This window comes from Labeo rohita, chromosome 5 (assembly GCF_022985175.1).
Source record: "Labeo rohita strain BAU-BD-2019 chromosome 5, IGBB_LRoh.1.0, whole genome shotgun sequence".
Lineage (NCBI taxonomy): Eukaryota > Metazoa > Chordata > Actinopteri > Cypriniformes > Cyprinidae > Labeo > Labeo rohita.
Genome location: NC_066873.1, coordinates 26,543,038 through 26,687,216, shown reverse-complemented (window position 1 = coordinate 26,687,216; position 144,179 = coordinate 26,543,038). Strand labels below are relative to the sequence as shown.

The following is a 144,179-nucleotide window of genomic DNA, read 5'->3' as shown; positions in this document are numbered from 1 at the left end:
AAATGTGTACTGGCCTAGACTAAACTCCATGTATAAGCAATAGTTATTGTGATGCCCGTTTTGATATTATCCAAGGGATTGGGCACCCTTGGTATAAAGTATCTATCTATCTATTTATTTTGCAGTATGTAAATATATCTGCATAGCACAGTGCTACTTAAAGTTACTGACATGCAAGAGGGATAAGACCAGAGGCTGCGCTAGACTTTAACATTGTCCGTCATTTTGAATGAATGAACAGTACATAGTGCGTCTTCCTTCCAAAAAATAGCAATAGGCTAGGCTTTGTGTTACTTTTGATATAAAACAAAGTCTTAGGTTTCAAATTCTGTCCATTTCATTAGGAAATTCAAGCATTAAATACCGTTTTGGCGCTATTTAATGTGGCGTGACATCAAATGCATAGGAAAACATTTGTGACAGTTTCATTTTTGTTCTGGATCCAGGGACATTGGAGCGCACTTGCCAGCAACTGGACAGGGGTGGGAATTACAGCTACAATTTTACAATAGATCACTCTCAGTGTAATCTGTCAAAATGACAGACGGCCTTCAGATTTTTCCATCACTGTTAAAAATGGCGAACAATTTTTGGTTAACGCGACCTCTGGATAAGACATAAGCATAATGAAGAAAATAAAATAGCGGGATGTGCTCTGTGTTAAACAGTTATTAAGCACAATAAGCTGTGAAAAAGAACTCTGACTGAAACAAATCAAAGGAGCTCTTACAGAAAGACGTTTTTTTCTGATCGGATATTAATCTGATCTGTTCCATTTACACCTGGCCAGATAAACGTGTCTCCGCAAAACGGATCTTCTTATATCCGATCTTCACTTCCTGTGCTATATGCAAATTTAAGTTTAAGTTCAGATCAATGAAAAAACAGATATGCTTTACATTTTATTCATCATAAGCTAATTTCAAGATCAAAAGCCGCAACAGGAGACACTTGAAAGATCAGTTAGTCTTACTACTTTTTAATGAAGAATAAGCATAATGAATAAGCATCTGCAACTTACTTTCAGCTTCATTTGCGGAAATTTGTGTGTCGGCTTGCTGAAAAGACTCATCTGCGGCAGTGTGTGTTGCATTACGCTGTCATATCTATGGCATGTCATATAGCCTAAAACACGCTCTTGTACGTTAATTATTTGAACATTTTCATCTGTTTAATATTTATGTATGTGGTTTCAACAATCAGATCCACTTGTTACACTTGTCGATTGGATTTAAATCCGTCTCGGAAACATTTGCCTAAGCATTTACACCTGCTCTTTTCACGATTTGATAGCTATCCATTCAGAGAAAACAAAGTGACCAGGTGTAAACAGGCCCATAGACAGCATGCAATCCCAAATTCAGTTCTCTTTCACGTCTTACTGAGCTTGAATGGTGAAATACACACATGGTCAAAATATCTAAAGTAAGGAGCATTTACATAAATACAGTCAGTTATGCAAATAAATGTAAACAGATTGGTAAAAAAAAAACAGCTCTGTACCAGTATACTGCATCCATGCATTTGGTCTTAAAGTGACAGCAGCCTAATAAACCTGCTGTGTTAGTGTCATTAATATTAATCAAAAGACAAAGAAATCAAATGAATCACTTTTGTATTCTTAACAAGAATCAATTCACATTTAATTAAAACAGTAAAGACTTATGCTTTTTAGTTTTATACTTGATTACTCAATTTCTGTAGTATTTCTTACTATGTTAAACCTACTGTAGCAGAATAACTTCAAGTTTATTTAATTTGTAGCTTTGTTCTGTTGTATTTGCTCTTTTTCGTAATTTGCTTCTTTGTTCTTAGTTTTAATAACAAAAGTAAAATAAAAATGACTGTCAATCTTTTAAAAAAAAAAAAAAACTTTAAATTTAAGTTAATAATACATTACCATTCATCCCGGGAAAAGAAAATATTTTTGATTTCCACAAAAATTTTAAGAAGCACAACTGTTTTCAACATTTTTCCTGAGCAGCTAATCATTATAAAGATTTCTGAAGGATCATGACACTTAATAAATTGTGATTTAAAACTTAAAATAGAAAAAAAAAAATTAAACAGAAAACCTTTTTAATGTATACAATTTTATATTATTACTGTTTTTATTTCATTTTTACATCCTTGGTGAACACAAACTTCTTTTAAAACATTAGAAAATCTCACTGAACCCAAACTTTTGAACAGTAGTGTATGTGTTTACTCTATCAGTAAAAGTCAATTTTGTACATAAGCCCAAATTTCACCAATACTATTTTACTACTTTATATTTGTGAATCTTCACTATGGCATACATTAAGAACTATATTAAGAGATCCAGCTTAAAGTTCTTCTATAGATTTTAGAAGTGCTTTATGATTAAAAGTTAACTTCTACAGTTCATGTAAAATAATGTAAATTTACCGTATACCACATGTTCTTTAGCTGTAACTCTTTTAAACAGCTTTCCCTCACAGTGCTGACTGATAGAAACTCAGAACAGGTTCACAGTGAAAGATAGATTCTCAGAATGAAAAGCGGGAAAGTACAGAGGAAGTATTTGAGATCTAAATTACTGAGGAATGAGGAAGTAATTTGTACATCTTATATGTATTATCATATTTTCTAGTAAAAATATCAATTGTAAGATATATTTAGTTGAGATGCTTAATGCCTTTATTTCTTAAAACAAGAAAAAAAAAACGGTAAAAAGGGTCACTAGTGGGGGGGGGGGATCTTAATTTAAGACTAACTCTGTTAATAAATATATGTTGAGCTAAACAACCTAAAATTAACATGCATATGCGATTTTTTTCTTTGCTGCTGAGTGAGAGAGAAAGAAATGTGTGTGGGTGGGTACAAAGCTCATTATTCTAGTCACTCATTCTCAGCACCGTTCCCCCTTTACACCAAAAGGTGGAGAGAAAGACTACTGACAGAAATTGCCCTACACAATCTCTCCCTCCATCTCTCTTTTGCCAATATTTCACAGCACCAGGTAATGCTCTCCGAGACCATTAGGGGGAGTGCTATACAGACACTTCATAGTCTATCTGTTAAAAATACATTTACTCTTGAGCTTCTCTTCTTCTCTGATGCAAAGATTGGTTGGCAAAACACACAGATCTAAAACAACTAAGATGGATTAAGACTTACGAAGGTTTAACTTCTATTTTTCCCCAACTCATTCACAATGCGATACGGAAGAGAAATATGCAAAATATTCTAGAGGTAAGAACTTTGGGTGGAATGAGTTAAAACGCAGACGTTTTTAGTATACCGGAACACTGTGTCTGACTGTCCACCATACGGCTACGGTTTAAAAAGAATTCAGCTCAGCAAGCAGAGCAAAAGGGGCAAGCTAGCAGCATCTAGTGAGAGAACCGGACAAAAGCAGATGCCACAAAATGCCTCTCTCATCACGCGCACACACACACTCGCTCCACTTCCCTCTGCTCACTCTCTCTCTCCCTCGTTTCTTCACTCGGTTTTTTTTCCTTCTGTCTAATGTGCAGAGCTACAGAGGAGAGTGAAAACTTTTCCATCTTTGCCTTCTTTCTTTTTTCCTTTTCAGAACAGGAAACCAAGCATAAACTGTTTAGTACGAACCAATATTCTACTAAACTATATGGAGGCTTTATCAAAATCCCAGCATACTAGGGTTGATTTACATATATGAACCGCTATGTGGCACAGTAATTTATCCAATTAATTTGAACTAAATGGTGTAATATCAGCCTTGTTTACTTTCTGATGAAAATGTTTCAGTATTTATATAGGTATACATTCACATACACACACACACACGCACACACACACATACATAAATTCCTAACTGCATTGCATAATATAATAAATAGAAAATGGAAACTTTTACTTGAATGAAAAACTTGCTTTTTTCTCCTAAGCAAAAAGCCCTGACCTGACATTAAGTTTCAGAATATATTTCAACAATGTGAAACTGTACTCAGTTTTACCAAGAGATCAAAATCAAAATTCAAAAGTCTCAAATTTGATTCATTTAACTTTATGACCACAAAATTTACCATATTATTTAGTCTTATTGCTAAAAAAAACAGTTTGAAGTACGTTTAAGTATGGTATAAATAATATAATCATATGCTATAATACACAAAACTATATTTCATATAGATTTTTCTCACTTGAATGGAGATTGGTGTGGATGGTTGTCTTTACTGTCGCCATATTTTGAAAAAAAATAAAATAAACAGTATAATTTCAAAACTTGATTTGAACAATTGGATCTACTTCTAGAAAATTCATACAAAAATCAAAGATAAATCTAGCATGTAACTTGCCATAAGTTGACACAAGTTTCTTGGTGTCACTGACATGCAAATATGAGCTGTCATGTGTTGAAAATATATATTCATATGAAAAATATTTATATTGATATGATACTTTTAAATATGTATACTTTGTATATGTCACAATTTGCCAATAAAGGTTTTAGGCTACTCTTTTGCCTTAATGAGGCCGTAATAATTCCATTGTTGATTTTAAGAAAAAAACTTCATACAATAAGATCAGATTATCTGGGTGGATGTGAAGTTACTTGAATTGCAATTTTAAAATGATATATAACTTGATTAAGTTTCAAAATGAAGCTACGAAAACCAATAATTTTATCCTTCATCAGCACTTATGAAGTTCACATACAGCAGATATGAACTTCCAAATATCTTCATGAAACAAAAAATGACTCGAAATAATAATCCTTCTTCACAAATCCACATTTATCACCAGTAGAAAAGAATGATCATAAGTCATAGTTGGAATATTTCTTCTGTACAAGTTTGCATGGCTGAAGTACCTTTTAATTAGCAAATGTTGTAATTTACCTTTGTTGATGAACACATAAATCTCAAATAATCTCATTGAACCTATCCATATGTGTTTACCTAAAGGTCCTTATACTTAAGTGACACTGGACAATAATTTTCTCTAATGGATTTGGATAGCTTAAGATTTAAAAATCATGGCTGGGACCTTTTTATTCCATAAAAATGTTACGTAATGCACCCCTCTAAAACAATATTTGCCTCAGACTGATGCCTTGATACACATACGAGGGCTATTTTATAGAATTGCTTTAAAGTCATCTTGAAAAAAAAGTGTCTTTTCCCACAAATTGTATATGTAGGCAAACTGAATAAATATCCAAGGTACACATATCGAATCTCAGTTAATCTCATATTGTATTTTTACAAAGTTTTGGAATATTTTTCCTTTTCCCAAATTTGTGACTACTGAAACACAGTAATATATAATTTAATAAGGTTTATATTAATCTATTAGGCTTTTGTTTACATCTACCTTGTAAATATATTTTTGCTATTTTATTAAAACATTTTCAGAAGTAACAATTAGATTTTTAACAATATTTCAAGTGTAATTTATATGATTTGTTGTGTTTTGAATTCAATCTTTCTTTGCAGAAAGGCATAAAGTTTATCATACTGATTTCAAAAGTTAAGAATTCATTAGTTTGTTTATACACTGGACCAAATACTATCATAACCTCTTAGCTGATAATTCCATATACTTTATTTTTGACAAAACATCCCATGTTTCGATTGTGACTAGCGACCACATCACATTACAGAATTTGAACTCACATTCTAAGCACTATTAAAAAATACTAAAATACTAAAAATTAACATAAATGTACTAAAATTTTATTTATTTCCCCCAAATAAAAGACTGTGTGTTCCCCTTTGTCACTACTGAAACGATGGCATGTTTCAGTCATGACAATTTTAGATACTTTTGGGAACAGCTCAAAGATGCTAATCAGCACATGATTAACTAGCACAGTTCTGAACAGCTGTACACACAAAAACTACATTTCACGGAATGACACACACAAAAAAAACAACGATGTCAACTGAAACTTCACCAAATGTTTTGGTCATGACTGTTTTGGTAGTGACAATTTTAGATGCTTTTGAAACCTAGTTCAAAGATGCTAATCAGTACATGTTATCTAGCACAATTCTGAACAGTTGTACACACATAAAAACTAAATGTTATGGAAAAACACCATGTGCTTAACTGCAGAAAAAAGGGTTTTGGTTGTGACGTTCCTTAAAGTTACACACAGATTTTCAGACTTTTGAACACATTGTGTGAGAGTGTGTGTATATTTGTGAGTTTAGACACAAGCAACATGGTGTGAGTAGATGGGTCCTGTCATTTTTGAGGTCAAAAATGACAGGACCCATCTACTCACACCATGTTGCTATGAGAGAGAGGGACACATAAATATTTCCTTATCATAAATGGAGGGGTGTAGTTAAAATCAGTCTCAGCTAATGGACTAAAATATACACTCTTTTACAAAAAGTTTCATGATTTACAAAGAAAATATAAAATTTTTTTTTGAACATGACTTGAAAAGATACAACAGCAGAATAAAATTCAAAAAATTTTTCAACATCATTTTCATAAATCGAATTTTAGGGGTTAGGGTTCAGGGCAGCCACGACCCAATTGAAAGCACCCAATAAATTATGATTATACATGGAACCTAAAATCAAAACAATATCCGTTCTTGTCTTAGGACAACTTTGATTAACTTTTTTGAGCCACTTCAAATGTTGACTACTGTATATCTATTAAGCTTACTGATATTTTAAATATAATTGTGGATTTTAAGTTCATAGAATGATCTTAGTAAACATCTTGGATGTGAATACTTATGCTTTTTAAATGTTTTTGGTTGTGGGACAGCAGTTTTTGCACCAATTCAGTAGAATGGCCCTTTAATACGATATATTAAAGGAATTGATCTCAGCGCAACACTCTTTGACACAGTTTACAGTAATGCTTACTGGGTTTAAAGGGCTGCCTGCTGACACGTCACTGATCCGAGGTTAGACCGAGAGCAATGATGTCACTGGGGAGAAGAATTGTCAGAATGAGAGAGTTCTCATTCTGTGGGGGGTGAATGGGTTCACCAAAACCTGCATATTCTTACTGGAGTTACTGAGAGGGCCAGTGAGGTGTGGCCTAAGAAAGCTGTAATAATATGTACAGCCAACACACAAACATACTGCCATAAATGACCAGGAACACATTAAAGCCATCATTTATAGCTAAATGGTTCAATTCTATCATCATATACCACAGTGTTAGTCTGTACATTGAAAGTCAGTGGAGTTTTTACAACAATGCAATGAAGAAAAGAAAGTTGTATGGGTTTGTTATGCCACAAGATTGAGTAAACAATGACTGAATTGTCATTTTTGAGTGAACTACAATATTCCAAGTAATGTTGAACTCTGCAATAAATTATGTCTTTATCATAAGCCCAAATCAAGTAGCAACTTTCAATTCTATTTAAAACAATTATGAGTGGCCAACACTGATTTATAAGTGTTTGATTTTCTTTTACATATAATAGTGGTTTAATTAACCTCACTCAAAGAAATGATTTTAGAAAATGTCTGTGAGCTGTTATTAAGAGCATTTTACATGATTTCAATTCTGCTCTTATGGTGTCCCTGTTGTGCTGAACATTTCTACAAATCCACTTGCAGCTGTAGTCGTTACATGAAACCACTTGATCTAGAAACTTAAGCCCAAAGAGTACTTTGGTTTTTATGCATACACTAGGCCAAATATTTGTAGAGTGCACGTGATAGTACACATGACAGTACTGTACTCACACAGGCTGGTTTTTATAATGCTGAGTAAATGATGAAATTGTAATTTTTAAAGTGATAGCTCACCCAAAAATGAAAATTATGTCATTAATTACTCACCCTCACATCATTCCAAACCCGTAAGATCTTTGTTAATCTTCTGAAAACAAATTAAGATATTCTTGATGAAAGCTAAGAGCTTGCTGACGGTGCACAGACAGCAGCGCAACTGACATATTCGAAGCCCAAAAAAAGTAGTAAGGGCATTGTCAAAATACGACGCACACTGTACAGTAGTGTTGTCACAATACCAAATTTTTGACTTCGATACGATACCTGACTAAAATATCACGATACTACTACTAAACTGATACTACGAAAAAAAACCTTGGACCACAGGAAAAGTAATTGAACAATAGATTATCCAAATGGAGATCATAGTTATTTTATCTATTAAAACAAAGAATTTCATCCCCCTTTAAAAAAAATAAATAAATAAATAATAATAATCACATGCCAGTGCCACTACACAGGACTATGGTGAACAACTACCGAGCCTACAGGTATGTAGAGATCTTTGCTATATTGGTAAGTTAGCTAAAAGCATAAAGCCATGATATAGTCACTTTATTTAACAGCAACAATTTATATCATAACATAGTCATTTCTTTTCTTTTTTTTTTTTTTTCAAAAATGAAATAAAGAGGGTCGTATGAAATCTGTTTTATTTATTCTAAATTCCATTTTAATTTTTTTTCTAGACTGTATTTTTTATAATATATATATATATATATATATATATATAATTTATCAAAAGCATGTCTAATTAATTGAATTTAACAGCAATTTATTTAAACAGAAATTACGTTTTTAAGGCCCTATGACATACATTTTACTATTTTTCTCAAATTTAGTTTTGTTTGTGAATCTCTGTTTTCCATTAATTTTCTGGATTCTATTTTAATTGTTTCATTACATTTTAATAATCAAAAGCATGTCTAATGAATTTATAAAGGATAATTACATTTCATAAAGAATTATTATTTTAATTTATTATAGTCCTTTTTTTTTCTCAGAAATACTGTGTTGTGTATTTACAATTTTCTGGTAAATAAATTCTGGTAATTTTTTTTTTTTGGTAAATATTCCTTAAACATTGTTTTAATCATATTTTTATTAGTAGCAGTAGTACTATTTTTTCATTAAGTAATATATTAATATATTTCTAGCTGTCAAGTTAAATCGAACTTTTATTTTGACGGGTTGCTGTGAAGAACTTTAGGGTCTTCATTATATGACGATAGTTTTCCACTATGCTCATAAAGTGACTCTCAGAGCACTTCTAGAGATTATGTTCATGTGTTCATGTACTCATAAATTGAGGCGGCAGAGGCTGAAAACACCGTGTGCGTCACGCGTATGTGTATAGTAAACAAAACTGCACGTCTGCACCATTCACTAACACAGACATGCAGAAATACGGCTCTTATTAAAATGCATTCTTAAAGTACCAGTACTAGTACAATGCGGAATCGTACCATTTTTAAAAGCAGGGTATCGCGATACTTTTTAAGAACCGGTATATCGTGCAACACTACTGTACAGTCTTCATAAACATGTCTGAAGATTTCGATAGAAAGGATGACTTGCAATTTCTTGACCAGCCTTACTTATTTGAACCAGAATATACAGACGACGAACTAAGAGAAATGGACATTCTATGCATAGGTTGTGATACTCTCGTGAATGGTGCGGAGGATAAGAAATTGTTAAATAAAGTCGTTATTTTTGTTATCTTTGCACACAAAAAGAATTGTTGTAACTTAATAAAATTACAGTTGAACCACTGTTGTCACATGAACTATTTTATCAATGTCCTTACTTCCTTTCTGAGCTTTGAACATGTCAGTTGCATTGCTGTCTATGCAGGGTCAGAAAGCGCTCAGATTTTTATCAAACATATCTTAATTTGTTACAAGTTTATAACAACACTAGGGGTGTGTAATTAACAACAAAATTTTTATTCTTGGGTGTACTATTCCTTTAAGTTCTATTACTCAGCAATGTCTGTTAAATAAGTGCACAAAGAAGAGCATGTCTGTAAAAAACAAAGATAAATAGGAACAATTTCATTTCAGCTTTGCTCTTAGATACAGACCAAACTATTAGAGTTTTAAGGTTTCTAGACCACCAGTGATGATCCCCAAAATGGCTCTGTTATTACAATGTTCCATTCCACTAAACTGCACAGCGCCGCTATTGGTTTTTCTGCTTTAATGTGTGCAGGTGGTGCTCCATAACCGTTTTTTATGATGGCAGGGATCTGCAGTCAAGTGGACACAAATCGATGTCTGCCTTTTCTCCTTTCACACTCTGTTATGTACACACACATGCACAGACACACAAACAGAAACTGAGGTGCCTTATAAACGAAACCTGCCAGACATCACCAAACCGCTACACAACAGATTCCTGACTTGATGCCATACCAGTACCTTTTTTTTACGGTAGCACCAGAGCCCTGTGTCTCCTGAGTAAGAAAATTGATACATTTTACAATTTTTCCACCTCTGCTAATTAACAAACAAACAGAGGTAGTTGTTAATGTAACCAAGTATGCTGCTGTTGGATTGGTTGATTTTTGTTTGTCAGTGAAACCCTTTGGTCATGTGACGACAGCTTGCCGATCTGACTTGACATGCCGCATTTTCCAATTAGTGATTCTAGAGACAGTGAAATCTTCACAAGGCACTTGGTGGAGCCAGTAGCTTTAGCTTCAGGAGGACAGATGAGCAGAGATCTGTGAGGCTTGTGGGGAGGCTTGTGCTTTAAATGTGTGGAGGAATTCATTTGAATGCAATGAAAGTACTCACAGGTTGGCGGTAAAGTTAATCAGGGAGATGACTTGTGTTGGCAACGTATAGCCTGTGTTAGACTGATACATTTCTAATGCAATGGTTTACATACACATAGGACAATAATTATATACAATCTGAATATGCAGTACATATAAAAAGATATCGAAATTGATTAGCTAATTATAAATCTGAATATGCTAATGTAACTCCTAAATATAAAGTTGTACATATAAATATATAAATCAAGCTCTGAATATATTCATTTCACTTTATGATCAAGTAAATTGATTGACAGAAACTTGTTTTTTATATTTCATTTAAATTAAAGGAGCTTATGACCCCACATCTAAGAATTCCATAATGATTTATAATAATAACTTCCAGTCTATGTCCAGATTTAAATTCGTAAAATAAAACTTTTCTCACATGTATACTTTGATCATTATGGCCAACTAAACAAAGCGCGCCTTTGCTTCAAAGTTAAAACATATAGCTCAATTTATGAAATGCTTTGCTTAAGAAGTGTACTTGTGCTGACTTTAAAATAAATGCCACTTGATTTGAACATTTTCCATAAAAATAACTTGAAATTAATTTCCTTAACTGTGATTAGTAGGGGGTTGCATACCAGAAAGGAGCCAGGCAATTGGAGGAGAGGAGTGGAAATGTAAGAGGGATTTATAATGCCTGCCAAAATTATTTTAGAGACAGGGCAACTAATCACATTTTGATAAAAGATCATAACAAAGCCCACTGAAATACACTGGACATATATATGATATTTCTATTACATCACCTTCCCATCACTCCTCCCACTTTCAGGGAAACTCTTATCACATTAAATAAGTTCAGAGCAACAGTTCAAAATGACAACAAACTCCTGAAACAAAGCCTTTTGTTACTTAGAAACTCATTCAGTTGGTACAGACATGGCAACAGAGACCAGGAACTAGTATACAAACAGGGTTGCCAGGTTTTCACAACAAAACCCACCCAATTTCTACTCGTTTTGAGGAGGGTCCCCCAGTGAAAATCCCTTTCAGGGGGATATAAAGCACATTTTTTGGCAGGGTTTCCCTGGTAAAATATGCATTCCAGGGGCTAAATATCACAATACTGGGGTCACTTTAACCCACGGTCATGAAAAACAACCTGCATCAACAGTACTAAAGGATAAGTTCACTTCCAGAACAAAAATTTACAGAAAATTTACTCACCCCTTTGTCACCCAAGAAATGTCTTTCTTTCTTCAGTGGTAAAGAAATTATGTTTTTTGAGGAAGATATTTCAGTAATGTTCTCCATATCGTAGACTTCTGTGGTGTCTATTTTTTGGAGTTTGAACCTCCAAAATGAAGTTTAAAAGCAGCTTCAAAGGGCTCTAAATGATCCCAGCCGAGAAAGAAGGGTCTCACCTAGCGAAATGATTGGTTATTTTCTGGTGAAAAATCGTCCTACATCGCTGCAGAAGAACCAACCCAGTGTTTACAAAGTGGACATGCAAAAAAGGTCAAACACCCTTTACAAGTTTTTTCAACATGGCCTAACTGTCTTGAAACGGAGTGCACAGAGTACGCATGCACAGAGCTAGACAAGACAAGCATTTGTGGTTAAAAAGTGTATAAATTGTCATTTCTTTTAGAAAATGACAGATCGTTTTGCTAGATAAAACCCTTCTTCTCTGGGCTTGGATTGTTTAAAGCATTTTGAACTGCATTGTGTATAACTCCATAAATATAACTCCATATAACTACATGTAGTTGACAACTTTATTGAAAACTAGCACATTTATAATTTCATTATAAATTAGAATTTAATCATTCAATTTAAGTTTTGATTTGTGTGAAAGTACTTTGTCTAAGACTGGGGGAATGTATTTTGTTTTGGGAGCTTTTTCTTAATGAGTTGTTTTCTTTATCAAATTTTACTTTAATTTTATTTTTGTGTGCAACAACAACAACAACAGAAGAAGAAGAAAAGGGAAAAAAGAAACAGATGGCAGCGGCCTCATGCAGACGATGGGGATCGTGTGACATTGCTTCTCTGGACTGGTAACCAAAAGGATGTAGATTTGAACCCTGCACCGGGAGATCCATGAACCATCACCATTGTGCCCTTGAGCAAGAAACTTAGTCGCTGATAGCTCCTATAAGTGTACTGAAGCGGGCTGCTAAATTTAAGATTTTACATAAACTAACTCTAAAGTCTTTAAAAGATCACAAGGAACGACTCATATTTCTTGTTTTAGCTGCAGCGATCATATGTCAGCTACCAGTCTAATGACCACAGAAAAAAAGACTAATGATTAGCACTGGCTTATCATAGACGGCTACTTCACTGAAAGTCATCAAAATGTTCAAATGCACTGTTAGCATAAGATTCAAAAGGATTCTGCACTCGAGTTCTAAACTGACACGCTGCGTACTGATTTTCCAAACTATCGTCGGCTCTTAATGGAGTGAGAAATGGTAACGAAGACTTTGCGACGGCACTGCGTGCTCAACAACATATTTCTTAGAGCACATCAATGTTGTTCATAACCACGCACACACATAGAACCCAGAGCCTCTTTTCCAGCGCAACCAATCAATGAAACGTTGCCTAGGAAACAACCTCTACCCTTGGGAGGCTTTTCATAGATTTCTCTCTTTCTTGATGTTCCCTCTCATTCCCGGAATACAGCAGTTGGGTAGAGCGAAGGCAGAACCGAAAGCTGGTTTTTAACATTTGAAGCCCAATGTTCTTAAATGAGCTTAGCAAACGGACTACATGTTCCAGGTGCCACTTAAAATGGAAAAACATGTGAAAAGCATGTAAAGTCATTGTGTCCTGTGGTGTTGTAACACTCGCTGTTGGTTGCATTTGCCAGTAGGAAACCATATTAAGCAAAGCAAATAAAACAAAGTGTCTGGCTTCTTAACAGAAGCCTAGCTTGTAGACCAATTATCAAATTGTGATAGAATAATCTAGTTCTTGAGGGCAAAACCATTCCACCATGATCATATAGTCACTGACCTGATTGAAAGCATTTCAAATGTCCTGTGAAATTAAAAACAATTATCAATAGAAAGCACGTATAGTTTAAAGGGTCATGAAACACTAAAATGCGCTTTTCGTACTCACTGAACATGATGAAAGACAATGATAGCACGCATCAATATACACCTACTGTGGAGGCAGGACACAAGCAAACACTTTGCCATTTATTTGTGCATTAAATTACAAAATGTCTGGTGTATGTTTGTGGACTGCATTTTGAGCTATCAAAACTGTGTATAATGTATTTGTGCATTTTGTTAAGTGCAACTGCACATTTGTGAAAGGTCTTGGTGCCATTACACTAATAAACATGAAATAAAACTGACTGGACTGCCGATTGTTGTGCTCTGCCCTCATCCTCTCTGCAGCTTTTCACACCTACTTTTGTAGCATTTTTCAAAATCATGGTGAGGACGAACTCATCCTGAATATGGGGGTTTCATCACACTTTAATTTTGTTTCATTACACTTGAAAGCTGCAATCTGTAACTTTTGGTGCTTTAGCGGTTAATAAACAGAACTGCATGGGTCTACTGTACACTGTAGCCAGAGCTACTTTTCTCTGTTTATGTCTATGACAAGTCACGCAAGTACTGGGCTACTCCGCAGTGGTTTTTACCAGAACCAGTCTAAAATAGTTTGAATATAAAAACTTATTATACATGTACTGTAGTGATTCAGGATAAGCCAAAAAAACATCGTTTGGAAAATGGATTCATGATATACTTACTTTATATTAAAAAAAATGTGAATTTTGAACACAAACAAAGTTACGGACTGCAGCTTTAAGTTTTGTGTAACTGGCAGGAAGTGTGATTGACAGGCGATCTGACTAATCTTAACTCAGAATATGCCATTTTTGTCCGACAAACAAACCAGACAGGAGAGTAGAATAACGTTGGTGGACTTAAACTTGAAAAACTGTGTGTATTAACATCTTTCCATGTTGAAACAAGATACCTTACGATGTTCATTCATGTTTATTTCATGCTATAACTAGTAAATATGAAAAGATGATCGTTCACGTGTCACTTGAACTGAGGAGCTATAGTGATCTGTCATGACACATTAAAGAAGTCCACTTCCAGAACAAAAATTTACAGATAATGTACTCACCCCCTTGTCATCCAAGATGTTCATATCTTTCTTATGTTTGCGAAATTATGTTTTTTGAGAGAAACATTTCAGGATTTTTCTCCATTTAACAGACTGCTATGGTGACCCGATTTTGAACTTCCAAAATGCAGTTTTGCGGCTTCAAACGATCCCAAATGCGGTTGTAAACGATCCCAACCGAGGAAGAAGGGTCTTATCTAGCGAAACGATCAGTAATTTTCATTTAAAAAAATACAATTTAAATACTTTTTAATCTCAAATGCTCGTCTTGTCTTGTTCTCCCTGAACTCTGTGTATTCTGGTTCAAGAGAGTTAGGGTATGTCGAAAAACTCCAATCGTATTTTCTCCCTCAACTTCAAAAATCATTTTAAAATCATCCTACATCGCTGCAGAAGTACCGACCCAATCTTCGCAAAGTGAACATGAAAAGAAGATCAAACACCCTTAACAAAAAAAGGTAAAACAGTGATATAGGGTGATTCTGAAGTTGAGGGAGAACATGAGATTGGAATTTTTCGACATACTCTAACTGTCATGAACAGTAAAAGACGAGCGTTTGACATTAAAAAGTATATAAATTGTATTATTTCTATGAAAATAACCGATCGTTTCGCTAGATAAGACATTTCTTCCTTGGCTGGGATCGTTTACAACCGCATTTGGGATCGTTTGAAGCTGCATTTAAACTGCATTTTGGAAGTTCAAACTCGGGGCACCATAGAAGTCCACTATATGGAATAAAATGCTGAAATGTTTTCATCAGAAAACATAATTTCTTTACGTCTGAAGAAAGACATGAACATCTTGGATGACAAGGGGGTGAGTACATTGTCTGTCAATTTTTGTTCTGGAAGCGGCCTCCTCCTTAAAAGATCCACAAAGTGGTATTTATTGTTTGAATGACTTAAAATATGACAAAACTTTAAACCTGAGACTTTGTTTCATACCTAAAGTAACCTACTGTATCTTGTCCATTTGCGCATTGTTAGTTTCCTCTTTGCTCTGTGATGTATTTTTTACTGCGTGAGAACATAATGTGTGGTGTGGAAGCGACATGGCTAATTGGATGTCAGGGGGGTCTTTGTGAAGGGTCAATTTAGAGCTTTGTTTTAGGCACTGGTGGAAAAACACCTGACTGGGCCAGCAGTAATCTTACCTGAGTAATAGATTTAGAGGGTATTTTTATAATAGAGAAAACATAAATTAATTTTTTCCTCTTAACTAAACAACCAAATGTTGTGCAGATCATTTAATATAACTGACTGATCTGATAGAGTGAAGGAATGAGTCTTGTCTATGTTATGCTAGTCAGTTTTGTTGATGTTTGATGTTGTTAGTCCGCACATGTCTGTCTGAACAGGACACATCCTCTCATCCTCACACGTCATTGCCTCGTCAAATAGTGAAATGCAATACAACAGCTACATTCACATTTCATGTGTGTGGTTCTTGTGCACAGCCAACAGAAAACACAGTTTTACCTAAACTTTAACACTATTCTTTTGCAGCGCAAGCACTGGTATAAAAATAAAAAAAAATATCCCATAGATTGGACCATTTATTTGAAGGATTATTTCACTTTTAGAATAAAAATTTTCTGATAATTTACTCACCCCAATGTCATCCAAGACATTGAAGTTCTTCAGTCAAAAAGAAATTAAGGTTTTTTATGGGATTATTTTTGTGCCAATAAGAATGAACGTAACTTTATAAAACTGAACGTAACTTTCCAAGAAACGATCAAAAATATGCCACTGCAAAAGAAGAAAAACACAATGAAAATGAAAAAATGAACTCAGTCGCACGAATTTAACATGCTCTTCAAATATGCTTCATTCTTTGTTAATGATTTTCAAAGAATCGTTTTCGCGAATCATGGATTCTGAATGCGTTGCCACAGCTTTCGCTTACGCTTCGCAAATTTTCGTTTGCTGTTTTGGCACAAACCTCTCGTGGGGGCGGGCTTAACAGCGATCTACTCTGATTGGCTAATGAGCTTTTGATGGACAGTTGCTCTCTGAACTGGAAGCACGGACGGTGACGTCAGTGGCGCACATATTGGAAAGTTGTTGCGGTGTGCAATACGTCGTGCTTTGTTTATATTAAGTATTAATGTTATTAGTATTTCACCTACGGTCGTCTCTTAGTTTCTAAAGATGAGCTCCCAGGAGAGACACGGAGCGGCATCATCTTCCACCTCAGCTTGTCCCTCAGGGCAGCTTGAAGTTCGTGTTGCTAAAGTAACGTTAATCAATAACATCGATAAAAGTTTTATTCATGTACAGTGTGCAACAGTTCTGATAGTTTCTATAAACAAAGCACGACGTATTGCGCCACTGACGTCACCGTCCGTGCTTCCAGTTCAGAGAGCAACTGTCCATCAAAAGCTCATTAGCCAATCAGAGTAGATCGCTGTTAAGCCCGCCCCCACGAGAGGTTTGTGCCAAAACAGCAAACGAAAATTTGCGAAGCGTAAGCGAAAGCTGTGGCAACGCATTCAGAATCCATGATTCGCGAAAACGATTCTTTGAAAATCATTAACAAAGAATGAAGCATATTTGAAGAGCATGTTAAATTCGTGCGACTGAGTTCATTTTTTCATTTTCATTGTGTTTTTCTTCTTTTGCAGTGGCATATTTTTGATCGTTTCTTGGAAAGTTACGTTCAGTTTTATAAAGTTACGTTCATTCTTATTGGCACAAAAATAATCCCATAGTTTTTGAGGAAAACATTCCAGGACCCCACAGGTTGAAGGTTTAAATTGCAGTTTCGATGCAGCTTCAAAGGACTCTACATTATCCCAGCCGAGGAATAAGGGTCTTATCTAGCAAAATGATCAGTCTTTTTCTAAAAAAAAATAAATAAATACAAATTTATATACTTTAACCTCACACATTATGTAGTCATGTTTGAAAGGTTACGTGTGCCGTAGACGGAAGTACCAACGTTTGTCTACAAAAAGGACATGCAAAGAAAGTTAAATGCCCTAGGTAAAACAACGATGTCAGACGATTTTGAAGCTGTAAGTAAAAATGAGATGGAGCTTTTCACTCTACCCTATCTTTTTAAACCGAGGTGCACAGACAAAGAACTAACTGTGCATGATGTTTCCAACATAATTACGTAATGCGTCAAATCACACATGTGCATCTAGATCTAGTGCAAAATGAGTATTTGTGGTAAAAAAAAAACATTTTTTTAAAATTATTTTTAGAAAATGACAATTGTTTTGCTAAATAAGACCATTATTCCTTGGCTGGGATCATGTAGAGCCATTTGAAGCTGCATTAAAAATGCAATTTAGACCTTTAACCCATTGGCTCCCACTGAAGTCCATTATTTGGAGAAAGAAAAAAAAAATTTCTTTTCGACTGAAAAAAGACATGAACATCTTGGATGACTATTAGCAGTCAGTAAATTATCAGTAAATTTTTATTTTGGAAGTGAACCAATTCTTTAAAAAAAGAAAAAATCGATCCCAAAAAGCATAAGAATAAAAAGGCTGAAAATATAATGGATGTTTCTTGATTGTTCTCATAGAAATTAATCTCTAACTATGTTAAATGTAATAATAAATTTGTTTTTCTTTATGAGTGGGTGCCAACTGTATCTAAATGCTTAAAAAGAAGCAAGAAAGAAAAGATCACAATTCGGTATGCAGATAAGCTTATTAAAGTTAGTAATTAACCTAATGTTATTAATAAATAAGAAAGAATGTCATAAATATAATTAACATATTCTATCATACTCAATTCATATCAACCCCTGACCACTGGCGAGTAGCTGCACTAAACAAAATACTTTAAACTTAATACAAAATACTTTAAATCTTGACACTCACGGCTGCTTACATACACAGACTAACAATGACAAACTTATGTTTATGATGATATGGTGATATGGAAATAAAACATTACAAACTTTTAAATCCACTTTTGGGATGTCTTTTCAATGCTTTACTCATCTACTACAACCTTGTAAAGTCTTTGAATTGTTTTCATTTGACAGTAAATATTAATACAGACAGTAAATTGTGATTAATATGATTACCTTAATCAATATGATTGATTACAGTTTTTAACCAAATGACACCTATTGAAAATATAAACAAAAAGTTATAACAGAGTCAGTACAATAAGCAGCATGGGCTGAATTAATTGCAGAAAAGTAAAAAGATTTTCACTCAGTTGCAATAACTGTAAAACATACTCACACAAACTACTATCCGAAAACACGAAAACAGATATGAAGTCAAACACAGATATATTCATTTACATCCAAATGCCTGATTGACACAAAAACATCCTCACCCACCCCACCTGTCAAACACTCTCCTTTGTTATCCGTCTCCCATCATTTTAATAAGATTCGGAGGGTTTACTATACGTTTGTGAAGTTACATTGCACAACACTTCAGCGCATTAATTGACTGGAGCTCCAGTTCTTCTCTTTACCCTACATTTCCATTCCCTTCCCATTTTTATATACTGTGACAACGTATTATTCAACAGCGTCTCTACCTTCTGGCAATTATTGAACGGGAGATACTGAATATCGAATTGGCCAGAACAAATAGACTCAGTGAAATGGCAACTATGAAAAAAAAAAGTCAAATATTAATTTCTGTAAAAAGTGTGCACAGATGTTTTGAATGAACCCAGTGAAAATAGCATGCAATACTTTGACAAAGGGAATCTGGTGCTCTATCAGCACAAAAGGACAATTTCTCTCCAAATCTTAAAATAGAAAGCTTTAATAAGGAAAATGCCAAAACACCATTATCTTCCAGAAACAACTTGTTACAGAGGGGCGTTCAACACCACAAACATAATCAATGATAAATACATATCTGTGACACTTATTATAGCTTGAACAAGAACTAAACCAGCTTCCGCAGACAGATTTCATTTAGTTGTTGATTTTAGTGATTATCAAACCAACAACCTACATAACTCTATACAAATGTCAAAGCTTAGTTACTTTTATTATTTTCTTCAATCACTATGAAAAGAAAACACAGTTATAGTTTCCTCTCACCACCTCTTCGTCTTTTAGGAAAAACAGTTGCTGACAGATAAATTTATTGTAAATCTTCCTGTTGAAATCAGCACTACATTATCAAGCAGGTGGCATGTACCTAATATTGTAGAAAAATCACCTTTAACAACCTCTCCAGGTTATGCGTTTGAAGTGCTTGCATGTTGCAGCAGCAGCTCACATGTGTCGATCGTATAGAAATAGCATCACCACCACAAGAAAAGTTGCCTAGCTTGTCTATAAGGAGTTGAAAATAGCTATAGGCTATGGCAGATTAGAGCCAAGATTGTGCCCATTTAGTATGGAATTTGCAGTTGCATATTAGGAGAGAAGAAATGAAAGGGTAATTGTATTGTTTAATAGTACTTTCACTTCATGTCTCAATTTCTGTCATATCCCATCACAGTTACCTAATTGAACCCCAACCGTTCTAGTACTTAAACACGATTTGATCACATTCTATCGTTTCAGAATGCGATGCAATTCATTCAAAACATGGCTTTGATATGGCCACTTATATATGTTAGCTAAAGGGTAAATGCACTTTCAGTGCCATTTTTGGCTTTTACTGTGTACGCTTATCAAAGTGACAGAATGGCATAACCCCGCCATCGCTTCCTGAGCTCAGGTGCAGGTTTGGTGATTCTGCCAGCAGAGGCTAGTGAGGAGAGCTGAGGCACTGTAAAACACAAACACACACACACATACACACACACACACACACTGACTGCTGGAAGCCAGACAATTAAGGGGATGGAGGACGGGCACATTTGCATACATATTAAAGTGAGACCGTTATAGAAGAGAAAAGAGGGAGCAGGCGAAAGATTGAGGCGGGGTGGTGGTGGTGGTAAGGGGGGGGTATGTAGCGATAGAGAGAAGGAGAGAGAGAAAGAGAGAGAGGGAGTGACTAGAAGCATATGAGCGAGCCTTTCTCATAGATCTCTTTCATCAAAACACACAGGGCCCCGCCTTTGCTTGCGCATAAATCTGCATCTCTTTAACAGGAGGCTTTCTGGTCCTCTCGGTCTGGGCAGCAGAGTAAGTAAGGAAGGTCTGGCACAATAATGGTAAGAGTAGATGTGGCACTGCAGAGCTACACTATAGATCAGCAAAAGCATGATAAAAAATAAAGGCAACACAATATACTAAACGACGTGGTATATCCTTTCTGAACAGAATTCAAGTTGCTGCACCACATTAGTATTAATTCTACATAAGCCCAGTGACGTAATGCAGATGCTGCGCACTGAGTTTTGGTTAAAGTGTCTCACTGGTAATAAAAATTACATGATTTGAGTTTAAGTCTAGACTAGTAGACTTGGATAAGAGAGGACAAAAGTGTGACCATGATGTTGAATTCAGAAAAAAAGCTACCCGAAAAAAACAATCCACTGGGAGCAAATGAAACAATAAGTTGCTTTTAATTTCATCATTTTCTCTTATAATAATGGTTTTCAGTGGGTGGACGTGTGTTATTAAGTTTTACTGCATGATGGAAGATTTACAATTGTTTTCTGGTGAAAATGAAATCACAGATGAAGCATTCAAGAACAAATTATGAGCAGGAGATTGTCAGCTCTAAAATGAAACCAGTCTTTTCGCTGGTAAAGGTCAAATATAGCTGTCCACTCTGGCTGTCAAACACATGTCCAGATTCATATAATGTGTACGTAAAGTGTTTCGGCATAAAACTTTCTTAGATTTGGTACTAAAAGTTAATTTTATTGAATTCGTTTTTCACACAAATTTATTTCATGCTATAAGAAACCACTTTAGTATAGGAACTAATTCTGACAATTAATTAGTTGCTTATTAGCATGCCTATTACTAACATACTGGCTTTTTAGTAGTGCATATAAAGCACTATTAAGCATATTCTACATGACCATATTCTATATCACTAATCTTACCCAATATCTAAACTTAAAGAGATTGTTCACCCAAAAATGAAAATTCTGTCATTAATTACTCACCCTCATACTGCTCCAAACCTGTAAGACCTTCGTTCATCTTCGGAACACAAATTAAGATATTTTTGATGAAATCCAAGAGTTTTATGATACTGCATAGAGAGCAAGGGTCCTTTCACATTCAAGGCCCAGAAAGGTAGTAAGGACATCGTTAAAATAGTCCATGTGACATCAGTGGTTCAGTTGTAATTTTCTAAAGCTATGAGAATACATTTTGTCCATGTGACATCAGTGGTTCAATTGTAATTTTCTAAAGCTATGATAATACATTTTGTGCGCAAAAAAAATACTTTATTCAATAATTTTTCTCCTCTGCGTCATCCTAGCACCATTTTAGAGAGTATCACGATGCATGCACACGCTTTCCTCTGCATGTTAACAACACGTGTGTGGTGCTGTTGACATAGAACATGCGTGTGCTCCGCTTGTTGAATAATGTCTCTTTTTTTGCACACAAAAAGTATTCTCGTAGCTTCATTAAATTATGATTGAACCACTGATGTCACATGGACTATTTTAACACCGTCCTTACTACCTTTCTGGGCCTTGAACATCGAAGGATTCTTGCGGTCTATGGAGGGCTAGAAAGCTCTCGGATTTCATCAAAAATATCTTAATTTGTGTTCCAAAGATGAAGGAAGGTCTTACAGGTTTGGAACGCCATGAGGGTGAGTAATTAATGACAGAATTTTCATTTTTGGGTGAACTATCCCTTTAGCAACTACCTTACTAATTATTAATAAGTAGGAAATTAGACATTTATTGAAGAAAGGTCATAGTTGGTTTGTTAGTAACGAGAACTGGATCTTAACGTGTGATCAGTTTGTCAAAATGGCAGAACCCTCAAAAATATAACCCTTATGCCTTATCTACTCCTATAAAAGGTGCATATTATTAGTTTAAAACCCTTACAAAGGATAGTTTCCACCAAAAATAAAGGTTGTCATCATTTATTCATCCCCATGCCATTCCAAACCCCTAAGACTTTCATTCACCTTCGAAACTGAGGATGTTATAAAACCCAGAAGTTTTTTCTCCATCCAATAAAAGTCCATGCAACAAAACCATTGATCTAAGTAGGTCTTAAAAGGTCATAAAGTTGTCATAAAACTAATCCATATCAATTGAGCGGTTTAATCCAAGTCTTGTGAAGAGAAAGGATCACATTTCATAATGAACAGACTTAATGTGAGGGTTTATTTGACTTTATCATTTGATTATTTATGACAAAAGCACATTCATAGAGCACATCAAATATGGTAAACACAGAAACTCAAACGGTCATGTGTCACAAGCTAGAACAAGCCTCATTGGTTCTCAAGCATCACAAGCCTGTTTGAGCTTCTTTGTTTGCTATATTCGATGTTCTGTGCCTACATTAAATCTGTTCATCATATAAAGCAGTACTTTGATTAAACTGTTCGATTCATATGGGTTAGTTTTAGGATCATTGTATGACCTTTTTGGATTTGTGGATTTCATTCAAATATCTTAATTTGTATTTCAAAGATAGTTTTGGAACAACAAGGTGGTGACTAAATAATGACAGAATTGTTGCAACAGATCTTTTCTGTTATATTGCGACATACATCCAAAAAATTAAAATTAGGTTGGTGACTTGGTTCTATGCACTTGGTGTTGACTGCATTGGTTGACTGAACATTAAAAATGGAGAAATATGACCATGAGCTTGAAGGAACAGATTTAAATGCACTGAATTATTAGAGAAGTCGAGCAAATATCACCATATAGAAGTCATACAGAAGTTATGGCATTGTGATTAACATTGCAATTTTTTAAAAGTAAGCATATACATAAAAAAGTGAATTTTTTCATGGTGACTTTTAGGTACTAAATTCAAATGTCTAGGGGTAGTTAAGGCACAAAAGGTGTCCCTTTCACATTATTACTCTTATGAAAATTAACCATGGTTTTAATACAAATAAAACCAAAAAAACATGATCACTATAGTTAAACCATGGTAACCACAAATTAACCATGGTTTGCTACACTAACCATAGTTTAACCATGATATCTGTAGTAAAACTATGGTATAAAAATGGTAATCAATGTGCCAAACACTTTTACTATAATAAAACCATGGTTCATTTTCATAAGGGAAGCTTTGTACATTTTTTTAAAGCTTGCAAAGATGCCATTTTTGCACTTTTTATCTGACATTACAGTTCCCTGAAACTTTTGGCACAATATCTACAAAGCAACAGAGAAAGCATAATCGCATTGTAATTGTCTTGAACGTGTAACAAAGGTGGGGTCTGCGGTACGAAGCGCCGTTGCCGTGTTCTCTCCTCCACAGTAACGGTTGCCGTGGAGGCTGCAGTTGATGGTTATAACAGCAGCTGTCGCTGCAATGCACTCTGCAGCCCATGAGGAGCGAAAGAGAGAGAGAAAGCGAGACAGAATGTGGGAGCGACAGAGATAGAGTGAGAAAAGTGGCAGAAGGGTAGAGCTGGTGAGAGAGAGAGAGAGCGAGAGCGAGCGATATTTAAAGAGAGCTGTGAGAGATATACCAAGGGAGGGAGGCTAGGAGAGAGAGAGGGAAAGAAATCTGAAAAAATAGGGTTAGAAATAGCAAGCAAAAGAGAACTGCAGGCAGAGTGAGCAGAGAGGGACTGCAAGGGAGAGAGAGCGACAGAAAAATGCAGTGGGAGCTGGTTTAGATTGTAATGAGAGAGGCCCTGCTCCGCTCCGTCAAGCTGAACTTGCTCCACCACCTCCAACCTCCACAATCACACATCACATACATTCCAGCCTAACCTCAGAGGCCGTGAGCGTGTGTGCACGTGTGAGCGTTTGCGTAGCTGAACGTGGTTGTGTACACTTTTTGTGTGAATACGTGTGTTTTGAAATCCACAGCAACATCAGGGTTTCTCCTGTCCGAGCGCATGAGGGATACGGAACGAGAGCGACTGTAGACAAAACAGGATGAGGATGAAGCTGGGTTTTAACTGTTCAACCTCAGATTGCAGAGCTTGTGTGTGTCGTGCATCTGGTAACGTGCGTGTATTTCCAGCACTAAACTGAGCCCGGCATTGAGAAAGACTGACGCAAACGAGCAGTGACTAACTATGTAAACACTGTAAAAATAGAGTCGCGGCAATAGTCAGGGACACAAGAACGAGGAAGCTTATAAACAGAAAATACAGACGTGACCATATACACAACAACAACACACACAGACTCAAAAAAGAGCAGTTTTTCAAATTCAGACTTGTAATTTCATATGCAACAGAGTGTAAAATGAAAATGTTAACTAAATTGGCAATAGATAGGTGAAACAGGATGCTTCATACTTTTATATACTCAAAAATACACACGCACGCACACACACACACACACAGGGTGAGAGGGAGGGGTGAGTCTCCGGCAGAGTTTCCTGCCACAGGATTTGAAACTAGAGCTCCTTCAGCTGTGGTCTCCTGTTTCCTCTCCTCATTTCCAAACACATTCATACGTTGGGATGTAGTTCCGTAGCTGCATCCGTTAGGATCCACGCTTATTAAATATGAGCCTTCACATGTTTATTAGAATTTTGGGACAGAGAGTAATGTAAGAAACAGTACTGTATTTTGTAATGCATTCCCAATCATTCCAAATTAGCATGGAGTTTCTTTACTTGGCCTATAACCACACTAATCTGACCCATACAGAGGCCGGGTCCAGAGCACAAGGACAAACATAAGCATCAGGCAGATGGGGTTGTGCTTAGTCCAAAAGCACTGCAGCAGAGGTCAAATGAAGTACACTACCGAGAATCTGAACAGGAGTTCCTCCATTTGTAACACTATTAAAAGTGCTTTTCCACAGCACAACGATGATATCAGCAACACCATGGTATTGTATCATTACCATATTGAGGGCCCTATGATTTCCACAATGTGGAAAACGTGGACGGCACTGCGGAATCCAGTCATAAAAATGGAATTTACTGTATACCGTGGAATGTCACGGAATTTGACAAATTTTGGATAAACAAATAAAACGTAGGTCAGTACACTTAAATAAAAAAATTAAGCTGCGAAAATACTAAAAATTTAATTTGAATCCTGCATGTTCTGCGTGTCTGTGTGAATGAATGGCACATACACACTGTTTCGTTTACTACATGCAGCCTCTGCCACCTCAATATATGAGTAGATGAACACATAAACAATTTCTAGAACTGCTCTGAGAGTCACTTCATGAGCATTTTACCATTTCTTTTGAGAAATACTGTTGTCATATCATATACTAACAGAAACTTAAAGGTCCACACAGCAACCTGTCAAATTAAAAGTTTGGTTTAACTTGAAGAAACTGTGACAGAAATATTCTTATTAATGTAATGATAGTATTACTACTAGTAATACAATTATCAAAACATTATTTTAAAGAATATTTACCAGAAAAAAATATTTCCCAGAATAATGTAAATACCAGTTTCACTGGGGGGAAAAAATTAAATAAAATGACAATAAATTAGCTTTGAATAAAAATCTATTATTTAGAGATGCTTTGATTATTAAAATTTAATGAAAATTAATGGAAAACACAGAATTTGTTAAAAATTTAATTAAATTTGACAAAAAAAAAAAAAAAAACATATTTCATCTGACCTTAAAAAATGTTTTTTGTTAAACTTCTAATAAATCGCTTTTAAATTGTGCAAGTTTCATTATTTCAATTAATTACATGCTTTCTGACTAATACAATTTTATAAAAATTGTAGCCATGAAAAAAGTATAGAAAAGTTCAAACTGAAAAAAATGGAATCCAGAAAAACTAAAACAGAAAATAAAATGGAATTTGGGGAAAAAATAAAACAGTTTTCTTAGACACTACTTCAAATGTTTGGGGTAGGATTTTTTATTAAAAAAAAGGTATATTTCTATAATTAGCAAAGATATACTATATTGCTAAAACATGATAGTTAATATTTTTACGTTACAAAAAATTATATATATATTTTTTAAATTAAGCAGCACTCCTGTTTTTAACATTGATAATAATAAGAAATGTTTCTTGAGCACCAAATCAGCATATTGGAATGATTTCTGAAGGATCATGTGACACTGAAAACTGGCGTAATTGCTGCTGAAAATTCAGCTTTACCATCACAGGAATAAATTACATTTTCAAAACATTTTAAAATAGAAAACAGTCATTTTAAATTGTAATAACATTTGACAAAATCCATTATTTTTGATCAAATAAATCCAGCCCTTTGAATGGTATTGTTGGTCATGGTGAAAAATGGCATACAAAGATGCTTCAAATAATGGAATCACAATCCTATCCAAACATGGTATTAAAAAATACATCTTTACACCTTAAGAAGGTTTCTTTGTTTATATGATAATATCGAGTGTACTGTATACATAAAGCTCTGAGATGCTGTACTTGGCCAGTGTTTCACTAGCTCCTTCAACATGCACTACTGAATGAGGTCTAGACCATGCAAATTGCCTTATAGGAGAAGAATGATAAAATAAAATAAAAAAAAATTGCAGAAAAACGCTACAGACATTTTTTTCCCCAAGTTGTAAAATGCAAGGGCTCACAATACATTAATCCATAACAATGCATGTTATTACCATAAACCCATATCTACCTACCATTTTATTAATCCATAACTCATCTTCAGTTGTAACACAAGTTTATCATATTAGAACTCAAGAGTTCATGTACCTTTACAGCAGATTCCATTTAGCTGTAGGCTGCGTGAGAATTGGGAGGGCTAAAATTTCACTATTCTGAACACTGCTGGTGCTATTCACTAAACTTTAACATTTCTGTACGCCTTGGAATCCTTGGAACGAGCCTGTTGCCTCCAGCTTGCATATTAGTGTCATGGCACATGATTGCAGCGTTGAATGGATTCTAACACCTCATTTCTCTCCACGGGTTTCACCAAACCATCCAACGCTTGAACATTTTTTACCTTCTCAAGAATAAAATGATGGTTTGGAGCAACAGTATTATTGCCACTGTATCATCACAGGAGGGAGAAATTAGTTAAGGACATCTTCACATAAAACAACTGTGCTCTGCTCAACTCAACTTAAATAAAACATCTATTCTTTTTAGTAGCCTGACAAATTAACAATTGGCTCAGCCAATGCCATGACTTTGAAACAGGGAGAAAAGGGGGCATGTTTAAGTTGTTGCAAAACGAAGCGGCTTGGTCTTTTTAACTGTTATGCCAACCATGAGGAAACACTGAACCTGAACTCAAAACTGAACCCAAATTAAAGGGAAAGTTAGGGATAAATTTGTCATAATTTAGTCATCCTCATGTTGTTCCAAACCTCTATGACTATCTTTTCTTCTGTGAAACATAAAAGAAGATATTTTGAAGAATGTTAGTGACCAAACTATTTTGGTTACCACTGACTTTCACTGTTTGTGTTCCAGAGATGAAAGAAAGTCATGCAGGTTTGGAACAACATGAGGACAAGTAAATTACGACAATATTTTTGGGTGAACTGTCCCTCTAAACATGTAATCTTCCCAAACAAATGTTTCTAAAATTTGTGGGAACAATAAAAAAAATACATATGTGAGTGATACATTTTTAATGCAGAACGTAAGACAGAAAGAATCAAACCTCAGCTGGAATCAGTCACTCTCTTTCAGTCTAGTCAAATACAGAGGAGCTTTGTGAGACCTGCATCACTCAAGGAAGCAGACAGAAGGGAACCTTGTTTGTGTCTTATGTGAAAGGTCAAGGGTCATCACAGGCCAAAAGGACAGGGAGCCCTAAAGAGAAAAAAAATGGTATTTTCCAGAATTCTGGTCGTTTCGTGTATATTCTTTATTGAATCTTTTGCAGAAAGTAACCGAACTGGGAAAAAAAGAATTTGGTGCCCTTTAATAGTGCAATCAAGTGACTAATGAGTATTTCTCTGCTGTGCTAAATATGCTACCAATTTGTAGAGACACAGACCAGTCTCTTTTCTCCAACAAGTCAGTTTCACTAAAGTCAGAGCTGAAGCTTAACATGCTTGGGTTATTCCTACAATCTTGTCTGAATTCATTTTATACTACAGTGAATATGTTTAAATGACTGATCATGGCTATCATGTTCATCTTCGTGAATCTATGTCTTTGGTGCTTTAGAATGAACTGTTTGTCTGTCCTGGTTCATCTCATAATGGATTCTTCAATCTATGTCAAAGAAAGCAGAAGACCTCTTCATTCCCCCCATTTTAACTGGAGCTGGAGCTGAAGAACCAAGGTCTTCAATGTCTTTCTTTGTTTCCCTCAGAAAAAAAAATAAAATGAAGTAAATGGAAAAATGGAAGCAGCATGTGGAAAAAGGCAGCAACATTTCCTGATTAGCCTTAAAATTAATGAAGGGTAATGTAGATATTAACTCAAAGAGTCAAGGGCCTATGTGGAGGTTTACAAACTTATAATTAAAAGCTTCTACGTACTTCTTCATTAAAAAAAAATAACAGCATTACTATAACAATGCTTACTCATATACCACTAACGCAACAATAATAATGCTTAAATATAATTTATATATATATATATATATATATATACAGCTTACAAACTAAACAAATTTACTTTTCAAGACTTTCCACAGCTAAAGCATATAAAAAGCCTCTCCAAAAGAGATCAACAATTTATGTTTAACACTCTTTATCAACTTGAGCCCTATGTTCAATATTCTGCTCTCTTTCTTTCTCTCTCCATATGTGTCAAGTTAAACATGCGCACATAGTGTGTTCCTTGTTGAATACATCTGCTGGGCATATGAACATGTCCTGGCTCACAACAACCATGGCTGTTTGCCATATAGTCAATCTTCAATTCAGATCAAGGACAAGTCCCAATATTTCACTGTAACTAATAAAATAACAGCTAAAAAACAAAACAAAACAAACAAAAAGCAGAAGACTGCAATGACGAATATACTAATACTGACCAGGACTAAGCACTTTAACCTAAGCCTTTGTGATATGTTGGAGACATACAGACCAATTTGGTGTTTGCAAACAGTGATGATGTGGTTTGTGGGCGGAGCCTATCTGGTGGCAGAAAATGACAGTTTTGAAGTAGCAGTCTATGAAAGCCATGGTAAATTTCAGTTTATATTTCAAAGTTCTGACTTTATTCTCAAAATTCCTAGATTATATCTCATAATTCACAGTTTATATCCCATACTTTTGTTTTTTTTTTCCTTAGAATTGACAATCTTGCTATTGTAGAGTTAAATTGTGTTTTAAAGTTTGAACTTGAGGATATAAATATCCATTCGCAAGAAAAAAAGTCAGAATTGTAAGATAAAAGAGGTAAATCTAATGCAAAATGTAATAGGTTGAATAGTATTTCATGCTGTAACTGTAGGGCTACTACAATATGAATTGCATATGTGAATATTATGTAGACCTATTGTTTAAATCAAATTTATGCTTTAAAAGTAGACTATTCACAGTAGGTTTCATCCGTAGTATGTACATTCAAACATCTGTGTTTAGTTTTAAACGGCGTCTTTGACGATAGTATTCTGTAAAAATGATCTGCATTCCGATTCTGACATCCAAAAGCACAATAATACATTTTTTCTCTTATTCCATGGATTTTACCCATTTCCCACCACAGCGTTTTTCTGCCACCACAATGCATGTGCAGCTGTGTTGTTCCACGTAACTGTGATGTCTACTCCAAACTGGTCTATAACAACTAGATATCCACAAGAATAATTGTACATTCTACTTCATATTGTAAATCATGTCTGTGAAATAATCAGTATGACTGTGACTGGCTGATTTACATGTTGGTCAGACGGTCTCTTCCTGTTTAAGTGGGCGGTTCTTGACCTGAATAAGCTACAATGAGCATCAGACTTTATAGTCTAAGATGTAGTTATGCAGAAGTATTGTTATGGAGATTATTATTGTCATTAGAATAGAACAGATCACCACTATTTTTGTTTATTGTTTACATAAAAGCAATTGTCCACTTAGATTTTCTCAATTTTTGCCATCTGTTAATCAATCAGAAATCAAGATACAATACATCTTAATGGACATATTAACCTATTGTGAAGGTTTTGAATTGCAATCCAATGATCTAATATGCTAACTTGCATAAAAAAAAATTAATGGAAGTATATCTATCAAATTAAAAAAATAGATAAGACCTTATACTAGTGCTTATACTAGTGATAAAACTTCACAATTATCGTAAAAATTATACTGTTACAGTTGAAATATTTCTGAGGGAGCCTCTGTTATGGTCTGTTTAACAAAAAACATAACCATTAAAAAGTATAAATAGTTCACTGTTATTTATTCACGTCCAAGTTTCTTTTCCCCATATATTAAAATTGGACCAGGACCAGGGACAGCTTTCAATGTCATTCACTTTCATTCATGCTCTTTTCCAAATTCACAGAAAAAATCAGCTTGGATATTTTTCTAGATGACTCATTTTGTGTTCCACAGAAGAAAGTTATTCATACGGGTTTAAAAAGACATGAGGATGAGTAAACAATGACAGAAATATATATTTTCGAGTGACCTATTCCGTTAACACCTTTGAACTTTAAATCAAACATTACCTTAACAATTCACAGTTTTAATCCCTTCATTTCGAGTGATTTTTTTTATTCTGTCCTCCTGCTGTCGGCAATAAATCTGCATGTTGAGTGTTTAAAGATTAATGTTTCTCTCACTCTCTGCATCTCTCCCTCTCCCTCCCGCCCTCTCTCTCTCTCTCTCTCCCTCCGTCCCCGCATTCTTTTTTCGTTTCAACACCCCGGCAGTACCCTCACGTATGCATATGTAAATGGCTCTGCCTCTGAGCCGGTGGAAGTAATTGTATGCATTTTTAACTGGCCAATCGACTGACAGATAGGCATAGATTGTCTCGTCTACCTCTCTTCCTCTCTCTCTCTTTCTATCTCATTCTTCCTCACACAAACACACACACACACACACGCTCAGTGATTTTTTTTTTATTTTTAGCTCTGTGCCTCCCCCTCCAGATGCACAGGAATCATTATGTGGTGGTGGTCTGCTATAGGGCGATTAGAAACTAGAAATCTCTCGCTCTCTTTCCCCACCAGTGCGATATTCTTAATCCATCTATTTGTGTTCTTCTGTGACTTCTGAGTTCGCCTGTGTTGGTTTTGATGAACTTCTCATTTTTAAATAAGAAAGAAAGACATCATTAAAGATAAAAAAACACAATTTTTTTAAGGACTAGTTCACCTGGATGTTAAAACTTTCATCATTCATCATGAAGTTGTGTTTCTAGTTTCTAATCACCCTATAGCAGACCACCACCACATAAACCAAACACGTATGACTTTCTTTCTTCTGCAGAACACAAAGGTAGAAATTTTGAATACTATGCATGTTGCTCTTTTCCTCACAATTACAATGAATGGAGACCAGGGAGAAACACCATAAAAGTATCATAAAGATCTGTTGGACTCAGGTACTTTATATTTCAAGCTTTGTAAGAGAAACAGACCAAATTTTGCTTTCTAACCCAGCAATCTTACAAGAAGTCTGTAATAACATGAGTGAGGATGAACTATTGCTTACAATGGCATACCAGACACAAAAAAACTGTGTAGCAGCCATAATGCTTTGAATGCAACACATAATAACCACTTGGTTTCGATACATGGTGATGAATAAATTTTTCTTGATTTTGTACAAATGTATTAATTAAGAAACAATTTACCATTTTATATTGTAAGTCAATAAAGGAGTACAGCCTCTGGAACTTAATTTTCTTTAGTTTATGAATAGATAAAACTTGTACTATTGCCTTACAACATTAGGATTCTGCATTAGTTTGCACTCTGCCTTAAGAGGTTAACCTACAATTATAAAGTACTATGCATGTTAATACAATATGTATGCATTCGCATATGGCTTTTATGGGGTTATTAAGTAGGCTAACCTGCTTGCAGTCGTCTTCTGGAATAATTCAATAATTCAATATATTCACACTGTGTGGTTAGGAAGGTTGTTTAAATGTCATTACTTTTGAGAGTAATATAGTCCCTTGATGGAAATTAATAGCATAACAATGAACTAACTTTGCTTATGGCGCACCAAATCAGGATGCAAATCCTTGGTGCTTCTCACAAGCCTTCTTGAAATTGTAAGTCATTTATTTCTTTATTGCCACAGATTCAGTCTTTAACTGTCAGTAAATGAACGCATTTAGCATTTGTTGAATTTGATTAAATGGATAATGACTATAACAGATCAACAATGCTGTAATTTTCTGTTCCTACAATGCTGTTTGCGATAGTTTTAGCTGTGGGACAAACAATGTCAACTTCCATGACAACAGAAGACATGTTGTAATGCTCCTTTATGTAATGATTGTTTTCCAGTGTCTTTGTCAAATGAACAGCCTATTGTGGAATACGACTGTATTCAGAAGAATGAATTCAGATTATAGGGTTGGATATGATATGAAAGACACATTAGAAAACTTTGGTAACTTACTAAAACAACTTTCGTGAGACTCACTAAACTAACATGTTTCAAATGTGTTACTAAATGATCAGATTAAAGGAGAAGTCCATACCAAAACAAAGATTCACATATAATGTACTCACCCCCTTGTCATCTAAGATGTTCATGTCTTTCTTTCTTCAGTCGTAAAGAAATTATGTTTTTTGAGAAAAACATTTGAGCATTTTTCTCCATATAGTGGACTGCTATGGTGCCCCAATTTTGAACTTCCACAATGCAGTTTAAATGCGGCTTCAAACGATCCCAAATACAGTTGTAAACGATCCCAGCCGAGGAAGAAGGGTCTTATCTAGCGAAACAATTGGTTATTTCATTAAAAAAATACAATACTTAAATACTTTTTAATCTCAAACGCTCGTCTTGCCTTGTTCTCCGTGAACTCTGTGTATTGTGGCTCAACACAGTTAGGGTATGTCAAAAAACTCCAATTGTATTTTCTCCCTCAACTTCAAAAATCATTTTAAAATCATCCTACATCACTGCAGAAGTACAGACACAGTCTTTGCAAAGTGAACATGCAAAGAAGATCAAACAACCTTAACAAAAAAGGTAAAACAGCGATATATGACAATTTTGAAGTTGAGGGAGAACATTAGATGGGAGTTTTTCGACATACCCTAACTGTCATGACCCGAAAAAAAACAGTCCAGGTAGAGCAAGACAAGATGAGTATTATAAATTGTATTATTTTTATGAAAATAACCGGTCGTTACGCTAGATAAGACCCTTCTTTCTTGGCTGGGATTGTTTACAAACGCATTTGGGATCAATTGAAGCCGCATTTAAACTGCATTTTGGAAGTTTAAAATTGTGGCACCATATCGGTCCATTATATGGAGAAAAATGCTGAAAAGTTTTCTTCAAAAAACATCATTTCTTTACGACTGAAGAAAGAAAGACACAAACATTTTGGATGACAAGGGATTGAGTACATTACATGTGAATCTTCGTTTTGGAAGTGGACTTCTCTTTTAATATGCATTTTAATCACCAAGACTAGAGTTAACTTGCTACCCTGGACATTTCTGAGTTTGGCTGTGACAAAGAAATATATAATTTACTCAAGAGAGCACTTACAATACTACTTTTCTGTTCCTTTTCTATTTATCTTCCCTGGGAAAAAGTGACAGGACTACTTTCTGTTTGGGAGGATATGCAGGAAAAGTCAAAGATGACTACTATCAGAATCACTTCATGTCCCAGTGCATTGTCATGGCTGAAGATGCTTCAGGACATTTTCAGATAATCTGTTCTGTTCCACCCTCTTTCACTTTATAACTCATTCTCTATCTTCTGAACATGAACAAACTTGAACAAAGTTATCAGAGAGCTTGGGTTGTATATATAAAGTGACTGGTTCAGCAGACTATCAAAAAGCAATACTGGCTCTAGACTAGTGTGTTTCTTTGAAACAACCACATTCATATTTGGAACGATGCACATAGAGCTCATAGAGCATAGAAAGAGCAAAATATTTGTCCACAGAATTAGCACCAAGGCTAAAAACAAAGCTTTGTGGTGATAAAACGGGGAGGACGTCACCTGGAATAATTAGAACAATTTGTTGTTGCACTTCAACTAACGGCCTGCTGGTTGCAGCAATTCTAGACTATTTATCAGGGTAATTTCATAGCTCACTATTCGAACTTGCACAAAATTATTTATATACAGCATACAGAATCACTTTCGGTGCAAGTAATGCCATCTGTTTGACACTGCTTCACAGAGACTGATAGAAACATTTAGGAATAAAATGGAATATGGTGTTGGCTGTAGTCCAAATGTGATTATAATGTAATCTGTACACATCCCAGAGGAAGTGCACATTGTAAGTCTAATTTGCAGAAAATGATTTGGACAAGTTACACATGTTGTGCAGGCAATTGTGGTGCTCAGTGACTGAAGTTCATCACCTTAACTAGCTAGTAGGGTTATCAGGGTATCTTAATGAAACACCGCTTGGTACTTGATATATGACTGTTAAACTACTTAGATGCCTTAAACTGTTTCTAATGTACCTAAAGCTTTGGGTGTGAATGCATAATCTCAATCCATATTACATGTAAAAGCATTAATACAAGACTCTTGTTAAGAAAGTGTCAAAAAAAGTCAAAAGAATTGGGTCCTTATTTGAGATGGAATTGGAATTTAAACTGAGAGAAAATGGAATTTGCTAATTCTAATGGCTTTCTTGAAAATTAAGTGTTCTTCCACACTTCCATGAAATGAAAATAAATGTATGCAATATAAATCAAGTACAAATATCTTAGTGATGTTTCAAACAAATCTGACTAAAAGGCATATAAAACAAAACTTTAAAAAATTACAGCTGCAGTTAACTAGGGCTGGATGATATGACGTAAAATGAAAATCTCTATTAACTGACCCTTCGCAAAGAGCTTGACCGACAGGTGATCTGACCAGTCATAACGCCGAATCTGCCATCTTGTTTGACAAACAAATCAGACAGGAGAGTAGATTAATTTTGGCAGACATAAACATAAAAAATGTTTTGTATTGAAGTCTTTCCATAGTTGAAATAAAGTTCTGATGTTCATTCATGTTTATTTCACGCTTTAAGTAAATGTGAAAAGACGATCGGTTCACGTATCGATTGCATCCAAGGCAATACGGTGATCCGTCATGATACATTCACACCAGAAGTAACCTGCTCTGTCTTGTCTATCGGCGTGTTTTCAGTTTCCTCTTTGTTCCGTGATGTATTTTTCACTGCATTGTTTGTCAGACACAGCAACAGTAACTAAGGAGGGCAGGTTTTTGCGAATAATCAATTGAACTTTTTACTTTTATTACTTAATTATTTTTATTTTATTTATTTATAGTTATAGATGTCAGTCTGACTCAATGATCGCTGTTGCACATGATTTCCACTCGGCAATCTTGTCCTATCACTCTATATATATTTACTCTAGGTTCTTACTGGCAATTAACAAACATGTCTTTGCATCTAAATTACAAAAAGAAGGGTTTAGGAATGATTTAAAAAAAAAAAAAATACGCAACACAGAACTCTTGCCATGTTGCCATCAAATATAAAAATTGTCTACCTGCTACTGTAAACAAAAGCTTGCAACACTTGCCCCATCTCCGTGGTCTTCTGATTGGTCTACTGTTTTGAAACCAACACTGACGAGTAGCGCTGTGTGTTAAAGTTTAAATTCTGTTAACTTGACATGACATACTCAACGTGCCACTCATGTGCGAGACGCTGCAAAAGACACAAACGCCACAGTCATACATGTCTATACAACGCCAATTGGTTGGTTACCTGGTTACCTGGATGATCTATGACTGTTTTGTTGTTTTGTGATGGTTGTTCATTGAGTCCCTTGTTTGTTCTGGACAGATAAACTGAGCACTGTTCAGAAAAATCATTCAGGTCCTGCAGATTCTTCTATTTTCCAGCATCTTTTGCATATTTGAACCATTTCCAGCAGTGACTGTATGATTTTGAGATCCATCTTTTCACATTGAGGACAACTAAGGGACTCAACACACAACCTTAAAAAAAAAGGTTCAAACATTCGCTGATGCTCCAGAAGGAAACACAATGCTTTAAGAGCCAGGAGGTGAAAACTTTTGAACAGGATGTCCAATTTTTTCTTATTTTGTTGAAATATCAACAAAGTTGTTACCCCCCCAAACTTTTGAAGGGGGTTATTTTAATAATTTCAGCTTTTTTTTTTTTTTGTCTTGTGGACTATACGTAAACATCTTTTATGTAAAATATCTTATTCAGAACAGCACTAAATAAAAAAATAACATGCATTTTATGATCTCTCTTATTTTGTTAAAATTATTCACATTTTCACAGATTCTGCAATGGGTTCCCAAACTTTCACATGCCACTGTATGTTCATAACCTTAGCATGCAGTATAGATCAAATGCAAAAAAAAAAAAAAAAAAAAAAAAAAGCATTAACTTTTAGACATTCTAGACACACTTATATGTACTTTATTCACTCTCATTAAAGGATTTTGTATAGTTTTTAACAATATATCAACCACATTACAAGACATCAGTGTATACAAAGTTAGATATCTCATCTTCATCTATCGTCTTGTTTGAGGCCTATTGAGACTAGACTGTATCTGGTTCTTTCTTTCCTTTTTCTTCTAGTGCATTTTACTTGTAAAACCAATTTTTCATTGTCAAACAAGATCACGTCTAATTTTCAATGATTAATGTGCATATAAATGCCATGTCACTACCTAAGCATCTTTCTAGATTTTCAAAACCTTCAAAATCTTCCAAATATTATAGGCAAAATTTTGCAGCACACACTCTAAAAAACGCTGGGTTAAAAACAACCAAGCGCTGAGTAAAATATGGACAAACCCAGCTGGTGGGTTGAAAATGACTATATTTCATGCTTAAAATTAACCCAACATAAAATTAACATTTATTAATATGTTCAGCAAATGAACATTTATTAAAAAGATGAATAAATAATTAAATGATAAACATTTTTAGTTGCTTAATAATAAATGTTCACCTTTGGAATATTGCTGATGCGTCTAGTAATTCTGTGTCTGATTTTTAATTTACAACCTATTTTGCATTAATTAAAATCCAGGCATACAGTCATTTTTTCAATATAGTTAAATAATACTACCCAGAAGGCTGGGATAAACATTGAGTCAAAATAACCCAATCACTAGGTTTTTCCATATTTCACCCAGCATTTTTTAGAGGGTAGTGACACCATGCTTGATTTAACATGCTATCAGCCTCTTTATTCCAGCAATGGTGGGATAATTAACTTAAATCTATATACTTCCAAATATAAACGCAAATGTGTATCAGCTCAGAAAGGATTCATTTCCAGTGCATACACCCAAACACATACAGCCACCACTTGTGTTTAAATAAAGCAGATATTCCTCTTTCCTCTCATCTCAACACGACCACACAGCACTGCTGTGGAGCATTTTCAGTGCCGCAGCAATGTACAGGCACCAGCGACACACAAGGTGTCATCACGACCACAAATCACTTCCTTGTGAGTGTCTCTTCCCCCCCACCAAACTCTCTTTCTCTTCCTCTCTCTTTCTTTTTCCCCTCTCCAGCGCGCCATATAGGACGGAGTTAGTATATATCTCAATTAGAGAGCAGGGGTTGGAGCTGGCGAGGGGGAGGGTTTGTGTCCAGGCTAACTCCTCCTCCTGGTGCCCCACACCAGCCCACTTAAAGTGGAAGCAGCAGCGCAGTGCTGTCTGGAGCCCTGTCAGTCAAAAGCCCTGCGGCCCTTTATGCAAATCAGCCTGTCTGTGGTGGACCGGGAGGGGAGGGGGAAACATGTCTAGATTTGTTTGTTATCCGTTATGCCCTCCCCTTCAATTCTTCCACTTCATCTTCTCTCTCTCTCTCTCATATACACACACACAAGCACACAAGCAAAGACTCTCCTAGATTCCGTTTTTCTCTTTTCTTCTCCTTCCCTCATGGTATGCCTTGACACTTTTATTCCTCCTCTTTCTCTCTCAGGTCCCATAACCTGTCCACTTCCACAGCCTTGAGATGAGAAATTGTGACACAGCTGTGAAACTGGGAACCAGTGAGGTGAAGCATGCAATGCTACTGGGCTCTAGAAACTGGGTCGCATAAAAAGGGAGACTAGACGTGTGTGTGCGAATGTCTGTGCACATGTATAAAGATTGTAACACAGATCTCGTTTTCAAAAAAGGTGCAGACTGAGCTTGATTTTCTAAAATACTGATACATATTTTAGTTAAAAGGGTTGAAAATAATTTACCAAAACTGAAACGGAAATAAAATGTCTTTTATCCAACACGTTCTTATATGGGTCAATTTTACAATTGTTAATGCACCTAGTTTTGGAGTTCTTTGAAAAAGCAGACGGACTATTTAAAAATTCCTCAAGGAGAATCACCAAAATTTCTCATCCCCTTCCCCCCAAAAAATCCTCACTTTTAAAACTTGCAAAAAAACGTCAGGTTTGAGAAAACAAGACGTCTCAGTGCATCCCTTTGGAATACCCCCTGTCGTGAAATTCCTTGAGATATCAAACTAAGATAGACAAGTGAGACAAGAGCTGCAATGATCTTTAAAAACTGGTGACCAAAAATCACCCATTACCGAAAAAGCAGCATCTTCATCTGTATAAATAAAAACAGCAGGTAAGATTTCAACTAAATCAACATACAAATAGTTCTGACAAGTCATCTGCTTGTCTTACCCAAATCAGCACCTTCAAAAGTGGCAATGCTAAAACAACATTGTCTGTCAAGCAATGACGGGATTATTAGATGTGGATGTAGTAAAGTACATCTTAAAAATACACAAATTTTAAAAACAAAGTAGACAGAAAGCTAACTTTATTTAACAAGCTGGATGTCTTTCACTGACAGGATCCAGATGGCATATAGAGGGTTTGAACTTACATCACGATTTGGTCAGTTACCCGGATGCGCAGCCATGCTGGTGGTACTTGGATGTAAACAACAGCATGGATTACACGTTTAATGTACTACTAAATATGTTGTTCTGCTAATTTATGCTGTCTAAACCACAGAAAAATTGTGTGGAAGCTGCTTAGTAAGAACTTAGTAAGCAGGAAAGGGTGCAACATTTTGACAAACTAAAGTTATTAAGTGGTAAAAATACGTACGAGCAGTATTAAGTGATAAGAACAAACACGTTGTCAAGATTCTTGCCCTGGAAATCTTGATTCAGTTAGGCCAACCACAACCGCCTTTTGTTCCTCAGATAGTTTGTTTTAACTTTTGACAGCCTATATTCATCCAAATGTTTTTCTAATAATTTTTCACCAGCAATAATCAGCAAAATATTAAAGTTTTGGTCGGTTCAGTGCCGCCAATATGGCCAACTGATAACGTGTCGTGAAAACACTATTATATTTAAAAAAATTTATAACAGTAAAACATTTACTCAATACTGCAACTCAGTTTACTTAATACATTTAAATGTATTTAGCTTGAAGTATACTTAATTGCATATTTTATTCAGAGTTATATTTTATAGCGGCTGATTTCATGCCTTGTTTACGCATTGTAGAGTCCAATACTCAAGGGTTAATGTTTGAGGAAGTTAGAGTGAAAAAACTGGCTGCAATGACATGCTGAAACTAGATCTGAAAAAGGGTGTGTGTGTTTGGTAGTAACAGAGCTCACCTGTGGAGACCTGTCGTCTTTCTCTTTCACATCTGAAGATACACATGTGAGAGCAGCACCACACTTCTGAAAGACCACATAATCATAACTGTTAATCATAACTTCAAACTGACAAACTCACCAAGAGTAACAAAATATGAATAAGTGCTAAAAATGCTGTCATCACGAGGCTCTGGCGCACATAACAGCAGAAACCTGTTGCCAATACTGTTTTATGGGCCATTCACACTGTACGTGTGCTTACGCTTTAAAAGAAGGGCAGAAAATATATCAAAAGAGCTAACTTCGTGGCGTCTTAAAATGCAGCGCTCATGCGCGGGAAAAGACGTTCGTCTAGTAACCTTATATTTACACAGAAAACAATAACGTTAAAGCTGAAAGCGTTTGCTTTCTATGTGAACTGGCCCATAACTGCTAAATACACGTGTGATACCCCTATATCACTCTTTATATCGCACAGCTTGTTGTCTGTCAAGTCATATGGTGCGCACTTCGCGTGCGTGACGCACATTTTAGATTCGGAAACTTACAGAGACAAATACATTATAAAATGTGTGTCATTCGAAGGTTTCATTTCCAATCTTCCACTGGAGTAGCTCCAGTCCGTTTCGTGGTCCATTTGCTGCACTTCAAGCTCCTGCTTTCCGTTCGTTAGTCAAGATTTGGCAGGTTAAATTCGCGCCGCCGTTATTCAGGACGCCATCTTTGACATATATACTTAAGTCATTATCACCATGGTTACCGGTGATTTTCGCGGGTATTCCAAGAACAGAAAAGCGACTGACGTTGGATTTTTTTTTTTTTTTTTTAAGAAATATGTGTTGTGTATACGTGTTACTAGCATTTTATGATCTTTTCTACTGATGTCTAAATGTAATGAAAATTGACATGTAAACAAAGGCAGCAAATTTTAATTACTTACAATTTAAAAAAAAAAAAAACAAACTCGGATACTCGGATGTGAACAACAGCATGGATTACATGGTTAATGTACTACTGAATATGTTGTTCTAATTTATACTGTCTAAACCATGGAAATGTGTGGAAGCTGCTAAATCATATAGAGAAGGACTTAGTAAGCAGGAATGGCACAATATATTGATAAACTAAAGTAAATAAGTGGTAAAGATATGAGCAGTATTAATTAAGACATTAGCCTAATATTTCACCTATCTGACCGGAAATGATAAGAACAAACACGAATGTTGTCAAGATTCTTGCACTGGAAAGCCTGATTCAGTTTGGCCAACCACAAACCCCTTTTGTTCCTCAGACAGTTTTTTGCACTCTTCTCCTTGATTTGTTTTAACTTTTGGCAGTCTATAGTACTCCAAATGTTTTTCCCAGTCCGACCAATTAGTACAGCCCAAAACATGATAATAACTGATCATTTTTCAGCAGTAATAAGGCACTAATACTGTGTACATTTTGTCTTTATGTATTAAATAATTTAATGCAGATTAGAACTCCTCAAGCTATGGTGCTGATACAACTAGAAGTTTGCAAGTATTATATCAAGCAGTATATAAAGTACTATATAAAACAGGCAAAATATAAGCAAGTGATTCATATTAAACATATACATTTAAATGTATTTACAGACATTCCTTTATAGTCATGAAAAAACAGGAACTGACCAATAGCAAATGCATTTGCGTGAACAATTGAAAAAAAAAATACAGTAACATAAATAATTTTTTACAAATGTATTTATTTTTCAAGCATTTTTTAAAGTCTTACATGGTCCGCTATATTTTTAAACATTATTTAATATTTTAAACATTATTTATAAGAGTGTAGACTAGAGCATGAGACAAGCAGAACAGTCACACAGCACTACCCGCTCCTCCACCCGCCGTAGCCATGGAAATGCCACCCAATCCAGGGCCTAGGAAACGCAGGGAGGGCGGGAATGACTCTGAGCCCTCCTTCAAACTCTCTCTCTCTCTAACATGCACAAATACACGGCATGATTCAAATGAGTGAGGTAGATATTTACATGCATACATATCAACATTGTCACCGCTCTCACTCGTTCCCTGACACATTCACAAAAACACTGTGATGATAACATGCTTGTTACACTTCCCTCATTCTCTTTCTCTTGAATACATGGCTCTTGAGAATTTCAGAAAGACCGTAATTTAATGAACATTAAAATCCTACCTTGAAATCAGTATTTTCAAACATCTTTTTTTTTTTTTTTTTTTTTTTTTTTTAATGACAAGAACGGCAGTGTATTTCAGTTCATGGCAGATGCACATCATGTGGTACATCTGTATTGGTACACTTTATGGCATATATTTGAAAGATTATTAATCTTGGATTATTTCCATCTAGTATCTAGGGCACTTCCTGCAGCCTCTGTAATATAGTGCTATATTTTTTTCTTTTTCTCTCACCACACTACACTCTGCAGTGACCATAGCTTTAGCAACCCTCAAGGCTACTATATGAAAAGATGGACTTAAATGAAAAGTGCAATATTTTTAGTGTTAAAATTATATCTTATATGGCAACTTAACATACATAGAAACCTATAAGTTAGCCTCTTGTTGGCTGATGCCTCTAAAAAGACGTCACGTAAACAGTCAGACCAGTGTTATTTTAGTATAACTGAGATAATATTTGTTAATATTTTGTATAATATATACATTCTATTGTCATTTCAATTTTAGTTATAGTTAATTACATTTATAGTAATTTTGTTTTGTTTGCCATTTTTATTCTTTTGGGGTTTTTTTTTCAATATGTCTATATAGTTTTAATTTTTATTTCCATTTTAGCTATTTTAAACTCAATGAAAATGAGAAAAGCTCCATTAACAACTAGCTGTTTTTTGTATTTTGTTTTATTTCAGTTAAAGATTGAGTTAATTTTATTAACTTTTTCATGGTTTTAGTTTCAGATAAATATAATAACAGTACACTCTTAAAAACAGAGGTGCTTCACGATGCCATAGAAGAGAATTTTTTGTTTAAATGGTTTCATAAAGAACCTTTAACGGCTGAAGAAGCTTTCTGTTTCACAAAAGGTTCTTTGTGGTGAAAGAAGGTTCTTCAGATTATAAAAAGGTAAGAAAGAGATGGTTCTTTAAAGAACCTTTGACTTATAGCAACACTGTATCAGCCAAAGGTGTCACTTGTCAGTTTGGGGCAGGGCAATCTGTTTGACCAAACAATGGAAAAATGGGGCATGTGCAGGAAACTTTAAAAATAAACAGACATTATTTTATCACATTTTCTTGTTTGTGTGTTTGGTTTAGCTTTGTCTTTTTTTCAGTACAAACATGACCATAGCCATAGGTATATTTTTTAGATTCAAAGAAGTGTCTTTGGTGTGAAAATGATGGAGAGCAATTCATGTAAACAGGGCATGAGAGAGAGTGGTGAGTGAGGGTGTGGGCGCAGCCTCTGCCGTATTGCCAAATCCAGTTATTATAAGCGTCTTTGGACTTCTATTTTCCACTTAATTTGACACTTTAGTAAGTTGTTAAAGTGGGGAGTTGCAGTTTAGAGTTGACAATATATTTATCTTATTTCCAAAACAAAAGATCAGAACTTATTCCAGTTTATTTCATTTTGGGGGGGTGTTTTTTTTTTTTTGTTTGTTTGTTTGTTAATGTAACACCTGGCAACACTGCATCTCCAGCACTTAAACTGACAATTATCAAAAGATTCCATAAAACTAATATGGTTTTAAAACTAAACAGGTTTTATGGACATGATACTTTTTCAGGATTCAACTTTTTTTTTCTTTAAAGGGGACATCGGATGCCCATTTTCCACAAGTTGGTATGATTCTTTAGGGTCTTTGTGAAATGTCTGCAACATACTTTGCAACTTGCAACTTCCTCAGTAGTCGTGTAAACAACACTCTTTTTACCTGGTCAAAAACAGCTCTGTTCACAGTGACCTGTTTCGGTGCATGTCTCTTTAAATGATAATGAACTACTGCTCACCCCGCCCCTCTCTTCCATTTTTTGTGTATTCTGTGGCACGTTACCATCAAAAACAAAACAAATCCACTTCGTCTTTAGTGACTCTGATGTTGGGAGAAAATGAAGACTCTTATGTTCACTTTTACATCCAACTGCAAATCACCTGCATTTGTTACGAGACACTGTTGCTTGACACAGCTGCTTGAATGTGGAAAAACATGCAGACAGCGTACAACTGGCTGAGGGTGGAATTATGCTAATATAAGGGACAGTCTGTCAGTGGTTGTGGGTGGGGCCTGAGCACTATGATGTCATATTGCTCAGAAAATGGCTTGATAATGGAGACTGTTTAGGTTTTTTTTGGTGATTAAAAAAAAGGTGAATGATTTTTATCATTATAGGGTGTTTGTGTCCACACACTGCTAAGACACATGTATATGCAAACTAGGGCTGTCAGTTGATAATTATTATTTTTTTTTATCAAATTAATTACATGATGTTTCGATCGAATTAATTACAAAATAATTTTTACTGTGAAAATGCCCACAAAAGATTATTTGAAGCTATTTCTGTGTTAAATAAGAAAGTATCAAGTAGACAGTACAAACTGTAGCTTTAGAAAAAATTATTTTATTTGATTCAGCATAGAATTTATTACACATAAACATTTAATCTGCAACGGCCTAACGTAAACTATGGAAAGTAAAAGGAGATAATTTGACAAACATCTCAGTATTTTTTGTTCATATGATGAAAGTCTATGGTAACCAAAACAGCTTCAAAATACCACAAAAGAAGGTTTGAATTGACATGAGGGTGAGTAAATGATGACAGAATTTCATTTTTTGGTGAACTATCCCTTTAATGTTTTTATTTTTATTCTTTTTTTAATGAAATTATACTCTAAATAAAAAACTAGATCTGACAGTAGGTGGCAGAAAATGTCTTTATGAGACATTCATTTATTCATTCAATTCATTCAAATGACTGATTCATCTAGGAATGAAGTAAATGGCTCTCTTTATGAATGGGCTTTTGAATCATTGGTTCACACGATTCGTTCAAAATGTGGATTAAATCAGAAACTAAACACTGCTGTGTGAGACGTGCAACAATTCTGCTATGGCTTCAAAGGTAATATGTTCTCTGCAAAATTGAGCAAAAACCACATAATATTGTTTAAAATGTAACACAACTAACATCAACTTCTTATTTACTGAGCAGTTGTATAAAATCACATTTAAGCTTGTGACAGATCAGGACAAAATCAGCACTCGTGTCATATTGCTCTTGCTGCCTGTGTGATATTGTGTGATATGTGATATATATAAATACGAGACAAAACATACAGGGGTATTTTTTTTGCACCAATATCTTACATTTTAGGGCATAACTGCATTGTGGAGTTGTTGCCCTGCATCATATTTGTCAACAGTGAACTATATAAAATATAAGATGATGTACAGGTCTGGGGGCGGGGCCAGTGCGTTCACTGTGTTAAAATATTTTAATCGCGTTATTGTTTCATAACTAATTGAGTTAATGCGTTAAACTGACAGCCCTAATGCAAACACCATGTACAATGCATCTGATGTCCCCTTTAATGGTTTTTGTAACATAAATGTCTTTAATGGCATTTTCCATCAATTTAAGGCATCCTTGACAAATAACAAAAAAAAGTGCATTAACAGATATGAAACAAAATGAACACAGAAAGGATATATTATCTGTTAAATAGTGTTTGTAAATCAGCATCTGCAGAGAACATAAATATGTTATAAAGTTTATAGCAGAAACATTTAAAGCCACTTAAAGTGGCACAAAGATTGTAATGCTTATTTAGAGCTACCATATGTTAGTCTCCATAAATGGTCCATCTAGTCAGTTTAAAATAATAGTATTATTTTGGACACAATGCAGGTGTCCACACACAGCTACATCTCATCATTAATGTAACAAAACACTTATGGAGTATGGAGTATCATGTGACACATGGAGTATGTGGGGAATTATTTCCTCAGTGAAAACAGTAGATTGTGTAAGCAATCAGCAATATGATTCTACTAATCTCAAAAGCACCATCTTCATCACAGATCGACATTAAAATGCTAATTAGGAATCTCAAGATCCTCATGATTTTTCAGGTTATAGTGGGAGGCTAAGCAACTGAGTTACTGTCACAAAGTTTGCGCGTTCGCTTCAAACGATCGCATTAATGTGACCACCATCACCATTATCCCTCAAGTATGTGTATGTATGTAAGTATGTGACTACATTGTTCTATATTTCCTTTGAATAAAGTACGATACTTGTCAATTAAACACACGTCCCACAGGTTTCCCAGCGCTCTCCGCTTCCGTTTCCATTGTTGAACGCAGTGTTGCAAGCAGCCATAGGCCTACAGCAGCCAGAAAGAGAGTCTGCCAGAGAGGCCTCCAGGACCCAAAGCTCCTTAGACCCCACATTGGTACCCAGCCTCCATGCCTTGTAAACAGAATTGCAATTTCTTTCCATCTCCTGCCTAACACATTCTGCAACACCAAATATAGCCGCCTATTTCCAGCTCCCCAGCTCTAACGCGTATCCTCCCCCTCAGCTGTCTTGCAAAGGGGGCATCTAATCTGCTTTCTTCTTCACCACTCGCTTGCATTGTAAACCGATCCAAGAAAATATGAAGGGAGAGGGTGGAAGGTGCAAGGATGAGAGAAATAAGAGTGATAGATGGTATAAAAAAAGAGAGTGAAAAGATAGAGAGCAAGGCCGAAAGAGAACGGGGGAGAGGAGAAGATGACCTAATTACAATTGCCCACAGTGTGAACCATCTCCCTTTGAAGAATATGAAAATTGCAAAGAGAAAGCCAGACCAGCCATGATGTGTGAGGAGCACACAGCAGAAGAGAAGCGCAGATTGAGCGTGCCTTGTTTTTGAAAACCTTATCACACATTCATATCTGCGTTTCAGGAAAGATTGTTGGCTGTTCCGACGATGTTTCATTCAAAAGGTCTAGCTGTCTCCTAAAAGCCTGAAAACTCCGATGTAAATATTCTATATTGTTTAGTGTTCTTCTTTTGAAGAAATTGCTACCTTGTTGCATAGACAGATCAAATGCACCCCTGTCAAAATTCATGTTTTGTTTGGATAAGAGGTTTGAAAATGAACAGTGATTCATGTGATTGTCATACTACACAGCTCCCCTCAGGTCACCAAGCAGTTGTTGCTGTTTGGAGAACTGAGAGTCACGGTTTTATAATCTGTGCTGGTTATATTTATAAAATACATGTTTGTAAACCGTTCACTCATTTTAACAATTCATACAAGGGTTTCAAATCTCAATACAGTTATACACCTTGCAGTGAAACATAAACCTGGTCAGCTAACTATATTGTTTAAAATCTAATAAAATTAAAGGCCACCTATTATGCACCTTTTTACAATATGTAATATAAGTTACTGGGGTCCCCAGAATGTGTCTGTGAAGTTTCAGCTCAAAATACCCCACAGATCTTTTATTATAGCTTATACTACAGGGCCGTTGAATGCTTGAACCTGATTGGCTTGCGAACGTTCTGAAGTGTGAAATTATTTTAAGGGAAACGCAAGGCAAACGTAGTTCCAAGCAGCTCTTGACCACATTACAAGTACAATAAACAATGGGATAAAAACAACAGATTATTTCCATGTTTTTGCCACAAAATTACGTTTTATTATGTACCCAAAGCACATACTCTATTCCTCCCACTCTCTCTCTCCCAGATGCACACACATACAGTTAGCACAGACGTTAACATACCCGCTAATGTTATAGCATTATAGCACAATTCTGAGAAAAAAAGTCAGAATCACAAGTTAATAACGGAGCAATTCCAATAGGGTCCCCGACACAATTCTGATTTCTCGCAATTGTGAGTTTATATCCCGCAATTCTGACTTTATAACTAACAAATGTGAGTTTATATCCCACAATTCTGAGAAAAAAGTCAGAATTCTGAATTTATATCTCACAGTTCTGACTTTATTTCTAGTAATTGTGGGTTTATATCCCACAATTCTGACGTTATAACATGCAATTGTGAGTTTATATCTAACAATTCTGAGAAAAAAAGCCAGAATTGTGAGATGTAAACTCGCAATTATAAGAAAAAAAGTCTGAATTGTGAGTTTATATCTCGCAATTCTGACTTTATTTCTTGCAATTTTGAGTTTATATCCCGCAATTCTGACATTATATTTTGCAATTCTGACTTTTTCTTAGTTGCGAGAAAAAAGTCAGAATTATGAGATAAAAAGTCACAATTACCTTTATTTTTTTATTCGGTGGTAGAAACGAACTTCCATAGGTAACCCTAGTATAAGCGGAAAAGTTTATTTCGGTCCGCTTTGCATTGTGGCCGCATCACCACCTGGTGTGTAATATTTTCAGCAATACAACAGCCTGTCATCAATTATTCCCCTTACATGTCAAATTTGGGTGTGAGCAAAAACACGCCATTTTTGTCTGTGTACCTTTAAATGCAAATAGGCTGCTGCTGCTTTACAGCTCACAGTTCAAATAGTCCATCAACAACAAAACTGAAGAATCTCACACAGCCAAAATGTGAGAAATTATTAATGAAATATGCAGACAGTAATCGTTTTCGAATAAAATCACCTCTCTAATAACTCTCTACATGGGCGAGGCTTAAACCTACTGTGAAGTCACAGTTGAAGGAAATTTAAAACAGCGTATTTCCAGGTATTTATGGGGATTATTAAAAAAAAAAGGAGTGGGTGGATTTTCACTATTTTAGTGTGGTTGTTTACACACAATGTAGACACATCAAACATCATGTAAAAGTATTTTGCACAATAGGATCCTCTTTAAATATATTTTTATATTATAGTAATGTTTCTGAAATATTCTCAGAATGAATCTGAGAGTTCTGATTATAGATAATACATTTTACAAATTCATGTACAGGCTCAACTGTTCTCAAACAAATCATCCTTGGTGGCCTAATGGGGGGGTCTCCATAATGACTGTGCATGATCAAATGCTGTGATATTGCCTCCACCAGACCAAATAGGTAGACAGTATGTCAAATACTACGAATGGCTACAGAAATGTGTTTTAAGATACAACCCTATAAAGTACATGCACGCTTTGATATATTATTTAGACAGATTTTCTAAACCAGTCCAGAATAGAGAATGTGAAGCGAGAGAATATGAATGAAAAAATACTAACTTTTATCTATAAGAAACTCATCTGTTTTTCTACCTCTTTGACCTAATTAACAGCAAATTCCCTACAACACGTTAACGTTAATTATCACTTTCCGATGATTCATAAAACTAATTAGCTACACCTTTGAGTAAGGGATGTGAATTCAGTCCAAGCCATCACATCCTCTCAGAATATGAATGAGTCATTTGTAACACTGTTTTGTCTTTTGCTATTGTTGGTGAATCAGGATTCAACCTGAATGCAACAATAACAAAGCCTGCACAGAAAAGAAAAGTGCATGGATACATAACGTAGATTTTAGGGGTCTGCAACATTAAGCACCACTGACATTAACAATAAGAACAAGAGAGGTTAATAATAATTTAAATGTATTTACGTTATTAGTTGATTATTTTTAGATTCACATACGTGTCAAATGACCCACTACAGTTCTTCCTCATAGTCATAACCTTGTTTAATTAGTTATGAACGGTATTTGGAAGGCAATTGTGATTCTTAGCTAAACAGCACAGCGTGGACTAATGAATTGTATGCCTCACTGGACAATGCTATCTATTAGGTTAAACAATGCTTCTTGTTCCAAGAAATTATTCAAAAAGAACAATTTTTATACAACATTTTGTATGAAACGGGTATCACCATGACGTGTATTTTAAAAAATGTAAGCAATTATAAATTCAACCTAGCATTCCACCCATAAAACACAATGACGTGACACTCAATCATGTTATTTGTAGAAAACGTGACACATAATGGAAAACGAACAACAAATGTGACAACACCACTGCAAATGCAGTAAACAGTAAAAATGGTGTAGTGATTTGCATGATTTAGTCAAGCCTGGTGGTGCATTCTGGGAAACTGAGTCCAGCAATAGGGTTTTGCAGCAATGAGGGAATGTAGAAAACATCCATTGTAGAAAACATGCCATTCTCACTTCTGGGCAGTTTTCTGTGAAAAAATGGCCTCTTCTTGCATTGCATAACTCTATGTGCCATCTGTGACTTTCAGCACTACACACACACACACAGAGAGTGGGTTATATTCAACTCACCCCTATTGAATTCCCAATGGAGGCGGTTTAGTATGGCTACAATAATGTATATATGACATGCTCCTCTTGACCAAGCCGATCCTCAGTCATCATATACAGAGATCACCTTGCTAGTGAGTCTCTTTGAGATCCCTGAGAGGTTAAGCTTTTACCACAACACTGAAAGTGGCTTTTTGATATTCATATGTAGGTCAATTTACTAAATAGATGGTATGGAGGAAATCTCTAAGGGTGTTTCCTGCCTATTGCTGCCCATTGGCTGATATTTTCTTTCCTACTCTGCACAGCCCACATTTGAATAGAAAAGGCATCAGATTGATTGCCATTCTGAAACAAGGCACGGAGACGCAGATAAAAACAACGTAGTATTATAATGTTGATTCACCCCAACGAGACAGGTCTGGGAGGAGGCAAAATGAAATATTTAATGCGTTCTCTTCAACTTGACTGCATCTGTGCTGAGAGGCTGAAAATATCCAACTGGCTTATGTAAGAGCCTGTAGCAACTGTAAGGAGGGAGAAGAATGGAGAGATAGAGGGTGACAGAGAGAGAATGAGGGAGGGAGAAGAGAGGGAGAGAGACACAGAGTGTCCCCGCTCTGCAACAGCAGTCTTATCGGGTTAACGCCTCCCGTTCTATTTCCTGCTTCCTCGCTATACCGCTGGAGATTCAAGGGTGATTCGTGCCCAGCTGGACGAGCTGTCCCTTCAGCCAAAGGCAGAGGAAAAGAACAAATAAAAAATAGAAATCATTATATGACACAACTGGTAAACAGGATATGTATGGCTTTAGCCAAAAGAGTGTTAATTTTGTCAACAAAATTACTGATGAAACTAACAAAGGGTTTTTTATTTTAGAGCCAATATGCAAAATGTGTATCATGATAATAAGGAGTAGATTTGAATTAAAACATACTGAATGAAAATATGACAAGAAAACATAGCACTGTAAGATATTAATAGTGCAATGTTTCTAAAGTAGAAACATCAAGAATAATGTGACTGCTGGATGGCAAAACTTAAAGCATCAAAAGCACAACATGGTGTTCTCAGTGTTATTTCAAGTTCATACATGTTTAAAAGTTTGGGGTCTGTAAGATATTTTTAAGCAATTAATTTTATTCAAGGAATAAAATGCTGTTCTTTTGAACTTTGTATTTATCAAAAAATCCTTAAAAATGTATCAGTTTCCACAAAAATATTCAACAGCACAATTATTTTCAACACTGATAATAATAAATGTGTCTAGAGGAGCAAATCAGCATTAGAATGATTTCTGAAGAATCACGTGACACTAAAGACTGGATTAATGGCTGGGGACAATTTTACATTTTACAAATATACAGTTAAGTTACACCATACAGAATCTGCAAAATGTTAATTATTTTACCAAAATAAGAGGGATCATACAAAATGCATGTCATTTTTTATTTAGTACCGACCTGAATAAGATATTTCATATAAAAGATGTTTACATACAGTCCACAAGAGAAAATAATAGTTGAATTTATAAAAATTACCCTGTTTAAAAGTTTACATATGCCTGATTGTTAATACTGTGTTTTTAACTGAATGATACACAGCTGTTTTTTTGTTGTTTTTTTTTTTTTTTGTTTAGTGATAGTTGTTAATGGGTCCCTTGTTTATCCTGAACAGTCAAACTGCCCATTATTCTTCTTCTTCTTCAAAAAAAAAATCCATTAGGTTCTACAAATTCTTTGATTTCTAAGCATTTTTGTGTATTTGAACCCTTTCCAACAATGACTGTATGATTCTGAGAACCATCTTTTCACACTGAGGACAACTGAGGAACCCATGCACAACTACACAGAAGGTTCAAATGCCCACTGATGCTTCAGAAGGAAAAACGATGCATTAAGAGCCAGGGGTGTAAACTTTTGATATCATATGATCTTAATGCATTGTGTTTTACTTAATATTTTCTCTCGTAGACTATATGTATATAAACATATTTTATGTGAAATATCTTATTCAGGTCAGTACTAAATAAAAATAACATGCATTCTGTATGATCCCTCTTATTTTAGTAAAATAATTGCAGATTCTGCAAGGTGTTTTGTAAACTTTTGACCTCAACTGTATTTCAATAGAAATAGAACAGTTATTTTAAATTGTAATAATATTGCACATTTATTGCTGTTTTCACTGTATTTTTGCTCGAATAAATGCAGCCTTATGAGCATAAGAAACTGTTTTCAAAAAAAATTTACAAGACCCCAAATGTCTTATGGACAAAACTGTGACTAATGCAAAGTATATTTTCATCAAAAGACCAAAACGGTGCAAAAATAAACACTGCCCATGGGCTCATCTGGTACCAGAATAATCTACCAAGTAATGATATATAACAGGAGAAAGACCAGAAGTGTATTAAGATCAGAAGCTCATCCATACCTCATTTTCACAAGGTACTAATAAGTTTTTTTAATCAAGACAATCACAAGTCTTAGTTCTCTACAGATTCTGCTGCATGAGTGTTCAATTTCTCTTATAATTATCCATTGAAAATGAGAAAAAGGTCATCCGGGATGGACGTTTCTTAGTGGAAATTCTACTACAGATTGCCGATTGGGCTTGAGATTAAAGGCGGAGAACAAGTGTGGACAGAATGAATTAAATGCAAGTTAGACTACAAGTCCATGTACACTAGGGTTTAGGGTCCAATGAAATTGTAAAATTCGAATTTTGGACATTTATATTTAAATTTACATTTAGATATATAACTATTTAATCATGTGTCTTTCAGTATATGCCAGCATTTGTGAGCATAACTGGTGTTTTGTCTGGGCACAGTTGGAGGGGTGGGGTGCTGAGGTTTACATGTAGGAGGATAGTAAACATATTTTATCACTCACTGAAGCTCACAGGCTGTAAATCAGGATCTGTGCCGTATCGCTCCTCATCTCTGGCTTGTAAAATGGATTAATGAGACCTGCCCCTTCTTATGAGTGCCACACACACACACACACACACACTCACATGTACCTTGTGTGAAACAGACAAGCCATTTCCTCTGTAAATTGTTCCTCTCAGTAAATCATCATTTTATAATTGCTTCTGGCTTTTGTCAATTGTGGTTAGCAGGTAAACGTTAAGATGCAAATGTGTATAATTATGCTTTGCTAAAGCATTGCTAAAGGTAACAAATGCTAGAATAACATTTCTCCATCCATCCAAGTAACCACAACAGACAACTGTGCAATACAAATATCCCCCAAAGTAAATTCAACCTAGGACAATATTTTACTTTATTTAAGATACTGAAAATATGCAAATAAATAAAAGTACTATACTGAAAACTGCCATCTGTTTGATTATATTTTAAAATGTAGTTTACTCCTGTGATCAAAACTAAATTTTCAGCATCATTACTCCATTTTTTTTGTCACATGATCCTTTAGAAATCATTTTAATATGCTGATTTGCTGTTCAATAACCAGTTATCATTATTATTATTATTATCATTATTATTATTATTATTATTATTATTATTGTTATTATTATTATCATCAATATTTGAGTCAGTTTTTTTCAGGATTCTTTGATGAATAGAAAGATCAGAATTTATCTGCAATAAAACGGTTCTGTAACATTATACACTATACCATTCAAAAGCTTAGAATCAGAATAATTTATAATTTTTTTATTTTTTGGAAAGAAATTATAGAAATTAATACTTTTATTAAGCAAGAATGCTTTAAATTGGTCAAAAGTGATGATCAAGACATTTATAATGTTACAAAAGATTTCTATTTCAGATAAACGCTGTTCTTCTGAAAAACATTCAGCTTTGAAATCACAGAAATAAATTACTTTTTAAATACAGTCAAATAGAAAACAGTTATCTTAAAGTAAAACTTTAGTAACTTTTTTTTTTATCTTTAGTAAAACTGTTTCTAAATTTTACTGTTTTCGCTGTATTTTGGATCAAATAAATGCAGGCTTGTTGAGCAAAAGAGATTTCGTAAAAAAACATTAAAAATCTTACTGTTCAAAAACTTTTGACTGGTAGTGTAGTATATATAGAAGAAATATATATATATATATATACATACATACATACATAAGTTTTTTTCCTTAGTAGTAAAACATCTTATTTTAGAAATTAATATCTTCCTAAAATTGGCTTGCTGTTTTCAACCATTATTTTCTAATATTTCTTAAAATATTATATTTCTTTTCTAAATATTATTTACATAGCTAACATAACTGTTTTTTTTAAAGATATTTGGTTAACACTTTACAATTAGTCATTAGTTAACATTAGTCAACTACTTTAGTTGAACTAAGAATGAACAATACTTCTACAGCATTTATTAATCTTACTTAATGTTAATTCCAGCATTTACTAATACTAATCACAAACTGTGTTAACAATAGTTAATGCACTGTGAGCTAACATGAACAATGAACGACAGTATTTTCATTACCTAACATTAACAAAGAAGAATAAATACTGTAATAAATGTATTTCTTATTGTTCATTCATGTCAGTTAATACATTAACATTAACTAACGGAACCTTATTGTAAAGTGTTACCAATATTTCTTATACTCATCTCGTACAATTACAATATACACATACAGTACATTTGTACACATGATTATGAAATATAAAAGATAAGTTCAAAATCTAAACAGTAGATATTTTACTTATTACTGCATTATTTACACCAGCATATCATGAGTGTTCATTTGTCACTTTCTGATTGAATTCTCAGAAAACAACACTCACATGTGTTCTGTGCTCATACAGTTTGAGTTTCATTCATATCAAGGACCAAGTGCCCAATCATTCTACATACTCAGCCTGCACTGGATTCAATGAGAGAAGGTACACAGTTCAACATATTTGACTGCTGGAGTGTTCGAAACACTTTCGAACCCTACAGATATGCAGATAATACAGACTACAGATGCAACATACACTTTTTAATATATAATTGAGTGATATGTACAGGCAAAAGTAAAAAGATGACGTTTGTTTGCTATCTGCTCACTATAGAAGACAATTTCAAGATTGTTTGAATGTCATTTTTACAGCAGGAAGCAAAAACTAATTTAACCTCCTACAAAGCAGTATGTCAGTGTGCGTTTGAGTGTGCAATCACTGTTTAAAAGACACCGTCATAAATCTGCCACTGGAGGCACCAAAGTCACCGCATCTACAATGTGTGTAAACACCTGACATGTCCCTAAACACACACACATACACACTCAAACAGAAACATGTGCATACAGAGCACTGTCATGGGAAAACACAGCACACTTATTTGCACATCAACACAGATGAATTTACTGAAAAAACCAAATAAGTAGTAGAGATGCCAGCTGCCTAAACAATTGATTTACTTTGACTGATTTACTCTTAAAGCACACAAATAGATATGTAATGTTTGCAAATGACTTGTTTTACTGTCTTGGCTTTAGACAATCACAAATTTCAGAAGGCAAATGCTCAGTGGCTATTTAAAGGCATCTTTGAATAGATAAACACAGACATTCGAACACACATTTATGACAACGGCTGTCAGCTTTTGTTTTTAGATGTGCTGATGCTGTCTGTTGGCAAAAACATAATCTAAGGCCACACCTCCCGAACCTAACAGGAAAACTGAGACCTATACCATGTGTCATACAATGAGGGACTCTGAGGAAGTCTTTGTCTTCGATGAGGACAGTGGGATAGAGTGACCCATAGAGCCCTGGGCTACGTGAGGGTGTGGCAGAGCTTCAGAAACAATGCTGGTAGTTGCTGGTCAGGTACTGCAACCCAAAACAAAGCGTTGGATCTTTCTGAGTAAAGGTGCTGATGTAACTGCTTTTATCCAAAGCAACTGACAAGTGTGTAAAATGCATACATTTTACGAAGTTCTACCAGTGAAGCTACAGGATGTGATGACTTTAAAGTTTATTTATAAATAAAAACTTTAGTTTTGTTGTTGAAAGAAATTTGTACTTTTATTCAGTTATGATGCATTAAATTGATCAAAAGTTAATTTAGATAAATGCTGCTCTTTTGAACATTCCACTTTTTTAGGAGTCAGTTTCCAGAAAACAAATAAGCAGCACAACTGTTTTCAAAACTGATAATAATAAGAAATGCTAAATCAACATATTAGAATGATTTCTGAAGGATCATGTGACACTGAAGATTGGAGTAATGATGCTGAAAATTCTGCTTTGCCATTGAAAAAACACACTACCAGTCAAAAGTTTTTGAACAGTAAGATTTTTTTTTAAAGGAGTCTCTTCTGCTCACCAAGCCTGCATTTATTTGATCCAAAGTACAGCAAAAACAATACAATTTTGAAATATTTTTACTACTTAAAATAACTGTTTCTATATATAATATATAATTTATTTTTGTGATTTCAAAGTTAAATTTTTAACATCATTACTCCAGTCATTTTATCTTTCAGAAATCATTCTAATATTCTGATTTGCTGTTTTAAAAATGTTATTATTATTATTATTATTATTATTATGTTGAAAACAGCTGAGTAGAATTTTTTCAGGTTTCTTTGATGAACAAAAAGTTCAGAAGAACAGCATTTATCTAAAAAAGAAATCTTTTGTAACATTATAAATGTCTTTATCATCAATTTAAAGCATCCTTGCTAAATAAAAGTATTAATAAAAGTATTAATTTCTATCACCCCCAGCTTTGATTACAGGAATAAATTACATTTTAAAATATATTCAAATAGAAAGCAGTTATTTTAAATAGTAAAAATATTTCACAATATTACTGCTTTTGCTGTATTTTGGATCAAATAAATGTAGGCTTGGTCTTACTGTTCAAAAACTTATGACTGGTAGTGTATATTCTAAAATATATTAAAATAATATTTCAAAATGTTACAGTTTTACAGGGTTTTTTTAATTAAAAATATGTAGCCTTCGTAAACGTAAAAAAAATCTTTATCTTTCATAACCGCAAACCTTTGAATGGTAGTGTAAATATCAACTATTTATTGATCAAAAACTTACTTTATTACTGTGGCTTAGTGTTACATGGTTTCACACATTAAACTGTGGTAGTCATATGGACAACAAGTCTGGCTTGAACCATTTCATGTCTACTCCCCACTGTTTTTGAATGAAAAAACAAACAAAACAAAACATGGCAATAGAGACTAAAACAAAAACTATCAATAAATTATATGGTTGGGAAATAAAATCTAACAGTCTGGGTCTGGGTCAGTAAGATATTTTTAAGCAATTCATTTTATTCAGCATTAAATTCATCAAAAGTGACAGTGAAGACTTAATACAAAAGATTTATATATATTTTTTAAATGCTGTTCCTCTGAACTTCCAAAAAATCCTGAAAACATGTATCACGGTTTTTCACAAAAATATTAAGCACCACAACTATTTTCAACGTTGATAATTATAAGAAATGCATCTTGAGGAGTAAATCAGCATATTAGAATGATTTCTGAAGGATCATGTGACACTGAAAACTGGAGTAATGATGCTGAAAATTAAGCTTTGCCATCGCACAAGTAAACTGCATTTTACAGATATATTTCAATAAAAATTGTAATAATATGGCACAATATTGCTGTTTTTACTGTATTTTTGTTCAAACAAATGCAGCCATGTGAGCATAAGAAACTGTTTTCAAAAATATTCAAAAAAATCTTACCGATCCCATACGTGTTATTGACAAAATACTGCATAAAAATGAAACTGTGATGGTCATATGGACGACACAACTTTGAATCTGGCTTGAAACATTTCATGTCCTCTCCCCACCGTTTTCTCTTATGAAAAAAAAAAGAACAAAGGAACAAATTAAAAATATCTACATGGTCTGCTAATAATTACGAATTTTGCTCACAACTGGTTATTTCACTTGAGTGGAAAGGTATGTGATTATTTTAGAGATTTTTTGGGGAAATTCAAAAATGTTAGAGATATAGTCGTATGTTTAAAAACACGGTAGAGAAGAAGGAGAGACAGATGAGGGATAACAAGCCAGAGCAGAGTCCTTGAGTCTGTTGCTGTATCCATCAAGGGCTTGCTCATACCTGTATCATCTTCAGTCTCTGCTGCACACCTGGCCGGGCCTCCCTTTTAGGTGTCTCCCAGACACGACACAGCATGTTTATGTTTATGTGTGTGTGTGAGAGACAGCGAGAGTGGGAGGTCTTCAACTAATATACTAATTTCTTTAATAGGGACTTTCCCACTATATTACTCCCGTGTCTTATTTGGCAGACTATGACTTTGAACACTTAAAAATGTGATAAAATATTAAAACCTGAGCTTTTCTACATCTGTCTTTGAAAAGTTTTCCAATGCTAAGACACTAGGAGCTTAGCAGCGTAGCTATTCTCTGAGAAAGTAATTAAAACAAGCAGAAGCCTTCTGACAATTTGAGAGTCAAGCTGGACCTCTAGTGTTTCTCACAAAAAATAAGAGTAAAGTTTTCTCTCTCCCCCCCTCTCTCTCTCTCAGCTGAAGCCCCTCCTGGTGGGAGGGGTAACCCCCCGTGTCAAACTTCAAAGAGGAGACTGAGCTCCTCTTGCATTCATCTCAGTCTACCAGCTTAACCACCGAGTTCAAACAGCTCACCCACACCCTGTGAGCTGAGGACCGGAGGAGCTGCGCACAGCACAGAGACAGACACTAGCGCAAACACAAGCACATACATGTACACAAAAGGCACAAACGCACAAACTTGCATGCACATACTTGCGTAGAGCTTCAGCGTAATGTTCCGAGACATTTTTGAATGCAGCTTTTTAGAACTTTCTCCTGAAATTGCTCTGGAACACTTCATGCTAGTAATTTTCATTCTTCACCATATCCAAGACGGACTCTGCTGACCTAATTTTCCAAACCAATATTGGTATCATGCTATTGGAAAAGGTGGAACGTGTACTATCTAACTCTTATAAGCTGTAAACTCGCAAAGTCTCAAGAGTGAATCAAAATACACTAGCATTCAAAAGTTGGGGTATGTAGGATTTATAATGTTTTTGAAAGAAATCACTAGTTACAAAAGTGTTCTTTTAATTCGCTGTACAAATATAAAGTTTAGAAAACAAATAAACAGAACTTAGCACTAATATTAGCAAAACCGTGACAATGCTACTAAACTAAAAATAAATAAAGTTACTAAAAATCAAAGTTCATAGAGTTTATATAATAAATAATGTTTCTGATTGCTGTTTAAAAGTTTGCGGTGGATATGATTTTTTAATATTTTTGAAATAAATCTCTTATATTCTTATGTTCACCAAGGCTGAATTTATTAATTCAAAAATACAGTAAAAACTACCTTAAAAAAACGTATTACCATTTAACCTATTTTAATATATTTAAAAATGTAATATATTCCTGTAATGGCAATTACTTGCCTGATTTGCTGTTTAAGAAACATTTCTTAATTTTATCAATATTGAAAACTGTGCTCCTTTTTTTAGTTTATTAGTATTCTTATTTATTAGCTATTTATTTTATTTTTTGCACTGAATACTGAGGTGTGGACACGTGAAATGTAATTTCGTTTTTATGTGAAGCATAAAAATGACAAATAAAAGGAATCTAATCTAATATTTTGTGGAAACCATGATACATTTTTTCTACGGCTGTTAAACGTGATTAATCACATAAAAAATAAAAGTTTGAGTTTACTTTTTCTAATATATATATATATACACACACACACACACACACACACACATATATATATATATATATATATATATATATAAAAGAACCATTTTCAAGTATATGTATTTACTATAATTTTATATAATTTATACTATATATATACACACTATACATAAATAACATATTTCTTTTAAATATATACATTAATTTGTGTGTATTTATATATACATAATTACACACAGTACACACACATATATATTAGGCAAACTCAAACTTCTATTTTGTATGCGATTAATTGCGATTAATCGTTTGACAGCCAAATTTTTTCAGAATTCTCTGACGAAAATAACATTCAATGCTGAGTTAAAGTAATAATTTCTTCTGATCCCTAACTTTTACATGGTAGTGCACTCAAATCCACTCTTTCACTCAAACTGTTATTGGCATGATTTCCTTAAAGATATATTATCTAGCCATCAATACAAATAACAAGAACAGTTATAATTTAAAACAAAAAAGTGTAAGCAATGGTAGTGTAATACTAAAACAATATAAAACAATTAGTCAAGGTCATTGCTTCTGACTGATCAAAACATTTTTTGTGCTAAAATCTACAATGTAGTAACAATGCATTAAAAAATGGTTCGCCATATCATTGTGCCAGACTCATTGCGGATCATTATATTTGTTCCATAGCAACATTATGCCAAGGACTATATCTTTTAATAACAGGATGACACTTAAAGGGATATTTCACCAAAAATTTAAATTGTTACCCTTTACTCACCCTTATGACTATCTTTCTTCTACAGAAGATGTATTTAAAAATGTTTCCAATTTTTTGTCCATAAAAAAATTAAACTTAAAAAAACAAACACTGGACTCCACTGACTGTTTTTAATGCTGATGGGGGGGGGATGCTGATGATGGGGGGGGCAAATTATTCAGACACCAGATATAATTTTTTATATTTTTTTTACTAGTGGGTGCAGGACACTAAAGTTCATTTATGCAAGTGCAAAATAAAGTAAACTCTGACATATTATACTCAAAAATTCTTTATACAGTGGACTACCACTAAAAATTTGAAACCAAAAATTATTCACACTTTGAGCTGACCAAGTGTTTTTTTCTTTAATTGCTAATGCAACATTTTTACACCACAGACTGAACAAAATTTTGCAAAGGCATTGCTTGGTAATTGGTCAACAAAGATATTTGTGTAAATACTGTCATTATAATTTTTAGTTGATTGTAATCCATTACATACCCTTCTAAGTTTTCTGACATTATCAAGATGAATTTGTTCTGACACTGTTTAACTCAGAGTTCTTGTCAAATTTATTACCATTTTCTAAACTACAGTGAATAAACTCTGATAATGTGAGAAATGTTGAAGGTGTTTGAATAAATGTTGGTTTGACTGTATATATTTATATATTTTACAATATCTTCTTTTGTGTTCTACAAAAGTAAGAAAGTGACGAGGATGTGTAAATAAGTGTGTTAACTATCCCTTTAAGAATTAACAAATATAATATACAAACACAAATTTGTGTCCTTAACAGTTTTAATATGTAGAAAAGGACTAAAATATTTTGACTATGCTTTGTGGCATGTATTTTATACAAATAACATACTGACTTGATTATTTGTGGTGAAATATTGCATGCTTCAAATATTCAAACAGGCTTTACAGGCATTTATTCAAAAAAAGAGATAGCAGCTCTAATATAGCACAATTTTGATTGTCGGCCCTCATATGAGAATAAGAGCGCTTACTAGTGCTACATTAAGTGCTGACTTCAGTGGAGTACTTACTCTCTGCCCTAGATTCAGGCAACCCACACTAGAGCTCTACATACAGTCACAAGCTCTGAGCAAAATGCTCGTATATTGACACTGAAGAAAAAGGTGAATGACATTTCATTTCAGCAGTCATTTAGGATAAAAACAGTGCTTCACCTGAATGAGCATTAGTGACTTTATACCGTGCACGCAACTCTATTTCCGACGAGGTCTGGGCTTCGGTTCGCAGTTTGTCAAATATGTTTACAACAGCAATTTTTCTCTCTCAAATGAAGCTTTATTTAGATGTGGATCAGTCTGAAGGCCTAAAGGGCTGGTTGTTAAACAGCATAAAGCAGAAACAAAATGCGTTTCAAGTATCGCAGAGTTTTGCACTCTTCGCAGAACGAAACGAGGCGCACATTATTAACAAGAACTTTGCAAACTCAGGGAGATTTTCTCTAGGAGACTTGGAAAGTACCCGCTCCCTCCCTTTTCTCCCCCTCTTCTTCGTGAGAGAGAGCATGTGTGTTCGATTAACATTTGCCGGAGTATTTGTTTATGGAGTGCTCTCTCTCTCGCTATGGCCCCACCCCTGGAATTCCGGGTGTTCCATATTTCCCGAACATGGTTCAGGAATTCTTTGACCTGATTCCACCAACTCTAAGACCACGTCTCGCTTTTTTATTCAAAACTGCAGCACACACACGCATGCAGCTTTATGATTCAAGTGCTGTTAAATATATGACATTTAGCTTTTCTTTCTGCTAGCAAAGGAAAAACTAAATTTGCAAAACTATTCGGAGGACAACACAACTATGTGTCTGCTTTTGACCCCCCTCCCCTCTGTTTCTTTCCGTCTTCCTCTCTCTGCTTCTTTCCGCAGACAAACATGTCTTGTTAATCCTTTTGGCTTCCAAAACTATGAACAGGAAATGCTTCTTTTGCATTGGACAAATTTAACATTTCAGTCCTGTCTAAAATATTGGCGAGGAACAAAAACGGTGTCAAAGCTATTTTTAAAAATTAATTACATTATTCCAAAACAGCTGTGAAGAGACGACGTTTAATTTAAAAAAATAATTTTCAATGCAAGGAAGGTCAAATAAACAGGTCAAGGTGTCTAAAATTAGATCGTTTCACATTCAACCAATTGTTGGCTATACAAACACACTCTCTCGATCCCCCCTCCCGCACGTTCTGTAGGGTAAAAACTATTTAATTCTGAACGGGAGAGTGACAGAGTGGACACCAGTAGAGGGAGTGTATGAAGAGTGGACTGCACATGTAACCAACCTATACGCCACTTCCTGAGAAGAATATCCTCAGAAAAGAGACACTCCCTACAGCGGCGCACAACGCATCCAGTAGCAATCAGCACTGCAAGCTTCTGAAGGAGAGCAGGCCGTGTTTGTTTTGCGTTCCAAACATAGTCCTGTACGTCTGAGCTTGTGTGCGTAACCTGTATGTACGAGAAGAAACAAAGTGTACATGAGAAACAGAGCTAAAACGCTTAATAATACATTAAAGGCATGCAATGTTCATACAAAATAAAAATCTAAATTCCTATGTGAGATGAATTTTGATGAATATCACTATGTCTGACTGTGCTTCCCATAAACATTTCTAAAACGTTAACACAAAAGATTTTTGAGATGCAATTACAGAAGCAACATTTGAACCATTCGTTTATATGTAATCATTTTTAAACTACAGTTTATGTTCAATAATTAATCTGACATATCAATATACTACTAGAAAACAACCCTGGGAGTAGCAGAAAAATGGGGAAATGCTGTTAATATCTTTTAGATGTCCTTTTTCCTGCTGTCCGTTTGAGCATGTCATTACTGGCAGAGCTGATTTGATGCTCGTATTTTCAGAGGAAATTGTTAGTTCTAATATTTCACTCACACATACACATACACACACAGCGGTCTAAGCACTTCAAGGAGAAATGGGCCCTCTGCAGGAGAGCATTAGTAGGCGAACCTCGAAATCAACGCAAAGTGTCACCACAGCCATTGGATTCGTGACGCACACAAGCTGAAGGATAAAAATAGGGCAGCGGCTACACTCTTGAGAATGGCCGTAAAGCTGACACTTCCACGGGCGCTTAAATGTCGGTGTAAACTGCATGTTACGAGTAACAGTTTGGAGAAGAAAAAACATTTGCTGCGAATTCGCTCATTCCTATGCTTCTAAAGCAGTGCGTGCTGCAAGCGCAACCTCTGTCTTCCGCTGTCACCCTGCAGCGCGCACACGTGGGCGAGCCCGCGCACGCTCTGTTGAGCTGGAGGGAGGAGTAGGCACGCAAGTAAAACATGCATCCTGACATGTGGAACATTTAACTTGTGTGTCGCTACCGCGTTATAGAACGCGTTTTATATTTCAAGAACCATCTGCACGATATGTTTGCTTGGAGGAATACATTCTTTACCTAAAATAGCATATTTAACTGTCATTTTCTCTTAAATATTTGACGTTATTATAAAATGCGTTCATTAAGCATAGTATGTTTTTGTTTTGTTTGCTTGCTTACTTTATACGGTTATTTTGGTTGTGTTCCACGTATCGAAAGGTTTACCTATGGCGGAGTGCACCTCAGTGTCCATATCCACGTAGGAGCCATCAAAAATGCACCCCCCTTCGACTGAAGAGGGTAGTGAGGAGAATAATTTCTGGCACTGTGAACTACAGCCGTGTTTAAGATAATCTCATTTTAATTTAAACCAGATGATTTTTACCTAGAGTAAAATACTACAAAGTCTTGGTGCATTTTTAAATCCTTGGGGTCATTATTTGTACTTTGGTCTGAACCAAGGCTGCCATTCATGTTGAAATCAATGAAATTGATTACCAGATCAAGGACAGAGCCAAAGAAAATCCTATTTCTAGCCGTTAAAAACAGAAAGGTTGTTTTTGCTCTGTGTTTCTAAAATCTGAAATAACGAACGCATGCTTTATAAAGAATTTGTGAATGTTATAGAGAAAATGTAGGTCACTTACTGCACGGAATGCACCAACAGCTGTGAAAAAATGTTTTTTATTTCACTTTTATTACATTTTGAATCATTTGCTATGTGTTTGTCAGATGTTTGATGCATTTAATCTGATGCATAGCAGTAAAATATCAAAAGTAACTTTATAGATGCAACTGACAGTGTTGGGTTTTTACTCCCTAAAAAAGTAACTAATTACGTTACTTAGTTACTTTTTATGGACAGTAATGTGTTACGTTACTTTTGTGTTACTTTTTAAATCTGGCCAGGGCTTGCTTGTTTGTTTATAATATAAAAATTTCTCATTTTAGCAAACGTAAAAGCCCTTTCACACCAAAAGTGAAATGAATGTACCTCAGGCTGAAAGAAAAGTAAATTCTTTCAGGAGAAGAACACTCCTCAGCAAAATGAAGCACAAATGTTAGTGTATATAAAATATTTTTTCTTATTAGTATGGTTGAACTGGATAATTCGAAGGACAGGTCAGCAAAGATATTGGTTAATAAAGCAGGATTCATGATATTTGTGACCCTGGACCACAAAACCAGTCTTAAGTAGCACGGCTATACTTGTAGCAATAGCCAAAAATACATTGTATGGGTGAAAATGATAAATTTTACTTTTATGTCAAAAATCATTAGGATATTAAGTAAAGATCATGTTCCATGAAGATATTTTGTAAATTTCCTACCATAAATATATCAAAACTTAATTTTTTATTAGTAATATGCATTGCTAAGAACTTTGTTTGGACTACTTTAAAGGCGATTTTCTCAATATTTCGATTTTTTTGCACCATCAGATTACAGATTTTCAAATGGTTGTATCTCGGCCAAATATTGTCTTATCCTAACAAACATCAATGGAAAGCTTATTTATTCGTATATCTAATGCATAAATCTGAAAAAATAATAATAATAATAATTATTGCAGGTTTGCGTCATGTTCTGTTTACATTTCACAGTTTTTTATTAATTTTGAGGAATACTAAATCTGTTTTATTTTTATTTTTTTGTGAGTTAATGCACAATAATTACTCCCGATTGCCCGACAAGAGACTTGTCAGTCAATAAATGGTAAAAAATAAAAATCAAAAAAGGTAACTGGCGTTACATGTTCTTATAAATTCAAAAGTAATGCGTTACTTTACTAGTTACTTGAAAAAAAGTAATCTGATTATGTAACTCGCGTTACTTGTAATGCATTACCCCCAACACTGGCAAATGAAGATGAAAAAGCAAACAGCTTGTGTTGTTAAAACAAACCACTTCATATCTAGGTTAACCTAGGAAGATAACTAAACTTGAGTTTAGTTTGAATACAAACTAATTCAAATGAAATTAAACACAAATACTTTCTTAAAGATAGCCTGTGCTCTTTATCGAAAATATGAGCAAATACCTAAATACTGTGTGTGTGTGTGTGTGTGTTTGTGCTTGTGCTGAAGATAAAAAGAGCTAGAAAAAGAGTTTGTGTGTGTGTGTGTGTGTGTGTGTGTGTGTGTACCTGTGTGAGGGAGAGATACAGCTCCCTCTTTCTTTCATTCTCTGTATCTCTCCAGTTTCCCTCCCCACCCACCCCCATCCCTTTGGTGAACACACCCTTGGTCCGTGGCATGCAGATGAGTCTCAACAGGTTACAGGAAGCTGAAATTCCAGAAGAGCTAGAAAGACTCAGACAGGAGAGGCTCATTTGTCACATATGACATCAACTCTCAAACATTTCTTCAGAAAGTCGTTGATTCTACTGAAAAAACTAGGCTGCATCTTAAGCAGGGCTCTTCATTTTTAATTAATTAGATCATTAAAGGTGTTCAGTGTAGACTGTGTTTTTTTTTTTGTGCTATATGAGACAGCAGTAGCCAACCCAGATAGAGGACATTTACAATTTTACAATTATTTAATGGTTGCAGCTCTGTATTTATTTATACATAAATGGAGAATAGTTTATCTACGTTAGTAAATATAATCACATATGGTTTTACCCTGCCCTACATATCGCGTATTTTCATATTGTCACATTTTCTTCCAGAACTAATGAATGTAGAAATTGTCCGACAGACTTTGGAGGAAAGCAGGCTACTTTCCGACCGTTCGCTCAGCTTGCTTTACGGGAATAGAAACATGCGGGGAGATACAATCATTACCATGGAAACCAATCTTGCCTGAGGAGGATGGGGATGGGGAGGTCAGGACAAGTGGTTGCCTTGGAAACCGCACACATCGCTCACGCTCAGAGCCCTCCCTTAGCGGGCTGACGTATTGCAAAGGGGGTCGACGACTTTAATTGGCCGAAATTCAGCCTCTGGGCTTGACACCTCCCTCCCAACACAGTTCGTGCTCTTAAAGGGGAAATAAAACACAATTTGTGAACCGGGGCTAAAAATACTCCAGCAAATGATAAGTCCAAATGGTACATGAATATAGGCTATGCGGGCTTGTTGGTAAAATGTCTCTGACTGGTGTTCCTGCTCTAGACGTTGCAAAAAATGGAAAGTGAATTGCGCAACAGACATAAGATAAAGGGACATGAGTGCAGTTGTGTTTATGGGTGATATAATTCTGCAGCTCGCGCAAAACTTAAAGTCTAATAAATCTTGAAAACTCTCTCCCACAAGAATGTACAGAATACTTTCTTACTACAAAAAGATCCATATGCTAATAATCTTAACTTTCAAACCGAGATACGCACATTTACGTTTTATTTATAGGCTATGCCAAGGACGTGAACCGTCACTATTTTTTTTTTAAAGCGCACTACCTGAAAACGTGGCCAAATGTAGCTAACAAAGCACCAACACACTAAAAACATTGTCTTATTACAAAACAGACTGTTCAAAAGTATCCACAGACAGAAACATCTTACCGTGCAAAGCACCATCGCGTCATACCGGTAAATTTAATCTACCAAATTTCGCTTATATGTTACAGATCAATGCACTTGCCTCTTGGGTTACTCATTTATGCCTTTGAGATGTGTCAGGATGTATTTTTACCTCTGCAGCTTTGTCAGTCACCCTACTATTGTTTAAAAAATGTCTACTACAGGCTAGAACGTATGGTGGCGTCCGACCCTGTGAAATTGCATCTTGCGATTTATGTTAAGTTGATTACTTTGCCTTTAAGTTCACAAGGCATCCATCTGCCAAGCGGGGAAAGCTCCGCCCTGATATTTCACCCACTGGTCCTCCTGCCACCGGAATGCCCGCGAGTGTCCTGAGCAACGCAAATCACACTTCAAATCCCACAATGCTCCTCCTTTGATAAAAGTACTTCTGTGACGCCTCAAGACCGGGGAATGTAGTTTTTCTCACGTTAATTTAGAATTACGCTCATTAAACAATTATATTTTTAAGTCTGATTATATTTGAGATTTTCTCATTTGACGGCGCGGGGAGAAACAGAAAATTGCCTTAGGTGGGTTATGTTAATATTAAAGCGTATTTTCAGCAGTACAAATATTACATCGTTTATAAACGTCAGTGATAAGACATTTACATGGCTAAAACTTTACTTAAACCACGTAGACTGCATTTGCCAAACGCAAACAGTAAACGATACAAATAATTTCATAGTAAGTCATTCATTCAAATCAGTAAATGTTACTTTTTGATGATTGAATTGTTGTTGCATGTATTGCAATATTTGTTGTGACCCAAGAGAAGGATCATATCTCTTATGGTAGACAATAAGAAAGAGGTGATCACCTTAGCTAACAAGAAAACGGTAAATCCCATATTCTCTCTGAAGCGTTTAGAAGAGAATTAATTTTCTTTCCGATGATGGAAGTTTATAGCCACTGACCTCTATCACAACTCGAGAGATACCATTGACTGATGATTTACTGTCGCTGGAGTAGCGTTTATGCTTTTTCTGTTTACCAATATATGAGATTATAGGACATAACAGAACATGTGTTGTAAATAAATGTTTTATGTGACTGTAAAATCAGTTAAAAGACTCTATATTACATTCTGCTCACCTATAATTTCTGGTGTTGTAGAAGAAGATGGAAGAAAGCAAATCTTGATCTGAAGACCTTCAAGCAAATGTTCTTGTGCGGCCAAGATGAAAGCATTCAGATTCAGGTAAAAAAACAAAAAAAAAAAACAATAATAATAATAATAATTAGAAAGTGTTTCCAAATGTGATTTTTAAGCTGTAATACAAATTCAGTGATTGTTCTCACGGCCTTTATATGTGTTATTATTTGTACAGTAGACAGTTGCTTCATTTTATATTATTTGTGTTTTTACGATTAATTTATTTATAAATGAACTAATCAAAGATCTGAAGCAATCATCTTGTAGAGTTTGCCCAGCAGCCATAGCAGTATTTTACTTACAGTTAAATTATTAATAATATTATTTTAAGCTTACTTAACATTTACTGTTGTTGATAGTTATATGAAATATAAAAATTAAAAATAAAAATTCAAGTTGCTCCGTTCAATTCAATGCTCTGTGAATTCATCAAAATCTTATCTGTTTCATTAGACGGAGCTGAGCTAGAATGGAGCAAAACTTAATAAAACGAATATTAGTAATAAAAAAAGAAAAACTACATGTAACGTAACAATCATATTCCTTATGATCTATGCACAAATAACGTGTAAGTTTCTTTTTCTTAAGTAAATTATAGTGAAACCTAGATTGATTGATCTTGAAATCTTCATTCATTATCCAACAAGTGTTTTATAGGGCTATTTACACCACCTACAATCACTGAATGTGACGCTCTCACCACACCCACTTAAAACAAAATGTGCTTTGAAAAAATGTGAGAATTGCTAGCAACTTGCAGTTGAAAAATTCTGAAAAAGTTAAAAGCAAGCCTATAGTACCCTAAGAGACTGCTGAAAGTGCTGCTAATTCCTCATGATGAAGCACTAGTGTCTGGGTATCGCAGATCCAAATATTGAGACTGAACCCAACATGTGAGTAATGTCAGCGAATCATAGATGGACAGACAGATAGACATCCTCCAAGGATGCTGTTATGGTAATAGGGAATATATAATGGAATTGTATGACACTAAATACAAGGTGAAGCATCTTAATTCAGCTCCATGTTTAGCGGCCCATTAGACAAAATTAGCCTGCATTAGGACTAATAGTCTGCAGTCACTAAATATCAGTGTAGAATTCTGATGTGTCTCAAACTTCTTAGTTAGTAAAGAAAGCCTGCTTATTTGGAAATCTTTAAAATAACGTACGATTAATGTGATGAACTACACCCTGAGATTAGATCATTAAAAGTACTTAAAAAAAAAGAAAAGATTTGGAATAACAGTCTAGCATCATTTGCCGATGCCACTTGATTTGATATTTTGTTTTCTAATGCAATGACATTCATACATTTTAAATGTGTCTTAAGTGTCCAAATAGTAATATGGAGTGGATGGATGCACTGCTGCACAAACATGTTGCATGAAAGGACAAAACTGACGCAGCACTGGCAGATTTATTAGCTAGTCACTATAAAGTTTTCGCTACTCAAAATCTGAATATGTATGCATTCTCAGTCCAGAGAAGCTATATATCTGCATGTGTTTCCTTAGTGCAAGTTATATCTTACCATCTAGTGCTGAATTACAGCAGTTTATTATTAAATCAGAGCTAATCTTTTCTTAAGACTACTACGTATCGTTACAGTAGCTCATGGAAAGCTTTTCTGAAACCAATGTTGCAATGCCGCCTGACAGAACACATTGCCAAAGCTAAACGTGTATATCAATATCACTGACTTAAGATTCCATCAGATACAAGATACACATGTAGGACAATTTCATCTTTCTCATAAGGTTATAAGACACAAGCTAAACTATAATTGTATACTCTTTATACAATATATATTCTCTATACTCAATATACTTATGGTTGGTGATATGTATTGGTTACTTGTTTACTTATTTTTTTATTTCTCCTTTAATACATTGTGAAGATTTGGGTGTTTTTGATTTTGGGCATTGTTATGATGCAGAGCTGTAAGCTTTATTACTCACTACTGGAGATCTAAGGTTGTGTGTGTGTGTGTGTGTGTGTGAGAGAGAGAGAGAGAGAGATAGAAAGAGAAAGAGAGAGAGAAAGAGAAAGTGAGATGATCAGGAATATCTGCATGATACTCTCACACGCTGCTGTGATCTATCATAGTAGGAAGAATGAACAGCAGTTAGAGAACGCAGCAAGTGTTTGACATGAACAGAACCGAATCTGATATTTAGAAAATTCTAATCAATTTACCGCAATCAGTTTTTTTCACATTGTGCAGATGCGGATTGAAATACTGTAGAGAGGGGTCATTCAGATGTGTTCTTCTGTATTATTATTGAGTCAAAGGTAAAACTTTTAAGTTGAAACAATCTATAACTATGATGAAATTACACAAAACAGTCCTTTGTTGAGGTTTATAAAATAGTTTCTGACATGAAATGAGCTTCGATTATATGAACATCTATTTAACAGTGCAAAAGGTAAATATTAGTGTGATTATATGTTCTGAAATAAATACTTGTTAACTTTATCATCATTTTCTTCTTTGACTCAGTTAAATCAGTGTTAAATCAGTGACGCAACTGTATGTGTAAATCTTACTAAACTATACTGAAGCAACATAATACAATAGTTAAGATTAATGAATATGTAATGTATATATAATATAGCATTTATTACACAGTATGTCAATTACAATTGCTGTCTTTGCATTTGAATCTTGCATTCCATTAATGATTTTCTCATGTACCTGTTTATATAAAATTAAAATACATAAAATATTTAGATTTAGTTAGAATATTCATGTTTGATATGCTTTTACATTTTGTATGTTGCAAATGAGTATAATGTTATTAAAATATTGATAACCGAAAACAGAGTGATTCAGTTTGAATGACTCTCAAAACGGCGAGGTTGTAATAACTCATACAGAGTGCTTTTCAGTTGTGTTAATGTTACAGTCCTTAGCAGTTTTTAACTTCTATTTTAGTGAATTTGTGTCAGATCCTTGAAGAAGTCTCTCCAGCACACATGACAAGAGCACGCACTCCGATGTACAATGCGCCTCATGAGAACATTCCAGTTTGGTAAAGTCAGTTTGGAATTTGAATAGCACAGAAGAACCGCCTCTCTGCGATTGGCCGAGATCAAAACCTCTGGGTGGAATTCGCTTGTCACTCAACGCTATTCTCGGCTGCTGATTGGCCGGAGGCGAAGTGGGCGGAAAGTTCTTGGCCATATATATACTATGGCAGCAAGCGCAGGCTAATGATTGCCTACGCTCACACGTTGAGGCAGAAACGACCACGTTCAATGTTTCTCCACAGAGCTGACTTAAGCCTTCGTCCCCGCACGAAATATCGTGATTCTGACTAAAAGAAAGTTTGTTTCCTTCGTCGGAGAGGTGGGAAAAGATCACGAGCCCGACCATGATCAACACCATGGAGTGTGCAGTGGATGCACAAAGTCTGATCTCGATATCTTTACGGAAAATCCACAACTCCCGTACGCAGAGAGGAGGAATCAAGCTGCACAAAAACCTGCTGGTCTCCTATGTGCTGAGGAACGCCAGGCAAGTCTACATGAACGAGAAGTACGCCGAAATCTACAGGATGCAGCAGTACGAGGAGGTGATGACCGTCTGCAACGAGATCCAGGAGCTGAACCCGCTCGACCTGGTGGAGGACTGCGAGGAGCAGACGGCGGACTGCTGCGGCAGCGCGAACGAGTCGGCGAGCCTCTGCGGCGCGCTCCTGCCCGTCAGTCACCAGGCTCCGTCGGTGCAGCACCTCCAGCCCAGCAGCGCCTGCTCGGTGCCCCTGGCTCTCCAAAGCGAAGAGGTGTGCAAGGCGCCGGAGCCCTCGTTCTACCGCAGCTGCTGCGCGGAAGCCTACCCCGTGTCCAACTGTGACTTTTCGCCGGTAAACAGCATGCACTGCAACAAAACTACAGTGCTCGATTTGGACACGCATGTCGTTACCACGGTGGAGAACGGGTATTTGCATCAGGACTGCTGCGCTTCGCTCCAACAGTGCTGCCAGGGCGCACAGAGCCCGGCCAAGAAGCGCAAGCTTGACTTTGGGTACTACGTGTCCGAGATCGAGGAGGTACCGGATTTTACGCCGTGCAAAAGAGCGAAATTCGAGGACTCTTCATACGCGAGCACGGAGCCCCTGGACACGTCGAACATTTCCAACCTCATCTCGATCTTCGGCTCGGGGTTTTCGGGACTGGTGAGCAGACAAGCGGACTTGGAGCAAGCCTTAAACGGACAGTTCTGTAGCAAACAAGCCCTGGCGAGTTTAGGGGCTTGGACGAGAGCTATTGTAGCCTTTTGACTCTGTGGTTAATGCGTTAATACAGATACTTTATGAAATTGTACAAAGTCTAAGACAAATTGACTTTTATTTTTGCAGCAAAGTTATTTAAGCGTTTTTATTTTGGTTCGTTTTTAGTTTCGTTTCAGTGGGGGAGGCGGACAGTGGTTGTAGCCTACCACTTGTGATGATGTATCCTTTAAAAACAAATGTCGATATCACAACAAACGTTTTAAAACGAAGTTGAATTTCGTTGCCTTAAACCCAACGCAGACTGCTAGCTATGGCCACAAACATGGGAAGTCTCTGAATGTTTCGCTCGTGGATTGTTTCTTTTCTCTCTCTCTCTCCCTTCCCAGGAACTTTCACAAAGATGTATTGTAAAATAACATTACAACCCATGTAATGTTGGGAATAACAGGCTGCAAACGGAGAAGCCTACCCACTGCACGCTTATTTCTCACACAGTACACACAACACTTCAAGCAGCCGTGCCACATTTTCTAACGTTTTCACGTTTCCAGTTCACCAGTAGAACAGGCTACAACAACAAGACTGCCTGAGCTCCTGCTGTCGCTAACCTCGAGCTCCAGGAAGAGGACTGGCTCACACACAGACCACACTCTGTAATATCACACAAGGCAATCAAGTAGGCTAACGAAGGTGCAATATTTGAACCCCCTCCCTGTCGGACTTTCTGTTGTTTTCTGTATTCTGAAATGTGCTGTTGAAAGTGGCGAGGACTGGTGCGTTTTGTTGACTGCACTGACCCACAGCTCCAGTTCCTCTCGTTGAGTGTGTTTGTAGTTCGCCTATGCCAGTCACCTCATCAACACTGAACGTTGGGGCCATTAATTAACACTACAACTCCCATAATGCACGCCGTGATTTAATCTGCCAGGTATTTTTGTTGACTCTCCAGCGTTAACCATTTCCCGCCCCCTGACTCTCAGAAAAAGTTTAAGCCTTCACAGTAATTCATGATGCCAGCATTTGCTTGGTTTTGTGGGTTTGATTTTATTTTCTACAAACTTAGACCTTTTGTTCTAAAAAGGCAATCTCATAAATTAGCCATACGTCCTCACATTATATAAGCACTATGTGTACTGAATTAAAGACGTTTTCAGACGTATTCTCCATATTTTGTTGGTATTCTTGTATTTTTGTGCATATTAAATTGTATATCACCGGGTAAAACTGTTTTAGAAAGTATTTGTTTAAAATTTATAACCTTAATAAAAAAATCAAACTTACTTGGCATTGCCTACTCATCTTTTTTTGACAAACCACTACAGCTGCCTTCAAAAGTAGGCCTCATGATATTGAGCTCGACTCAACACAACAGAAAGCTTGCACTTCATCTGCCATATCCAAAACAACTCACTGTAAAGGAAATGTTGGAGTTTTAGCACACGTTTCTAGAACTCCGTGGCTCCAAAATGGCCATCGCCTGAAATTTCATTTTAGATATATGCCATTACCTGAGGGATAATAAACTTTCACCTGCAGGACAACTCATGAAAAGGAAGGTACGCGTACACACAAAGTAAACAATAAAACAGAGCGTATCATTTAGCCACATTCAAAACTAGGGTTTTGAAGCAAGGGCCAGAGCCCCAAAAGCAAACTTTTGCCTGACACCCGCAGCACGTCCTATTGGCGGGCACTTTTATAGCCAGAAACTCTCGCTAAACTTGCAGACTGTGTTATCTCTGCTGTATGCCACATGGTGGTGTTCTTCAAAATCAATGAATGAAGGTATTAGAGCGCCTATGTAGCGGCACCTCGGGCTGACCTCGAATCCGCTGCTCCCTGCAACCCCCTCCACCCCTCCCCTCCCCTCCCCGTCCTCTCTCCGGTCTCTCTCTCTCTCATCTCTAGCCGAAACCTCTCGACTCCTCTCAATCTGAGATACCGCAGTACGCCCGACACATCAACGTCCAACACACATAGGCTGTTATCAAGTCGTTGTCATGGCTATTTTCGACGAGCTGCTTCGCGCACGTTTAAATATCGCTAAAACAGCAGGTAATTCGGTCGTGCGTTATGTTGTGTACTACATTATGACTGAACGTTTACAACCGTGCAAATACGTTGCACGGTTGCATCGAGCTTGTTTTGTGTTGCGACGACACGTCTGTGAAATAACCGAACGATTCAACAAGGTTAAATTAATCTCGGCTATATAGCGTGAAACGTTATATCTGAAACTTTTTGTTTGTTTTGTTCCGAATAAGGCTGGTGTTGGGGGAAAGGGATCTATGCTAACGTTTCCAAATCTTATTTTATAAAAAGACCGTTGGTATATTCGTTACATTTTTTGACAGGCGACGCACAACACGGTTTGTGGTGTGTGGCGAGCTCCTCCGCGTGGCCAGCGCGGGAAACGCTACCATGGAGAGCGAATGCAGATTTTCTCATTTTGCATGACGCGCCGTCAATTACACACAAGCACAGAACATTCGACATAGATAACACGTGTTTCATTAGTCGGTGGACGTGATATATATACTAAATACACTTCTGTTTACACCTTCCAAAATGAGCAGCCTTGTGAAACGGGCTCGGTGGTAACATCAAATGTTAATGAAGACAAAAGGCACGACTTTAATCTTATCTTATCTCAACTGCGCCTGTTGAACTCAGCAGTGGAGCCTGCGCCTGAATACAACTGAATAGAGACGGGGGGGAGGCGGATGGGTGTTGGGGGTAAATTCGACATGCGTTCGTGTCAATTACTCAGCAAGCTGTGCGAGTTTCACAGTGGGGCGGCTGGACTACAGTGACTGGGCAGATGCTGAATTTGGCAACCGCTGAAAATGACTCAACTGAAACTAAACAATGTGAACTGGCCTGGCCCGCGCGCCGGTCTTGATATGCACTGTGCAGACTTGTCAAAATGACCATATAGTAGCAAATTTGCTTCAGAGAAACCCTTTTTTATACATCAAAAATTACCTTATGTAAATCACCGTTTTTAGCATCACAATTTTAAGTTGAAATGTGCATTTATAGCTATATAATGAACATTTTACCTCACATCGTTAACTTAATAATAATTGCCATTTGGCCGATGTATCTTTCCCTTAATGAGGTAGTGAAACCTTTTGTTTGAATTATATAGTTTTAGATGTATAGCCTGATAAGCCTCTGTACTATGAAAAGAGTCTCAATTAATTGACTAAAAACTTAAAGCAGATAAATATTATGTGTTATGTGCCATTATTAAATCAGTAGTTCCTTTCAATCTAAAAAGTATTGTTTTTATTACACGCAGAAAGCCAATTGTAAGACACTAATGCTTTTGGAATAACCATAGTTATTCTGTTGTAACTGAGACTACACTTAAAATATGGAGCTGGTTGCAAGAAACGGTTTAAGCAAATCCTTAGTTATAATAATTAGTAAGGTCATTTTAATTTATACACTACCAGTCAAAAGCAAGGATGCATTAAATTGATCAGTCAAGACATTTATAGTGTTACAGAAGATATGTTTTAAAAAAATGCAGTTTTTTTTGTATGTTCTGTTCATCAAAAAATCTTTCGGTAAAAATATTAAGCAGCACAACTGTTTGTGCATTGATAATAAGAAGAAGTGTTTCTTGAGCACCAGACTAGCATATGGGAATGATTTCAGAAGGATCATGTGACACTAAAGACTGAAGTAATGATGCTGAAAATTCAGCTTTGCCATCACAGGAATAAATTACATTTTAGAATATATTAAAATATAAAAAGTTTTAAATTATAAAAATATTGAATAATTCTGTTTTAGATCAAATAATTGCAGCCTCAGTGAGCATAAAACAGTAACAGTAGTATATGTGGATATACAATGCCAGTCAAAAGTTTTTGAACCGTAAGATGTTTCATGTTTTTTAAAAGAAGTCTTTTCTGCTCACCAAGCCTGCATTTATTTGATCTAAAGTACAGCAAAAGAATAACATTTTAAAATATTTATACTATTTAAAATAACTGTTTTCTATTTGAATATATTTTAGTATGTAATTTATTCCTGTAAGTTCAAAGCTGATTTTTTAGCATCACTACTCCAGTCACATGATCCTTCAAAACATTCTAATATTCTGATTTGTTGCTCAAAAAACATTTATTATTATTATTTTGAAAACAGCTGAGTAGAATTTTGTCAGGTTTCTTTGATGGATAGAAAGTTCAGAAGAACAGCATTTATCTGAAACAAAAATCTTTTGTAACATTATAAATGTCTTTATCATCACTTTTATCATCATCACTCACAACATAATGTTTCCTGAACAGCAAATCAGCATATTAGAATGGAATTTCTGAAGGATCATGTGACACTGAAGACTGGAGTAATGATGCTGAAAATTCAGCTTTGATCACAGGAATAAAATACATTTTTAAAATATATTCAAATAGAAAGCAGTTATTTTAAATAGTAAAAATGATTTCAGAATTGTACTGTTTTTGCTGTACTTTGGATCAAATACATGCAGGCTTGGTGAGCAGAAGAGACATTAAAAATCTTACTGTTCAAAAACTTTTGATTGGTAGTGTACATTTTAATTTCAAGCACTGGTTGCAACTGGCTGCTGGCATCCAAGCTAAAGCAATGACCATGTAACATTTAACACCCAGGGCTGCAATTCCCAAAAGCACTGTAATCCTAAGTAGATCATAGAGATCATTGGTGTCAATAGTTCCTACGTAGGCCAACAAAGCATTCTGGAAAGACATCACAAGTCTGTTAGTTCCATAATAACCCATGTAAAAGGTTGAATTCTTAAAAACACTGTTCATCAATTTAAAGTGCTCACCAAATGTGCAGAACTACTCTGTGAAGAATAAATGATATTTGTGCTCATGTAAAAGTGTTCACAGATGTTTCAGTCACTTCTAACAGTATAAAGAGTTACTTCATTTAAGTAACAAAAGATTTGCACTAATATCTTAGTAATTTTAACATGCAGAGTTTACTTTGTTCTTTAAAGGATACCCCCTCTGCGTTGGATCTGATGCAAACTGAAACCTGATTTACACAGAATGAAGTTTCGAAATTAAATATACTTTACTAATGTTGCATCATGTTAATGCTGGATCCAAATTCATTGCTTTCATCTAGCAAACTATGCTGTATTAGCTACAAGTGGCTGTTTAAAAACTAAATAAGGGTGTTTTTGGCATTTTACTCATCCGATTTTCATTTAAGTAAATGTGAAAGAAACAAGCGCAGCCAAAAATGTAAAACTAAAGTGTTTGACAACTTATTAATGTCTTACATAAGTAAAAATGACACTTATCAAAACCATTCACAAGGAACACAAGCCTCAGCAATCTCAATGATAACTGAACAGCAAGAAGTTCACTACAAGTGTCTTTTGAGACACTGATGCTCCATGAACTCACAAACACCCACACACACACACACATTATTGTTCATTGGCTTCACATCTTTGCACACAGGAAATAGAATTCATTAAACCAAAACCAAGCCTTCAAACATTCATCGTGACAAGTTCTTTCTTTATATACACATAAATAAATATAAATGCCAATCCAGATGAAAATGTATGTGCATAACTGCGTTGAGAATGCTCACTGCAGATGTCTAAGTAGCAGGGACTAGTCCTGCTTGCAGGGACTAGATAAACAAAACTTTACAGACAAATTGCGTCACTTAAGAGGAATATCAGAAGTGGGATTTCCTATGCACAACTAGTAGATTGTGAAGAGCAAGGCTGTTTAGATCTACCGTCCTGCAGAGTTTAGTTCAACTCAACTCAAATACTCTAATCTAGGTCTTCGGGTTCACTTTAATGTTTTAGGGTTGGATGTATTTGAGCAGGTTTGGAACTGAACTCTTCAGGAAAGTAGATCTTCAGGAGTAAGACCAAGCACCTCTGGTGATGAGAATGCATATTTAGGTTTGTTAACTGGGACTGAAGCGGTTTCGTCCAACGCTGGAGTTTTGGTTGTGCTCTCTGATGAGCTGCAGATTCTTGTCTCTCATGGTTTGACTGGCTGGATGGAGAGCAGGCTGCCAAACTTGAAATGCTGGATGACGGGGAATTTTTCTAGACACTGTGAGAGGATGACAGAGAAACAGTTTGCTAGTATTAATCAACTTCACAGCAAAAGACTAGATTTGCTAACTTTTAAAATGTCTAATGCTATGTTGTCCAAACAGAACAAGCCTATATACAGAGGTTATACACTACCAGTCAAAAGTTTTTGAACAGTAAGATTTTTAATGTCTCTTCTGCTCACCAAGCCTGCACATATTTGATCCAAACTACAGCAAAAACAGTAATATTGTGAAATATTTTTACTATTTAAAATAACTCTTTTCTATTTGAATATATTTGAAATGCAATTTATTCCTGTGATCAAAGCTACATTTTCAGCATCATTACTCCAGTCTTCAGTGTCACATGATCCTTCAGAAATCATTCTAATATGCTGATTTGCTGTTCAAGAAACATTTTTTATTAATATTATTATCAATATTTAAAACATTTTCAGAATTCTTTGATGAACAGAAAGATCCAAGATCAGCATTTATCTGAAAAAAATAATCTTTTGTAACATTATACACTATACCATTCAACATCTTGGGAGTCATTATAATTTTATTTTATTTTAGGAAAAATTTTAGAAATTAGTACTTTTATTTAGCAAGGATGCTTTAAATTGATCAAAAGTGATGATAAAGACATTTATAATGTTACAAAAGATTTCTATTTCAAATAAATGCTGTTCTCCTGAACTTTCTATTCATCAAAGAAACCTGAAAAAATTCTACTCAGCTGTTTTCAACATAATAATACTAATACTAATAATAATAAGTGTTTTTTGAGCAGCAAATCAGAATTTTAGAATGATTTCTGATTCTGATGGATCATTAGGCTGAAATAATAATGCTAAAAATAAAGCTTTGAAATCACAGGAATAAATTACATTTCAAAATGTATTCGAATAGAAAACAGTTATTTAAAATAGTAAAAATATTTCAAAATTTTTACAGTTTCTGCTGTACTTTCAAATAAATGCAGGCTTGGTGAGCATAAGAGACTTTTTAAAAAACATTAAAAATCGTACTGTTCAAAAACTTTTGACTGGCACTGTCTATTGACATATACTACTGTTCAAAAGTTTGGGGTCCGTAAGTAAAGTATCTTTTTTTATGCTCACCGAGACTGCAATTATTTGATCTAAAACATATTATGATTCAATATTTTTATAATTTAAAACAACTTTTTATATTTTAATATATTCTAAAATGTAATTTATTCCTGTGATGGCAAAGCTGAATTTTCAGCATCATTACTCCAGTCTTTAGTGTCACATGATCCTTCTGAAATCATTCCCATATGTTAGTCTGGTGCTCGAGAAGCATTTCTTCTTATTATCAACGCACAAACAGTTGTGCTGCTTCATATTTTTACAGAAAGATTTTTCGATGAACAGAAACAGAAATCTTTTGTAACACTATAAATGTCTTGACTGATCAATTTAATTAAATATGGCCAATAGAGATGTGAATCAAAAACCTCTCAGCGAGTATTTCAATATAGAAAAAAGTAAAACTCAGACAAAAGCATATTGAAATGTCGCTCAGATACTGAATTAAAACCTTTCATATATTTATATATAACATCCATATGAATAGGTTTTAAACCATCTCTTTAACTTGTATTTAACTTGAAAGACATCAGTATCAGTCATGAGTCCCTGGCTGACGGAGTCAAAGAGAGAACGAGAGTGTGATATGTACGGGGGTGGGGAAAGACAGACAGGGTGAGAGAGAGAGAGGGAAGGAGGAGGGGAATTTGCAGACAGACTGGCCCCTCAGCTTTGCTCTGCGCTAAAGGGAGAGAAGGGGGAGGGAGCACAGCCGTCTTCTCAACAACACAGGATGTGGGCTCTGGAGGAGGGGGTGGGGCACTCGGTTCTTCCCCTCGAAACACACATGCTTGCTTAGTTAACTCTTTCAGCTCTGGTCTTAAAACTTCACAGACTGAGAATCCACAGCTTGGCATTTGTAATGACACATTTAGAAATGTCACATGTAGACTGTGGGAGTGAGTAGCCTGCAGTGCTGCTCTTTGAACAGAATGTTTATTCATTTTTTAGAGCAGTATTTAGTGCACTAACTACCAATGTATCATTTATGCACTTGATATAAGGAGTCACTATCACATTTACTCCTGACATGTGAAAATGTTTACAATACCATGATACTCACTTCCGCTTTATACATTCGTATGAGACCTTGATTGACTTTGGACCAAGAAGGAACAGCGCTGATGTTCCACAGCTGATTCGAGTGTTCAGCAAAAGGGCCTGTTTTCATCTAAAGAAGGAAAAATACATAGTGATTAGTGATAGTAAACTTAAGATATACAGTACAATCAGCATTAAAGGTGAAGTCCACTTTTAGAACAACAATTTACAGATAATGTACTCACCCCCTTGTCATCCAAGATGTTCATGTCTTTCTTTCTTCAGTCGTAAAGAAATTATGTTTTTTGAGGAAAACTTTTCAGGATTTTTGTCCATATAATGGACTGATATGGTGCCCCGAGTTTGAACTTCCAAAATACAGTTTAAACGTGGCTTCAAAAGATCCCAAATGCAGTTGTGCAAAGGAAGAAGGTCTTATCTAGCGAAACAATCTGATATTTTCATAAAAATAATACAATTTATATTTCATGACAGTTAGGGTATGTCGAAAAACTCCCATCTCATGCTCTCTCTTAACTTCAAAATCGTCCTATATCACCGTTTTACCTTTTTTGTTAAGGGTGTTTGATCTTCTTTGCATGTTCAAAGACTGGGTTGGTACTTTTGCAGTGATGTAGGATGATTTTGAAATGATTTTTGAAGTTGAGGGAGAAAATACGTTTGGAATTTTTCAACATACCCTAACTGTCTTGAGACAGAATACACAGAGTTCAAGGAGAGCAAGACAAGACGATCGTTTGAGATTAAAAAGTATTTAAAAAGTTTTTTTTTTTTATGAAAATAACCAGTTGTTTTGCTAGATAAGACCCTTCATCATTTACAACCGCATTTGGGATCGTTTGAAGCCGCATTTAATCTGCATTCTGGAAGTTCAAACTCGGGGCACCATATCAGTCCATTATATGGAGGAAAATCCTGAAATGTTTTCCTCAAACATGACATGAAAGACATGAACATCTTGGATGACAAGGGGGTGAGTACATTATCTGTAAATTGTTGTTCTGGAAGTGGACTTCTTTAAAGCTGGATTTAATGGAGCAATTTGAAACTCAACAATTCACAGTAAAAAATACACTAAAAAAAATGACTGTGATTTTAACAGTAAAAGACTGTAAAAATGCTACAGTAAAAACCTATTAATTGGTTAACGGTAAGTTCCTCTACTATATATAGTGAAAAACTGTATTGCACATTACATGTAATTTTACGGTAGTAAGAGAACGTATATCTTACATTTCTTAGTTTTTATCTTATCAGTTTTGTACATTAAGGTTGTATGTTACATCTAATGTTGTTAAATGAATGTTTATTTCATTATTTTAGTTTCATGTGTGTTACCATGATGGTGTTTAGTGTTTGTGTGAATGACACTGTGCAGCTTCTATATATGTTAGTATTTAAAAACTGCTTGTAATGACCTTTGGTTCATCACGTGACTTTCTCATCACCACGTGCTTTTGGTGGTTATCAGTGTACCACAAATGGACAAAACAGATTACAGTCCTTCAATTGGTCAGTATATTAACATTATATCAGTTTATATCATTATATCAGAAATGACTTTTTTTTTTTTGCTGTAAATTTAAGTTAAATCCATAAAACCAAAATGGTGCAACCATATTTTTTACAGTAAAATTCTGACAACCACAACAACAATTTTGCAGGGTTTTTTTTTAAAGTATACATTGAATAAGATATTCACTTTTAACTGTGATGAAAAGTTGCTAAGATAAAAAGTATGTTTGTGTTTACTACAGATCAGCAAAAAATACAGTAAAAAAAACAGCAAAACAAGAATGAAATACCAATATACCAACTAGGGGTGCTCTGATCAGGATTTTCGAGGCCGATTACCGATCGCCGATCACAGAAAGCAGTATCTGCCGATTCGATCACCGATACAGATCTTTTTAAAGCCTTCTCTTTATCATGTAGAATTATTTATAGTGATACTCCAACCAGGATTTTTAAAAACTTATTCAGGGAGTGAATTTCATTTTATTTTTTAAATGGGGGAATTTGCCTCTTAGTTGGCTCTTGTGAGAAAGGAGTTTTTTAAATTAAGGGAGGCATTTTTTAGATATTTTCAAAGATATATATCTCACCTAAATGTTTGATCATGCAGAGCATTTTTGTTTTTAGAATTGTGCAATTATTGCACAATAGCTTACACACGGCACAAGCCTAATTTCCACAAACACATTTACCCATTATTTTGATTTAAAATCCAAACATTTTTATTGAAAATGCTTTTTCAGCATTGTGATTCTTTTTTACACAGTACAGTAATCTTTCATAAATGTGTTTAAACACAAATATAAGCAACACATTATTCAATGTTTTTTACTTTTGCATTTACTTGCATTTAGATTTATATATTAAATGGCAAGTGGCAAAACATTTAAACTACTTTTCTTACGTTATCAAAAAACATTCTAAACTAAAAACATACCATTGACAGAAACAGTCAGTTCTACTGCCTTTTCTTTGCATTTAAATCTTTATTACAAGCAATCCTGCTGTTAATAAAGAACTTTGTTTTCCTACGAATGCCATCTATTATTATTGCCTTGTTTAAGTGCTCTTTTTCTTTAAACCTAGCCAAAAACCCATGTGTTGACTGTGAAGTACAGTAGACTTTAAGTATATGCATTTACGGTGTAATTATGACATTTTCGTGTCATTGTTCATATTAACCGCAAACAATGCACTGTCACTTTAATTATGCGCGTGCAGCACAGACTCGGTGCTGAAACAATCTCTACACTAGTGCAGACGCACCGCTCCTGGAACGCACTGCCGGGCCGCAACCATGTGCATCTTGAACGCTTTAATCCGTTAGCATGAGCGCGGAAAAAAATACACACTGCAAACAAAGTTATGTAAACGTGGTGTTATGTGTGTACGTTTCGAGTGTGCATGAGCGCCCAGTCTCCAGGACAGCGTGCGAGTGATGAATGGATAAACACTGAAAAGAATTAAAAAGAAATGAAATTTATAAACTTTAGCGACGATGCGACACTGATTCTATTGTGCAAGTAACAATTCCTGTGTCAACTGTGCAGCTCGCTTCTAGTCAGACGTGATGTGGTGAGTGGAAGCCATTTGCGCACTTTTGAGAGAGGAAGAGAGAGAGCGTGCGGCCATTCACTCACGCTGTTTGTGAAATTACGGCTCACATTAGGTTTTCAAATTACTTTATAACTAATTTAATGAAGAAATATGAATTGTACCTCAAGTTCAGCATTAAAATTGTTTTACCCGCGCTGAACAGAGACTGAGACGGTGCTGCTGCACGTCGTACCAGTCCTTTCACGGCATGTGCGTCATCAGCTTTAGATCGGTTTATGAGATCGGCCCTTTTAGAGACCGCCGATCAAACATCCCAAAGCGATTATCGGCCGATAATGATCGGTAGCCGATCAATCGGAGCACCCCTAATATCAACAGTTATATAATTGGTTCTTTAAATTAGTTGTGGAAATATAAAGGTTACTAGGAAACAAATGAGCACAAACAAATGAACAGAAGTTAGCACTAATATCAGCAAAAGTGGCAACACTACTAAAGTAAAATAAATAAATAAATAAAAAAAATTTATAGAGTTTATATAATATATTATTATTTTTTTTTTTTAGAGTTTCATAGAGTTTATAACAAATAAATAATTTTCCTGTTTAAAACTTTGTTGATTTTTAATTTTTTTTTTTATATATTAATATTTTTAAAACTTTTTTTAATGTTTCAAATATTACTGACCTTAAACTTTTGATTGGTAGTATGTGTGTGAAGTAAATGTAATAAAATTATAAGAATATTATCAAAACATTACATTAACTCTTATGTAGTATTGGTAATTTGACAATCATCATCAATTCACTGTACTATGAAGTCTATTCATGAAGTTTTATGAGAGAGAGGGGCTTGTGGGCTGCCCTTGGGAAAGAGCACTTTATGAATGGCTGTGCTGTGTGGCTTTACTCCACACACACACACACACACACACACACAGCGTGTTCTCGTCAAGCCGGACTTTCCAGAGACCTACTAGCCCCTCAAAGAGGAATGAGGAGAAGGAAAGCGAGAAGAGAGAGAAACAGAAAGAGAGAGAGCGAGAGAGGAAAGAGAAAGAGAAAGGAGGGGGTGGGCCCTAGGGGCCTTAGGAGTGATTCACAACAACGTGCAGGGAAGGAAGGAAATGACTCATGTGAGTGGAGTCCAAACACAACCTCCCTGAGAGAGAGAGTTTTAAACTATATATTGTAAGTATTTACATGAATGGAACTTCTGAGTTGTTTGTGTGTGCGATCTAAATTTCATCCTTCTAACAAATTGAAAATAAAAAGGAAAAAGGTCTTTCCATGAGCAGACGCCAGATGACACACACCTCATTGATGAATTTAATGCACTCCAGAAAAATGTAGTCTTGGTGGTACTCGTTTACAACCTTCTCCTCCACAAAGTGTCTGGGCTCCAGGGTTGGGTGGTCTACACACAACAGATGAACAAACACAGTCCAGTTACACAACGTGACCACTAGGTGTCTCCATGTTTGCCACTCCAAGCAACAATGAACCTGGATTTTGCCATTTAAAAATACATTTATTAGCTCTAGGTATGCACTGTCAGAAAAAAGGTACAGTTCTGTCGCTGGGGCGGTACCCTAAGGTACAAAGTGAAAAGGTACAAATATGTACTTTCAAAGTACTAAAATGTACCTTTAGGGTACTGTTTAGGGGTAGGTAAGGTACCTTACGGTACAGCCCCAGCGACAGAACTGTACCTTTTTTTCTGAGAGTGTACAGTGCTTTTAATGTTAACTACGAGTAAAACTATTAAAAAGTGTAAAAAAAAAAAAAAAAAAAAAAAACTGAAACAAAATACAAATAGTAGATAAAAACTTAAATGAAAATTGCCAATGTTGTCATGACAACTAGTATGACAACAAGTAAAATAAAAAAAAATTGAAGTCTCTTATGCTCATCAAGGCTGTATTTAAGGCTGTATTGATCAAAAACACAGACAAAATAGTAATATTGTGAAATATTATTGCGATTTCTAATATTGGTTTCCTATTTTAATATATTTTAAAATATAATTTATTTCTGTGATGCAGCACTGAATTTTCATCAGCCATTACTTCAGTCTGCAGTGTCACATGATCCTTCAGAAATCATTCTAATATGCTGATTTAAAATCAAGTGTTGAAACTGTTGTGCGGTTTAATATTTTTTTGGAAACTGTGATACTTTTTTCTTTGATTCTTTTTTCTTTGAACTTTTCTAACAATATAAGTCTTTAATATCACTTTTTATCCATTTAACACATCCTTACTAAACAAAAGTATTAATTTCTTTATAAAAAAAAAAAAAAATGTACTTAACCCAAACATACAAATAGTAAGTATAGTAGTGTATATTGTAACACAAAATTTCTATTTTGAATAAAGACAGTTATTTTTACCCCTTTATTTATCAAAGAATCCTGAAAAAAGTATTACTGGTCAAAAAAAAAAAAAAAAAAAAAAAAAAAAAAAAAAAAAAACTGCTGATGATTTCTAAAGAATCATGTGACACTGAAGAATGATGCTGAAAATATTTTAAAGTATTTTAAATTGCAATAATATTTCACAAAATTACAGTTTTTCTGTATTTCTTATCAAATAGTTACAGCTTTGATGAGCATAAGAAACATATTTAACAAAACATGAAAAACTGTTCTGATTCCACACTTTTAAACAGCAGTGCATGTATTAAAATTGCTAAAACTAAAACTGAAATGAATATTAAATCTAAACAGAAATGTAAAAGAAAATCTAAAAATGACAAAAGCACAAAAAAAACACAAAAAATGTAAACTAAAATCAAAACTGAATACATAAAAATAAAAGCTCAAAATCTTAATATTCTAATAGCATATAAATAATACTAAAAAAACTCTCTCTAGATAAAAAAAAGTTGAGCTTGCTGTTGTTTAAGACTAAAAAAGGAGGCATCTCCAGGCCACGACACATTATCAGTAAAATAGGCAACAAAAGAGGAGTCGTTACCTATAAGCTGTGAGCTCCCCCATATGAAGGGAAGGAATTGAAAGTCGTCAAGACCCCACACACCCTGACTCCCTGCTGGCTCCATCCTATACGTCTTCTGCAATTTGCGCATCACTCGCAGATACCTACGCCAATCAGATCATAACGGTTCATGCAAATGAAATCTCCACAGCTTTACACCATCAACCACAAAATGCAAGTCTAAAATACATAGTCAAAATTGTTTTGTTGGCATTTAGTGTGCAGTAAATTGCAGACTTGTTTGGTGAAGATGCTGGCAGATTCAAAGTATTCAAAATAAGAATAATTAGATGCACTAACTTGTCAAAAACTTTAAATATGATGGCCAGCTGGTCCTCCACGCGCAGAGCTCCCACCTTACAAAGACAGCAGAGGAACGCAGCAAATGCTGCCTCATGACCTGCACAAAGAAACATGTTATTTCTTATGCCAAATAACGCAGCATTTTACCTGATTGGTGAGCTTATAGTATGAATTGGATGTGATGAGATAAAACAGCACTGTACCACAAAATAACAGCAAGGCAATTCTATTTCTATCTGCTTTGTCATTGCTGGCTCACTCAGAAACAAATATACAGCATGACCAGTGTATTTAATTATCAAATAATTGACTCTTAAGAACCCTTTCAATATTTTTAGTGTGAATCACAGAAGACTTTATATGAAACAAGAACTGTTTAGTGTACTTAAGGTTTGTAATCCTTGAAATCTGTATCTGAATTATCTGAATTAAGCTCTCAAAAGCACCCAAATGTTTTGTGTTTCAACAGCACCCTCTAGTGATTATTTACAAGAACAACATTAAGGATATATTAAACATATATATTCTTATGAGTATATAAAGGACCCTTTTTACATTCCTGGAGTTCTCTGAATCCTGAAGTAACAGTTCACCCAAAAAAATAAAATTCTGTCAATAATTGCTTACCCTCATGTCGTTTCAAACCCATAATACCTTTGTTCACCTTCGGGACACAAATTAAGACATTTTTTATAAAATCTGAGAGCTTTCTGACCCTGCGTAGACAGCAACATAACTGAAAAATTCAAGAACTGTCGCAAATGTGCATTGATGCCACAGAAGACTTTGTTTTCTTTGTGGACAAAAAGTATTCTCATAGCTTCATAAAATTACAGATAACCCACTGATGTCACATGGACTATTTTAACAATATCCTTACTGCCTTTCTGGGCTTTGAACATGTCAGTTGCATTGCTGTTTATGAAGGGTCATAAAGCTCTCAGATTTCATCAAAAATTTCTTAAAGGAGAAGTCCACTTCCAAAACAAATATTTACAGATAATGTACTCACCCCCTTGTCATCCAAGATATTCATGTCTTTCTTTCTTGAGCGTAAAGAAATTATATTTTTTTAAGGGAAACATTTCAGGATTTTTCTCCATATAATGGACTAATATGGGCCCTAATTTTGAACTTCCAAAATGCAGTTTAAATGCAGCTTCAAACGATCCCAAATGCGGTTGTAAATGATTCCAGCCAAGGAAGAAGGGTCTTATCTAGCGAAACGATCCGTTATTTTCATTTAAAAAATTCGATTTAAATACTTTTTAACCTCAAACACTCATCATGTCTTGCTCTGCCTGAACTCTGTGTATTCTGGCTCAAGACAGTTAGGGTATGTCAAAAAACTCAATTTCGAAAAACTTCAAAAATGATTTCAAAATCACCCTACATCACTGCAGAAGTACCAACCCAGTCTTTGCAAAGTGAACATGCAAAGAAGATCAAACACCCTTAACAAAAAAGGTAAAACAGCGATAATGCACGATTTTGAAGTTGGGGAAGAACATGAGATGGGTTTTTCGACATACTCTAACTGTCACGAACCGGAAAAAAACTGTTCAGGCAGAGTGAGACAAGACGAGCATTTGACATTAAAAAGTTTTATTTTATTTTTATTTTTATGAAAACAACAGATCGTTTCACTAAATAAGACCCTTCTTCCTCGGCTGGGATTGTTTACAACCGCATTTGGGACCGCATTTAAACTGCATTTTGAAAGTGTAAAATCAGGCCACCATATCAGTCCATTATATTGAGAAAAATCCTGAAATGTTTCCCTCAAAAAACATAATTTCTTTATGGCTGAAGAAAGAAAGACATGAACATTTTGGGTGACAAGGGGTGAGTACATTATCAATTTTTGTTCTGGAAGTGGACTTATCCTTCAATTTGTGTTCAGAAAATAAACGAAAATCTTACGGGTTTAGAACGACATGCAGGTAAGATTTTCATTTTTGGGTGAACTAACCCTTTAAGCCATCATAGTTCAGTAAACTTCCATAGTGGTAAACAGAAAGTACAGCAAATATCATTTTTCCCATTTGCTCCAATAGCAAAAGAAAAATAATGAAAGTGCCTCTATGACTTTACAAAAGAGGAATAAATATTGAGAGATTGCTCACATTGGTCAAAAGAGAGAAAGATGTCAAATTTGCCATCACTTCCTCAGTCACTGTATTACAAAAACTCATGCAGCTGTGTTAACTAGTTTTGTGTAATTTAATGCCAATGTTATATAGCACAAAGCACAGTGTTATAAATGTACATACACTTAATAAATGCAAATACAAAAAAACATTGCTAGATTTATAATATTTATGAAAACTCATCATGACAGTCTGTGAAAAGGAGTCCATATAGCTAATTTTTTTAAAGTTAAAATCTAAAAGGGTTGTTCTTGTTTTGTCTTTATTATTCTCTCTGATGTGAGAGTTGAATTTATTAAGGAGTAATAGATAAAAGTGTGCAAAGATAACATTTCTCTTCAAAGACAGCTATGAAGAAACACACATAAACACACAAGAAATGAAATGAACATTTATACTTGTATATCCCCACACAAACCTGTGCCATAGTCAATCCTAGTGGAGTTGCCCACAGACTCTTTCAGGTAGACGGCTATCTCTGGAGCAGCATCATGACGCTCTGATGGCAGAATGGCTGTGACCAGAGCCTCTGCCTCCTGTACACACAAAACACTCTTACATCATTTTACCTTGCACGAACAGCATTGCCGTAAAAACATCAACCTCTCTCATTCAAACACTGAACTAAAACTTTAAAAGTTTTAATTTGAAGAAACACAACAGAATTACTAGCAATGCTCGGCCAAGAACTGATTCCAAAGTAAAATAAAACAGTATAATTTTAAACACTTAATCATACATGTGAAAGGCTATTCTGATTCATACAAGCGCTTACCTGGTCTAGTTTAGCATACCATGTGCGGTAAGCTTTATTGCCGAAGCGAGAAGGCTGGTCAACTGGTGGCGTCTCATCAATCCAGCGATCTAAAGTTCCCAACATAGCAAGCAACTTCTCCACTGTCTAATAGCAAAGAAAAGCATGCAAGCACATTTCTATGAGCTGATTCATGAACATGCGTTATTATGATCAAAACATAAGCACCAATTACTTTTATTAACATACAGCAGTACAGTGACCCACCTCAGACACCAGGTATTCACATGTAAGCTTCTTTCCCTTTACACCCTCATTCAGGGTCAAAATGAATCCCATGTAGTCAGCATATGCCTACTTACACAAAACACAAACATGCTCAAATGCAAGCAAAAGAGGGTTTAATTACTGTTAAGGGAGATGTTAACAAGTAATATATATTTATAAAAAATGATCAATATAATTATTATTACTTTGCTGCCCTCAGTCTATAATAACGCAGCTCTTTATAGGCCAGAAATTTTAATTTCTAAATTTACACATTTATAATGAGTGAACTTTTAATATGCGCAGAGTTTCTCATTAATTTTATTTTTTTATTTTGGACTGTCTCTTTAAAGTGTATTGGTGCTGCTGCTGTAACTAGCCACACAAAAAAGTATGTCAGACAATAGAGATTCCTATTATTATCTTTAAACTCTAGAGATACTGTGGTAAGACTGAAAATTAATGAGCTATTTTTCCATCTCTCCAGGTAGCAGATAAACTGCTCTCATAGTGGGTTGTACAACATACCTGTGATCTTTTCCATTTGCCCATATCAGGCACCATGCTGATCTCCTTCTTTGGCACCATGAAGTTGAAACTGACAGGATTGGGAGGCTTGTCATCCTCATGGGAGGAGCCTGTGCAAGAGACAAAAAATATGATGGACACATCCAATTTTAGTGTCAAATTAAAATTAGATTAATACTAACAATGAAACTAATAAGAACAGATAACAACTTAGTTAAAAGTGGTTTCTGCAATTCTAAACTCTTTATAAATTTCATATAACTTCATTAAATGGTTATATTTTATTTTTAAATTCTGTCAAAGGATATGTCTTTTCGGGAATCATTTATCCAGACCCCCCAAAAAAACGGAGTATTAGTAATATTAATCACCATCAAAACATAAGGTTATAATTCCCAGCATTTGTACGGTAATCTTGTATGGTTATACGGACAGAAAGGACTGAAGAAGTTTCCCACAGCCCTTGATAGATAAGAGTTGTAGGATGCAATGACGCAAACATGCATTCATGTAGGTCCCGATCCACATTTTGATTGTATGTACGCCAGGGGTGCCCAAACTCAGTCCTGGAGGGGTGGTGTCCTGCATAGTTTAGCTCCAACTTGCCTCAACACACCTGCTGGGAAGTTTCTAGTATGCCTAGTAAGAGCTTGATTAGCTGGTTCAGGTGTGTCTAATTGGGTTTGGAGCTAAACTTTGCAGGACAACGGCCCTTCAAGACAGAGTTTGGGCACACCTGATGTATGCTATTGCCATCTAGAGCGCCTTGTGCATTAAAGATAATAGTAGTTTCACACATCTCACTTAATGCATTAACTATTATTAATTATACAGTGGCAAAATTTGTATTTCTTGTGGTTTGATAAGTGCACTTCATGACTTTTTGTACCAATGTACAGAACAATTTGCGTTTTAGTAAGAGCTGGGGTACAAGTAAAGTTAAAAAAAAGTAAAAAGATCAAAATAAATATAATAATAATACATTAATAATATATAACAATCTCAAAACATTCTGTAGTTTGACATTTTTTTAGCATACCGACTAACTGATTGAATTTCAATTTCACCTATATATATTTCTACTTGATTTCAAAGAATAGTGGGAAGGATGAGGAACCAGCAGCCAACTGCATTAAATCACCCTTATAATAATTCCCTTACACAAAGAGTTTATAGTATAAAAGGCAGTCTGAAGCTGACCATACTTGGGGAACTTTTTAAGCAATACTGCCGGGCGATTTTTTGGCAAAGTTGGCAAAACAACACATTTCTATCTGCCATTAACTGCAAAGTTGCCCAACAACATTGCTCAAATGGTGCCGTGTGTATCATCAGCCTGAGGATGTGTGTGTGTATCTAAACCTGAAAGACCTCAGCTGGTTCTGATCATGAAATATTAAAACCTATAATATTGTCCTAAACAGAAAATGTTCCTTAATTTCTCCCATTTATGTGCAAATTTGGTTGCCAGAATATACTGTCAGTGGTAAATTATCTGAATATTGTTCCATTTTTTATTTTAACATTCACTGTTTTACATAAACATATCAGAACAACATACTACACACTAAAACTTCAACGTCACATACTAAATATTAGGATTACACACCTAAGTTTAAAACTAAATGCGTTCAACCGTTATGTCCATCACTCTCACTAAAATATATTGTAAATAGCATTGTAAGTACATTAATACAGCAAATAAATATAATATCAAGTGATTTGTTCGCAGAAAAGGCGTAATAAGTTATATATGCGCGACGACGCAGAGCTGTCAGACTCTCATCGATTCATTACATGAGGCGCGGTGAGACCACAATTACGCGTTTTTTTCCAAACAAATGCACATCCCTTCAGGTGTTGAACAACAACATATACAATCTGCAAATATCACGGCTATCTTCGCTTTTGAATTATCCGTGTATAGATAAAGATTGGATTGAAGTGAGCTACCTGACGACTTCTCAGTCTCCGCCATGTTTACTGTGATCATGAAAACACGACCCTTCAACTCTCACCCGCAGTTTCGCGTAAATTTTTTTTAAAAACTTGATCAGCGAATGTAAATTGCTATGAGAAAAATGTTACTGCAACTATTGATTTGCGTAATCTGTAAATGTATTATTTTTTTACGATTAAAATTTTAAGGATTCAAAGGACGTATAACTATATAATTATTATAAGTAGATTTCTTTTATGTTAATATTTTAAAAAAAAAAAGTATTAATATTTAGTATGTACGTACAGTATACGTACAATATAGTGTTGCGTTGTTATAGAAAAATAACAGAGTTATGTACGGTGCAATGCTCTATTAAATTCTGCATTTCGAAGTGTGCAGCTCTGGTATATAATTTTTCAAGTAGTTTTTTTAGTTATAAGATTAGGTTAAATTTTATCCTCTTTATTTTTCATCAATAAAATGTCTTTCGGATTATTGCGAGCTATTGATCATTCAGCAGAATGATGACGCAATGGCGCTTGGCTTTGTTTTTGTGTTTTTGTCAGTACAGCGCCATCCAGCGGTGAACTGGAGCAGCGCAGCAGTGATGGCGCTCGTGTTGTTTCTGCAGTTCTCACTCGGTGGACTCTGACCGCAACTGATCACTTCTGTCCCTCCTCTCAGGCCTTGGTTTGGGGGCGTTTTAGTGAACTTCAGTTATGTTGGGCATTCTTGCCAGGACGATGGTGAGTAACCAATACATATGACTGGAATTTTAAACATAGTTTAAACGTTTATTTGACATAACAAGGTTAGCTGACAGCCTGAACCGAGTTCATTATTGACATTCAGGTTGTTTATGCTTAGATAGCGGTAGTGCTAAAGACAGTAGGAAGTGCCGACACAATTCATGGCAGTGATAAAACAGTGTTCACTGACAGCTGCTTAAATACTCAATGCAGTTACCTAACACATCGTGTGAATGTGTAAATGGTCTCTAATAAAGCTTTTAAGTTTTTAATGACAGCGGAATAGTGTTATTACATGTTGCACTGTTGGCAGTCATGTGCTGACTCATGTGTTTTATGTCTGAGTATTACGGATTTCCAGTTGGATTAGTTTAGTAATGTACACTTGTGTAAATTATTGGTACTAATTGAACTTTTGGGTACTAATATGATAATATCTTTAAAAAAATATTTACAAAGACAAAAGTATCATATTATCTATTTCTAAGGTGAAACTGAACAAAAAAGTTATAATTATATATATATATATAAAAGCTATATTATCTATGCATCTTTATCATTTATTATATAATACAGCTGGTGTTATATCATCTGGGGTATTTTTAGGTTAAGGCTGGCATGGTGAAACCCTCCAGCTTGGTAAAACCAGTGTCAGTGACACATATCGTTGGTCGATACTTGGCCCACCAAGAGAGTCTTCCTAAGCTTCCAGTGCCACCGCTGCAACAAACATGCGAACGCTATCTGGCTGCCCTGACCCCCATTGTGGACCCGGAGGAGCTGAATCAAACCCGGAAACTGCTGGAGGAGTTTCAGAAGCCCGGCGGTGTAGGAGAGAGGCTACAGAAGGGCCTGGAGCTACGAGCGAAGAAGTTGGAAAACTGGGTAAAAACTTGCTAGGTGATGCTTTGTCAGGAGCCCGCTGTGATCGGCCAGACTAACTCTTTTCTTATGTACTATTGTGTCTTTCATTTCCACTGCTAGCTCTCTGACTGGTGGTTACAAACAGCCTACCTAGACTACCGGATGCCTGTTGTTGTCCATTCAAGTCCTGGGGTCGTTCTTCCCCGTATGGAGTTCAGTGATCGTCAAGGCCAAATGAGGTCAGACCAGTGTGGATTCATATAGGAATAGTCAACTAATTTTAACACAGGTCATTTAGTTGGTCAGACATTGTTCTTTAGAACTAAAAGTGTGTTGTTATGTGCCTACCCAGGTTTTAATAGAAATTAATTAAAGTCATACAGTTTTTTTGAGTTTTATTTTATTTGTTAATATATTTAGCTTAAAATGAAAAAATGTATCCCCCAGTTTCACAAACAAGGCTTAAGCCTAGCCCTAGATTTAAGTTTAAGTTTCAGCTGAAAGAAACTTGCACTGACTGATCATAAAGTATATAAATGCCTTTGTTTTGTCTCAAGATGCACACCAGTAAGGTTTTTTCCTAAGACACATTTATAGAAATTACTTAAATGCCCTAATTGAACTATGACCTAATCCTGGCTTAGGTTATTTTGCCGTTTTTTTTTTTTTTTTTTAAACATATAAATATATATTTTTTTAAACTGCTAACAGTCATACACTTTTTGTTTATTTATTACTATATGTTACTCAAACATCTAACATTTTTATATTTTAACTTTCAGATAGATAGCTGTAAAACTGATTAAAATCATGCACTGAAAACCTTTTTATTTTATGTATTTATTGATATATTTTACTTTAAAATAAAAAATATAGTTGAATTTTAAAATAAATATTTTTATAGATATTTATGACCCTGATTGAAGTCATACACTTTATTATTGTATTTTTATTGTATTTATTTTTAATATACTTTGCTTACCTATAAATGTATTTTATGTGCATATGTTTTCCAGTGAAATGTCTAAAATACAACAAGCAACTTGTGATAATAAATATAATAAAATAAGTTTTTAGATATATTTCATACATTAAGTATTTAGTTGTTTTTTTCAATATGGTGGCAAGTTTTTCCTTGTTTAACGTATAAACCTTAAAAAAGTTTATTAATTATATGCTTAAAAAATAAATAAAAAAAATGATAAAATACTAAAAATACTACATTATTTTGTTTTGTTATATATGTAACAAAATAAAATAATAAATAAAGTTGTTGTTGTTGTTGTTGTTTTTTTTTTTTTTCTCGCATGTTCATTTTATAAGTATTCATGCTCCCTGGGAATCAAAACCATGACCTTGGTGTTGCTACTGACGGCTGCAAGAACTTTAAAACATAAATATTATTCAGTGGTCATTCACATGAAATAAATCCACAGGCAATGACCCATAGTAGCATTATTGCAGGGTGAGGCAGTTATTTTCAATTATGGTGACCTTTATACAGACTAACCCTCTCTTGCCAAGTGCCAAGTTGAGGCAAGTTGAGAGTATGAACCGCTGCTCTCAGTAAAATGCTGGCCTAAATCCAGTCTCCCCACATGAACTATAATGACAGCTTTCACATATAACTGCTAAAACTGCTCACAGATTAGCAGTAAGATGTGTTCTGTCAATATCATAAGTCATACCAGCCAAAGACACAGCAGGCGCTACTGTATTTATAGTAGTGTAATTCATTGGCATTATGTTGGTGTTAAACTTGTTCAAAAATGAGTGTAAGAAACTAAAAGTATTTTCCCCTCACAGATATGCTGCTAAATTAATCGCTGGAGTTTTAGATTTCAAGAGCATGATTGACAAGTGAGTGACACATTACCTACTTTCCCTGTGCTGTCATAAATCATTCAGTTCTCTGAATGTGCTTTGGATAAACGTGACTATTACTATTGATTAAATTCATGAGCGTATAAAGTTCAGATGGTCCAGTCAGACATGATGTCTTTGCTTTTTGATTAGTGAAACATTGCCAGTGGAGTATCTAGGTGGAAAGCCACTTTGTATGAACCAGTACTATCAGGTGCTCTCGTCCTGCCGGATCCCTGGAACAAAGAGGGACAGTGTAGTCAACTATGCCTTGGACAAGAGACCCCCCACACATATCACTGTAGTGCACAACTTTCAGGTCAGTCCCTGTTCCAAAGGTAATTTCCAGTGGTAGGTGAATTGAAGAAAATGTAATGTTTTCCTGCATCCAGCATTGTGATCTGTTAGTACCATATTAGAACCATACAACTTACTACTTGATGGTAAAGTGACTTTTTTATCTCATTCTTTTTTTTTTTTTTTTTTTTTTTTGCTCTGCAGTTCTTTGTCCTGGATGTATATAACAGTGACGGCACGCCACTGACCGTAGACCAGATCTGCATTCAGTTGGAGAAGATCTGGAACTCGTCTTTACAGACCAACAAAGAGCCTATTGGCATCCTCACCTCCAACCACCGCAACAGCTGGGGCAAAGCTTACAACAACCTCATTAAGGGTGGGCACTGCCAACACTTTTTTTTTAACTAGACATATTAGTATCTTCAATGCTAGGAACTAAAACTATATATAATATACACTTCAGTTTAAAAGTTTGGGATTACTGAAATTTTTTAAAAAGAAATTGATAAATACATTTAGCCAGGACATTGATTATTCATTTGTAATTTTACAGATATAATATTAAATATTAATATTTTATATAAATGCTGGTCTACAGGCTTTCAGTTTATTAAAAACTAAAAATTCAATTTAGGGTTAGGGTTAAATTTAGGGTAGGGGTGCCAAACAGCGCCTGATTACTAGATTTATCTAAGTTATCTTTCTCGTCTGATTGTGCTAAAACTGTCAGAAATACAGTTGGTTATGTCTAAAGTGAAAGTAAACAGCTGAGAGAAAAACGGATTTGTGCCTGTATATAAGATGCGTGCAGCTCTTAAAGTGACAGCAAGCTAGTAGTACTAAACATGCTGCACTTGTCATTAAAGGAGAAGTCCACTTCCAGAACAAAAATTTACAGATAATGTCTTTCTTTCTTCAGTCATAAAGGAATTATGTTTTTTGAGGAAAACGTTTAACGTTTTTTTCTCCATATATTGGACTGCTATGATGTTCCGAGTTTGAACTTCCAAAATGCAGTTTAAATGCGGCTTCAAACGATCCCAAATGCGGTTGTAAACAATCCCAGCTGAGGAAGAAGGGTCTTACAGTGAATCGATCATTAAAAAAAAGCAATTTAAATACTTTTTAATCTCAAACGCTCGTCTTGTCTTGCTCTCCCTGAACTCTGTGTATTCTGTCTCAAGACAGTTAGGGTATGTTAAAAAACTTCAATCGTATTTTCTCCCTCAACTTCAAAAATCATTTCAAAATCATCCTACATCATTGCAGAAGTACCAACCCAGTCTTTGCAAAGTGAACATGCAAAGAAGATGAAACACCCTTAACAAAAAAGGTAAAACAGCGATATAGGACGATTTTGAAGTTGAAGGAGAACATGAGATGGGAGTTTTTCGACATACCCTAACTGTCATGAACTGGAACAAAAACAGAGTCCAGGCAGAGTAAGACAAGACGTGTTTGACATTAAAAAGTATATAAATTGTATTATTTTTATGAAAATAACTGTTCGTTTTGCTAGATAAGACCCTTCTTTCTCAGCTGAGATTGTTTACAACCGCATTTGGGATCGTTTGAAGCCGTATTTAAACTGCATTTTGGAAGTTCAAACTCAGGGCACCATATCAGTCCATTATATGGAGAAAAATCTTAAAATGTTTTCCTCAAGAAAGAAAGACATGAGCATCTTGGATGACAAGGGGGTGAGTGCATTTTCTGTAAATCTTTGTTCTGGAAGTGGACTTCTCCTTTAAAGGGATAGTTTACCCCAAAATTCTGTCATTATTTACTCACTCTCATGTTGTCTTAAATCTGTTGTAATTTCTTTTTTGTGCTGAGCACAAAAGATATTTTGAAGAATGTGCGTAACCAAACTGGTCCCCACTGACTTTGATAGAAGGGGACAAAAACATTGGATGTCACTGGGGACCAGCAACTGTTTGGTTACCCACATTCTTCAAAATAACTTATGTTCAACAGAAGAAAGAAACTCATTCAAGTTTAAAATAACTTGAGAGTGCGTATTGATGACAGGATTTTTATTTTTGTGTAAAATATCCCTTTAATGTTACTACAAAACCTAAATAGAGAAGTCACTCACTGTTCCTGACTGAAGAACTTTAATACAGTTGCTTTAATAAGAATCGATGTGTAATTTACACAGTGAAGTGCATATAGTGTTTTATTTTTATCTTTATTCATTCATTTTCTTGAATGCTACTGCTAAATACACCTGCTGTACATGAAAAGTAAAGCACTGTTTGTTTTATTTGTATAGTATGTGTATGTGTATTTGTAATTTGTATGTTTGTTCCTATTTTTAATAACAAAGATAAAATAATGAATTTTTCCTTTAGCCACTTTGGCCTAATTTTTTTATTTTATATTTTGTTACCTAGAGAAATTAGTTTGTCTGTACTGCTCAGACAACTTGCAATATACAGTAGTAAAACCAACGTAACAAATAATTTTGATCTTGCTGAAAAAATGTGTGATAATTACCCATAATTTAGGGCAATTCTTAATTTATTTTGTCACTTTCAGATAAAACAAATAAGGAGTCCGTGAAAGCCATTCAGAAGAGTATCTTCACAGTCTGTCTGGATGCTCCCATGCCGCGTGCGTCTGATGACATGTACCGCACCCGTGCTGGAGTTCAGATGCTGCATGGAGGGGGAAGCAGGTGGAACAGCGGAAATCGTTGGTTCGACAAAACATTGCAGGTTAGAGACACATGTGTTGATGCATAAGGACTCTCGCTGAGAAATGAAGCCCAAATCACTGATGTTGACAGAAATGTATTAAGTACAAGATCCTGATATTGTCATGATTAATACTGTTTGTAGTTTATTATTGGAGAGGACGGAACATGTGGGCTGATCTATGAACACGCCCCCGCTGAGGGCCCTCCTATCGTGTCACTTATCGATCATGTGGTGGAATACATGTAAGATTAACAGTGATTAAATGTGATTGTAATGGCTAGATTGTAAGCATGGCTAACGCAGCTAAGATTTACCGTATGTTTTTACAGGAAGAAGTCAGAGATGGTCCGTACCCCAATGGTCCCGCTGCGTATGCCTCAGAAGCTGCGTTTCAACATCACGCCAGAGATCAAAAACGACATTGAGGAGGCCAAACAAAACATGAACATGTAAGAAATTGAGATATTCCACTAATTCTCTGCATTACCAACATTTTGATTGATTGTTTTATTGGCAGTATGTTAAATATCGAAAGTTTGAAGGTTTCTCTTTTCCTTCTCTGCAGCATGGTACATGACTTAGACATGAAAGTCAATGTGTTTTCCCATTTTGGCAAAAATTTCCCAAAGTCGCAGAAGATGAGCCCTGATGCTTTTATTCAGATTGCTCTCCAGTTAGCATACTACAGGTATGCACTGCCGTTAATGGTATTTGCTGTGTTTATTTCTAAACTATTAACATCATTCTGTTGTTTTTAGGAAGTGAATGATCAGTGTAGCTTATTCAGTCGATTGTCGCTTACCGTTTCAGGATCTACAACCGCTGTTGTCCTACATATGAGAGTGCTTCCCTCCGCATGTTCAGACTGGGCCGAACTGACACTATACGATCAGCGTCCATTGACTCGGCCAATTTCGTCAAGGCCATGGATGACCCAGCCAAACACGTATGGTTGAATTCACATTCAACAGCATTATACTACAGTTCAAAAGTTTGTGGGTCCGGAAAATACTGTTTTTGGAAAAAAGTTAAAGGGATAGTTCACCCAAAAATGAAAATTCTGTCATTAATTACTCATCCTCATTTCATTCCAAAATCGTAAGACCATTTGTTTTGGAACACAGATGAAGATATTTTTGATGAAATCTGACAGCTTTCTCACCCTGCATAGACAGCAACGCAATTACCATGTTTAAGGCCCAAAAAGGTAGTAAGGACAACAGGATTCAACAGTTTCTTTCTTTCCGTGTCAGTCTTCACTGTCAGATGTGCGTCTGACATGGAAGACAAGAAATTATTAAATAAAGTCGTTATTTTTGTTTTCTTTGCACACAAAAATATTTTTGTAGCTTCATAAAATTCAGGTTGAACCACTGATGTCACATGGACTATTTTATCGATGTCCTTTCTACCTTTCTGGGCCTTGAATGTGTTGCATTGCTGTCTTTGCAGAGTCAGAAAGCTCTTGGATTTCATCAAAAATAATTTGTATAATTAATTTGTGTTTCAAAAAATAACGAAGGTCTTACAGGTTTGGAATGACATGAAGGTGAGTAATTAACGACCCAATTTTCATTTTTGGGTGAACTATCCTTTAAAAATCTTACGAATCCCAAACTTTTGAACAGTAGTTTGCATCACTGTAAGTAGGCGACTTTATAAATATTTTGCTATGGAGCTTGTTTTTTTGACTATCGGTATCAAAATCATCCTATTATTTTTCAATTGCATTTGTAAGTTTGGATTGATTGACATTTTGATTGACAGAACACAGAGAAAGTGGCACTGTTGGAAAAAGCAATTAAAGGACACAGAGCTTACACAGACATGGTGAGTAAATGCATGCTGGTGATGTTCAGATGATGAACAGTAAGGACATATATTAGTCATTATTGGTGTGCACTAAATATATTCCTTATTCTCCATCACACGTGGATGTGCAGGCCATCCGAGGTCAAGCCATCGACAGACATTTGCTCGGACTGAAATTGCAGGCTATTGAGGACCTGGCTGCCCTTCCAGAGATATTCATGGATACCTCATATGCTGTGGCACTGCACTACAACCTCTCCACCAGTCAGGTACTGTCAAACGGAGCTCTCTGATCCAGGGTCAGAAGTAAGAAGTGAAATGCATGCGTAGTATCATTAACTGCTAAAATGATATTGCTGTTAAACTAAAAACATCAGATCATGTAAAATTTATCGTCTTGCATATTATTAATTGTACTTTTTCCACTTTACTCTCCCAGGTGCCAGCTAAAACTGACTGTGTGATGTGCTTCGGCCCAGTGGTACCGGACGGATATGGTGTGTGCTACAATCCCATGGATACCCACATTAACTTTGCAGTCTCCGCTTTCAACAGCTGCCAGGACACTAACGCGGCACATCTGGCCCAAGGACTAGAGGACGCTCTGGTAGACATGAAGACTCTCCTGGAGCAGACGCCCAAAGCGAAGCTTTAAAGATGATTATGTCAATTAGACTTGATCTTTGACCAGTTCAGTCAAGATATTTGAGTTTACAACAGTGCTCAAAAGGACAGGAGTTTTAAGAAGAGATTATTATTTAGTATTTGACCAGTCCAAACCAGAGTTGCCTGGACTCCACTGGACTGCGGTCTTCAATGAGCCTTAACACTAAATGATAATCTTTAAATTTTCATATAATTGTGTTTTGGCATTCTGTTTGTACAAACAGACAAAAATTCAGTTAGGTTTGTCAACAGGTTTGGCTGATTTGTGTTTACTTTTAATGAGTACAAAAAATGTATCAAAAAGTTTCTGCATTATGGTGAACCTGTGATTTAAAAAATTAAAAAACAAAAAGCTCATGTGACTCTTCATTGTATATTAGATATTAAATGTAATCATACAAAAAATGTTTTAATGCCATAAGGTAAATAGTGACATTTACTTTGTTCTTTGTACAATGTTGTAAATTTTCACATTAACATGCTTTTAATAAATATAAGTCTTTTTAATTCTGCTTATAACATTTTAATTTCTGTTTCAAGTTGGCTGAGGGGATTATTCGTCATAATTTGTTCTTGTGCATAAAAATGTTTTTGCCTTTTTCTGCTGTCTTTGGGTCTGTCAAATGTTGCATGTGCAAATATATGTAAAATATAAGTGCAATGGCTTTTACACAAGTTGAATGTTTATTTGAGAAGAAGTAGAGCTACTCAGCCATGGACCTAGTGCCTTATAAATATAAGAAATGAGTAACATTTTATGGTCTGGTTTATTTTTCAATAATTATGAATTTTCCAACAGATTCAGATTTTATTGATTCATTTTTTTTAATCCATTCATTCTGACACCCCCCACAATTTCTCAAAGCTGTAGTAGTTCCCATTGATCACCCTTTATCTGTCACACTCTTCACATGCTCTTGTGTGCTGTCAGGTATGTGTATGTGTGTGTGTGTGTGTGTGTCCTCCCGTTTACCTGTGCTCATCATATCGCACAAGTATAGAATGTTTGCGAAGCCAGAGCTGTTGACTTGATTGTTGTGAGATACTCAGAAATTATAGTATGGAAAAAAATAAAGACATTATTCCTGATTATAACGACGGAGACTTTCTGTGTCCTAAAAGTGGGTAAGTGTTAAGAATATAGTATCGTGTTGTCGTTGCACTCATAGCCTAATCTTTGAATCAACAAGTGTTAACATATTTTAATCATTTAAAATTAATTATTTTATAGAATTATTTTTAAACGATACAATAATGAGGTGAGGATCGCTCATGCCTCTTTATTGTATTATAGTCTGATTGTGTCTCATTAAGATCAAGCTTTAATCATTGTCAAATGTTAATATAACAGAATAACAGAGGGTGAACCAACTTAAGGGTAAGCCTAAAAAGATCATAATTTCGTCTTTTTAGGAAAGAACCAGACCTGGGTGTCATGTCTAGGCTACTAAAATATTTTTAATGGGATTGAATTTGTCTAACATGATTACAGTTTCATAAAAACATTAGAAATTGGTAATTATAACGTTTCATTTCTAATTATAATGTTTTCATTTCATTTCGGTTATTTAAACAGCGAATAAATTGTATACAGAAAGTGACACTATCGCTAGTTTAAGCACTCTCAAAAAAATGTATCATTATAATCACTGAAGATGTCTACACTGTGAAATTAACGTCTTAATTACTTTGTACGTACATCTCCGCTTTGTTTAAGATGAGAGATTGAAGAGTTATGCGCACTCAACAAAACATACATTTCAGCGATGACTCATCTGAACGCCTCTGATTGGCCATTGCATTTCTAATCTCAACAGAATCGTCTGTGATTGGTTTTAATGAGCAACACTGCAAAAACGCTTAAAAAGAATTATGATGCAACATGAGCAGATCTTAATTTAATGCGGCAATCGACACTTTCTATTCATTTTCACGTTGTTAGAAACAGACGTAATAGATTTAATTTGTTTGTGCAGGCCTTTTCCCTTAATTTCCCTGTCAAAGAAATTCTTTCTACATGAAAGGGGGTTTGGGGAAAAAGTGAGGTTTTTATCTCCAAACTCAGTTTAAAGGACAAAGTGTAATTTTTCCTAAGGTGACTGGAAATTATGTTGAACGTTCTGATTTCATTGAACAGACATATGGACCAAAAAAGTTTTTTTTTTTTTTTTTTCCATTTCCCACTTGAAACCATGTTGATGATGTGAGGCTCCTCCTTCAATAATTTAATTCACATGTTAGTGATTACAGTGCATTTCATTCGGGCTGCTTCAAATCTGTACCCACTGTAGCTGATCCCAACATAAATATCAAGGCGGAATGAAAAAAGGAGGAAGATTTTTTTATATATACCTTTTTTGAGGCTTCTTAGCCTGTTCCTCATTGACAGAAAGCTGGCGGCCATGTCAGCTGTATGGGACACTGACTATCTGTGGAGGGGGGTCCAAGGGTCAGTACAAACAGGTCTAATGTGTCTTCTTTTGTGTGGATTTCATCATAGATGCTAGACAGGACATTGTTGACCTGTAATTGTAGTTTTGTTCCATGCTGGTCCAGTCATTCTTATGTGTATGCCATAAATGTAACTTTTAAAGTAGATAATATTCTAAAATATTAGCATGTTGAATTTTTCACTTGCAACACTGCTGACAGTGTATTTTCAGCAGACTGCGTCTGGCTTTTTTAGCAATGGCATCTGTTAATGGGTCCAATGTTCTGTCAAAGCATGTGCTGTGTAATTTCCACATCACATAAATAATTCCTCTGCTGTTTTGTTGATTGAAAGTCTGCATAGATGGTTTTCAACAGAGCAGTGAACTCATAGCTTGTTCTGATACATTTGAAACATTCATTTGGATTTTAAATTAATTGCTACAGATTAGATAAATATGGAAGGCTGTTTGAAGCCTGTAAAATATTAAATGGTATATCAAATGTAAAATAATAAAGTTGCACGTGACACATAGATTCACATTGTGAGACACAGTTACCATTTATATTTTTACATGTGTATGCATTAAATTGAAAGTAAATTACATTTATTGCTGTAAAGATATAAAGCTATAATATGTGTGTGTGTGTGTGTGTGTGTACTTGTTTTTGCTACATTGTGGGGACCAAATGTCCCCACAAGGATAGTAAAACCTGAAATTTTTGACATTGTGGGGACCGGCCTGCAGTCCCCACAATGTTAAAAAATCATTTAAAAATAGTAAATGATGTTTATGTGAAAGTGTAACTATGCGAACATTTTTTCTGTGAGGGCTAGGTTTAGGGTTAGGGTTGGGTTAGGGGATAGACAATATCATTTGGTCAGTATAAAATCTATAGAAGTCAATGGAAAGTCCCCACAATTCACAAAAACAAACATGTGTGTGTGTGTGTGTGTTTGCATTTCTTTAGGGCAAAGTTGGCTTCTCTCTTTGGTCTGGACCGAGCAGAGAGTCAGGGAAACGAGTCCTTCCAATTCACTGCCCCTAAACAGCCCAAAAAGTCCTGCGCCATATTAGGTAGGTGGTACAGCAAATATTTCAACAGCCTTTTTGACACAGTTTTATGTTCAGATCATTTTGAATCTTAATGTATATACATAATTGCTAATGTTTTAATCAGTGTTTTTTTTTCAGGCCCACCTTCTCAAAAGCCCGTCACTCCACCATGTGCTCCAGCTGTGCTGTTTGCTACAGCTGTTCATGCATTCAGCTTGTTAGTATAAATATGGCAATTAAAAGATGTTTACGAGACTTTGAATTAGCATTAGTTCACACATTGCTTAAATGAGCTTTGATTTTCCACCAGTGTGAATGGACAATATGTGAAGCAAGGCAAGATAGGAGCTGCTGTTTTAGGAAACCATGTCACCAAAGAGGTAAGAGAAGCTTATGTGCATTTTCTTTGGTCATTCTTTTATTCATTATTTTCTATTTGCACATATAGTACAAGATTCTGTTGTACGGCAGTAAACAAAAGCAGATTACTACGGCTCGAATCCATCGTGGATTTGTTCTCACAGTGAGTATTCTATTCTATTCTATTCTATTCTATTCTATTCTATTCTCTTGTGCTTTGTTTTGTTTGGTTTTGTTAGATGCTGCACTCATCAGCTTTTTGTACCTGTCCACAGGTTCAGCCATGTAACTATGTCACTTTCTATGATGACCAGCAACAGAACTGGTCTGTAATGTTTGACTCCGAAAAGTCCAGGCCTGAGTTCTGTAAGGAGGTAATACTCAAACTGAATTGTTTGTTTTAGTAAAAAAAAAAAAAAAAATGGAATAAATTATTTTGTATTTACTTTAAATCTTCAGGGTTCTGCAAAATTGTTTTATTGCAAACATTTTTACATTTTACCAATAGACTATGTATTTGCCTGTTACTCAGGTGTGCGTGGCTTGGTGGAACAGTGAGGCTTTGTCAGACTCTCTGGTCACTCAGGACCTGGTTCAAGGAGAAGGTCAAGCTGTTAATATTGGGGACACAGTGGAGGTGGCCTATTCCGGATGGCTATTACAGAACCATGCTCTAGGACAGGTGATTAATTTCAACTTTGTAGCTTTTATTTTTAAATGCATTATGGAATTTGGTCAAGACAAATTACATTGTATCAAAAATGAAAGACAGATTAGATAAATGTTAAAATAAATATAGCTGCAAACAGCGATTACCGGGTTTCAAGCGCTTTAAGGAATTTAAGCACATATGAAAAAAGACATTATTTAGCAAGCGTGTAAGCACCTCAATCAATGATTTAAAATCTGGGTAATTTACCACAGAAATATAGTATTGTTTTTTTTTAAGACTGTTATAGCACCAGTTGTGGTTTGACCTCCTTAAAACTTTGCATGCTTGTTTAGAATCACCTGTCGCATGCGCTTAGCAAGTTTTGTGAAGTTTTGAGTTTTCCTTCAGGCTTTATAGTATTTCGGATAAATTTGGACAGACCATTTTTGCAAACGAATCCGTTATAGCTTCCCAAAGGATAAATAAAAAAAAATAAATAAAAAAATTAGAATTATTGACCTAGAGAGTCCAGAGAATTGTACTGCAGTTTTTTTCCCATCTTCTTAATCATTTAACAAACTGATTGACAGCGGTGGCTCTAAAGGAAAAGTTGTCAGGGATGAGGAGTTCTATTGTATGATATGAATATCGTGCATATGTGTGAAAAACTGTGCGACGTACAATCATTTACGCCCTTGAAAAATGTGATATCACCCACCCAGTGGGTCCTTGGGGCCATGATTCGAACAGGCCCACTGAGTTTCGTTCCAATCGGCCTCTGTTAACCTTGTCTAGCATGTGCTCAAATTTCGTCGGGCAATGGCGGGCAAAAAAAATTTTTGTCGGGCAAAATTTTTTGAGATACGCGAATGTCCTTGTAGACACGTGTGACACTTCGGACCAAGACCATGCACACCGTGTTGATAGGACGAATGGTTGTGCAGTTATAGCCATTTTGAGTTTTTTTCCCTCTTATAGTGCCACCAAGTGGCTAAGCTCCACGATTTTTTCCCTGTGACCTCAGATTGAGCTCTTACATAAGTGTTATGAGTTTGGTGGAGATATCTCATTCCGTTCAGGAGTGGCCCTGCCCCTTTCGAATATTTTAGCACCCCTTTGCGACGGTGACTTTTTTTGATAATTATTGATATTCAGTCTCCAGAGAATCTCCCTGCACTGGTTCGGTTCCGATCTGGCGAAAAAAAATAGGACTAGCTTGCAAAAGTAGGTTTTTCAAAAAAAAGTCAAAATACCCGAAAACAATCACGATGGAATCTGAGGCATGTGATTTGTCAGGATTCCAACGACATAAGACACTTGAGCCTGCGGCTGACGGTTTAGGAGTTATGGGCGATTTCGTACTTTTGATCACTGTAGCGCCGCCGTCAGGCCGATTGGGTCGAGCCTTGGTGATGTTGTACTACCATCCCTTTAAGTTTCAAGTCTCTACGACTTCCGGTTTGGTCTGCATGATCAGTTTTACGTGGAGATTGCTGATCTGTGACTATTCTAATAATTACAATAGGGTTTCAATGCTATGCACTGGAACTCATAATTATAGCATCTTTTCATTTTAGAGAAGCTTTGATTCTTATTAAATGATGCTTAGTGAAATCACTAGGCTACTTTTCCTAAATGTACACAGTATGTTCTTGATTTTTGACTTAAACTTCTAAATTGTAGTTGAGCACATTTAGCACAGCTCACTGTGCACATTCTTTTTGATTAGTCATGGCTCAATATAAGTCATGCACCCGTTGAACTAATCAGGCCATTTAAATGAGTCTGTCTGGCTTGTTTGCTGTGCAGCTGGAGATCTATAAATGTGAAAGTTCAGTGTCTCTGTTTTTCCAGGTATTTGATTCCAATCTGGGCAAAGAAAAGCTGCAGCGAGTAAAGCTTGGAGCAGGCAAAGCTCTGAGGGTGAGCAGCTCTTGATCATGTCTGTGACCACAATAATCCTTTAAAACGATATTAAAGAAATATATAGCAGAAAAATGTTGGTTCTGTCAGTTGTTGTGCCATTTAGGACTTATGTTACTTTTTCTTACAGGGATGGGAGGACGGGATGCTTGGTATGCAGAAAGGAGGTCGACGGCTTCTTATCGTCCCTCCTAGTATGGGTTATGGGTCAAAGGGCATCGCTAACCATGTGCCTGCAAACAGCACTCTGGTCTTTGATGTTGAGATTCATAGAGTAAGGCACTGACAATGTGAATATAATTTAATATACCAGCAAACATCTCTAATCTCTATTTCTAACTGCATTTTTGTTTGTATATTTATCTACATATAGGTTAAATTCTCCAAAAACCGACTTAGTCGGGGATCAGTTGACACCTTCAGTACATCTCCAAGCACCTGTTCAGACTCTCAGAGTGAGGAGAACACCAGCCAGTTGGTCACTGACACAGATGAGACAAAGTGTGTACAGAGAGCATAAGTTCTGGAATTGTTAATTGTTGATATTTTTATTAACTTCACAGTTCATTCTATCTTCAAAAAATATATAGTTTAAAAAATCATCTTAAGTATTTTTGTCATATTTCTCATTTTAAAAATTCAATGCATCTATAAAACAAAATTAATTTGCTTAAGAAGCAAATTTGTATGAGATATATTAAATTATGTTTATTTTTCTTAACCCATTAGCAAATAGTATTTTTGTTCTCTTGATTTAGGCACAAATCTAACCATATGTAGCAAGGTTAATGCTTTAAAAAAGAAAAAACACTGGAAAATGACAAAAAAAAAGTCAATACGATGTGATTTTAAAGGAATAGTTTACCCCAAAATGAAAATTTTGTCAATAATTACTCACCCTCATGTCGTTCCAAATCTGTAAGACCTTCATTCATCTTCAGAACACAAATGAAGATATTTTTGATGAAATCCAAGAGCTTTCTGACCCTGCATGGACAACAACGTACCTGACACTTTCAAGGCCCAGAAAGGTAGTAAGGACATTGTTAAAATAGTCCATATGACATCACTGGTTCAAAGCTGTTACTTTTGTTTTCTTTGAGCTCAAAAAGTATTCCTGTAGCTTCATAATATTACAGTTGAACCACTGATGTTAACGATATATAGTGTCAGTTGCGTTGCTGTCTATGCAGGGTCAGAAAGCTCTTGGATTTCATCAAAAATATCTTAATTTGTGTTTTGAATATAAACAAAGGTCTTAGAGGTTTGGAACAACATAAGGGTGAGTAATTAATGACAGAATTTTCATTTTTGTGTGAACTACCCCTCATCCATCAGTAAGCTGATTCTATTGAATTTACACAAGTTGTTGATTATTTGTATTCAGAGACCAATCTCCTAAGGGGAAGGTGGAATCTGAATGCCTGACAGTGAGTAATACTTTCTTTTTATTACATTTAGACAGATGCCATGTGCCTGAAGTGGCTAAAATGCTGAAGCTCCAACTATATATGTTCTTTCTTGTAGACTTCAGGTGCTTCCAAAGCCAAGTTGATTTCACGTATAGCCAAGATAGGTAAACCCATGCTTTCCTTTCTCACTGGGGCCATTCCAGATCAGCCCGACCCCAGCGACTCAGAAACGGAGGTCAGGAGGATTCAAGAGATTGTTTACATTACATAAACTGTATATGAATGTAATGCCATTTAAATATCAGATTAGCTTCCTGAATGGCCTGTGAAGTAAAAGCGCAATTATAAACCCAATTATATCTCTTTTTGCAGAATACCAGTGGACCGATTTATGATCCCTCTCCTTCATATTCCCCCTTCCCAGAACCTGCACAAATGGCCTCCATTTCTCCATCTCATATGTGTAAAAACAATCACAAGAAATCACCTGTTCAATAGTAGTTAACTCATCCTAATATGTGACCCTGGACCACAAAACCAGTCATAAGGGTCAATTATACATTATACATGTATGGTTTGTTAGGATAGGACAATATTTGGCCGATATACAACTATTTGAAAATCTGGAATCTGAGGGATTTAAGAAAATCACCTTTAAAGTTGTTTTTAGCAATGCATATTACTAATCGAAAATTAAGTTTTGATATATTCACGGAAGGAAATTTACAAAATATCTTCATGGAACATGATCTTTACTTAATATCCTAATGATTTTTGGCATTAAAGAAAAATTGATCATTTTGACCCATACATTGTAGTTTTGGCTATTGCTACAAATATACTTGTGCTACTTAAGATTGGTTTTGTGGTCCAGGGTCACATATTAGAGCTGACCGAATCTTTGCTGTCATGTACTGGTCTTTGTTGTAGTGTTATATCAGCCTGATGATGCTCAGAAACAGGAAGCAGTGCCACCAGAACCAGACATAAACACTACTCAAGGCTTTCAGGTGAGTAGTGTTTGACATTGTAACAAAAAATTCTATTTTAAATAATTGCTGTTCTTTTGAACTTTCTATTCACTAAAAAATGTATCATAGTTTCCAGAAAAATATTAAGCAGCACTGTTTTCAACATTGATGATGATACGAATTTTGTTTTGAGCACCAAATCAACACTGATTTTTGAAGGATCATGTGACACTAAAGAATGAAGTAATGATGCTGAAAAATCAGCTTTTATAATAGGAATAAATTAAACTTTAAACTTTTTAACGTTTTTTCTCTTTTTTGGAACAGCCATATTTTTTAGGACAAAATCCTTATTTTCCAACACAGCTAGACTCATTTACCTCAATCTACCCATCCCAGCAAATTCCATACCAAGGTAAAATGTAACCTAATTTTGTACATGCTGCATGTTGCTGAAATGTGTCATTTTTTTTCAATCATCAGTTAATGCACACTGTCACTGGCCATTTTTCACTAAATGCATACATTTTGTAATAAATAGCACCTGATATCGCATCACTCTTGATGTCTGACGCTCGTCAACACAATGCAGAAATTCTGCTGGCTATTGAAAAGTTAGCACGCAGAATGGACCAACTTACCTGCAAGGTATATTTGTGCAATATGATTTCTTCTTTTCTGAAGTTCTTATGAGATTTGAACTGAAATTCGACTTATTGTTTTTAGGTGGATGAGTTGCAAAAAGAGGGTCACTACTCTTTCAGACTCTCCTCTGTGTCCTTAGAGACAAACATGATGCTACACAACATTCAGAGAATTATTCAGGTCTGGATACAAATATAAAGATCACATTTGTTATATTAAATAGCCTTTTTAATGGCACTTGTGTTTTAGGAAAGTATGTGTCTGAAAAAGGAGGTTCTGGAGGAACAGAACTGCAAAATAGGGGAGCTGAGTGAACAGAATAAGAGGTGTGTCTTACCCCTTTCTTCACACTCCAATTTACTGCTTTCCAGTCAGATTAAAGGGATACTTCACCTAAGAACTGACACGTTCAAGGCCCAGAAAGGTAGTAAGGACATTGTTAAAATAATCCAAATGACATCAGTGATTAAAAGTCGTTACTTTTGTTTTCTTTGAGCACAAAAAGTATTCTCATAGCTTCATAATATTACAGTTGATCCACTGATGTCACATGGACTATTTTAACGATGTCCTTACTACCTTCCTGGGCCTTGACCGTGGTAGTTGCGTTGCTGTCTACGCAGGGTCAGAAAGCTCTTGGATTTCATCAAAAGTATCTTCATTTGTGTATTGAAGATGAACGACGGTCTTAAAGGTTTTGAACAACATAAGAGTGAGTAATTAATGACAGAATTGTACTTTTTGGGTGAACTATCCCTTTAAGACACAATGTACTGCTTTACAGTCAGATTAAAGGGATAATTCACCTAAAAATGAAAACTACCCCATGATTTACTCACCTTCCAGCCACCCTAGCTGTACGTGTATGACTTTCTTCTTTCGGACGAATACAATCTGAGTTATTTTAAAAAAAAGATCCTGGCTCTTCCAAGCTTTATAATGCCAGTGAATGGGTGTTGAGATTTTGAAGTTCAATAAAGTGCATCCATCCATCATAAAAAGTGCTCCACGCAGCTCTGGTGGTTAATAAAGGCCTACTGAAATGAATCAAAACAAATGTGTATGAAAAATATCCATATTTAAAACTTTATAAACCTTAATCTCTAGTTTACACTGTCGTACGCACGTTCATGAAAGAGTGGTGAGAAGTGTTGAATGCGGAAGTGCAAAGGAGAGAGTAAAACAAAACACCGGTCGTGAATTAGAAGTGTTGGAGGATTTCAGTATAAGACAAGAGGAGACTGGTTTTGCTTTGCTGTAAACAAAACTGCATTCTTGCGAGACGAACATATTCTTACCAAAGCTTATGCTACGGCTATGTCCTACGTCATACGCTGGAACACCACTATTATGGTATATGAAGTTTTAAATATGGATATTTTTCTTACATAAATGCATTGATTTGCTTCAGAAAGCCTTTATTAACCCCCTGGAGCCGTGTGGAGTACTTTCATGATGGATTGATGCACTTTATTAGACTTCAAAATCTCAACACCCATTCACTGGCATTATAAAGCTTGGAAGAGCCAGGACATTTTTAACATAACTCAGATGGTATTCGACTGAAAGAAGGTCATATACACCTAGGATGGCTTGAGGGTGAGAAAATCATGGGGTAATTTTCATTTTTGGGTGAACTATCCCTTTAAAGGGAAAAACCCGTACATTGACACACAACCAGTTGGTTTACTCTTATTACTTTGTGAGTGCAGGTATATGGAGCAGCAACACAACCAGACTTGCCAACTTCAGTCTAAACAGGAAAAGGTACAACACACAAGTGGACTTAAATAATGCTTCCATTTGTTTCGTACAAGTGCACTTGTTCAATTATGTTTCCATTTTGGTCCTACTGTAGGTGTGTGCTGGTCATTTGTGTGATTAGGAAAATGAAATAAATCATCTTTCTTTCAGGTACATTTATCTGGGGAATTGGGTTCTTCCACGACACAAGCTAATCAGCAGCAGCAGGAAGTGCTGAATCTCCAGCAGAGGGCGACAGACATTGAAGCTGAACTCAGGGCAGCCCTGGAGGACAAACACATTCACTGTGCTCAGATCAGCCTTCTGGAGGAACAGGTGGAAGGTGATCCCATTCTTTCAAGTTTTAACTCTACGTAACATCTGTAGTAGTTTTTGATCACAAAAGTGGCATAGCTGTGCAGTTTTGATTGGGAAAAAAAATCTTAAACTAGCACTCCTAAACTAGATTTTTCTTAAGCCAACTATACTTAACCTTTTTGATAGATGACAACTGTTGTAGAAGAATGTCTAGAAAATGTGTGTTTTTAGAGCTTGTGAAGCAAGGAGAACAGTCTGAGCACTGGTGGAGGACTGAGAAGCAGAAGTGCAAAGAGACGGAGGCCATTATACAAAACATGGAGGAGATGCAAAACCTGAGGGCTGAAAAGAAGAATCTGGATCAGGTGTGTATGACATGAGTGTATACAAAGGTTATAGCCTGATTAATATCATCACTTTAATAAGTGTATTCAAGCATCATCCAGGTTTTATTTGTCAGATCCTGTCAGACAGGAAAAGGAATTGGCAGGCAGAGTGGGAGCCTGGACTTGAAACTAAAACTGGTGTATCTAATGCAGGTGACCCGAGTGATGAATGGAGTGTTTCAGTCTCTCAGGACAGAGTTTAATTCGCAAGAGTCTTACAGTGGACACACAGTGCTTGAGATTCTCCAAAACACCATCAAGGTACTGTCCAACCAATCAGGTCAAGGTCTAATGACCAGTTAGATAACAGTTTCTGGTCTTGTTGACGTCTACTTTTCCTTTGCAGAGTATCACCATGAAACTCCTCTCAGAACCTTGGGAGCTTGAATCAGACGTACGTAGATGAGGATAAAGTAGAGGAAGAGTACTTGTCTACTGAAGAGTGTTTGCAAATGGAAAACATGCAAAAGGAAAACAATGAAATGGTGGGAAAGAGCCAGCATTAAAAACGAAGTAATTATGTTAACAGAACAACCAGAACAAATGATACTGTGGTATTTACACTCCATTCAACCAATAAGCATTGGTTCAGTTAAGGAGGCTAAATTATGTTCAATTAATGAGCAGCTGATCCTTTCCACGCATACAGCAAATTCCGAGAGAAATAAAACAAGGAAGTTATTTAAACGTAAAACTGAAAAAACGCAATTCACAAGCGCGTATTGAACCGTGGATGTCATACCGAACGGTTCGATATTATATTGAGAATTGTGACATCCCTAGTCCTGGATATGACACAACTGGATGTGACTAACAAGGTTATAAGTCAAGAGAAGTTAACTAGATCCATATAAATGTAATATTTTCTTAGAGAACATTATCTAATTCAGTATTTACAGTTAAGGCCAAAAGTTTCTGCAAAATGGTAATTATTTTAATCTGCAAAATTGTAGTTATTTTACCAAAATAAGAGGGATCATACAAAATGCATGTTATTTTTTATTTAGTACTGACCTGAATAAGATATTTCACATAATGAATGTTTCCATATAGTCCACAACAGAAAATAATGGTTGAATTTTTTAAAAATGACCCTGTTCAAAAGTTTACACACGCTTGATTCTTAATACTGTGTTGTTACCTGAATGATCCACAGCTGTTTTTTTGTTTATTAATAGTTGTTCATGAGTTTCTTGTTTGTCCTGAACATTTAAACCGCCTGCTGTTCTTCAGAAAAATCCTTTGGGCCCCACAAATTCTTTGGTTTTTCAGCATTTTTGTGTATTTGAACCCTTTCCAACAATGACTGTATGATTTTGAGATCCATCTTTTCACACCGACGACAACTGAGGGACTCACATGCAATTACTACAGAAGGATTTATCTGAAGAACAGCAGGGAGTTTAACTGTTCAGGACAAACAAGGAACTCATGAACTACTATCACTAAACAAATAAACAAAAGTGTAAACTTTTGAACGGGGTAATTTTTATAAATTCAGCTATTATTTTCTCTTGTGGACTATATGTAAATGTCTTTTATGTGAAATATCTTCTTCAGGTCAGGACTAAATAAAAAAATAACATGCATTTTGTATGATCCGTCTTATTTTGGTAAAATGATTAACATTTTGCAGATTCTGCAAGGTGTATGTAAACTTTTGACTTCAACTGTAGGTTATATTTCTAAAAAATCTAATCTAAATCTAAATCAAGCCTGATGATCTAATGATCTTTCTGGTTTTTACATTTCAGGCATATCAGGAATTGTGGACTAATATTGATTGATCATATAAAAAAAAATTTTTATCCAAGAATTATATTTTATATATAAATAAATGTATCTAAACATTAAAAAAAATTTAAAAAGCACACTAGTACATATAGTCTGGCAGGTTTATTTTGCAGAGGTCTGACACGTGTGGTAACACTCAAAATCAACAGGCAGCATTTCGGTGTTTGTGGTTAGTTGGGTACAATTAATAAAATCTACAAAAAAAAATACATATTATGAATATGTAGAAAATATGTAATGGCAGCACATGTATGGTAAATGAATGTATCATAGAGATTCAATCTCACTTTGACATCACTGATAAGGTGCCATCTGTTCTGTATAAAATGACCACAAACTGTAACAGTTCTTCTTAAACAAAATAAGAGCAGGACTACAGTGTGTACATACGTTAATAACCCGCCATCAGAGGATAGTTTATACTATAGTAACTCCTACACATTCTACTAAACATTATTTAAATGGCAGACGCACAGCAAATAAAAGACATATTTGTCCAGTTTGATCCATACAGCGTAACTGTATCACACAAAGCACACCGATTAAAGTTTGATTTATCATGCTGATATACACTTAAAGCTCATTTGTTGAAATAAGAAATTAATATTGTTTTATTTACAGATGGAATAAGTTCTTTTTTCATTCTGTACATGTTTAGTGAGAAGCAGACTTGCATATAAGAGCACTTGGATGAAGAGAGCTTCATAGAAGTACACAGATGTAGGAAACACTATTGCGTGTGTCGCTGAAACTGGATAGTTCACTGTTAACGGACTGACAATGCATTTGTTCGGATGAATGTTTGAAGTGTTATATAGCAAGTACAGTGCCTTCAGAAAGATTTCAGCGTCAACCTATAATTTCCTATTCAGCTGTGTTGTAAAGTCAGTTCAAAACATTTAAATGTTGAAGTCTTTATAAGGCTCTCTTCTGCAAATTCTAAATTTTTTAAAGAATCGCGTTTAAAATGAAAATTAAAACTACTTAACTGTTTGAAGTATTAAAATGCTCTCTTACTGGCACCGCAGGGTAAAGGCCCGTTCACACCAAGAACATTAAGTATAAAGATAACTATAACCATAGCTATATTAGCGTCCACACCAAGGGACGGCAGCATTCTGTTTATTATACACTACCAGTCAAAGGTTTTTGAACAGTTAGATGTTTCATGTTTTTTAAATAAGTCTCTTGTGCTCATCAAGCCTGCATTTATTTGATCTAAAGTACAGCAAAAACAGTACAATATTAAAATATTTTTACTATTTAAAACAACTGTTTTCTATTTGAATGTATTTTAATGTAATTTATTCCTGTGGTCAAAGCTAAATTTGAGCTTTTATTTAGCAAAGATGCTTTAAATTGATCAAAAGTGATGATAAAGACATTTATAATGTATAATTTCAGATAAATGCTGTTCTTCTGAACTTTCTATTCCTCAAAGAAACCTGAAAAAATTCTCAGCTGTTTTCAACATAATAAAAATAATAAATGTTTTTTGAGCAGCAAATCAGAATATCAGAATGATTTCTGAAGGATCATGTGACTGGAGTAATGATGCTAAAAATTCAGATCTGAAATCACAGGAATAAATCACATTTTACAATCTAAAATATTTCAAAATTGTACTTTTTTTTTTGCTGTACTTTGGATCAAATAAATGCAGGCTTGGTGAGCAGAAGAGACTTCTTTAAAAACATTACAAATCTTACTGTAGTTATGTCTGCTGTCACCTTAAACGCTCAAGCTTATTAAAGTCAGGCAGATTCTAATTGGCTGTAAATATTTTTTATCATTCATCAGCTGTAAAAAATGATTGTGATAGTGATTCCAATGATATAGTTTCCCTGTGTTGCTATTATTATAGCTGCGGTGTGATGCCCCAGTTCTCATAAAATTACAATGATGATTAAAACTTTTAAAGGTACATCCCTGAATGATGATCATTTGGTCTTAATGTACTACGATGACACTGTCATAACATGTAGGGCATAGGGCAAACTGTGGCATGTGAACGAAGATTTAGCTTTACTATAGAGAATATGCAGATATTTCAAATGTAGTTGGGGGATGAGTTGACATTACATACAGAAGAGGCATAAGTGCTTAAAGCAGTTACATACAATGGCGATACTAAAGCTTAACAGTCATATTATTCTATCTATTCCTATAGGGTTTGAGTTAGATCAACCATTATTAAATACTTTCTTGCTGTTCATTTATTGGAATGTGACTTGCTTGTGATGAACAGTAAACCTTTATCCAACTAGACAAATGTTTTGCTGTATAATTTCCTCTTTGATTGGGTAGCTGTAGTAGAAGAAAAGATCCAGTAACTTCTAAAGTGCTTGAAGGTTCACATACTATGATTTCATGCAGCAAATAGGAGGAAGGAACAACGACAACAAATGAGGTATGATCCTGACCATGGAAGGACGCTCGCCATCTTCAGCCGTGGTAAAGACGGACGCGCTGAGATATAGACCCACGACACAGAGGGCAGGACTGCAGGGCACTGCTGCAAGTCTGACAACAGCATACGTGTCCACATGGCAGGAAGATCACCTGTGACTGTGACACAAGACAGAACAGGAGAGGGAATTAAGGTTTCTGTCAAAGCTGCTGAAAAACAAAACTTGAGCATTGTTACAAAGAATTTCTATTTCAAATCAACATTCTTTAGATGTTGATTTCAATGAATTGAAATGGTTGCACTCAGGGCTACTTGGTATTTTTAATCGCCCCCTGATATCGAGTGAAATCCATGCTGAGGAACTCCTTCAGTGGCGGTGGAATGTTTACATCCTGCCAGGATGGCATCTAGTGTTTCTTGTCTCTGCTGTTTGTAAGCTCTTTTAGTAGCTGTGGTCTACTAAAAGCCTTACATCACTTGTCTTGTTGCCCTTCGACTGAAAGTTACAACTACACAATGTAGCACTGAATCAGTATTTTATTTTCCGAGTTGTGTTGTGGTCAAATTAGCAACAGGTAGTGCCAGTAGCTCACAGAGTGCAACCATTTCTCGTCATCAAAATAGTGGCGCCCCCACTATCATTATAGTCCAAAATATGTAAAACAATGTTTTTTTTTTATACATAAATCTTAAATGGGTTTTCCACTACAGCAGAGGCATCATTTGCGTTATATGAAGCCATACAACTATTAATACCTGGGGTTCCCTTTAAAATAAACTTGAGAATTTTATATAGCTAATTGTATATTTTATTTATCAAAATAAAAGCTTAAAAGTGCAGAATGAATTGCTGACAGCTAGAGGTTTTAAATGGGTAACATTACTGCAGTCCAAATTTAAAATATCTCAAGTGTAGAAATTAGGAAGGAAGTATTGTAATTTCCCTACTGTAATGTAAAGCAAAAATAATATACATATGAAATATTCATTTTCATTTATTTTGCAGTGCAGCTGTTTTACAGTATTATACAATAATATTATTACTGCCATTGTTGTTATTATTATTACATTCTAACTTGTTCATATTGCGATATTTTAGCATCGTGAGATTTTGATATCGTTACATTCCCCATAGTATATAGATAAGAACTTTAATTATTTTTTGCCATACCTCATCTTCCATGCACACCACACACTCTGAACTGTTGAATCTATCAGGACATGGGGCAGTGGGGGTGAGGGGGGTGCTGGGGGTCAGTGGAGGAGTGAGCTGCTGTTGAAGTGGGGCACTTGGAGTGGATGGACCAGCTTCTTGCAGTTCTTTTGCTGTTCTAGGCAATGCTGAAGGGACAAACAAAAAAAAGTTATGATACCCCTCAATCACAACTTAAAAACATCACTGAACAGAATTCACGAACGTTAATAGAAAATACGTTCTTACGATCAGACAGAGTGCGTTCTCTGGCCCAGTGGAGAAGAGCTTTCTGCACGCCAACCTCATTGATCCCCAACTGTAATAACACAGAAAATATTTTATTGGGCATTAACCTCTGGTGACAAATTCTTAGAGACACATCTACTTTGAGACGCATTACTGCTAAAACACAGGAAAAAAGATGAGAGACCTTTCTAAGGTCTTTAGTAGTCATGCGTCGTAAGGCCTCAGCAGTGATTCGGTGGTGAGCTATGATTGGCAGGTAGTGTTGAGCAGAGAGTTTACACAGCAGATTCCCCAGATCCGCATCTACAGCTGCTTCCTGAGGACAAAGGAGAGGACAGTAGAGTGTCCATGAACACTTGTCATTTAAACACAGGATCATTAGGCCTGTAGGAAAGATGCTCTAACCTGCATACGCAGAGACAGAGGTTTGGCATCCAGGAGTCTCTGATATTGGATCATCCAGTAGTTCTGCTGATTGGATTCACTTTTCTGCTCCATCTCCATCTGAAGAGCAAAAAAAAAAAACCTTAGCACCACAGCTTACAAATTACAAGTCCTATGCAAAATTAATACTATGTTTCAGACTTTTTTTTTTGGACTTAGAGAAAATAGATAGATAGATAGATAGATAGATAGATAGATAGATGTTTTTTTCTCTTATATAAAAATATTTTACTTTTTTAAAGGCTAACATGTATTCTTCATTGATATACTATTTATATATATATTAATATGTGCATTATGATATTTTTCCATACACATTTAAACCAAAATTAAAATGACAATTTCAGACAATATCTATGTCTGAAATGTGTTTTTACTTTTATATGAAAAAATATTTAACTTTTTTTTATTTAAAGTTACATTTCAAACAACATCTATGTGACGTAAATGTGATTTTTGCAACAACTGAAGCAGTTTCAGTTCACCGATCCTATTGACCCTTCGCAGGGAGTTTGATAGACAGGCGATCTGACCAATCACAACACAGAATCTGACATTTTGTCCGACAAACAAACCAGACTGGAGAGTAGATTAACATTGGTGGACTTAAACTTGAAAAATGTGTATTGACGTCTTTCCACAGTTTGATGTTCATTCATGTTTATTTTGTGTTTTAACTAGTACAGAGGAAGAGATGATCGGTTCACATGCTGCTTGTACTGAGGCGCTACATCGATCTGTCACGACACATTAAAGAGCAACAAAACTGTATTTATTGTTTGAATTTCTAAAAAATGACAAAATTTGAAAGCTGAGATTATTTCATAGCAAAAGTAACCTGCTCTGTCTTGTCTGTCAGTGCACTGTCAGTTTCCTCTTTGTTCCACTATACATTTTTCATTGTGTTAGAACATGATTTGTGGCGCAAGAGAGTTATGGCTTGTCAGACATAGCAACTAAGATGAGGTAGGTCTTTGCGAAGGGTCAATTTCCAGTGTCTCTTTTGAGAAATCAAGGATGTTGGTCCAGGATCACTTACCAATACCATCCTGAGCTCCTCCTCCCTTTGGTCCTTCTGTTTGAGTAACTGCTGCAGCAGGTCGGTCAAAGCAGTCCTCTGGTCAGCCAGCACCTCCTACCACACACACACACACAGTCAATACAGTACACACACACAAAAAACCATACTCCCTGAATGCTGTGATAACTCATAGAGGTGGTGTGGGCATGATATTTAAACAGGAATGGGATGAAATGCCTAAGTAGTCTAAAGGAGAGAAGTGAAGAATCATTACTCCTCTCTACACTCCACAGCATGCTGAAGCACTGACAGGAAACCACCACATCATCTACTTCTGCTACGTACCTGCAGGTTCTCAGTGTCCAAATTCCTCCTCTTAACCTCCAGCTTTGTCAACTGCATTAACTCTGCCTCTATGAGTTTAATCTATGGATACAAGCATACAGTGGGGGTGTGAATGGCCCCATGGAGACATGATAAAACAGCCACCTTTAGGGTTCTGCATCCAATGAGAGGTGGGATGTGAGAAGCATGGGCTGACTGAAACCAAAAAAAACTTTTAATGACTAGAATGACCATTTGAAACATTATTTACTCTATCATTATATAAGCTTTGTTAATGATTATACTACCATTCAAAAGTTTGGGGTCAGTAATATTTTTCTAAGAAACAAATACATTTATTCAGCAAGGACACATTAAATGTATCAAAATCCACAGTAAATATATTTTGAATATTACAAATATTTCTATTTTAAATAAATGCTTTTCTTTACAACAAAAATACGAAGCAGCACAACTATCAATAATGATAATAAGAAATGTTTCTTGAGCATCAAATCAGCATATTTGAATGATTTCTGAAGGATCATGTGACACCAAAGCCTGGAGTAACAGATGCAGAAAATTCGGCTTTGCATCACAGAAATAAATGACATTTTTAAATACATTAAAATAGAAAGTACTGCATTTTTGGTGAGTATAAGAGACTTCTTTCAAAAAAAAACATTTACCCCAAACTTTTGAATGGTAGTGTTTATGTTAATAAATGACAGTGCTGTTATAAATAATAAATCTCCTTCAGTCAACCAGTAATATGGTTTAAATCTCTGTATCTGTGGGGTCTTATTGGCTCTTATATCCTAAAGGAAACTTTAATCAGCATACCTGATTACGGATATAAGCATGCACGCTGTCCTTCTGGAGTTGGAGGGCCTCAAAGGCAGCCTTCTGCATTTCCTCCTGCAGACAAAGAGATAATTAGGGTTAATCATTCTAGACCTACTAGACCAACAATGCACCATCTCAGTAATGTATTTTGCCTGTGGGGTGAATGGATGGATGGAGTGCAAATTAGTTTTTCATTTATGTACATTGTATGTTAGTGATTTAAATCAAGTTACCTCTTGAAGAATCTGACAAATGGCTTTGCTTTTGTCTAGCTGCTGCAAGGACAACACTTGCTCAAACTTCTTATCCATAAAGTCCAAACTAAATGAAGGATAAAAAGAGAAGGAAAAAAATAGGACAGTTTACTCTTTGTTTTTTTATTTTATTAACAAGCACCACAATGACATAGTAAGTGATTTTAAAATCAGATAATGTATCTTTAAAATCCAAACAAGTGCAGTGAGACGTATTTGAAATCCTGCCTGACCACTTGTGGTCAGATCACAGAGACAGACATTAATATCATGTGTAAATAAAGTGCCAGACAGAGTTCAAAGCCATATGTATTGGTAGGGAAATGAAGCACCTCCTGCAAGTCTCAGACACTAGAATCTGTGTCTTGGCTTCCCTGGCCTCCTGCAGTAACCTTAAAGAGTAGCTCTCTGACAGCATCCTCTGCATGGCACCTGCAAACATGTAGCCTTTTTCAGAACCACTGCAAATAGCTGAGTTTCTTTTAAACGTTATTCATTTGGGCTTTTGAGACTCTTTTACTGAAAGAGACGGTAGACAGGATCATAAAATTAGGGGGAAAGAGAGGGGAAATGGGACTGAGACCTAATAAATACACTACCAGTCAAAAATTTTTAGACAGTAAGATGTTTTTTAAGGATGTCTCTTCTGTCTGCATTTATTTGATCCAAAATACAGCAAAAGCAGTAATATTTTTATAACTGCTTTCTATTTGAATATATTGTAAAATGTCATTTATTCCTGTGATCAAAGCTAAGTTTTCAGCATAATTACTCCAGTCTTCAGTGTCACATGATCCTTCAGAAATCATTAGAATATGCTGATATTATTATTATCAATATTTAAAACAGTTGAGTACTTTTTTTCGGGATTCCAAAAATCAACATTTATCTGAAATAAAAAGTATTTGTCAGTAATTTTTTGGTGGGGGGGGGGGGAATTATAGAAATGAATAGTTTTATTTAGCAAGGATGCTTTGAAAAAAGTGATAATAAAGACATTTATATGTTACAAAAGATTTCTATTTCAGATAAATTCTGTTCTTCTGAACTTTCTATTAATCAAAGTACCTTGAAAAGGTCTATGAGCTGTTTTCAACATAATAATAATAATAATAATAATAATAATAATACATGTTTTTTGAGCAGCAAACCAGAATATTAGAACAAGAGACTGGAGTAGACTGGAGTAATGATGCAAAAACTTAGCTTTGAAATCACAGGAATAAATTAAATTTCAAAATATATTCAAACAGTTATTTTAAATAGTAAAAATATTTCAAAATGTTACTGTTTTTGTTGCTGTACTTTGGATCAAATAAATGCAGGCTTGGTGAGCTTAAGAGACTTAAAAAACATTACAAATCTTGCTGTCCAAAAACTATTGACTGGTAATGTATAACACCCCATATCTGAAACAGTAACTGTAAACCAAAAATGGAATTTTAACGATAAATTCTAAAACTCACTTGCCACTTCCTTCTTCCTAAGAGAGTTGGCTTCATCCTGTGTGATGGCAGTAAGGTGTTCCATTCGTATGCTAAAAAAAACAACAACAACAAAAATATTAATAATATATCTCTATTTAAATATCAAAGATAATTCCCAGATTTCACCATTTTGTGTGTGTGTGTAAAATCTATACACTATGGAGGACGCCTGTGTCCACCATTGAATAAAAAAAAATTAATTGTGACTTTTCATCTCGCAGTTCTGTCTTTATCAGAATTGCGTGATACAAACGCAAATCGCAATTCTGAGAAATTAAGTCAGAATTATATGATATAAACTTGTAACTGCGAGTTATAAAGTCATCTTTATCTCATAGTTTTGAGAAAAAAAGTCAGAATTGTGAGATATAAACTCACAAGTGCAAGAAAAAAAGTCAAAATTGAGTTTATTGTATTGCGTAATTCTGAGAAGTCAGAATTGTGAGATAAAAAGTTGCAATAACATGTTTTATTTTTTATTCAGTGGTAGCAATGGGCTTCCATAATATAGGGAAATTATTTTTATTTTTACTTTTTTTTTAATGTTATTAATGTTATTTTTTTAGCTAGGAAGCATTATACAGATTAGATCAAAAATGACAAAGACATTTATTATGTTACAGTAAAATCTATTTAAAATAATTTCACAATATTACTGTACTTTTAATCAAATCATGTGGCTTTGGTGAGCATATGAGGTTTCTTTTAAAGATGTAAAAATCTTACCAACCCCAAACTTCTGAACGCTAGTGCATATCCTACAAATAACAGATTCTGATACACAACTAACACCTCACTGCAGTGTTTGTGAAACCACAACTTAGAGTAGCATTTCAGATCTTTCTGACATCTCCAAAAATACCTGAATGTAACAGTAAACGTTGAATTTCAATGGGCCAAAAGCTATGTGTGCTGCAGCAGCACCACAGCAGGGGCACTGTCCAAACCGCTCAGTACTTGCACTAAATTTGGACGGAGTGTTTCTTATGTGGCGCCATTAGATAGAAAGAAATTCACTTAGCAAGAGCTGCACTGATGCCAGGAGCCCATACTCCATTAGAGTGTTCGACCCATGCATAATTTCCACTCACCGGTCTTCCTCCAGACCTTGCAGAAACTGGGCGCTCTTTGCCTGGCTATAATCAAATGAGAACACATGCGCAATAAATAACAACCCTTCAACTACACAATACTAATGGACTTAGCATGATTAAAGTGATAATGATAGCTACAGAAAAAGCAAGATATTTCAAAAATGGGTTCACATTGTACCCTCACCGTTTGTTATCAAGCAGGAGGTCAGAAATGCGAGTCATGATATTGGTCTCTGCCTGACGTACTTTATCCAGCATTTTCTGCCTCTCTGTTTCCTGGGCCTTCTGCTGCTGAGACACACCAAACTCCAACCGCTGCTGCTCCTGAGAGACAGAAAAGATGATAATAAGGTCATAATAAATGAAAACTATTAGCTAGATTAGTGTAGTAACTCTACAACCTACTGTACAATGCTTAATTTACCCTACCATTCAAAAGTTCAGTAAGTTTTTTTTAAACTAATACTTTTTGTTTCATTCAATTTTATAATGTTACAAAAGATTTCTATTTCAAATATAAATGTTTTTTTGTTTTCTTTTCATCAAAGAATCCTTGAAAACAGTCTCACATTTTCCACAACAGTGATAATAATAAGAAAATGTTTCTTGAGCACTAATTCAGCATTTTAGAATTATTTCTGAAGCATCTGAACATTGAAAAATTATATTAAAATGGAAGAAAATGTTATCTTAAATTTTAATATTTTACTTGACCAGAGAGACTTCTTTCAGGGGGAAAATGGTTGTAAAACAGGCTGCTTTTGCAATTCTACAATCAAAATGTTTACCATTTTGACAGACTGCAAGACATCCTCTTTGCGGGAGTTGTTGAGGAGGAGGAGCTGCGTGTGCTCTCTCTGTTTCTCTTCAAGATCTTTCTCAAAGATCAGCTTTTCTAGCTGTTTCTGCTCCTAGTGGAGAAACACAGAGAATGAGATGTAAATATAACTTCACTGGATGATCCAACAATAACAAAAATAAACCAAATCAAACATACCTTTTTTTTCTCATAGTCCAGGAATTTAATCTGCCGTGTCAGATAGAATATGTTACATCAACAGATCAAATGGCACACAATATTTTTGGGCAGTGTTTGAAATGGCTGATAAATCGTGATGACTGACCTGCCAGGCTATCTCCTCACCATCAACACAATCCACCTCCTGCTTCCCTCCATCATGCTCCAGCACAGGCAGGAGATACTGGGATGGTGGACAATACTCCAGACCCATCTCTAAAACCCAATTTAAAAATTTTATGAAATAACTAAACAAACCAGCTGAATACCATCTTATACCATCACGCGTGGTTACAATTTAAAGAGGTTCATGAACTGAAAAACCAAAATTCCCCTGATCTTCTGACATATAAGAGGTCACTGTACTATAAAAACATCCTGTACGTTTCAGAACTCAAAATTTTCTGCTAAGTCTAAAAACAGCTTATATTAAAGCCAGTCTGCCAAAACCTCAGGGTGGAATGTGCCACTCTGTTATGTAATAGGGTGGTTAAACACCACACCCACACAAGTCCCAGCCAGTTTGCATCTAATCAGACTGTAATAAAAGAATATTGGGTAAACCATTGCTCAGTGTCTTTGAAAACAGATCTGTACCTGAGCAGAGGTAGCGCTGCACTTCCTCTATACCGGCCGTGCACACTGACGCAGGTGGATAGCCCATAACCTGTGCATCCAGGATCAGGCTCTGCCACACACATACAAACATGAGAATGCTTTTTTAGTGGTCACATTGCCATTTGAGCTTGTACAAATATGCTCAAACATCTTTATCTTAAACAGGATTAGGATTTAAAATACTCACTTCTAAAGTGCGAACATTGGCCAGTTCTTTGGGTAATTCCCTAATGCTGTTCTCACTTATGTCCAGTGTACGCAGGCTGCTCATACGTCCCACAGCCACAGGAATCACAGTAAGGCTGTTCCCTATATCCATCAAAACATTTAGTTAATTTAATGGTTTAGGCTTTTTCACTATTTAATTTGATGTGAAATAGTGCTTAAAAGGCTTAAAATAAACTCTTTAAAAGAAAATTCAAATGACCATCACCGTATGTCATCCAAGATGTTCATGTCTTTCTTTGTTCGGTCGAAAAAAAATTACGTTTTTTTGAGGAAAACATTCCAGGATTTTTCTCCATATATTGGACTTTAATGGTGGCCAATAGGGTTAAAGGTCCAAAATGCAGTTTCAATGCAGCTTCAAAGTGCTCTACACAATCACAGCCAAGGAATAAGGGTCTTATTTAGCAAAACGATCTGTCATTTTCTAAAAAAAAAAATTAAAATGAAAAAGTATGTACTTTTAAACTACAAATGTTTGTCTTGCACTCACATTGAGTAATCACAATGGAAAGATTAGCTCTTCGTCTTCGTACTTCGGTTCAAAAAGTTAAAACTCTCATTTTCTCCTCCAACCTATAAATCGTTTGACATGGTTGCTTTATCTTTTTTTGTAAAGGGTGTTTGACTTTCTTTGCTTTGTAAACACCGGGTCATAGCTTCCGCCTACGTCACGCATGACCTTTCCAATATGACTATGTAATGTGTGAGGTTGAGCTAGTGCAAGACAAGCATTTGTTTGTTAAAACGTATATAGATTTTATTTTTTTAGAACATGACTAATTGTTTCGCTAGCTAAGACCCATATTTCTCTGCTGGGATCGCCCTTTGAAGCTGCACTGAAACTGCAGTTTGGACCTTCAACCTGTTGGCCACCATTGAAAAACTTTAATTTATTTTTAACTGAAGAAAGAAAGACACAAACATCTTTATAGGATATATTTTTTTGTGTGCAAAAACATTTATAAAAAAACAAAACAAACCTTTCACATTAAGTGTCTGTAGATGCCGTAGATCCCCTATAGAGTCCGGGAGCTGTTTTATGTGATTCTTCTCTACATTCAGCACCTTACAGAAGAAATCAAAGTTGTATGCAAGCAATAAACATGAAGGATACTAATTATCAATATAATATTGACAGAAATCTTGTATACTCATCAAAGCTGTATTTAATAAAATACACTAAAACAACAACATTGTGAAATACTATAAAACTAATATATATTTTAAATAATTTATTCCTCTGATGGCAAAGTTGAAATTTTTAACATTTTTCAGTGACTCCATCTTCAGAGTACTATTACATTTTTTAGGATTCTTTTATGAATAAAAAAATGCACTGCTTTTTACTAGAAATCTTTACTTTCACTTTTGATTAACTGAATTCATCCTTGCTAAATAAAAAATACAAATTAAAAAACAAGTAAATAAATCTGACTCCAAACATCTAACATAATACCTCCCTTGCACTACACTGTTATATACAGTAATTATGTCAACAAGTATTTTATGAATAAGCACAAACAACAGTATTCTGTTTTCAAACACCACATAAGAAACAATTCACATCAGCTTTGTTCATATACAACAAATATACCTGCAAGGACGAAAGCTGCCCAATGTCATCAGGAAGTGATGTGAGCTTATTTTCATGCAGATCTAACACCTTAAGAACGGACACGCAGAGATGATGTTACTGGACAGAAGTGTAAGGCAGTTATTTGCTTGTTAATGTTGTCAGCAACACTTTCTCTCACCTTTAGAGTTGCTAAGGCACCAATGCAGCAACTTTTAGGAACAAGTGACCTCAAGTCATTTCCACGAAGAATTAACACCTGCAATTAAAGTGGAAACTGCCGTGAAAGACCTATTCCCTCTGACCAAACGTTCAGAGAAAAACACTGCAGTAAATAGACTCACTTTCTTTTGGAGGACTTTACATATGGAGAAGGCACTGGAGGGAACCTGCACACAAGCATTGTGTAAGAACTGCTGTGATATAGATGGAAGCTCAGATATCTAGCAATGATTCATTCTATGTCTTATTCTTAGATGAACGCTTCACCAATATGTAAATAATGATATTAGGGCTTCTATAATTCACCTCTGTAAGCTCACAGGCAGAAATGTCCAGAATATCATCAGCACCTGCTTCTTTGGCCTGCACAAACATAGGCACGTGTGTTAAGATATAAAGCAGTGCACTGTAACAACAGGACGTTGCTAAAAACAAACCCTCTGACCCTCTGACAGTTACGCTAAACTCACCAAGCACAGCTGGTACTCCAGACGTTTTACAGAATCCTCACTAGGTTTCTTCTTTTTGGAGAACAGAAACATCCTGAGGCAAGTGAGATCTTGTTTGTCTAGTGAAAACCCCACAACATCCACAAAAGCCACTGGATGTTAGTGTAACACTTGATTGACTGTGGTGTTGACGTTACCAATGAAACAGAAACAGAGTAGGACAGTGTGAACAAAGTCAAGTACGATAAGAAACAAACAAATAAACACTAATATTACAAATTATAATCACTCGATATTCATAGAAATATACAAATGCCGCTTGTTTTTCATTAGACTTTCATGGATACCGAAACCTGGTTTTAAAGCCAAATAAAGCACGATATGTACATACCTTACACGAAAAGACGAATACACGCGATTAACCGTTAAATTAGCTCAATTACTTCATCAAAACATGGGTTCCTTTAAATATTGAAATATCAATTTATTTTCCGTTTTAAATAGTATACTCCCTCTCTGGCAGCACACACGCAAGGAACAACTTCTCGGATGTTGTGAATGACGTAATGCCTCGCCGCAGTGTGAAAGGTTGCTCAGTTCTCGCGATATTTCGTAGCCTTTATATTGCTGGCGCCACGGTTCATCGGCCTTTTCCATTTTCACTTTGTGGTGAAGGTGCAACACTTTTCGGTCGTCCCGAATCCGGGTTCATCCGACACCCTCACCAACTCAAATCGAGCTGAGCTCAACATCGTCTGATACAACATGCCTCCTAAATTCGACCCCAACGAGATTAAAATTGGTATGTGTGTGGAATACGGTAACCGTTTGACGGATTTTTGATTAGGTCTGAGCGGCCATGTCTGCGCCTTGGCCTCTCGCGTGCTGGAGCTAAAAATGAGTAGAAAGGTAAAACTACAAAAGGCTACTTAACGGTTTGGTTTATTTGAACTATTTTAAACGGAATATGTGTACATGCAAGATAATAGAAAAACAAATATTTGTAGTTTAACCTAAAGGCGTGGAATTTAATTGCTATCTTTGAGGAATACTACCTGCAGCTTCTCCGTGCGTTTTGGGCGATTCGGTTAGAATAAATATAACTTACATGTTATAAAATCCCATTTTCTTGCTGTAGTTTCGCAGCACTCGGGATAGAAAGATTGTGAGCGTCCACGTGCTGCTGTAACTGCGTCTAGCACGTGAACATCACGGAGCTGTAGCATCCTACTCGGTTTTTTTTTTTTTTTTTTTTTTTTTTGTTTGTTGTTGTTGTTTTTTTTTTTTTCCGGCTGGACCGAAAACAGCACGGCTTTAAGAATTTTCTTATGGTTCACCAAGCCTGCATTCATTTGATCCAAAACAGCAAAAGTAATGCTGTGAATTTTTACCATTTAAAATAACGGTTTTCTAGTTGAATGTGTTTTATATAAATTGTAATTTATTGTGATCAAAGCTAAATTTTCAGCGTCATTTCTCCAGTCTTCAGTGTCACATGATCCTCAGAAAACATTTTTAAGATTTAAAACAACTGAGTGCTTTATTTTATTTTATGTATTTTAGAATTTACTGACTAGAGAGACCCAAAGATCAGCATTTATCTGCAATGAAAAGCTTTTGTAACGTTTTTTAAAAACTTGGAGTCAGTATATTTTTCTTCTTTTGGGAAAGAAATTACAAAATTTCCAGGTAAATGCTTTTCTTCTGAACTATTCATCAAATGGGCCTGAAAAAATCTACTCCACTGTTTTCAGAATAATAATAAAGATGTCTGTTGAGCAGCAAATCAGAATATTAGAATGATTTCGGAAGGATCTGGTGACTGGTGTAATGATGCTAAAATTCAGCTTTTAAATCACAAATTACATTTTAAAATGTATTCAAATAAAAGTTATTTTAAATGTATAATATAGTAATGAAGTATAATAATATAAGGAATTTTTGCTTTAATTTGGATCAAATAAATGCAGGCTTGGTTGGCAGAAAAGAGGCTACTTAAAAAAAAAAAAAAATCTCTTCCTGTTGAACTTCAAAAGCGTTTGATTGGTAATGTATATAGTTGGAAATGTTTTGGCACAAAAAGTGGCAAGTGTGCAAAAGTTTAGTTCCAACTAGCCTCAACACACCTGCCTAAACCTTGCATTAAGGTCAGCTTCAGTGAATGATGCTCAATGCTGGATCAAGTGTTTTGATTTATTTTAGATTTTTAGAAATTCTCTGAAAGTAATAATTCAAGCAAGTAAGAAGGAGAAAAAAAAAAAATCACACTAACTCTTTTCTCTTTCAGTGTACATGAGGTGCACAGGTGGAGAGGTTGGTGCCACTTCCTCGCTGGCCCCCAAAATTGGACCTTTGGGTCTTGTAAGTACAGCCATCTTGATTTGATCCTAGCCAGTCTTGTTTGATCCCATTCGCTTTATCATAAACTAGCCTCCTGCCACAGTCCTAGTCTTTAAAAGTGACTTTGAACAGTCCAGTGGAGGCTTATAGTGACCCAGCTTTAGGAAGCAGGGGTGCCCCAACCTAATGGACAACTCTCTGCGCCGAAAGGCTTGGAACAAACAGACTACATCACAGCATGTTGGCTCTCTTCCATGCTGTATGCTCATCTTTCGTTCTCCGTTCTTTCCCTCAGTCCCCTAAAAAGGTGGGTGATGACATCGCAAAGGCCACCAGTGACTGGAAGGGCCTGCGAATCACTGTGAAGCTGACCATCCAGAACAGACAAGCAGCGGTGAGTACTTGAAATGTTTCACCCTCTGTTTCGGGTGTTGCGGTCATCTAGATGCTTACGGGTTTTGTTGTTGCTCCAGATTGAAGTGGTGCCATCAGCCTCTGCCCTCATCATCAAGGCGCTGAAGGAACCTCCCCGTGACAGGAAGAAGGTCAAGAACAGTAAGTAGCTTTTTACCCCAATACTTTCCCACTGTCCTTGTCTGTAAAAGTGACTGTGTAATGCCAATGGAAGGCTTATAGTGACCCAGCACTAGGAAACTGGGCTGTTATGACTCTTTTGAAAGCTCTGGAACCATTTCCATTTGTGTGTGTGTTGTGTGTTTTCTTTTTTTTTTTTTTTTTTTTTTTTTTTTTTTTTCTTCTCTCTCTCTCTCTCTCTCTCCAAAGAGTTAACAGCAAAATTTGATTTGAGTGATTTGTGCTTAACATTTTAATGTCACCAAACCCAGACTTATGGAACGTAATGTACATTTGTATGTGTGACTACAGTATTCTATATGTCCTGACGTTTGTATCCTGTCTCCCTTTTCTCTTATAGTTAAGCACTCTGGAAGCGTTACTTTCGATGAGATCGTCGGCATTGCTCGTGTCATGAGGCCACGATCCATTGCCAGGGAACTTAGTGGTACGTATTTAAGAATTTCTGCATCTGGGATCAATATTTATCAATCAGCCTCCCGCCACTGTGCTAGTCTGTCAAAGAGGACTGTGTACTGTCCAGAGGAGGCTAATAATAACCCAGCTTTAGGAAGCAGGAATACTCAACTCAGTGGGTAATCCTGTGCCAAAAAGTATGGAACATGTATTATAACCATGTATGAATGAATCTTGATTTTGACGACGGTACAAACTGAACTTGTCCTTTTGTCTCTTAGGTACCATTAAGGAGATTCTTGGCACAGCTCAGTCTGTGGGCTGCACCATTGATGGTCGCCCTCCCCATGATGTCATTGATGACATCAATGCTGGCAAAGTTGAATGCCCATCTGTAAGTATTAAATCCTATTATGTTTTGGAATTTATTTATATTACTTGCTGGTTTCAACTGTACTTTTTTTCTTTCTTGCAGGAGTGAAAAGAGGATTGAAGACAAAATAAAAACCTTAAAATAAGTCCAAGCGTTTTGATTTCTTTCAGCAGATCTCAAACAGGAGGCTTAATAAAATGCCATGTAAATGGAGTTTGTGTTTCGGGGGGGAATCTGAGATTCATTGAATCACAAGTAAACTTGAACAAACTTGAAACTTGATCTTAGATGTTTAACAAGATGTTTATCTACTGAAACCAACAATATATAAAATATCAGTAGGCCTTATACATATAATTGTCATTTAGTGGGTAGTTGCAATTGGGAGGTGGCTGTCCTTAACCCTAATCTCTAAATTTCAGCATGAAAATGGTTTTGAAATAATCTTTGCATTTTATTCAATTCTTTTTGATTATTTTTGTTTTTTATATATATATATATATATAATTTTTTTTTTTTTTTTTTATTATTATTATTTTTATTTATTTATTTTTTTTGTCCTGCATTTTTATGTCATTACTAGTGCATGTTTTAGTCCACTGACTGAGACAGATTTTAAAAAAATCCCTACATTTATGATCAGGAAATATTCCTGTATCCCTCTCTCTCATAGCTACATGGTGAATAGATAGCCCCCCCCCCCAACATTTTGAGGTAAATGTGCTCATATGTTTGTAACTTGTCATGAATATGAATGTCACTACCAAACACCATTTTTCTATAATAACATGGGTTACTCCATAACATTGTTTTTGTGTGTACAACTTAAGAGCTGTGCTAGCTAATGTGGTGATTAGCATCTTTGAGCTAGGTGCAAAAGTATCTAAAATTGTCACCACTGAAACATTTGAAGTTTTGGTAGTGATATCTTTTTTTTTTTTCATGTTATCCCATAAAATTGTCACTACTGTAACAGTCACAACCAAAATCTGTTGCCATTGTTTCAGTAGTGATAAAAGCTTTTGGCCATTATCTGGGGGAAATCAAAAATTTAGTACAGTTATGCAAATTTTTTTTTGTTTTAGTAGTGTTTCAGTATGCAAGTTACAATTCTGTAATGTGATGTGGTCCCTTGCCAAAACATTACCATCACTACTGAAACATGGGATGTTTTGTCAAAAATAAGCTCAGTATGATGAACTTTTTCCCTTGTACAAAGAAAATTATATATTATAAAATTATATATATTATATATTAGATTATATATTGGGGTTTCGGTAGTTGAAAATTTGGGGAGAGAATTCCAGAAAATACTCCAGAATACAATAAGAATTAACTGCACAATTACAGTAAATGTGTACTTTGGATATTGTACAATTTGCATACATACAAAATTTGAGGAAAAAAATATTTTTTTCCAAGATTTTCCAACTCTGTCTTTGAACCAATTCTATAGAATGGCCCATATGTTATTATATTTAGTGGCCACCATTATTTTGAAGCTTTTGGCTTTTTTGCAACATGACATTAAGCATATTGACAAGTAGAAGCTATTATAATTATTTATTTGAAAAAATAGCTAACATATACTCAAATATTCCCAAGTTGTACAAAGAGTCAATACAAAAGTATATAAGCTTAGGTAAGTATTGCTGGCGTAAAACAAAAGCCTGACATTTAAAACAGGAAAAAAATGCAGCATAGTATAAATGTTTCACAACAGCTGAACTTTGTTTACAAAATGTTTAAGTACTTCAAGCTGCTCAACTTTTATTTATCATTCAAAATCATTAACATCCATCACATTTTTCCTATTCTTGACTCGTTTAAGAGCAAGTTATTTGCTTAAAATCCTATGGCCACTACTGTGTTATATATAACTGATTAAAGTGAATTTGAATGGACAAAGTACAGTGTCTCTTAAAATATAGCCCAGTGTATTGAAAGGAGCTCTCCGCAGGAATGTTGCCACAGTTGTTTTTGTACAGTTGCTCAATTTTATAAAGTGAAACATTTATATTCAGTACCATAGGCCTGTCCTTGTCCCACTATTAATGTGGAAACTATCATTTGCCATGGTTGATGGAAACCAGGATGGACTGAACAAACAATCCTGCGTCTCCTCAGTTCTCCACATCCTCCTCCTCTCCTTCATTCTCTCCCTCCTGCTCATCATCCATATGCTCGTCTTCCTCTTCATCTCTGCTCTTGTCATTCTCATCTGTGCTGTTCTTCTTCTCCTTGTCCTTACGTTTTTGCTCAGATGCCTCCTTCTTGCCTTTTTGACCTTTCTTGTAGGCTGGTAAATAAAAGCACAACATCAGCACATAAACCAGTTATAAATATCAGATGCTTTTATGAATTCGCTCATATCTGGTTTCGGTTTGACGACACGTCATCAATCGGCCATATTGGCGGCACTGAACGTAAACAATGCCACTGAATGAAACGAAACTCATATTTTGGGCTGTACTAATCGGTTGGAATAGGAAAACATTCGGAGTACTATAGACTGCCAAGAGTTATAACAATTCAAGGAGAAAAGTGCAAAAAAACTGTCTGAGGAACAAAAGGCGTTCATGGTTGGCCAAACTGAACCAGGATTTCCAGGGCAAAAATCTTGACAACATTCATGTTTGTTCTTATTTCCGGTAGGTGAAATATTAGACTAATATGTTTATTAATACTCCTTGTACATATTTTTACCACCTATTAACTTTAGTTGGTCAAAATATTGCACACTTTTCTGGTCACCAAGTCCTTTTCTATATGATTTAGCAGGCTCCACTCATTTTTTTCATGGTTTAGACAGCATAAATTAGCAGCACAACATATTCAGTAGTACATTAACCGTGCAATCCATGCTGTTGTTTACATCCGAGTATCTCCAATATGACCGCGCATCTGGGTAACTGACCAAATCGTGACATAAAAGCAAACCCTCTACAGCATTTACCTTCAAGTGCTTCCCGCAAGGGTTGCAAGAAACGCTCAAACTCCATCTCCTCCATAGCTGACATCACATCTCCAGCATTGAGTGTCTTCCTCTTTGCTTTCATAGCAAAATTGTTTGCACTGGTGTCAAGAAAACAGTGGAGATTACATTTGGGTAGGTTGCCAAAGCTGAATTTCTGATACGAAGAAAAACAAATCCTCATACTTACCAAGATGTTGCATAGAGAACGAAAACACTGGCTGCTTGAGATATGGCTCTTCTTGCTTCCTTAGACACGTTAACTCCGTCTGGCAACTAAACACAAGGAAAACAAGTTGACTGCATACTAACAAACTATATAATATAAGTGACCAAAAGAGCCAATGTACGTAAAGCTTATGGATAATATTACTAGCTGTGTGATGACACTTACTGCCTCTTTTATAATCCTCGTGATGACAGCATTGGGAAGATTGAGGTCCTCTGGTCTCTCAGCCATTACGCTGAATGCACACTTAAGACAGATGCAACACGACGATGTGATGTGTTTGTTTTATATGAACCGATGTGCGTCGATCAACATGCGTGATCAGATGTCAAATTGAACAACCGCGATAACTTTTGTGTTAGCTTAACGTTAGCCGTATTTCTTATCTGAGGGCGATCTGACACCAACTACAATTTAAAACGATTGAAGTGCGTTAAATAACGAATTTCGTTACCTTAAATATGTTTTAGATGTTTGATTAAATGATTTATCTGCTAATTAAATCTTTACAGCGTAAGCGAATACGAACAAAAGCTAGTGTGCTTCTGTTCTGCAGCCCGCTTGATCATCCAAACACATGCGTTAACCTTTCACCTCTCACCGCTCAGCCCCGCCAACCAATAAGTTAGCCGTTCCGTTATGACGTCAGTTTGTAGGCAATCTTGGAATATACGTCAGATTTGTTCGCGTATTAATTGATACTTTCACGTTTTACCGCCGACTTAAATTGCACAAAATACATCAAATGTGAATTTTAAAGCCGCTTTCTTTTTTTTTTTTAAAAAATCGGTAACTGCTACGACGGTTTACATCCTGCTGGTAGTTGTAGTTCTGTCAGTGTGTAGTCCTTATTTAGCAACATAAGCCAAAACAATCACACTAGTTTAGTCATAAATTGAACATTTTTATTCTAAGAAATTCCCAGTGAGTCTCTTAGTATTTCTTAGAACACCTCAGTATTTATTGTCTTCTGGGTTTTCCCTTTATTTTTCTAGAAAATTATGACGAATTGCGCATGGGTTTTTCGGTATGAAAAAATGCCTGGTTTATCAAAGTAAAACGATTTCATTTGGCGCGTGGGCTGTTGTTTTTGGGCCACTCAGCACCATTTAAATGGCAATTTAATTTATCTTCATCACAGATCGTGTGAAGTATAAACTCACAACTTCTCTTTACAATTCGCACTCTTGCTCATCTTATCGCAAAACAAGTCCACATGAATAATGTGTTTATTTTCATATTAATGGGACTTTCTGAAGCATGTGCAGTCGTCACGTAGCAATACAGCGCAACTGCTCAATTTACACGGAATGTATATTGTAGTAATTTCATGGTCTTGCAAGCGCGTTTGCTAATGTTCTCAGATCATCTCCATTTATAGCATATGTTTTAAATGTTTGAGCGTATTGTAGGCGTGAGAATGAATGTGAAATGTGCACTGCTTCGCTGGATCAGAAGCAAACAATGGAAAAAGTTACTATTTCAGAAGTTTTTTTTTCCGTTGCAAATTTTCCTGATTTGCCTAATTTATATATATATATATATATATATATATATATATATATATATATATATTTAAAAGTCATAGGAAAGACTTAAGTAATAATAATAATAATAATACTTAAGCAAACTTTTCTTCTCTTCATGTGTGGTCCTTCTGAAATAGTAGTTTTGGATTTATAACAAATTGCATGTAGATTTTTCCATAATGAACAGAGCCATAAAAGTGAACTGCTGGTGGGTGTGGTTTGTTTACACCTCCATCAAGCTTTAATGTTTGCCATGCAATTGTGTCACCCTCAATTGTGGTAAATGGCAAAGATTTTCCAAGCCATTTTTTCCCCCTTACTTTGATTTTCATCAAATGTGTTGAGGTTAGCTTCATTAGCTCACAAAGCAATTGACATTTAACACCATCTTGTCTTTTTATAGAGATTGGTAACATTTCATTCTTTTTCTTCACCCTCTGGCAATGATGTCATTCAAATGCTCACACTTTTAATGACATCTTTAGCTCTGAATATGGCTGCAGTTTATCATAGGCCTACTAGCTTGTGAACTAAGAGTAGGTTTGGAGTTTTGATTAATTAGGATAAACCAAACTAATAACAGGGATCTAACGAAGGGCATCACATTTGACAACGTTATTCTGAGTCTCAAATGAGTCAAAGTTTTGTCTTTTTGATATTTCAGTTAGCCCCATTATGGAAAGAGCCTGTATTTTCCTTTATGTCAGCTCTCTTTATTAATGGGAAATCATTACACTCTAAAAAATACTGGGTTATTTTTTTGCTGAACTGTTGGGTCATTTTATTGGGTTGTTTTTAATATTTGTATTCAGGTGCTGGGTAGTTTTTCTGTACTCTAAATTTTTTAATATATATTTTTGTCCATGGCTGTTTTTGTTGTTGCCTCTAGTAATTTCATTTTTCATTTGCCTCAAGTTTCATTTTAAGCCAGCAATATAGGAATTTTAAACAATAGCTGTCTTAAAAAAAAAACAGCTCCGCATGTTGGGTAAAATATTTAACCCAGCCAGCTGGGTCAAAATGACCCAGCTTGTGTTCTGTCCAATATTTACCCAGCACTGGGTTGCAAAATAACCCAAGTTGGGTTGTTTTTAACCCAGCGTTTTAGAGTGTAAATAATCACTAACATTTATACACATCCGTATACCTGAATAGCATTTTGGACTGATAAAAGAAAAATGTGGATGTGATTTTGGTACCATGGTGGTAGTGTTTGATAACAACACCAGGTGTCACTAATAATACTGACTAATACTGGATTTTTTAATAGCAGCAGTGTAAAGATTGCTCCCTTTCTCTCTATGATAATTAAGACCATCTCTATTATAGGAATAATAGTTGATTAATTAGTAAAATTAATCATTTATTTTTCTGGCCTTCAGTGTAGGACTGACAGGCATTGACAAGAAAAAGGCTGGTTGTCAGTAACCTTGATTAAAAATCACTTTTGGTTTCCTTTCACAATAATTAAAGCAAAATCACTGTGTCAACTACAAAGCAACAGTTTCCTTCATTTTTGAGTTTCTAAACAAAACAGCAGCAAAAATGACAATTTTTAAAAATTCATTGTAATCCACTGAACTACAGTGGCACGCGAAAGTTTGGGAACCCCTTGCAGAATCTGTGAAAATGTGAATAATTTTAACAAAATAAGAGAGATCATACAAAATGCATGTTATTTTTTATTTAGTACTGTCCTGAGTAAGATATTTTACATAAAAGATGTTTACATATAGTTCACAAAACAAAAAAATAGCTGAAATTATTAAAATAACCCCCTTCAAAAGTTTGGGAACCCTTGGTTCTTAATACTGTGTGTGGTTACCTGGATGATCTACGACTGTTTTTTTGTTGTGTGAGAGTTGTTCATGAGTGCCTTGTTTGTTCTGAACAGTTAAACTGAGCACTGTTCTTCAGAAAAATCCTCCAGGTCCTGCAGATTCTTTGGTTTTCCAACCCTTTCCAGCAGTGACTGTATGATTTTGAGATCTATCTTTTAACACTGAGGACAACTGAGGGACTCAAACACAACTATTCAAAAAAAGGTTCAAACATTCACTGATGCTCGAGAAGGAAACACAATGCATTAAGAGCCAGGGGGTAAAAACTTTTTGAATTTGAAGATCAAGGTAAAGTGTACTTATTTTGTCTTCCGAGAAACATGCAAGTATCTTCTGTTGCTTCAGTAGGGCAGTACTAAATGAAAAAAAAAAAAAAGATATTTCAACAAAATAAGAAAAATTTGGACATCTTCATACTGTTCAAAAGTTTTCACTCCCCAGCTCTGAATGCATCAGTGTTTCCTTCTGGAGAATCAGTGAGTATTAAGAACCATATATATATATATATATATATATACATATATGACATTTTTATGCCTTTATTTCGATAGGAGAGTAGTTAGACAGGAAGCAAAGTGGGAGAGATGTATATATGTCGGCGAATATCTAAGTGTAGTAAACAGTAAAACAGTTTGCACTACAAACCAGTGTGTTCGTAATTAAGATAATACATTAAAATAATATGGTAAGACACACCAGTTTGCAATATCAAGCAGTAAAATGAGCTTTTGTGCAGCTAAAAAGAGCTAAAAGTGGATGAGACCGGAAGCAAGACACAAAAAATGTACAAATGGCTGCACCCACTCTCATGGGAAAAGGTGGATTGAATTCCATGGTTTTCCGTATCAGGACATCATTTTAAAAAAATGGTCCTTGGCTGGTCTTACAATTTCGAAAATAAAACCTCAGATGTGTCATTATTTACTGAACAAAAATAAATCCAAAATGGAAAAGTATGTGACAAAGTTAGGACACCCTTACTGTTAACATTGGAATTAAGAGGGTAAATAACAGTCAAGCACTGCTAATCAAATACCTTTGATTAACTGATCATCAGCAAGTCTGAGCACCTCTATAAAGGCATAAGCTTTGTCAGTTTGCTGGTCTGGAGCCTTCAGGTGTGTGTTAACACAATGCCAAGGAGGTAAGACATCAGCAATCATCTTAGAGAAGCAATTGTTGCTGCCATCAATCTAAGAAGAGTAATACGGCCATTTCCAAACAATTTGAAGTTTATTCACAAGTGGAAGACATTTAAAACAGACACCTCTCCTTCCAGGAATGGACGTCCCAGAAAATTCACCCCAAGATCAGACCGTGTAAAGCTCAGAGAAATGGCAGACAACCCAAGAACTACACCTCAGACTCTACAGGCCTCAGTTAACATGTTAAATGATAAAGTTCATGACAATACCATTAGAAAAATATGGGACAAAAATGGCATGTTTGGAAGGCTTGGCAGAAGAAAGAAGAAAAAACAAAACATTGCAGCACAGTTTAGGTCTGCATATCAGCACAAACACCTCATACCAAAGACAAGCATGCTGGAGGAGGGCTGATAATTTTGGGCTTGTTTTGTAGCCACAGGACCTAGACACCTCACAGTCACTGAGTTGGCCATAAACTCCTCTGTATATTAAAGTATTATAAAGTCAAATGCGAGGGCATCTGTCTGACATGTAAAGTTGGGCCAAACTGGGTCATGCAACAGGACAATGATCCCAAGCACACCAGCAAATCTACAACAGAATGGCTGAAAAGAAAAGAATCAAGGTGTTGCAATAGTCCAGTCCAAGTCCAGCGCTCATCCTGACTCAAATGCTGTGGTGAGAGCTGTGCATAAGCAAATGCCCACAAACCTTAATAAACTGGAGCAACGTTGAAAAGAACAGTGGTACAGATTCCTCCAGAATGATGTGAGAGACACAGAAAATGAATGCTTCAAGTTATTGCTGCTAAAAGTGCATCTACAGGCAATTGCCTCATAGGGTGTCCTAACTTTGTCACACATGGCCTTTACCTCTTGGCTGTATTTTTCTCAAATAAATAATGACACTGTGTGATATGTCATGTGATGATGTTTATCTGAGGATTTATTTTCCAAATTTTAAGACCTGCCAAAGACCAGATATTTTTTTTATTATGTCCTAATACAGAAAACCATGAAATTCAATAGGGTGTCCAAACTTTTTCACACGACGTATATATATATATATATATATATATATACTTAATAATAAATGTTCATTTATTGTACATGTTAATAAATGTTAATTTAACCCAACCTATTTTGGGTTAATTTTAAGCAAGAAATATACAAATTTTTAAGCAATAGCTTAGTTAAATAAAACTACCCAGAAGGTAGGGATAAACATTTAACCCAATGGCTGGGTCAAAACAACCCAGTCGCTGAATTTGTCCATATTTCACCCAGTGCTGGGTTGTTTTTATCCCAGCATTTTATAAAGTGAATAATACAGGGTTGAGACCATTCTGTTTCTTATATGAGACACTTTTTAAGACAGCAGCATAATGCTTCATGGGCCTTTATAAGAATTCAAAAGTAAGAAATGTTTCTCAACTATTCAGCTGTAATTTCTAGCTTAAAGTAGAGTGTTTTTTATGTAGTGATAGATAAGGTTAATATAAGGAACAGAGAAAAACAGCATTTTTTTAAAGGGGGATGTGTAATTGTTGCCGTCGCTTTTAACCAGTTGATTATGACTTCATTTAAGCGTCTTTAGGAGTTTCAAGATTTTGGTGAACATAAATTACTAAATTAAATCCATTTTAGTATCTGGATTCCACAATAAAACCCATTGTCCCGCTAATTCAGATGACTAATACAGTGACAAAAATAGGGAAGTGTAAAGGCTTGGTCAGATGTTGACACAAGTCAGGATTTCAGACTGCAAAATTGTTGTTTTAAATAAATGGAAATTTCCAACAAGAAAATAAAGGTTGATGACAAGTATAGTTATAGCTGAACTAAACCAGTTGATCATGACTTCATTTAAGCACGTTTAGGAGTTTCATGATTTTGGTGAACATTAATTACTAAATTAAATCCATTTTAGTATCTGGATTCCACAATAAAACCCATTGTCCCGCTAATTCAGATGACTAATACAGTGACAAAAATAGGGAAGTGTAAAGGCTTGGTCAGATGTTGACACAAGTCAGGATTTCAGACCGCAAAATTGTTGTTTTAATTAAATGGAAATTTCCAACAAGAAAATAAAGGTTGATGACAAGTATAGTTATAGCTGAACTAAAACATATGGCCGATCATTTAAATGCATTGCTTTTAAAGACACCCTCTCCCGAACTTCTCAAACATTTTCTTGAATAGTTCGTTTCCATGAGTTCAGGAAATGGAATAAATGTGTGTGTCAGACTATTTACAACCCAAACCAAAGAATTTTCACCTTCCACCATAAAGGCCATCACTTATTATGACTCTAGCTCCTAGTCACGTGCTTCCACAGGTCACAGTTCCTAAGGAAGGATAGGACGTCTGAGTTTCCCAGTCTCATTCGTTTCCTTTCAAGGTTCAACCAAGAAGGTTTGAATAGAAACAGGAAGATCCATCCACCAGCCCATTCCAATAGATGTTCTCAGGAAAGGCCACAACCAAAAGAACACATAAATACTTCTGTCATTGTCTGAACATTTGTCTGCTCTGCTTGAAGACAGACAGTCATCTCGCTCTCAAGAGGTCACCCAAAGGCTCATGTTGATGGAAATTTGCACTGGAATATATCTAAGTGAAGAAATTGCGCTGGTCTTTCTCTGTGTTCGTTGGCTGCAGATAGTACATATTCTCCTCAGTTATTTTAAGTATTTACTTTCATGTATCAGTGCTCTGTACTTTGATATAGGATTGAAAGATATGGTGTTTCACCTCATACTTTATGAATAGCAGCATTCTGATTGCCTTTCACACCTGTTTGAAAGTCATTAAAATGACATTATAAATGCATTCAAACATCTTTTAAATACTTTCGGGAATGGGCATGTGAACTTGACTGGATTTGTATTTGTAACGTATTGCATAATTAAAATGCTTGTTTGTTTGGACTTATTGTGCTTTTTTCGACCAGCTGTTTCCGTTTTACTTTATCTGTTCTTAATTTGACAAAGGAAACAGCATGAAACATTTCACTTGAACACCATGATCATTTTCTTTGAGTCTGTAATTAATTAAAATACATGAAAACTCTATCCATGGATCTATTTGTCAATCTAATT

At 35.5% G+C, this 144,179-nt stretch overlaps 7 protein-coding genes and 2 non-coding genes across 11 annotated transcripts; 6 read left to right on the top strand and 3 right to left on the bottom strand.

Moving 5' to 3' along the window:
• The first annotated feature begins 72,269 nt into the window (after nt 1-72,269).
• On the top strand, nt 72,270-74,577 carry ier5l (immediate early response 5-like). Its single transcript, XM_051109084.1, has one exon. It carries the CDS (start codon nt 72,446-72,448, stop codon nt 73,352-73,354), a length of 909 nt encoding a protein of 302 aa, XP_050965041.1. The 5' UTR covers nt 72,270-72,445; the 3' UTR covers nt 73,355-74,577.
• A 3,982-nt stretch (nt 74,578-78,559) lies between these two features.
• Nucleotides 78,560-93,631, bottom strand: ptpa (protein phosphatase 2 phosphatase activator). Its single transcript, XM_051109083.1, has 10 exons — nt 93,587-93,631; nt 91,634-91,743; nt 91,106-91,192; nt 90,860-90,985; nt 90,503-90,620; nt 87,932-88,031; nt 87,611-87,735; nt 85,949-86,049; nt 81,563-81,670; nt 78,560-79,398 (listed from the first exon to the last, which is right to left on the bottom strand). The coding sequence occupies exons 1-10, from the start codon at nt 93,624-93,626 to the stop codon at nt 79,324-79,326; spliced, it is 990 nt and encodes a 329-aa protein (XP_050965040.1). The 5' UTR covers nt 93,627-93,631; the 3' UTR covers nt 78,560-79,323.
• Nucleotides 93,632-94,160: 529 nt separating this feature from the next.
• On the top strand, nt 94,161-103,284 carry crata (carnitine O-acetyltransferase a). The gene is made up of 14 exons (XM_051109082.1): nt 94,161-94,321; nt 94,931-95,209; nt 95,309-95,427; nt 96,995-97,048; nt 97,205-97,370; nt 97,553-97,727; nt 99,893-100,071; nt 100,195-100,295; nt 100,383-100,502; nt 100,619-100,741; nt 100,864-100,999; nt 101,821-101,883; nt 101,997-102,134; nt 102,305-103,284. The coding sequence occupies exons 1-14, from the start codon at nt 94,295-94,297 to the stop codon at nt 102,518-102,520; spliced, it is 1,896 nt and encodes a 631-aa protein (XP_050965039.1). The 5' UTR covers nt 94,161-94,294; the 3' UTR covers nt 102,521-103,284.
• Nucleotides 103,285-104,827: 1,543 nt separating this feature from the next.
• fkbp15a (FKBP prolyl isomerase family member 15a) lies at nt 104,828-115,339 on the top strand. Its single transcript, XM_051109081.1, is given in 24 exon segments — nt 104,828-104,980; nt 105,934-106,040; nt 106,158-106,236; nt 106,330-106,399; nt 106,468-106,542; nt 106,655-106,753; nt 106,912-107,061; nt 108,886-108,954; nt 109,085-109,228; nt 109,328-109,455; nt 110,342-110,384; nt 110,482-110,601; nt 110,739-110,829; nt 111,297-111,376; nt 111,665-111,752; nt 111,879-111,985; nt 112,064-112,162; nt 112,232-112,308; nt 113,695-113,749; nt 113,897-114,068; nt 114,275-114,408; nt 114,583-114,690; nt 114,776-114,829; nt 114,831-115,339. Coding segments are annotated over 24 exon segments (2,301 nt in total). The 5' UTR covers nt 104,828-104,933; the 3' UTR covers nt 114,936-115,339.
• Nucleotides 115,340-116,310: 971 nt separating this feature from the next.
• Nucleotides 116,311-130,208, bottom strand: lrsam1 (leucine rich repeat and sterile alpha motif containing 1). Of its 2 annotated transcripts, none has more exons than XM_051110628.1 (25): nt 130,155-130,208; nt 129,674-129,833; nt 129,510-129,566; nt 129,326-129,370; nt 129,163-129,240; nt 129,003-129,071; nt 128,389-128,473; nt 127,368-127,489; nt 127,160-127,250; nt 126,669-126,778; nt 126,542-126,571; nt 126,333-126,455; nt 125,729-125,868; nt 125,542-125,586; nt 124,430-124,500; nt 123,296-123,395; nt 122,943-123,030; nt 122,707-122,781; nt 121,885-121,965; nt 121,558-121,653; nt 120,480-120,578; nt 120,259-120,390; nt 120,075-120,144; nt 119,805-119,974; nt 116,311-118,791 (listed from the first exon to the last, which is right to left on the bottom strand). In XM_051110628.1, exons 2-25 carry the CDS (start codon nt 129,743-129,745, stop codon nt 118,669-118,671), a joined length of 2,172 nt encoding a protein of 723 aa, XP_050966585.1. In that variant the 5' UTR covers nt 129,746-129,833; nt 130,155-130,208; the 3' UTR covers nt 116,311-118,668. The 2 variants fall into 2 exon arrangements, with proteins under 2 accessions (XP_050966585.1, XP_050966583.1); XM_051110626.1 differs by having other exon boundaries at nt 129,674-129,831; nt 130,044-130,201.
• An 82-nt stretch (nt 130,209-130,290) lies between these two features.
• Nucleotides 130,291-133,500, top strand: rpl12 (ribosomal protein L12). 2 transcript variants are annotated; one of them, XM_051111131.1, is made up of 7 exons: nt 130,291-130,454; nt 131,940-132,013; nt 132,288-132,386; nt 132,466-132,547; nt 132,927-133,013; nt 133,264-133,376; nt 133,458-133,500. In XM_051111131.1, exons 1-7 carry the CDS (start codon nt 130,418-130,420, stop codon nt 133,461-133,463), a joined length of 498 nt encoding a protein of 165 aa, XP_050967088.1. In that variant the 5' UTR covers nt 130,291-130,417; the 3' UTR covers nt 133,464-133,500. The 2 variants fall into 2 exon arrangements, with proteins under 2 accessions (XP_050967088.1, XP_050967089.1); XM_051111132.1 differs by having other exon boundaries at nt 130,413-130,561.
• LOC127166232 (small nucleolar RNA SNORA65) lies at nt 132,086-132,215 on the top strand. The gene has a single exon (XR_007827879.1). It is a non-coding gene; the product is annotated as a small nucleolar RNA SNORA65 (small nucleolar RNA).
• On the top strand, nt 133,065-133,192 carry LOC127166231 (small nucleolar RNA SNORA65). The gene has a single exon (XR_007827878.1). It is a non-coding gene; the product is annotated as a small nucleolar RNA SNORA65 (small nucleolar RNA).
• A 1,391-nt stretch (nt 133,501-134,891) lies between the features above and the next one.
• On the bottom strand, nt 134,892-137,159 carry pole3 (polymerase (DNA directed), epsilon 3 (p17 subunit)). Its single transcript, XM_051108865.1, has 4 exons — nt 136,724-137,159; nt 136,520-136,605; nt 136,312-136,430; nt 134,892-135,654 (listed from the first exon to the last, which is right to left on the bottom strand). Exons 1-4 carry the CDS (start codon nt 136,787-136,789, stop codon nt 135,479-135,481), a joined length of 447 nt encoding a protein of 148 aa, XP_050964822.1. The 5' UTR covers nt 136,790-137,159; the 3' UTR covers nt 134,892-135,478.
• Nucleotides 137,160-144,179: the final 7,020 nt, after the last annotated feature.

Coding starts and splice junctions, on each gene's coding strand:
- ptpa (XM_051109083.1), bottom strand. CDS start 93,626: ATGATCACAGTAAACATGGCGGAGACTGAGAAGTCGTCAG. Junction 91,193..91,633: donor GCAAATGGAAAAGATCACAG/GTATGTTGTACA, acceptor TTGTGTAAGTAG/GCATATGCTGACTACATGGG. Junction 79,399..81,562: donor TACGAATGTATAAAGCGGAA/GTGAGTATCATG, acceptor ATCCTCTCACAG/TGTCTAGAAAAATTCCCCGT.
- lrsam1 (XM_051110628.1), bottom strand. CDS start 129,745: ATGTTTCTGTTCTCCAAAAAGAAGAAACCTAGTGAGGATTCTGTAAAA. Junction 120,579..121,557: donor AGGAGCTCAGGATGGTATTG/GTAAGTGATCCT, acceptor TTTGCTCTTCAG/ATGGAGATGGAGCAGAAAAG. Junction 118,792..119,804: donor TGGTGTGCATGGAAGATGAG/GTATGGCAAAAA, acceptor CTTGTGTCACAG/TCACAGGTGATCTTCCTGCC.
- pole3 (XM_051108865.1), bottom strand. CDS start 136,789: ATGGCTGAGAGACCAGAGGACCTCAATCTTCCCAATGCTGTCATCACG. Junction 136,606..136,723: donor CGAGGATTATAAAAGAGGCA/GTAAGTGTCATC, acceptor CCTTGTGTTTAG/TTGCCAGACGGAGTTAACGT. Junction 136,431..136,519: donor GTTCTCTATGCAACATCTTG/GTAAGTATGAGG, acceptor TCTTGACACCAG/TGCAAACAATTTTGCTATGA.
- crata (XM_051109082.1), top strand. CDS start 94,295: ATGTTGGGCATTCTTGCCAGGACGATG. Junction 95,210..95,308: donor CGAAGAAGTTGGAAAACTGG/GTAAAAACTTGC, acceptor TTCCACTGCTAG/CTCTCTGACTGGTGGTTACA. Junction 97,728..99,892: donor TTACAACAACCTCATTAAGG/GTGGGCACTGCC, acceptor TGTCACTTTCAG/ATAAAACAAATAAGGAGTCC.
- rpl12 (XM_051111131.1), top strand. CDS start 130,418: ATGCCTCCTAAATTCGACCCCAACGAGATTAAAATTG. Junction 132,548..132,926: donor CAGGAAGAAGGTCAAGAACA/GTAAGTAGCTTT, acceptor TTTCTCTTATAG/TTAAGCACTCTGGAAGCGTT. Junction 133,014..133,263: donor CATTGCCAGGGAACTTAGTG/GTACGTATTTAA, acceptor TTTGTCTCTTAG/GTACCATTAAGGAGATTCTT.
- ier5l (XM_051109084.1), top strand. CDS start 72,446: ATGATCAACACCATGGAGTGTGCAGTGGATGCACAAAGTCTGATCTCG.